Source organism: Haliotis rufescens, unplaced genomic scaffold (assembly GCF_023055435.1).
Source record: "Haliotis rufescens isolate VD_foot unplaced genomic scaffold, xgHalRufe1.0.p SCAF_8, whole genome shotgun sequence".
In the NCBI taxonomy this organism is placed as follows: domain Eukaryota; kingdom Metazoa; phylum Mollusca; class Gastropoda; order Lepetellida; family Haliotidae; genus Haliotis; species Haliotis rufescens.
Genome location: NW_025964372.1, coordinates 4,386,510 through 4,530,688, shown reverse-complemented (window position 1 = coordinate 4,530,688; position 144,179 = coordinate 4,386,510). Strand labels below are relative to the sequence as shown.

Here is a 144,179-nt window from a genome sequence, read left to right as displayed (position 1 = left end):
CCAAGTCAGCGAGTCTGACCACCCGATCCCGTTAGTCGCCTTTTACGACAAGCATAGTCGCCTTTTACGGCAAGTATGGGTTGCTATATATCTTTCATTCTCTCTTCCCTTTCTTTCATTCATTTAAATTTAGACTAAATATTTCGTGTACTGGTAAGCAAAACTTCACACTTAACAATAACAATACACTGGTACACGTATACAGCGTTATTGACAGGTGGGATTAGTGAATACCTATTGTAGATATTTCAAAAGCACAAAGTCCAAAGATAACCATTGTCTATCAACAAACCAGCGTCTCGTGCTGATGTTTACCGAGAGTAACTTGAAGCCAACGAGATGTTGTTGCCGCTGAGTCATCTGCCAAATGCAATAATAAACGCCATGATAGCGGGTCGTCACGAAGCATACATTACTGTGGCTATTAAGGAACATATAGATGGTTAGAATACGTGGATGTATTGTTTTGGTGATGGTATATCACTGCGTGCTTTCATGTTAGACTTGGGGGCACGGGTGGCCCAGTCATCTAAGGCGCCGCGATTCGCTGTCCAGAGTTGCGTCCCTTCGGCACGCCAGAAACCTATGATTGTGGGTTCGAATCCCGGTTCGCCCCGATTATGTTTCTAGGTTTGTCAGCACCATACCCGTGCTCGTGGGTTTCACCGAAGTGGTAAACGTCTGAGACCTGCATCACTTCGGGTTTTCCTCCCACATTAAGCTGACACGCCGTGATATAACTGGAATACTGTTGAAAGCGGCGTTAAACCCAACTCACTCACTCACTCACTCATGTTAAACTGAGATGTGAAAAACAATTGAGTATTGGGGTTAATGACGAGGACAAGAGTTTGTATGTACAGTTGCGTTTCATGAACTCGATATTTCGTTTATTCTAAAGTGAGTGAGTGAGTGAGTAGGGTTTAACGCCGCTCTGAACAGTATTCCAGTTACATCACGGCGTGTGAAATTACTGTGAGAGGAAAGCCAGAAGTGATGCAGGTCTCAGACGTTTACCACGTTGGCGATACCTATGAGCATGGGGATGCTGACAACCCTAGAAACATATTTGGAGCGAACCGGGAATCGAACCCCCAAGCCTAGGTTTCTGGCGTGACTAAGGGACGCAACTCTGCACAGCGACCTGCGGCGACTCAGGTGAGTGGGCCGCCCGTGCCTCCTCGTCGCACATATAACATGTACATACTTTATCAGAAATTGTTTTTAAGATCGGTCACAAAAAAAAAAAAAAATTATTCTCATTTTGCGTTTAAAAATATGTCGGTCGAGATTAAATGTATTGCTATTGAAATTCGATTGAACAGTATTGATTGTCGGGTAGAAGTGTCACAGTTGGTTTTCATGACGTATGTAATTCAGTTCATCAACATAACAACGGTTGTTTTACATTTTCTACATAACGCAGCTGAATATTTTTCAATGTTTTAGGAAACACAAGGATTGTTGGGTTATTAAAAAGATGGAGCATTGTTTGGTGGGATTCGGTATGGTATCATCTTCCCGAGAGTTAACTGACTATAAAAGTCCAGTTTCCACCTTTGCCGAACTAGGCTGGTATTATGGAGTTACATTTTGGCTGGACTAACGAATCTATGCATAGTCCAATCAAAATCGCGCACCGAAATCGAAATCCAGTTCGTAAACTGACGTGCAGATTTCGGTCGATTGCAGGATTTGCAAATCATGTGCACCACCAACTCGTTGTCAGCAGATATTTTCCAAATCTTCTCATGTTTTTAATCAAGGTGCTCACGTGATTTGATGCAGTTCGCGTTGTAAGACCCGTTTTATCACAATATATATCTTGATTATCGATCAGATCGTCCTGACCGGGCGCAACCATTTTGTGTGAAGCAAACGCAAGTGATACGAAAGGTGGAATCTGATTGGTCCTTAGGGGAGGCTTAGAAGGGACATAATTGGTAATAGCCACTGGTGGCGCTACGATCGAGCCCAGTAATTCCAGCCTAGTTCGGCAAGGGTGGAAACTGGACTTTTAAAGTCAGTTAACTCTCTTGCCTCGGAAAGAATTTTTAAAGCATACTGTTAATCCTGAAATTAACGCAAGCGTGAATTAAATGCCAAAAATGCGAGCGGTCTTTGCTCGCATTAATTAACTTCGCATTTATGTCTCCAAAATGACTACCAACAATAAGACGGCCTCTATGCACACGTTGGATAGCGGAAAAACCAACTTGAAAATAAACATAAACATGGTTTATTGAGCAGCAGTTGTAACAAGTACATAACCGTGTCATTCAATTAAAACACATCTGTGACGTCATTATATTGTTTGAACGCTCCATTATTTTTCAGGAATGGAGAGTTGCTTGTCAACTGTACCTTATCTTGAAGCAGCATTTGAATTTTTCAAATATTTTCAACTACATAATATTTTGTCAAAGTGTAAAAGTAGGGATGAGTTTTAAGTAGGGGAATATCCTCGTAACTCTCCATTCCTTAAAAATAATAGGCCTCGGCCCCTGCGGGCCTCTTCTCCATTATTTTTAAGGAATGGAGAGTTACTCGGACATTCCCCTCTACATAATAGGAAATACACAATAGGCATCCGATGAGTTATCACAGCTGAGGTCAAGAGTTCAACCCACTCGTGTCAAACTTGTTGACACCTTCTCCGCATACCAATCAGTGAACTGTTGTTGGTTTAATTGTTTTATTGCCTTTGAATTCCCTTAATGCCAGCCAACAGCTTCTTGTTGTTGTTTTTTTATTGGATATGTATCATTCCACTGGGGAAGGGAAGAGTCGCATTTTTGGCTACGGGTCAGCAGTCGTATTTATTTTGAGACGCATTAATTTCCAGATTTACAAATGTACGTTTATAATTTGATTTAAAAACGCATAGTGCACAACAGCTCATGGAAATCTTTGAATTTTATCTTTGATAATCAATAAAAAAAATTCGGGACGAAATTAAAACATTTAAAACTTGAAGGGGCATCTGTTGAAAATTCAAATTTAGTTTTACACAAAATTACCCAGTCACAGTATACTTTTTAGAAACTGTTACAGGAATGAGTGAGTGTGATCGTGTCTTGACTTTAACGCCGCTTTGAACAGTATTCCAGTTATATCACAGCGAGATGAAGGAATGAAGAACCAAATCTTAAGGAGGTCTTTCCATTTTCAATTACATAAAAAGCAAACTCGGTATTCTTTTGCCCCTTTGTTTTTACAGTCATACCAAGCCATAGTGAGTGAGTGAGTTGGGTTTCAAGAGTATTCCAGTTATATCACGGCGTGTCAGCTTAATGTGGGAGGAAATCCCCAGGGATGCAGGTCTCAGATGTTTACCACTTCGGTGAAACCCACGAGAACGGGTATGGTGCTGACAAACCTAGAAACATAATCGGGGCGAATCAGGATTCGAGCCCACAATCATAGGTTTCTGGCGTGCTCAAGGGACGCAACTCTCCCTGCAAATCGCTGCGTCTTAGACGACTGGGTCACTCGTGTCCTCTCTGTACCCAACCATATCCTACCGATTAATAATGATTGAATATCGATATTACATCCCAAGTGTCAACTGAACGTTATTATCCTGGATACCTGCAGAGAATGTTGTTCCTCCGTCACGATTCTACCTTCCCCATTTCCATGTACAGTATGCACGGGGGTATCTTCCTCGGGGAGCTGAGATAGTTTCAGTGTAAAGGTCTGTTCTAACTCTCCTGTTGAAATCGTCACGGAGAGTTCATTCGGAAGGAGGCACGTGTTTGGACTCAAGGTGGACCATTTTACAAAGGCGGGTTCCACTGAAATATATTTTATTTCACCAAATAACACAATGTTGAGAACGTTTGTATTTGAAATCTACAGCTTTGGTAAGTGTTGGTAAGAAGATCCATGCAGCAAATCGGTTTTTGGAATAAAATAATTATTTTTCTGTACTTTTCCTAGGTAAGTTAGCAAGTGAAGTGGGCTTTAGCACCGCGATTAACAATTTTCCAGTTAGGAAAGCCCGAAGAGATGCAGGTCTCAGACGTTTATCACTTTGTTGAAACCCAAGAACATAGGTTTTGTGCTGACTAACCCAGAAACATAATTCGGTCGAACCGGGACTCGAACCAACGATCATAGGTTTCTGGCGTGTCCAAGGGACGCAACTCGCACCTCTTCACAATAAATTGTGGTACCTTAGGCGTAATATTGTACAATATTGTATATTGTATAATATTGTATTTGTATATTTTAAACGTTCCTAATGTACCGAAAAACAATCAACAAAAAGCATTTTACAAATTATTACCTCAAGTACTCAATTTCAAAACCGTTGTATGTGAATCCAAAAAATGCGAGAGATGAAATATTCTTATAAATAAACTTTACTTACCTTTTTCACTTAAAACTTCAGTATCGCAAACTAAAAAACAGATGAGGCAAACAGGTAACCTTGTCGAAAGCATCTTGCACAGTTTAGCTACAGTATTGCTCTGATCGTTGTACATGGGCACAAACGCGTTAGAGATTGTGAATAACGCATTAATTATGAAGAGACGCGAACACGAAGAGGGAGGATCATACAGGTATAATTAGCAAATATTATTGTTTTAATCAGTTCAACCAAAGGACTGCTGACACAATCTGCTGATTATAATCATCACGTGTGGGGGATGGTTTTGTAAGTGGAGCCGTTGGTCGTGTTTATTGCCTCGTTTAGTGCATATTTTGAATCTGTTAGACATGATTATCGTAAACGGTTTGTCCAAATTGCTTTTGTTTATTGTCGCAACATGCGTGCGATGGTTATTTAGCTCTTGACCAAGGTTATCGTGTGTCAGTGTATGTAAGGGTATATCGCTTGTTCAAAGTTCGATCGTCGCTATATGGCTGAAATAGTGCCGATGCAACGTTAAATTGAAACTCACTCACTCACTCACTCACCCAAACTCACCCAAACTCACTAACTCACCAGCACCATACCCGTGCTCGAGGGTTTCACCAATACAATATATAATTCAAATATAGTTTGCAGGGCCCCCTGGTGGTAGAAAATCCAAGATGGCCGCCAGCGACCAATTCAGTCACTTCACCTCACCTCACCGCACCTCACCTCACCTCACCTTACCTCACCTCACCTCACCTCACCTTAACCCAATCGCGTTTTACATCTTGATCAATTACATTTGATCACAGGGGAAAACATTATATTGTCATACAGCCACTTTTACGTGAATACGTTTACAAAATGTACACACAGATTTACGTAATTTATAAGCATAAGGAAATCTAAATTTAGAAGTTAAATCATTAAAGTAAAACATTATCGTCTAGCACAGCTGGCGCACTGACGTCACACTATAAAGGCATGATTAGATAATACAGAGAGACAGCTTGGCCTGTCCTTTGTGACGGTGCCCGTCATTTATTAAGGATTGATGACTGACGCAAAAAGCATCTTCCCGAGGCAAGGAGTTAACTGACTTTAAAAGCCAAGTTTCCACCCTTGCCGAACTAGGCTGGAATTCCTGGTCTCGAACGTAGCGCCACCAGTGGCGAGTTATGTCCTTTCTGTGCCTCTCCTACTGACCAATCAGATTCAACCTCTCGTATCACTTGCATTTGCTTCAAACAAAACGGTGGCGCCAAGTCAAGACGATCTGATCGATAATCAAGATCTATATTGTGATAAAACGAGTCTTACATCGCGAAGTGCATCAAATCACGTGAGCACCTTGATTAAAAACATGAAAAGATTTAGAAAATATTCGTTGACAACGAGTTAGCGGTGCACATGTTTTGCAAATGCTGCAGTCGACCGAAATCTGCATGCCACTTTACGAACCGGATATCGATTTCGTTGCGCGATTTTGATTGGACTATGCATAGACTCGTTAGCCCAGCCAAAATGTAACTCCATAATACCAGCCTAGTTCGGCATGGGTGGAAACTGGACTTTTATAGTCAGTTAACTCACTTGCCTCGGGAAGATGCGCAAAAAGCGACATGCGACCTGTCTTGCATGTGTCTCAGCTTCATAATAGATAGCGACATGGTGGAGTGGCTCGATCCTATTCGCCATGCTTGTGGTTTTGACACAGAGCTCCATCCATGGTACGACCCAACATATGTAGAGGGCGTCATGAAAAATTATATATACAATTTTTTTTTGAATAGATCTCAATACAGCCTCAGATCCAGACCAAACAGAGCTTATCTTGTCCTTTTTGATAATCCAATGAATTTATATATGATTGAATTCTCTGTCCCTTTTGACACTAATGTGATTGACAAGATTCAGGAAAAACATAACAAATATGCGGACCTCGCTTACGAAATGTCACGCTTGCATCCCAAGTACCAAGTTGTCCGACTCCCCGTTGTTCTCGGTGCCTTAGGTTTGGTACTTCCCAATCTGTTGACTGAAATTGGGCGAGTACCCGGGTTTGCTACCAGGAATACAGCCCTTCTGACAATCGGCATAATGCAGAAGGCTGCAGTGTTGGGGAGTTCTCGGAAAAGTTCTGGGTAGGTTTGACTAGGCAGCGCTTCCTGGGAGAAGTCCCATTCGCTGTCTGGGCTGCGTGTAGAGGGGGCAAGGGCCCTGAGCTGATGATGAGCCTAACCAGCCTGACTGTGCCAGGATCACCAAAACCCTCTCTGCTGCGACGACGACGATGATGATGATGATGGTGATGATGATGATGATTAAACATTAAAAAAAAAACTTCTGGTGACAAGATATATATGCGTCTTCTGTTTATTTATGCGGTAGTCACTGTTCGCTATCACATAGCTACGAAACAGAACTCAGATGCTAAGTTTTGAACCAACATTCACAATAGATTACAACAACATAGTTTGAACGTCACTGTGACTTGAACTCTTTGCGTCCTGTGCCTTGACCTTGACCTTGACCTAGACCTAGACCTTGACCTAGACCTTCTACTGTTCTGCAACTTTGACGGTTTTGTCCTTCCGAAGGTCAACAAAATTTTTGCCCGTAACGTCGGTGAAGTTGCTGTTGCAGTCTCGGATGGCGCTGTTTGGAACCTGAAACACACCCATCACGACATGAATTCTCCACCTACGATATAGAGATTGTTGTTTGTTGTAACGCTATTTGAACACTATTCCAGTTATATGACGGCGTGTCAGCTTTATGTGGGAGGAAAGCCCGAAGTGATGCAGATCTAAGACGTTTAGCACTTTGGTGAAACCCACGAGCACGGACATAGCGGTGACAAGAAGAAAAAAGACAAAAATGATCATCGCCAGAGAATAACCAGTCTTGATTATCTGCCGAAACAGATTCCATAGACGCAAAAAGTGATTAAAGTATGTGTAAAATTCAGTGATGACACGAGGTGTTCGCAAAAAGAGTTAGCCTGTCCTACTCTACCTGTAGCACCCGCCACACAATTTGCTTGGAAAGGTAAGTGTCTGTTTCCTAACTAAGTAATCCCTGCTAATAGCAAAGCCCATTGTAAGATGTCGACTTCATGTATATCCCAAGCATATGTTTATAAACTACAATCAAATAGTGACAGGACGAGGTGTTCGCTCAAATATGAGTGTATCCCGCCTCATCGGTGGCACCCGTCACATACACATGCAAAGGCAAGTCAAGTGTTCATCTGAAAAAACACGTGACCATTTTACAAACCAACTGCTGCGCCTCTTAGTGAGTGAGTGAGCGAGTGAGTATGGTTTTGCGCCGCTTTTAGCAGTATTCCAACAATATCACGGCGGGGGACACCGGAAAATGGGCTTCACAAATTTAACCCATGTCGGAAATCGGACCGGGCCTTCGACGTGATGCGCCTCTTAGAGATGGGGTAGGGTGCAGGCAGCGTTGATGCGACAGCGCCAGGCGATCAGCAACTGTCAAGTACTTCCTTGCGCAGCTTAGAATACCTTGGGTACTCGTGTTCATACTTTGTTCAACTTAGTGTACTGTGGGTACTCGTGTTCATACCTTGTTCAGTTTAGTGTACTGTGGGTACTCGTGTTCATACCTTGTTCAGCTTAGTGTACTGTGGGTACTCGTGTTCATACCTTGTTCAGCTTAGTGTACTGTGGGTACCCGTGTTCATACCTTGTTCAGCTTAGTGTACTGTGGGTACTCGTGTTCATACCTTGTTCAGCTTAGTGTACTGTGGGTACTCGTGTTCATACCTTGTTCAGCTTAGTGTACTGTGGGTACCCGTGTTCATACCTTGTTCAGCTTAGTGTACTGTGGGTACTCGTGTTCATACCTTGTTCAGTTTAGTGTACTGCGGGTACTCGTGTTCATACCTTGTTCAGCTTAGTGTACTGTGGGTACTCGTGTTCATACCTTGTTCAGCTTAGTGTACTGTGGGTACTCGTGTTCATACCTTGTTCAATTTAATATACGGCGGGTACTTGTGTCATACCTTGTTCAGTTGTGTAAACTGTGGGTACTCGTTTTCATACCTTATTTAGTTTGGTGTACTGCGGGTACCCGTGTTCATACCTTGTTCAGTTTAGTGTACTGCGGGTACCCGTGTTCATACCTTGTTCAGCTTAGTGTACTGCGGGTACTCGCGTTCATACCTTAATCAGTTTGGTGTACTGCGGGTACTCGCGTTCATACCTTGTTCAGTTTGGTGTACTGCGGGTACTCGTGTTCATACCTTGTTCAGTTTAGTGTACTGCGGGTACCCGTGTTCATACCTTGTTAAGCTTAGTGTACTGCGGGTATTGGTGTCATACCTTGTTTAGTTTAGTGTACTGTGGGTACTCGTGTTCATACTTTGTTCAGCTTAGTATACTGCGGGTACTCGTGTTCATACTTTGTTAAGCTTAGTATACTGTAGGTACTCGTGTTCATACCTTGTTCAGTTAGTGTACTGTGGGTACTCGTGTTCATACTTTGTTCAGCTTAGTATGCTGCGGGTACTCGTGTTCATACCTTGTTCAGCTTAGTGTGCTGTGGGTACTCGTGTTCATACTTTGTTCAGCTTAGTACACTGCGGGTACTCGTGTTCATACCTTGTTCAGATAGTGTACTGTGGGTACTCGTGTTCATACCTTGTTCAGATAGTGTACTGTGGGTACTTGTGTTCATACCTTGTTCAGCTTAGTGTACTGTGGGTACTCGTGTTCATACCTTGTTCAGCTTAGTGTACTGTGGGTACTCGTGTTCATACCTTGTTCAGTTTAGTGTACTGCGAGCACTCGTGTTCATACCTTGTTCAGTTTAGTGTACTGCGGGCACTCGTGTTCATACCTTGTTCAGTTTAGTATACTGCGGGTACTCGTGTTCAAACCCTTGTTCAGCTTAGTGTACTGCGGGTACCCGTGTTCATACCTTGTTCAGCTTAGTGTACTGCGGGTACCCGTGTTCATACCTTGTTCAGTTTAGTGTACTGCAGGTACCCGTGTTCATACCTTGTTCAGCTTAGAGTACTGCGGGTACTTGTGTCATACCTTGTTCAGCTTAGTGTACTGCGGGTACTCGTGTTCATACCTTGTTCAGCTTAGTGTGTTCTGCGGGTACCCGTGTTCATACCTTGTTCAGATAGTGTACTGTGGGTACTCGTGTTCATACCTTGTTCAGATAGTGTACTGTCGGTACTTGTGTTCATACCTTGTTCAGCTTAGTGTACTGTGGGTACTCGTGTTCATACCTTGTTCAGCTTAGTGTACTGCGGGTACCCCTGTTCATACCTTGTTCAGTTTAGTGTACTGCGGGTACCCGTGTTCATACCTTGTTCAGCTTAGAGTACTGCGGGTACTTGTGTCATACCTTGTTCAGCTTAGTGTACTGTGGGTACTCGTGTTCATACCTTGTTCAGCTTAGTGTACTGCGGGTACTCGTGTTCATACCTTGTTCAGCTTAGTGTACTGTGGGTACTCGTGTTCATACCTTGTTCAGTTTAGTGTACTGTGGGTACTCGTGTTCATACCTTGTTCAGCTTAGTGTACTGCGAGTACTCGTGTTCATACCTTGTTCAGCTTAGTGTACTGTGGGTACTTGTGTCATACCTTGTTCAGCTTAGTGTACTGCGGGTACTCGTGTTCATACCTTGTTCAGCTTAGAGTACTGCGGGTACTTGTGTCATACCTTGTTCAGCTTAGTGTACTGTGGGTACTCGTGTTCATACCTTGTTCAGCTTAGTGTACTGCGGGTACTCGTGTTCATACCTTGTTCAGCTTAGTGTACTGCGGGTACTCGTGTTCATACCTTGTTCAGTTTAGTGTACTGCGGGTACTCGTGTTCATACCTTGTTCAGCTTAGTGTACTGCGGGTACTCGTGTTCATACCTTGTTCAGCTTAATGTACTGTGGGTACTTTTGTCATACCTTGTTCAGCTTAGTGTACTGCGGGTACTCGTGTTCATACACCGGGTTGTTGGTGGCCTTGTTGAAGGCACAGATGAGCACCCAGCGTCTCATGTTGCTGTTGTTGATGCCGCTGCTGTGTAGAAGGTTGCAGTGGAAGAAGAGGGCGTCACCTAGAAATAACGCACACATGTAAAACACCCCGTTGCTAAGGCCGGTATAACAAGTTGCCGAACCAAGAAGTCATGTGTGTTGAGATTTGCCCCCAGCAACCGTCGGAATGAGGAGTGTCCGTACTAACGAGATTTTACTTTATATGTCGTGTTTAAGAAATCACTTCATATTTACAGAATGAGATTAATCGGTAGTTGTCCAGATAAGACTGTTATCTTATAAATTAATCTGGAAATTAACATGTTCATCGCCGTTTTGAGTGAGTGAATATTAAATAGTCAGTATTATCACATCAAACAAACAACGTTGATCTTGTGAATCCGGCGAAGAGCAGGGTTAGAATTGGTCTTCGGCAGCCCATGCCTGTCGTACGAGGCAACTAACGGGATCGGGTGGTCAGGCTCGCTGACTTGGTTGATGCATGTCATCGCATCCCAATTGAGTAGATCGATGCTCATGATGTCAATCACTAGATATCCTGGTTCAGACTCGATAATTTATAGACCGCCGTCATACAGCTGGAATATTGCTGAGTGCGGCGTTAAACAACACACACAGTGAAGTTAATGTGATAAAGCGAATTTAGGCCAGAAAAAAACCCCAATTGTTTATGTCATGAAACAGATCCACTCTGACTGGCACGATAACACACAATCTGGCAGGCCACATAATAATGTTACGCAGCAGTCAGAAATATTCCATCTATATCACTGTGGCCTCTAGATATATTAAGCTGGGACGTGACCAATCTCATTAAAATCAGATCTTAGTTCTCGCTACCGCTAAACAAAGATCTGAGGTCATGCCATTACGGGTCACGTCAGAACGACCTTTCGCAAACTTTGACCGACCAATGAAATGACTGACAAGAAATCGACATTAGCCAATCAGAAGGCAGCTTTCTCGAGCGTTAACCCGCAACTGTCGTTCGGATTACCCTCTGTTAAATATTTCGAGGTTGCATGATTAGAAAAGTTAACACATTCTGACTGTCACTTTAATGATCTGTAAGCGACGCTCTGATTGGTTGGATGAAAGTTCGTTCTGACGTGACCCGTAATGGGGTGTCCTCAGATCTATGTTTAGCGATAGCGAGAACTGAGATCTGATTTTAATGAGATTGGGACGAGAAACGTGTGATTGATATTACGACCATCATTCGACGCCGTCGGGGTCATCTTCCCGAGGCAAGCCGTTTAGTTCGGCAAGGGTGGAAACTCACTTGCCTCGGGAAGATGTCATTAATTATATGTATGTTACTTGCAATTGTTATCTATTTACCTGTTGTTGTCATTGTTAATCGTCCCTTGGGTACGTCAGAAACCTATGACTGTGGGTTCGAATCCCGGTTCGCCCCGATTATTTTTCTAGGTTTGTCAGCACCATACCCGTGCTCGTGGGTTTCGCCAAAGTGGTAAACGTCTGAGACCTGCATCACTTCGGGCTTTCCTCCCACATTAAGCTGACACGCCGCGATATAACTGTAATACTGTTAAAACCGCCGTTAAACCCAACTCACTCACTCACTCAATGTTAATCTGCTACTTATCACATGTCTTTATTGTTGTTAGTACAGCTTGATAACGGTGTAAGAATCTACACGGAAACGTCGTTATGAAATAAACCAGAAGATGTTATCCAGAAAGTTGTACGTTTTCGTGCCATCAATTTGCTCTCACAACTTAAAGTATGGCTCCTGGGGTCCCGGCGGGCGGCCAAATATTTACCCATCCAATCCCCATAAATGATTCGGCTCTTACAGCTTGAAGCGCGGGATACAAGGACCTACTCTGCCCCGGAATCCAAACAGTTTCTTCACATGAGGGTCGGTCGGGTAGCCGAGTGGTTAAAGCGTTCGCTCGTCACGCCGAAGACCCGGGTTCGATTCCCGACATGGGTACAATGTGTGAAGCCCATTTCTGGTGTCCCCCGCCGTGATATTGCTGGAATATTGCTAAAAGCGGCGTAAACTTATACTCACTCACTCACTCTTCACATGCTCATCACCTGGTTCCATCTCCACATATCTGTGCGTGCACTTCTTCCTGATTTCCGCAACCCTCTCAACATCAGCACCCGTCTGGCCCCCCACCATCAGATGCTCGACACGCCCACATCGATGAGACCCCTCCAGGATCTGACGTTGACAGAAACAAAAACAACGATAAAGAAATATCACCTGCTCTATAACCTTTACCACACCAAATCAGAATCAGTCGTTCAACAAGCAGTTTTTGTATGCAGCCTTCAGTGCAAATTGAATCATCTGTGATTGGATAATTTTGTAGAAGATTTTTATGTTTTTGAAATGCACGTCCATCAAGTAATTAAAATTAACCATGTTTTTTTCTATATTTAGTGCTGTCTTTTTCAACATGATGACTTATGCTTAATTTGACCACAGGTATTTTCAAACAAGAGACATTTGGTGCGGAACTGGGGGTAGTGTGTTTCGCTCCCTGTACTAGGAAAAGGAGCTGGCTTAGCTGGTCAGTTTTTCGGTCGGTTGGTTTGTCTGTTGTTTAACGCCGCACTCAGCAATATTCCAGCTATATGACGGCGGTCTGTAAATAATCGAGTTTGGACCAGACAATCCAGTGATTGATATCATGAACATCGATCCACGCACTTGCGATCGATGACATGTATCAACCAAGTCAGCGAGCCTGACCACCCGATCCCTTTAGTCGCATTTAACGACAAGCTTTGTCACCTTTTACGGCAAGTATGGGTTGCTGAAGACCTATTCTACCCCGGAATCATCACGGGTCTCATTTTTATTCCTGCTTTAAGGTCGAACTGTGCACTAACGTACATGCAATAGCTTTTGAATGTTCAAAAACATAAAAACGTTACTATAGAAGTCAATTAGTAAACATTTGCTTGTAGTGAGTGAGTATGGTTTTACGACGCTTTTAGCAATATTCCAGCAATATCACGGCGGGGGACACCAGAAATGAGCTTCACACATTGTACCCATGTCGGGAATCGAACCTGGGTCTTCGGCGTGACGAGCGAACGCTTTAACCACGAGGCAACCCGACCGCCCCCATTTGCTTGTATGTAACCTGTACAATTAAGTGCTATACAGAAGACGCTCTATTAATATTTGTTCGGACATTATTACACCAGGACAGGAGGTCGAAATAAATATAATAAAACCATGGTAAAGAAAAAACAACAACATTTTTTTTAACATGTGGAAGGAATACTTACCTGTCCGCATTGGAAATGAGATAAAAAAAATAATTGTAAGTTGTCCAATGTGTAAAACTGATACATTTTATGTGTGTAATGACAAATTATTAACATATAGATGGATATACGTTATAAACATCAAATTATCAGTCGGTGTGTATTATTTAAAACAAGACAAAAAGTGAGCAGGGCTCACTTAAACCCCGACTTCGACTCCATATTTCTAAGTTCAAAACAGGAAAAACGTAATATCTCTCCGAAATTCCGCTTTTCGAAATCAAACCTTGCACTGCACGTCTCCTTTTTGTATAGAAACTGTAAACCCAATTGGAAAAGAATCCATGAAATAGTTTTAAAGTTATAGGTCTAACAAATGATGAAGTAAAAAAAATATTCAAAAGTTCAAAAAGTTCCAAACAAGAAAAAAATCCTATTTTACTCACAAAATACACATATTAAAATCAAACTTTGCACAGTACCTCTTCTATTAGTAATGAAACGGTTCCCTAAATTTGAAAAGAATCCATAAAGCAGTTTTCAAGTTCAAGGTCGCAAATATTTCGGTAAAAGAATTCCGAGTAAAAAAAATGAATAAAAGCTGTATTTTTCGGAAAATCCAAATATAGAAATCAAACTTCGGACTGCACCTCTCCTATGGGTATAAAAATTGTTCACCAAGTTTGATAAGAATCTATGCAGCAGTTTTCAAGTTATAGGTCACACACAAAAAATGACGGACAGACGGACGGATGGACGGAATTCCTTGGTGAAACTAAGGTCGGAGGTATATAAATCGATCAAAAGCCTGAAGCAGAGGAGAAGTGACAAAATATTATATTATATTCTGTTCTGTATTTTAATTCAACAAACAAATTAACAGCATAAATACGGCATTACATTGTCATGTGTGCTCCCTTTTAAAGATTCACTATAGATGACTGCAATGATACGAAACTAACATTTCGTGTCGGAAAATGCATTATTCTTAAGTTTCGTTTAACGAGTGGCTAATATTTCATATCCAGCCAAGAGTAATATCTTCACGGAAGCATATATATCTTACTTCTAGGCAGCCATTTTCTTTCACAGAACGGTCAACCGGAAGGAAGACACTGAGCATGTCAGGAAATAGGCAGCAGTTTTTGTACCAGTAGCTGAAAATATGAAACAGGAAGACTTGTTAAAACGCCCCATCATCAATATTACAGCTAGAGCACGATGGCCTGTGAAAACGGGAGTTAGGGGGTATGATTTCACGCCGCTTTTGATAACATTCCACAATATCACGGTAGGTTAAACCACAATCTCATTAAAATCAGATCCTAGTTCTCGCTACCGCTTAACAAAGATCTGAGGACATCCCATTACGGGTCATGTCAGACCGACCTTGCGCGAACTTTGATCGACCAATGGACTGACTGACGAGAAGTCGATATTAACCAATCAGAAGGCAGCTTTCTCGTGCTTTACGTCACTAATTTCAAATTGGCGACTACGCTTCGAAACATAATTTGACAAATTCTCGATTAAAAATTTGAAACCTAAACAAAAGAACATTCTGGAGTGGCTAATAGATTTCGGAATACCCCGTGTAAAAAGTTTTCGGGGTTGCATGATAAGAAATCACATTCCGACTGTCACTTTCATGATCTGGTAAGCGCCGCTCTGATTGGTCGGGTGTAAGGTCGTTCTGACGTTACCCATAAATGGTTGTCCTCAGATCTTTGTTTAGCGGTAGCGAGGACTAACATCTGATTTTAATGAGATTGGGAAAACCAACAATTTGGCGTCACTCATTGCATTCATTTGGGGAATCGAACCCTGGTCTTTGGCGTGAGGAGCGAACAGTTAAATCCCAAGGCTCCCCATCGTCCTTGTTTAAACACCAACAGGGCCAGTGGTTAATAGCATGAGCGAAATATGATGAATACATGAGTGAGTGAGTTGGTTACGACGCTTTTACCGTATTATATCACAAAATGTATCTTAATGTTAAAGAACGAAAAAGAGATGCGTGTCGTTGGCGTTTACCATTTTCGTGACACTCACGAGTAGCGTTCAGTGCTGAAAGACCAAAAATAAAAATCGGGGCGAAAATTGGATTCGAACCCACAATTAGAGGATCCGGGAAACCAAGGCATGCAACTCTCAACAACAAGATTCGGCGCTTTTGGCACCTCGATCGACAATAAAAGTAAACGTAAGTTGATATCCTGATCGGAACGAATTTTTGTAATTCCAACTCACGAAAAATGGAAAATATCTCGATATCATAAATAATCACCCATAGTCTTGATGCCACAGGAACTTGCCTCCAGTCAGGGGCTCCTTCATCATCAGCTTGCAGTGATAGATGTAGCTTTCCCCTCCCAGCAGCTGGATGGAGAAGACAATAACAGTGACACATAACCATCGCGTCTGTTCTTGGCTACAACCGCTTCCGTGGTCTGGTGGATACAACGTCTAACCAGAGAGCGGAATATCAGGGTTTCGATCCCGGTCGCGTCATACCAAAGACGTTAAATGATGGTTCTAAAAGCCCATCAGATGCTCAGTCTTTTATTGTATGGAACATGAAGACAAATATTTTTCTGAAACCAGAGGAATGACCGATATAACGAACTTATTTTTTAGTCCCGACCATTTGTTGTATATATGCTGTGTATATGCTTATAACGAACTACGGTTATTACGAACTAAAATTAGTGGTCCCTTTGTGTTCGTTGTTCGCTGTACATAATCTCCTCGCGGGCATGACTTCATTGAAACATTCATCGAATTGTTGCGTATGGGTTCAGTGTGTTTGTTTGTTTGTTGTTTAACGTCGCACTCAGCAATATATTCAACCGAAATGACGGCGGTCTGTCAATAATCGAGTCTGGACCAGACAATCCAGTGATTGATATCATGAGCACCGATCCACACAAATGGAATACGATGACATGCATCAACCAAGACAACGCGCCTGACCAACCCATCCCGTTAGTCGCCTCTTACGACAAGAATGGTCGTCTTTTACAGCAAGCATGGGTTGCTGAAGACCTATTATATCTCGGAGCTTCACGGGTCCGTAAGGGTTCGACGCGGGTGCGCACACATACACGCACCGATGCCTGTCATAAGACGAATGAAATTACCTTGTCACTGAACCCGGCAACTTTATCACACCGCGTGACCATTCCTGTGACGTCATTTCCGGGATGACGCCATATGGCCAGTTTGCTTGACCTGTCGTCACCGTCTGAAACCTTGAAATATACAGGGTCATCAGATGGTTAACAATGGTTAATCAGTTAACATATAGGATGTCAGAGGCTAAACGTGGGTGAAACATAATGATTAACGAGGATTGTTTGTTTGTTGTTCAACGCCGCACTCAACAATATTCCAGCTATATGACGGCGGTCTGTAAAATAATCGAGCCTGGATCAGACAATCCAGTGATTGACATCATGTGCATCGATCCACGCAATCAACCAAGTCTGACCACCCGATCCCGTTATTCGCCTTTTACGACAAGCATAGTGGCCTTTTACAGCAAGTATGGGTTGCTGAAGACCTATTCTGCTTTAGAGTTAATATAGGATGAAAATAAGTAACATAGGGTTGCTAGAGGTAAAGTAGGGTTCATAAGGCGAAATAGGGTTAACCGTCGTTAATATTTGGCTAAGGGAGGAAAACATAGGGTTAAAAAAGGTAAACATATAGAGCTAACGGAGGTAAACAAAACAAATAAACAAACCTCGCTCCCACCCACCGACTCACTCACTCACTCACCAACTGACACACCCACTCATCCACCCAACCACCCACTTACTCAAATACCCACCCACTCACATAACCACCCACTCACTCACTTAACAAACCACCTACTTACTCACTTAACCACCCACCCACTCACCCACTCACTCAACCACCCAAACATTACTCACTTAATCACCCACCCACTCACTTAACCATCCACCCACCCACTCATATAAAGGCGCCGCAATTCGCTGTGCAGAGTTGCGTCCCTTTGGCACACCAGAAACCTATGGTCGTGGGTTCGAATCCCGGTTCGCCCCGATTATGTTTCTAGGTTTGTCAGCACCATACCCGTGATCGTGGGTTTCAACGAAATGGTAAACCTCTGAGACCTGCATCATTTCGGGTTTTCTTCCACTTTAAGCTGACACGCCGTGATATAACTGGAATACTGTTAAAAGCGGCGTTAAACCCAACTCACTCACTCACTCACTCTTACCCCTTGTGAATGCGTGGTAAATGCATCCGATTCTTCCACGGACTTCTTCAGATGTGCCGTTTCCTCAGAGTCCAAAAGCCCTCTGAAATGAGGGTATAGTGTTTCAACAGATAAAACTTGAAACATAGCTATAATAGTACCATATGCCGCATGTAGACCTGATTGACTCTCACAGTTGGTCAATATTGAAATTTCTCTTTTCACATACAAAGTTCTGTGACATAAAAGAGTACCTCGTCTGTGGTCTAGCTAACTGACTTTAAAAGTCCAGTTTCCACCCTTGCCGAACAAGGCTGGTATTATGGAGTTACATTTTGGCTGGACTAACGAGTCTCTGCCTAGTCCAATCAAAATCGCGCAACGAAATCGAAATCTGGTCAGTAAACTGTCGTGTAGATTTCGGTCGATTGCAGGATTTGCAAAGCACGTACACCGCCAACTCGTTGTCAACAAATATTTTCCAAATCCTTTTATGTTTTTAATTAAGGTGCTCACGCATTTTGATGCACTTCGTTATGTAAGACCCGTTTTATAACACTATAGAACTTGATTGTCGATCAGATCGTCTTGACTGGGCGCCGCCATTTTGTCTGATACAAATGCAAGGGAAACAAGAGGTGGAATCTGATTGGTCCATAGGAAAGGCTCAGAAGGGACATGACTCGTAATAGCCACTGGTGGCGCTACGATCGAAGCCAGGAATTACAGCCTAGTTCGACAAGGGTGGAAACTCGACTTTTAAAGTCAGTTAAATGTCAGTTGATAGAGCGTCTGCCCGGAAAGCGGAAGTTCGGTTTGTGGTGACTGGCTCGGTGTCAGTATGGTGTATCTGAGTGGGGTATTCATGTTAAACTGCGGCATGGTGTCTCAGTCGGCTCGCGCTACAAAACCGGCATTGGTCCGAACAAGTACAAGCAGCCACACATTCACACCAGTTGCTTTATACGAGCAATAATCTTGAGCGCTACGCGACAGTCAACCCATTTCACGCCAGCCATAAAACAGTAGTCTATATCACTATGGTTCTGGAGCATTTTAAAAGTATTATATCATTTCCATATTTTTTAACACTATCAAATACATTCTTCAAAAAAGAAACGCACAGGTAGTATGTAGTTCATTGAACCTGACTACATAAAAAATCCGGTGTATAAATTGGATATATGTTATTGAAAAATGTTGGTGGCCTGATATTCGACAAACGGTGAGTCAAAACGCAGTCATTGTCGATTTGCAATGTCTTAAACGGCATTGTTTTCACACTTGTTCAAAAATGTCATGGAGGAAATCAGTAAAACAAAATGCACGTGCAAGTTATGGCGTTTGTATCTCGTGGTAGTGGCTATAAAAAGGCAAACATAAGCCAATAATTTGTCATTCAATTGTCAACATTTTTCAAGTTCGAAAATGCCGAGACTTAGCGCTGCCGATCGGAACATCGCCATTGGACGTATCCAAAGAGGGGAATCGCAGGCTTCTGTTGCACGCCACTTCAACGTCCACCACAGCACCATTTGCCGCCTTTGGGACCGATACACACAGTTCAATTCCACTGCAGCCTGTCCGAGAACCTGCCGACCAAGAGTTACCACCCCTGCACAGGATCGCTACATTCGACTGTTCCACCTACGTCCTCGCAATGCCACAGCTACGGAGACTGCAGGACGCATCCCTGGTTTGAGGAGGATATCGGACCAAACCGTCAGGAACCATCTTCGCGAGGCTGGAATCCGACCCAGAAGACCAGTTATCGTCCCTGCTTTGCAACAGATCCATCGACAGCGACGCTTGCGTTGGTGCCATACCTTACAGCCTTGGAATTTGAGAAACTGGAGACGAGTGTGGTTTAGCGATGAATCACGATTTCTTCTGCACCGGCGAGATGGAAGACAAGGTGTTTGGTGTGTGTGTGTGTTGGGGGGGGGGGGGGGGGGGGGGGGGGCATTTCCTACGCCACGAGATCAGACTTGGTTGTGCTTCAGAGAAATTTGACAGCAAATCGCTACATAAATCAATTTCTTCAACCTCACCTTCTACCAATCATTGACCGCCAGAGGGAGCTGTTTCAACAGGACAATGCACACGGCTCGTGTCACGGTAGACTACCTTCATAATGCCAACATCAACCCCTTGCCCTGGCCGTCGAGATCTCCAGATCTCAACCCAATCGAACACCTCTGGAATAAACTCGATCGACGTGTACGTCAACGTCAGAACACCCGCAGACACCCCCACAACTGGCCAACGCGTTACAAGCACAATTGCGCAAAATTCTGCAGGACAGAATTCGTACACTTATCCAGTCAGTGCCGAGTAGATGCAGAGCCGTGATTGCTGCCCGGGGCGGAGTTCAGTGCCACCTTGTGGCCTTATATGACATGACATGAAACAGTTTTCAATGCCTCTGTACAACGACAACATGTGACAACATTTCATATTTGTATCTATGATATTAAATTCAATATATAAATTTACTAAAAATCTACCTGTGCGTTTCTTTTTTTGAAGAGTATATATCGTTATACCAACGAAGCTTTGAGAAGAACAGTTAAACCCGGTGCCGCCTTGACAAATTTCCTTTTATTTGCCTTATGTACAGGTGAGTTAATTCCCTTGGAACACAATCGATTAGAAAATAACAACCAAAGATATATATGACATAGATATATGTATTTGTTCAATACCAGTGAAGATCCCGGTCTTCATCAACCCATGCTTGTCGTATGTTTTAAGAGGTGGTCAGGCTCGCTGACTTGGTTGATGCAAGTCATCGTATGCCAATTGCGTGAAAAGATGCTCATGATGTCAACCATTGGATTGTCTGGTCCAGACTCGATCATTTACAGATCGCCGTCACACAGCTGAAATATTGCTGAGTGGCGCGTTAAACAACAAACAAAACAAAAACACTACCTGATAAGAATATAGCCATGTTCATCATAGACCCTTTTCACGTCGTCAGTGACATCAAACGCCTCATCGTACTGGAATTCTAAGAAAAACGTTAATGTGTCAAATACAATTGTCACGTCTGCCCATTTCTCACTAGAGGTGTATATGGAGCCGCAATGCGCTGTGCAGAGTTCCGTCCCTTATGCGTACTAGGATCCGAGGTTCATTATATAATAATAATAATAATGATAATGATGATGATGATGATCATGATCATGATCATGATCATGATGACACTGTCAACCAGGTCACATAAATGTAATAGGCTCTAGGGGTAGAGGGGTAGCCTAGTGGTTAAAGCGTTCGCTCGTCACGCAGGTTCGATTCCTCACACGGGTACAATGGGGGAAGCCCATTTCTGGTGTCCCCCGCCGTGATACTGCTCGAATACTGCTACTATATATGTAGTCCTAGGTGCTGGCGTGTATATCAAAGGTATTCGACATAAACACAACAACGGATACCATGTAGGAAATAGACTCGTGCATTCGGCATGACAAGACAACGCATAAAACAAGGCTAACACGCTATCTTTTTATATCTAGAGTGTCAAGGGTTTCGGTATTTCCACACACTGAAGCACATGTAGCTCTTGAGGCAAGTGCATAGTTCCTAACATGACTCTGACCACCCACAGTGAATTGGCGTCAGGGAGGATGAGATGGAGATTGTGAACCTTCTAGCGCAGATTTGGTTATATACTCCCCAGGGAGCTGAGAATGGAAAACGAGTGCGCATTGATCGAAAGACAGGGGTAATAATGCAAAACTTTGAACATGCATTGAGTGTATGGAGGCTAACGCAACAGAAGTACACACATTATTTTTTTGTAGTAGTAGTGAGTGTGAGTGAGTGAGTGTGGTTTTACGCCGCTTTTAGCAATATTCCAGCAATATCACGGCGGGGGACACCAGAAATGGGCTTCACACATTGTACCCATGTCGGGAATCGAACCCGGGTCTTCGGCGTGACGAGCGAACGCTTTAACCACGAGGCAACCCGACCGCCCCCATTTGCTTGTATGTAACCTGTACAATTAAGTGCTATACAGAAGACGCTCTATTAATATTTGTTCGGACATTATAACCACTAGGCTACCCGACCGCCCCCTATTGTAGTAGTAGTGGTAGTGGTAACAACTGTAGTAGTAGCATCAGCAGTAGTTGTAGTGGTAGTAGTTGTTGTAGTAGTAGTAGTAGCAGCAGTAGCATAAGTAGCAGCGATAGTGGTAGAAGTAGCTGTCGTAGTAGTGGTGGTGGTGGTGGTGGTAGTAGCAGAAAAAGTAGCAGTGGTAGTAGTAGCAACAGGAGGAGTAGTGGTAGTAGTAGCAGCAGTAGAAGTTGTAGTCGTAGTTGTAGTAGTAGCAGAAGTAGTTGTAGTAGTAGTTTTGGTAGTGGTAGTAGTAGTTTGTTTGTTTGTTGTTTAACGCCGCACACAGCAATATTCCAGCTTTGACGGCGGTCTGTAAATAATCGAGTCTGGACCAGACAATCCAGTGATAGATAGCATGAGCATCGATCCACGACGTAGTACTAGTAGTAGTAGTAGTAGCGGTAGTAGTAGTAGTAGTAGTAGTAGTAGTAGTGAGTGAGTATGGTTTTACGCCGCTTTTAGCAATATTCCAGCAATATCACGGCGGGGGACACCACAAATGGGCTTCACACATTGTACCCATGTCGGGAATCGAACCCGGGTCTTCGGCGTGACGAGCGATCGCTTTAACCACTAGGCTACCCGACCGCCCCTAGTAGTAGTAGTAGTAGTAGTAGTAGTAGTAGTAGTAGTAGTAGTAGTCTATCTTACATCAGCATCCACGTTTGACAGAGTTTCTGCACAGTCATAAACGTTAATGCTCCGCTTCGCCTTCCTCTAACAAAGCTGTCATGAAATATTTGAAATAGTGTTTGTTCATCGAGTCACTTATCAACTACACTAACGACTCGCTATGGGGCTCACCGCAAATTCATATTGCAGTTCATCCAACATACGCAATTCACTGAATCTCAGGAACTTAATGAGCGTTTCACGTACCTGCCGACATGGTCAATGAAGGTAAAAACTCACACAACAGCAAAATGATCCACCTGATTTGGGGGTCAAGGACAAGTTTAGGCCACATAAAATAATATGTGACAACCATAAGATAAGGGACCTTATGGGCGAAAAATCAACTTTCGACTTATATTTTAAAACTAAAGTATCTTAAGGCCAAAAAAGTACAATTGATAAGTTTAAATTCATACTTATTACAGAGACATATGGCATCAAACATTTGGACTCATTTTCTACAAAGTCCCAGACTTACGACTGTATATGTAATAATTGCAGTTTTAAGATACGCTGTCTGATTAATTGAAAGTAGACATGTATGTTGAAATGCTTTGAAATTATGTTTCTATTACATTACGATCTAACGAGAGAAAAAAACGATATTTTTGTACAGTTACCGCACATGGCGATTTCGACGGAAGGCATCTAAGACGCCGCGATTCGCTGTGCAGAGTTGCCTCCCGTGGGACGGCAGAAACCTATGATTGTGGGTTCGAATCCCGGTTCGACCCGATTATGTTTCTAGGTTTGTCGGCACCATACCCGTGCTCGTGGGTTTCACCGAAGTGGTAAACGTCTGAGACCTGCATCACTTCGGGCTTTCCTCCCACATTAAGCTGACACGCCGTGATATAACTGGAATACTGTTGAAAGCGGCGTTAAACCCAACTCACCCACCCATCCCACCCTCTTTAAGGATGTTGATAAAATGCACAAGCTTTAAAATACTAACCCCTATTTAAATAATGATGACTGTCTCAATAGAATCCATTTTATGCACAGGTGGGTTTCCACGTATATTCTCACAATCCTAACGTCGATTGCCTGTACCTATTTTCCCAATACCGATTGTCATATCTCTCCAAGTTTTGGACGCGATCGTTCGGCCCTCGCGTTTATCTGCGTTGCCCAGGTACATCTATGGGGAATGAATCACTTGACACCCCCCTCTCAAAAACAACGTCGTCAAACATACGACGTCATCAAGTTGCGAGCCCATGTTCGAATCTCCAGAAATGACGTCATAAAAGAATTTTTTTGTTTCGTGAAATAAACCACGCTTCGTTCTTCGTTGTTCTTTGCGATTTATCGAGTAGCTATCCTGTATATTCTACTAAAGGTTATCCTCTACCAGTACTCCTTAATAACCTCGCTCTCAGTTGGTATAGCGGCGGTCCGGTAGCCTAGGGGTTAAAGCGTTGGCTCGTCACGCCGAAGACCCGGGTTCGATTCCCGACATGCGTACAATATGTGAAGCCCATTTCTGGTGTCCCCCGCCATGATATTGCTGGAATATTGGCGGCGTAAAACCATACTCACTCACTCACTCAGTTGGTATTTGTATTCTGAAAACGACATAAATATGAATATAATTTGACCTACTTTGACATTTACTTTCAAGAAATGATGAGAAACAGGAATTTGTTACTGTGGCCTAACGAGAGACAATGGGACAATAGACACGTGTTACGTTATCTTTTTACAGTAAGACCACCGCATGATGAAACCTTGTCCTCATGACAACATCCATATTATGTGCTCTTGCACGTTTGGTTCAACTGTATATGAATTTGTAACGCTGGACCTTGACAGCCATATTTGGTAATAGATAGGCGACGAGTTACAGTTTCTAACAACCGTATTGTTTTCGCGACTGTTCCTGACCATCTAGGTCAAACAACATATTATTTGTTCAGTCAGTTTCATGACAATCATCCCGTGAAGATTCGAGTTAGTGAGTAAGTGAGTGAGTGAGGTTTTACGTCGCTTTTAGCAATATTCCAGCAATTTCACGGCGTGGGACACCAGAAATATACTTCACACATTGTAACCATGTCGGGAATCGAACCCGGGTCTTCGGCGTGACGAGCGAACGCTTTAACCACGAGGCTACCCGACCGCCCCAGATTCGAGTGAGAATTTGGTTTTCAGCAGCCCGTGCTTGTCGTAGTTTACGTACAGTCGAACATTATACATGCACTCGTTGTATCCAATTTGGATGTGTCGTATTCCCGAATGTCTCGAACTCATTTGGGAGTCTCAAGTATCGAAATATATATGTGAAAAAAGTGAAGCGGTTTCACGTTGATAATATATTTCTAATTCAGTTGGCTTTTTCACAATTATTGAACGATGTTCTGACTTTGACAATCCAAGCAGTATGTCCGATTCATGTTTCATGTGTGTTTTCTCTCAATACACATTAGAGGATATCATGTTTAAATCATTCTTCTCAAACTTTGAGGATGGAGAAGTAAGAGTAGTTACAATCAACGCTCGCACAGTTTGAAAAAAGAAGCAGGCTTTGGATCGATGTCACAATCAATACAGATTTAGTTCAAATTGACTACGTGGGCATTACAGATCCGAACTAATTACAGATTCATTTATAAGTCATTTCAAACTCTCTCTCTCTCTCTCTCTCTCTCTCTCTCTCTCTCTCTCTCTCTCTCTCTCTCTCTCTCTCTCTCTCTCTCCGTTTGACGCCGTATGTATATTAGTGACAGCCAGTTTAACGTGATGACCCAGAAATGGAAAAGAACGAGTACCGAGCAGTCATCAAGTCTTTTACTTTACAAATTCATGACCGCATGTCACAAGCGTATGGGGATAAATGTCCTAGCTATTCCACTGTTAAACGTTGGGCAGCTATGTTTAAGGCTTGGAGGATGGGCCTTGATGATAACCCTCAACTTCCATCAATGAAGACTCAATCAAGGAAACAGAAAAACTTACACGTCATATAGACTATTACCATTGCTGAACTTGAGGAAGACACAGGTCTAAGGCATGTATCCATTGAAACTATTATTCATGGACACTTATAGATTATCAAGATATCTGCTCGTTGGATGCCAAAGTATCTAAATTCGGATCATCAGGAAAAAAGAACATTGCCAGAGAAAATTTAGAGCTAATTGAGGAGGATATCCATAATAAAAAAGGAATAAGTAACGGGTGATGAAACATGGGTCTACACTATGATCCCGAGTCAAAACGTCAATACATTGAATGGCACAATTCCACTTCTCAGGCACCAAAGAAATTCAAGTCTTCAAGGTCAGTGACGAAAGTTATGGCCACTGTATCCTGGGGTGCAAAGGTTGTGATCTTTGTTGATTACTGCCCGATTTTCCGACCCAGACCACGACCGCAAAAGGAACTAGATCGATTGCTCAGAATTGTGCTCGCAGGGAATAGAGATCACTAGGATTCCACGTAGTCAGAATAACCTGAAGGGTAACCTGAGATGTCATCGGAACCTCTGATGCAGTCACAGATGGCGTCGAATAGGAGGTGGAGAGGGTGAATGCCAACAAAGTATATCCTTCGGTGGAGGACACGAAGTAACAGTAGCCGAGTGCCGTGGGTTGTCCCTCCGTGGATGAGGTGGAAAGCATCATGGCGAGAGGAAGAAATATAACTCGACCGACGTCCAGAAACACGGTCGGAAGAGAAATCATATGATGTGGGTAGCGTTCCCAATCATTTACAGAGGCGTTATGCGAAGCCGGGTTCAAGGGATAGTCCTGATAAGCAGAGGAGCGGTAGTGGGGACGTGGGCGTGGTCCAGATGACCCATGGAAGAGGAACGAGTCAAGTAAGACGGATGTCCAAGAGCCTCGGTATAACATTCATCCTCAGAACCCAAACGTGAAGAGTCCGAACTTGGAGAGTGGATGACCAAGTCCTCGATCGTCTACCTTTGGATGAGTAGTGTACCATAGGCAAACGTCGATCTGTAGAGGTTTGTTGAACCTTGGGAGAGTATCTGTCTTCAAATTATCACTGATCCTTAGCGGTTCGTCGAACCTTGGATTCTCATCGAACCTCTTCCAAAGTGTGTCAATCCTTGGGGAACAGGTCCCGATGCTGTGAATTGTGGTGAGATTGGGAACTTTGGGGAATTTGCAACTGACGATCCCCATCACGAGAGTGCCCAAACTTCGATGAGCACGGTTTCGGTTAGAGTGAAGTGACTGTTGACGATAGATCAATCAAACATCATGATGTGGATCGGTGGATAGACGATCCTTATGTGAAAATTTCCAAGAATTGAAAAACCATGACCCTCAGTCAAGAGAGGAACGTCGGATTGGAGATCTGGTGGTCGAGGGGTAGAGGAGAGCGCCGAGGCGTGACCGTAGGTTCAAGTGAGGTTACCATCGTCTGAATACCCTCAGGAAGTACGAATTGAAAGCATGTGAGGGCGACGAAACAATGAACAGATCCCTGACAGGCTTCTAAATGGTACGAGGGGTCTCATTAGCCTGAGACCTAATAGGTTCGTCCGAACTGACATCCGACGTGAGTACTCGCCGAACGTCCGCACCCGTTGAAGCTGCTGAGGGTAGTGACTTCAAACCTAGGTTCGTTGGTGCGGCAGAAACGTACTCTGTCAGGAAGGAGTCTGATGTTCCATATGAAAATGGGAGGCGTAGGGTTCCTCGCATCTTGGACCTCCGCAGGGGTAGATCAGTCTGTTGTATTTGTAGACTTCTTAACGGGTGTCTTCTCTGTCGTGATAGATGAGATGTTTCGCGCCGCCAAGATATTAAACGATTCTTGTGGCAAGTCAGCGCATAGAGCACAACTTTCCGAAGTGCTACATCAGCCGTGACAACCAAAACACTCGTGGTGAGGGTCCGGGGGATAGATCACACTCCTACACTTTGTACAAACGGGTCGACGTAGGGGCTGCTCGTCCATGATGAAAAAAGCGTGCTCAAGCAAAACAATAGACAAAGTCTGGCTAATCGAAGCTTGGCAAAACATTGAAGATAGAACAAAGAACAATCAAAGCAGATGGCAGGGAATGAAGCATAGAATTTTTCAAAACATGTCACCACTGAGTGGCGATTTGAAAGAAAATGAGTTGGCTGGAGAAACAACATGATCGGTGCATGAAGGTCAACCAGCATGCATGCGTGCGAACCAAGATGTTGGGCAGTAACCATGGTGATGCGATATATGTCCAGGTGAAGTTTAGAAGCTGGAAACCCTTGTCCAGACACGTTTCCACTTAGGATCGAAACAAGAAAGAGATATGCATAGTGTGAGAGAGGATAAGTTTAACACTTAGTTTTAATCGAGACTGATTGTTCTCTGGCGTTGAAGCTTTATTCTAACTCTTTGAAGATGTAAATTTATGTCATGAAGATGTTATTAACAAATGGGTCAAATTGGGAGGATAAATCTTGAAATGATATGCAGTTGGAGGTACTCGCTCTCATAATTAGTTTAGCAAATGAAATGTAAATACTATAACACAATATTAAAACTTACTTTTATCAATCTTTTTGTAGAACACATTGGAATTCCAAAGGGCAGAGTCTGTTTAAGAAATTAAATCATCCTTATATCATGAAGTAAGTGTAATAGGTTCATGTCAGAGATTAAAGTAAAACAAAGAAAGACAAACAAAGTTGCCATCCAAGTCTAGAGTCTGTTTCCTGTTCCTGCAATGATTTACACTCGTGGGCGAGCATTTGTATGTGTCACGTGACGAGTGCGGGTATGCATTAAGTAAAAGAAGGTTTAACCACACAGAAACATTACCTTCACACTTGGCAGGTTAAATTGTTCTTCAGCCTGCATAATGCTTCGCACATATTAGGACCAAATGGATGTTTGTAGTATGTGGTGTTGTCACCCAAGCATATGACAATACGCAGAGTGATAAAAAATTCTTGGATAAGATACATCGTGCTCTGAAAGACAATAAGGATTGACACAAACTGTACGTGAGTGACAAACAACTCTCCACAAGACTGTATGACAAGAGGGGTGACTTCAACTTTTCAATAGTCAATTTTTGTCGCTTTTATTTATCTATTTCTATCCGAAATTTCACATTTTGTAGTATCAATAAACATCAGTAGACATGACATATAAACACAGCTATGATCACCATGTGACCAATACCCGATGAATCAAAGAATGATTTTTTTCCTTAAAAAATGTTTAATTGGTTGTGCAGTGATTACAACAGAAGGAAACATAATTATATTTGTGTCATGTAGGGTTCCGTCTGCAAAACCTGAACCTCAAGCATCTTTATTATCCCCCTCCACGATGAGGAAAGGGGGATATAGGAACGGAGTTTGTCCGCACGTTGTCCTTCTGATATTACTGGTCGTCTTAAATGGGTTCGAAAATTGGTGTCTTAAATTCGTTTTTACAGAGTTATGGCCCTTGCTTCTTTCTTTTCAACTTGGAAAGTTCTCTCAGAAGCTATTGAAGTGACGTGTACGACAGTTTGCATGCTTACCTAGGTGATACATGTCAAGACAGTTAAAACAATTGGTGCCATAAATTATTTTTTAAAGAGAGTTATGGCCCTTGCTCCATGCTTTTCAGCTACGTGCATACTGTCTGCCCCGGGGACAAGTTTTCTCAACAACTAGTGACGTTGACGTGAATCAAAGTTTGCATGCTTATCTAAGTGATACTTGTCAAGACTGAGTTTGAAAATTGGTGCAGTAATCTTTGTTATTTTTTTATAGTTATTACCCTTGCTCCGTATATGTTTTTAGTTACAGAGTTATTGCCACTGCTCTATGCTTTGTAACTTAGTGCATAGTGTCTTCACAGGGGATAACCTTTCTCAGAAAGTGCTGACTTTAAAAGTGCTCCCTTCTTGCTGAACTGTTTCGTTGTACATATGTATCGAGATTTCTGCTCGGATTGGCAAAAACTAAGCAAAGGCAATTCGGCCAAGAAGTTTAACTTGAGTTTCAGATGTATTGGTGATATCGTTCAATAATGCTCAAATAGCCAGTTCCTTTCCACTGCTTTACCCACCTGAACTCGAAATAAGGAGACCAGTGAAACAGCCTCATCTGTTTCATGTTTAGATCTATGCATAAGGATTCAGAGTGACAAAACACTCTCCACAAGACTGTGTGACAAGAGGGATGACTTCGAATAAGTCGTCTAAGGCGCCACGATTCGCTGTGCAGAGTTGCGTCCCTTGGGCACGCCAGAAACCTATGATCGTGAGTTCGAATCCCGGTTCGACCCGATTATGTTTCTAGGTTTGTCAGCACCATACCCGTGCTCGTGGGTTTCACCGAAGTGGTAAACGTCTGAGACCTGCATCACTTCGGGCTTTCCTCCCACATTAAGCTGACACGCCGTGATATAACTGGAACACTGTTAAAAGCGGCGTTAAACCTAACACACTATCTCGAATTCAACTTTCCAATAGTCAACTTTTGATTTATGTTAAGCAATATTCATGGAGCTCCGGTCTTCGGTGTCCACATTTCCCAACTTTTGAGGTACAATCGAGCATGCTCTTTCTTTCAATATTACAAGGAGCGTCATACGATTCTAGCTCAAAATGTCGCTAGATCAACAAAAATTATGGTGAACAAGTGGACATTTCTACATTTGACGCATCAATAACAAAATTTACTTTGACTTGTACCATATGATTCTTGCCTTTGCATGTGTTTTTGACGGGTGCCAAAGTGGGGCAGAACACCATTTCGCTACACCTGGTGTCATCACTATTTCATAATGATCTATAAATATATGCTCATAATATAGACTCTGCTTTAAGCAGATATTTGATTATACACTCTTCAAAAAAAGAAACGCACAGGTAGATTTTTAGTAAATTTATTGTACCTAATAAAGTCTATATATTTGATTTAATATCATAGATACAAATATGAAATTTTGGAGCTCGATAGTCACATGTTGTCGTTGTACAAAGGCATTGAAAACTGTTCATTGTCAGGCCACATAAGGCCACAAGGTTGCGCCGAACTCGTGTGACCGCCCCGGGCAGCAATCACGGCTCTGCACCTTCTCGGCACTGACTGGATAAGTGTACGAATTCTGTCCTGCGGAATTCTGCGCCATTCTGCCTGTAACGCGTTGGTCAGTTGTGGGGGTGTCTGCGGAGTGTTCTGACGTTCATGTACACGTCGATCGAGTTCATCCCAGAGGTGTTCGATTTGGTTGAGATCTGGAGATCTCGACGGCCGGGACAAGTATGTGATGTTGGCATTATGAAGGTATGAATACGCAATGCCATTTAGAAAGTGATCAAATGTCACAAATGTTATATTTGGGATACCACTTTCTGAGTAAAGTATTGATTCTCGTCCTTTTCCCGTCCGGGATTCGAACCCACACTGCCAGAGTGAGGCACCTAACTGCCAGCACACAAAGAGAGAGCGAAAGGTCCGAGGTTCGATCCCCGGTCGCGTCATACCAAAAGACGTTAAAAGATGGTGCTTGTTGTTAACCTGTCTGGTGCTTGGCATTAAGGGGCTAAAACAAGGACTGGTCAGCTCGGAGTCAGTAAACTGTGTCTGAGTGGGGGTATTCATGTTAAACTGCGGCATGGTATCTCATTGAGCTAGCACTATAAATCGGCATCAGTCCAAACACACACGTACGTCGTTATAAAAGTACAATATTCTTGGACGCGACGTTAAACCCCATTTCACGTCAACTCACCTATAAACTTTAAATGGGCTTTACGTTGAAGCTCTCACCTTGAAACTGGCTTACAGTTGATTCAACCCTGATTAGGCCTTAAAATTCGAAAAATGCCTTGAGTTTGGAAACCATTGTTTACTCTGCTGTTAAATAATTAATATTTTTAATGTGTGATAACGTGTGTATCTTGCTCCATTAATAATAATAAAAACAACTGATGTGTAAAAGTGTATTTCAATGTAATTATGAGATTTTAAAAAAGTAAGATAAATCTGTTTGAAAGCACACTGAGGCGTTACTTTTTCTTCAGAATTTTGATCATTGCCTTAAAAAAGGTTTTGAAAGGTCTCAAATTTGATCAAGTTCGATATTAGTATCCACCAGGAGTATGAAAATTCCTTTAAAGGAAGCCATCCATCGCCACACTAATATTGAATTCCCTTTCTACATAATACAAATTGTTATAACTCTCACAAAGGATTAATGCATAGAGACTAGATGTGCTAGAGTGCTAGATAGTTGCCTTTTCTTCCACTAAATGCGGGGGCACGGGTGGCCCAGTCGTCTAAGGCGCCGGGATTCAGAGTGCAGAGTTGCGTCCCTTGGGCACGCCAGAAACCTATGATTATGGGTTCGAATCCCGGTTCGCCCCGATTATGTTTCTAGGTTTGTCAGCACCATACCCGTGCTGGGTACTCACCGAAGTAGTAAAAGTCTGAGACCTGCATCCTTTCTTGCTTTCCTCCCACATTAAGCTGACACGCCGCGATATAACTGGAATACTGTTAAAATACTCATTGAAGCATTGAACCCAACTCACTCACTCACTACACCAATTTCCGGCTTTATTCGACATGATGTCAAGGGTAAATACATCCACCATGCACATATCACAAGGGGTGTTATGGCGAGGAAATGTTTGAAAATGAACGATTTACCGGACACCCGGATAATTGCATTTCATTAAAACTTTGATTATTTGATCCTCATGAAGATTAAGCGGCAGAAGGATTCATAAAGCGGCATTGAATCAGCATTGAAGCAGTCATGGAGCAGCATTGAAGAATTCATGAAGCAACAATGTAGCAGTCATGAAGAAACAATGTAGCAGTCATGAAGCAACAATGTAGCAGTCATGAAGCAACAATGTAGCAGTCATGAAGCATCATGGAAGCATTCATGAAGCAATAATGTAGCAGTCATAAAGCAACAATGTAGCAGTCATAAAGCAACAATGTATCAGTCATGAAGCAACAATGTAGCAGCCATGAAGCAGTAATGTAGCAGTCATGAAGCGGTATTGAAGCAACATTAAAGCAGTCATGAAGCAACAATGTAGCAGTCATGAAGCAACAATGAAGCAGTCATGAAGCAACAATGTAGCAGTCATGAAGCAATTATGTAGCAGTCATGAAGCAACAATGTAGCAGCCATGAAGCAACAATGTAGCAGCCATGAAGCAACAATGTAGCAGTCATGAAGCAACAATGTAGCAACCATGAAGCAATAATGTAGCAGTCATGAAGCAACAATGTAGCAGTCATGAAGCAACAATGTAGCAGTCATGAAGCAACAATGTAGCAGCCATGAAGCAACAATGTAGTAGTCATGAAGCAACAATGTAGTAGTCATGAAGCAACGTAGAAGCATCTCTAGGGAAGCCCTATCCTCTGGAAGCTTTGATTGTCTTGTTGTCAGCAGGGTTCATGAACGCTTTGCCATCCATGTTCGTGAAGTTGGTGCACTCACGGATTGCAGTATCGCTCACCTGAAAGAAAAGGCGTGATGTCATGGTAGCTGTCTCTGCCAGCGGGCATTTTCTTAAATCTTATGGTTACCCTATTTACTTAAATACACTTTCTTAGAAAAAAGCCACTTATAAAATACAACGTTTATGCATAAAGTGAGTGAGTGAGTTTGGTTTTACGCCGCTTTTAGCAATTTTCCAGCAATATCACGGCGGGGGACACCAGAAATGGGCTTCACACATTGTACCCATGTCGGGAATCGAACCCGGGTCTTCGGCGTGACGAGCGAACGCTTTAACCACTGGGCTACCCGACCGCCCCGTTTATGCATATAGCGAAGACGCGCAACAATATATGTAACTAAGTTTCTGTTGAAAATATTTCTTACGATATCCAGCTTGTTATAACGAGGGAAGTGATGCTCGACAACGGGGTCGTTGCTGGCTTTGTTGTAGCAGGCGATGAACACCCAGCGTCTGTTGTCGCTCAGATTGGCGTTGCTGGTGTGGAGAACGTTGCAGTGAAAGAAGATAGCGTCACCTGTAAAGGTGAAATGGGGTTTATACTACTAACGTCGCGTCCAAGATTATTGCACTTATATAGCGACGTGCATGTACGTGTGTGTGTGTGGCTGCTTGTACTAGTCCGGACTGATGCCGATTTATAGTGCTAGCCCACTGAGATACCATGCCGCAGTTTAACATGAATACCCCACTCAGACACAGTATACTGACTCCGAGCCGACCAGTCCTTGTTTTAGCCCCTTAATGCCTAGCGCCAGACAGGGTAACAACAAGTACCATCTTTTAACGTTTTTTGGTATGACGCGGCTAGGGAATTGAACCCCGGACCTTCCGCTCTCCGGGCGGACGCTCTACCACTAGACCACGGAGGCGGTTACCTGTAAAGGAGTTGTATTAGTAAAAGATGGTGACGTCACCTGTAAAGGAGTTGTATTAGTAAAAGATGGTGACGTCACCTGTAAAGGAGTTGTATTAGTAAAAGATGGTGACGTCACCTGTAAAGGAGTTGTATTATGTAAAAGATGGTGACGTCACCTGTAAAGGAGTTGTAGACTGTGAACAAAGGTGACGTCACCTGTAAAGGAGTTGTATTATGTAAAAGATGGTGACGTCACCTGTAAAGGAGTTGTAGACTGTGAACGAAGGTGACGTCACCTGTAAAGGAGTTGTATTATGTAAAAGATGGTAACGTCACCTGTAAAGGAGTTGTATTATGTAAAAGATGGTAACGTCACCTGTAAAGGAGTTGTATTATGTAAAAGATGGTGACGTCACCTGTAAAGGAGTTGTATTATGTAAAAGATGGTGACGTCACCTGTAAAGGAGTTGTAGACTGTGAACGAAGGTGACGTCACCTGTAAAGGAGTTGTATTATGTAAAAGATGGTGACGTCACCTGTAAAGGAGTTGTATTATGTAAAAGATGGTGACGTCACCTGTAAAGGAGTTGTATTATGTAAAAGATGGTGACGTCACCTGTAAAGGAGTTGTATTATGTAAAAGATGGTGACGTCACCTGTAAAGGAGTTGTATTATGTAAAAGATGGTGACGTCACCTGTAAAGGAGTTGTATTATGTAAGAGATGGTGACGTCACCTGTAAAGGAGTTGTATTAGTAAAAGATGGTGACGTCACCTGTAAAGGAGTTGTAGACTGTGAACGAAGGTAACGTCACCTGTAAAGGAGTTGTATTATGTAAAAGATGGTGACGTCACCTGTAAAGGAGTTGTATTATGTACAAGATGGTGACGTCACCTGTAAAGGAGTTGTAGACTGTGAACAAAGGTGACGTCACCTGTAAAGGAGTTGTATTATGTAAAAGATGGTGACGTCACCTGTAATGGAGTTGTATTATGTAAAAGATGGTGACGTCACCTGTAAAGGAGTTGTATTATGTAAAAGATGGTGACGTCACCTGTAATGGAGTTGTATTATGTAAAAGATGGTGACGTCACCTGTAAAGGAGTTGTATTAGTAAAAGATGGTGACGTCACCTGTAAAGGAGTTGTAGACTTTGAACGAAGGTAACGTCACCTGTAAAGGAGTTTTATACTGTGAAAGAAGGTAACATCACCTTAAACTTGTTGCCGTCAGGGAAAGGAGGTGGCGGCATCAGTTGAGGAGTTCTACTTCCGGAATCTACCGATCCGAGTCATTTCTCCGACTTAAGTGAGTGAGTGAGTGAGTGAGTGAGTTGTGTTTAACGCCGCTTTTAACAGTATTCCAGTTATATCACGGCGTTTCAGCTTAATGTGGGAGGAAAGCCCAAAGTGATGCAAGTCTCAGACGTTTACCACTTCGGTGAAACCCACGAGCACGGGTATGGTGCTGACAAACCTAGATCGGGGCGAACCGGGATTCGAACCCACAATCATAGGTTTCTGGTGTGCCCAAGGGACGCAACTCTTCACAGCGAATCTCGGCGCCTTAGACGACTGGGCCACCAGTGCCCCCTTCTCCTACTTAAACCATGTTATGGTTGATATATATGATTTCTCCATACTTTTGCAGAATGACCTTTGGTCGCGTCAGTTTTACTCGGCCATAGGTTTGAGTGCTGCGTATATCTTGTTGTAGATCTAGTATAACTTGTCAGATGTAATTTAATCTATCTTTTGAAGAAGCTGTCGCGTGACAATACCTGCATTCAACTCCACATATTTTAGAGGCAGTCTTGACTTGAGCTGTTCCACCCTGTCTACATCCGCCCCTGTCTGACCTCCGACCATGCCGTGTTCGATACGGCCGCACTTGTGAGAACCCTCCAGAATCTTAAAGATGAAACCGTACATTTGTTAATGTACTGACGCTGTTAACGGTCATGAAATTACTTACAAATGGATGTTTTTGTTTAAATCGCGTTATGGATCCATTATTTTGACTGTTCATCCTGTTTGAACCCGGTTTGGAATAGCTTCCGGTTTCGGGAAGAGACATCTAAATTAGATCTGATGAAACGTCACCCAAGACTTCGTGGTCTGAGTGTCTCGGGTCGTTGCTCAAGATATCAAACAATGGTTTGTGTGGACCTGACTCGATTATTTACCGGCAATATTGCTGACGGTGGAGTAAACAAAACAAAAACTAATTTTGTTTTTTACCTGTAAACATCCATTAGCTTTCTCACACTTGTCGATGGCGACAAACACACTCATCATGTCAGGGAAAAGGATCCCGTTTTTGTACCAGTACCTGTAAGATACATACATGTACCTCATGTGTACCATCAACTTGCACGTGCACAATCAATGTACGACGTTCATATAGCAGTTTATGATAATTGTCTTACCAAACACAATACAATTTTATTGTATCCCACGCTGCCACTATTTTTTTAACAAAATCCAAAGCATAACTTAAAAAACATTTGTAAACTATTTTTAAGGCTTCAGTGGCCAAAATGGTAGCGAGCTGAGAATCATTTGAGAAATGTCATGCGATGTGTAAGGGTTCGAATCCAAGCACCGTTGCAAAATATTGATCGCATTTCTTGGACAATTACCCTCTTGAAGATCCTGGTTAGAACGGCTCTTCGCAACCCATGCTTGTCGTAAGAGGCGACTAACGTGATCGGGTGGTCAGGCTCACTGACTTGGTTGATGCTGCATGTCATCGTATCCCTCGATGCTCATGGTGTCAAGCCCGGGATTATCTGGTCCAGACTCGATTATTTATTTATTTATTTATTTATTTATTTATTTATTTATTTATTTATTTATTTATTTATTTATTTATTTTATTTATTTATCTATTTATTAATTTATTTAAAATATTGGTGAGTGCAGCGTTAAAAGAACAAACAAACAAACAAACCCGTAATCCTGATGCCAGACAAATCGGCCACCAGTCCTTGCCTCCTTCATCATCAGTTTAGAGTGGTAGTGATACACCTCACCTCCCAGCAGCTGAAACCCAAAATAGAGTACATGTGGGCCCAATCTATATCACAGTGACCCGTGAAGATCTGGGCTAGAATAGGTCTTCAGCAAACCATGCTTGCTGTAAAAGACGACTATGCTTGTGGTTCGATCCCCTGGCCGCTTCTTTTAATAAGACGTTAACCTTGTTGTTACCCTGACTCCTTGGTCTAGTGGATAGAACGTCTGACTGGAGACCGGAAGGCAGTTGGTTCGATCCCCTGGCCGTTTCTTTTAGTAAGACGTTAAAACATGGTGCTTGTTGTTGCCCTGCCTCCTTGGTCTAGTGGATAAAGCGTCTGCCCGGAGAGGAAGGTAGGTGGTTCGATCCCTGGCCGCTTTTGGTTTTGGTAAAACGTTTAAAGATGATACTTGTTGTTATCCTGGCGCTCGGCATTTAGGGCTAAAGCAAGGAGAGGCCAGCTCGGAGTCAGTATACTGTGTCGGAGCATTTTTCAGACAGTAGCGAGGCGGTGGGGTAGCCTAGAGGTTAAAGCGTTCGGGCGTCAAGCAGAAGCCCCGGGTTCGATTCCCCACATGGGTACAATGTGGGAGGCCAATTTCTGGTGTCTCCCGCCGCTAAAACTCTATTATAACAAATGAAGCACTTTTTCCAGCTCAGGGATCCTGTCAGCTGAACACACACCCTGCACATTAAGTTTGTGGTGCAGACAGACCATCATCAATCGGGATTCGAACCCACGAACAGGTAAGGGACGTAACTCTGCACATTAAGCATGACGACGAATACCCACCTGTTGCCCCTTTGCAATGTTTTCCGCACATACTGATTAACATGGATTTTCAAGGTCCGTATAATCCATCCTCGGTGGTCCAGGCTATTATATCTCCATGCTTTTACGATAAATACCCTGGACACAGTCGCAACCAAAGCTTCGTTGAAACGTGACGTCACCATCTACATCACAAACACACCGCTGGCGTTTCCCTCGCACTATTTCTAGCGCCATGTCATTAAAATAGGGCTCGCGAAGTTGTAGCGGGTATTTATCACTTGATAGGCGATATAATACACTGCATAAGCGAGGATGCTGTAGCCACAAAAGGAGTTCGTAAAGAACGATCGTGGGAAATAAGAGTACGTCATGAAAACAGGCTTTGTAGGGCAATTATCTTGAAAATCTTTGAATTTTTATCATGCTAATATTTCAAATTTTGATAGTGCCAATAACAAATTATATTCCGTTTAAAGTTGCTCCCATCCTGTACATCCTTACATAATGTAAAATCTTCGATTTGCTTTAATTTCTCGTTTATGTAATATCATACGTAATATCATAATTATTTTTTTTTTATATTAAGATTATTTACATTCAATAAAATTATTTCGCATTTTCTTACTTCGGCGCAGGTTCCGGCAACTCTTTGACTTCGGGACAGCATTCCTGTGACGTCATTTCCTGGTTGACTCCAAATTGTTACGCGGCTTTTCCTCCCCTCATTGTCATCAGTCTGTGGGTTAGACGTCACACATCGCTGGTTACACTTGCAAGTGATATTAATCCTGAAACCTTCCTTAATAATGATAATAGAATCATGTCAGACAATAGATCCCACCACCCTCGCTCTTCCCTCAATCGCTTATATGTACCAATCATTATGGGAGGACGTGGTTTGATTAACGTTGGGGCTCTTCATGATAGAATTGCATTGTGGACTTTTGTACACATTTATTTGTCTGATGATCCTCTTGTGAAGCATGTCAAGACTCATAATGAAAACAAGGCATTCCATAGTTTTTGTAAATGAGCCAAAGACATAATATCAATGTCAGTGTTGATTTTGTTGATGGTTCTGTACTGCTGGGCGGTACAGAAATGAGTGTCAACCAAGCGAAGTGCCATATCAAATCTGGCTAGACTCAGTTTTTCAAGGCGAGGCTATCTGAACGACCACTGCATCGAGTTTATGTGCAGTGTGTTGAGATGATCAGCAACCCTGTAGAGTCCTCGGTTGGATGAAGTCGGCTGGCCTGAAAAGTGAAACAGAAGGCTTTCTGTTTGCTGCTCAGGACCAGTCACTTCCCACTCGAAACGGCCAATGTGCGATTTTTGCATCAAAACGTAAATATGGAATGTAGATTATGCAATAAATTTAATGAGACTGTCCAACACATTGTAAGTGGATGCCAAGCTTTGGCACAAACACGGTATTTTATGCGACATGATGGTGTAGCTCGATCATTTTATTACCGTCTTCGCCATGCTTGTGGTTTTGACACAGAGGTCCATCCATGGTACGACCCGGAATATGAAGAGGGCGTCTTGGAAAATGATAAATACCAAATTCATTGGAATAGGCCCGTATACAGCCTCAAACGTATCCAGGCCAAAACACCTTATCTTGTTCTTTTGTCCCGTTCATGAACTAAAATTGAACGACTTTATTAACTCACAACAAAGGAGTTTCTTTTTATTTCTTCGTTATCTTCAAACACTGATTGGATTTTCTGTAGTTCGTCCTTCTCCAGAAGGCCCCTGTAAAACAATGCTCAAAAACATCACGCGCAAGCATACATGAGTAAAACCGTAAGGAAGAGACTCACATGTGTAAAACCATAAACAATTACACCAAGCACTCGCTTACATGAGTAAGGCGTGACCAAAAACATCATGGACAGACTTACTTTAGTAAAACCATAAACAAAAACATCATGGACAGACTTACATTAGTAAAACCATAAACAAAAACATCATGGACAGACTTACATAAGTAAAACCATAAACAAAAACATCATGGACAGACTTACATAAGTAAAACCATAAACAAAAACATCATGGACAGACATACATTAGTAAAACCATGAATAAGTTTGTAGCTTTTGTAATGCTGTCAGTGAGGACATCAGCCATGTTTTGGGGAATGTAATGAAACTAGACAATTTTGTAATGATCTCGAACTTTGGCTTAACAATTATCTTTCGCAAAAAAATAAATTGACAAAATATCTTATTTGGTTTGGTTCTAACTACTCTAATACTTTAATCTATCATATACCTTTATTGGAAAAAACAAAAACATGTCCATGTATGTGGAATCAAAGGAATCAAACCCAATAAAGATATGCTTTAAAACTACTTAAAACATATATTCAATCGAGACATTTATTGTTATAAAAAAGGATGAAAAAAAACTTTAACAAAAAATGGTCACTTTTATTCTCAGCATTTGATTCTTAGCTCTCCGTTTATACATGGTATGTTTGAGTCTGATTGTGTGTTGCAACCTTTTTGGTTTGAAATGTGACAATGTTTGTTTCTAAACCTTTAAATTTTAAAGAATGTATTGTGTCTTTCGATGCAATCCGCAATATGTTTTTTGACGGAATACTGTATAACTCTGGGAACAATATATTTTTTTAAAGAATCATAATGGACAGACTTACATGAGTCAAACCGTGAACAAGAGCTTCACGGACAGGCTTACATGTGTAAAATCTTCTTAACGTAATGATTGACTTTAATTCGCCAACAGGGGCGGTCGGGTAGCCTAGTGGTTAAAGCGTTCGCTCGTCACGCCGATGACCCGGGTTCGATTCCCGACATGGGTACAATGTGTGAAGCCCATTTCTGGTGTCCCCCGCCGTGATATTGCGGGAATGTTGCTAAAAGCGGCGTAAAACCATACTCACTCACTCAATTCGCCGACACTGTCTTCGCCTCCAAATGGAGTCTTGGACACAACATTAGATAAGCGACATACCGCTTATAAAAAGACTGTCACCTCATATAAATGAGTTCACTAATGATACAATTGTAATTGACCCATGTGTTATATGATATATGTCATCTCCCTTGCAACTAGTCAACTAAGCAAAGCAGTCTTACATCTTGGTATTCCTTACTTACTAATTTGTTGATCCCAGTCAGTCAAAGAGAGTCCCCAAATGTCGTTATGCATCTCTGTGCCTCTTTCTAACGTACAACCTACCTTATAAGAACATAGCCTTTTTCGTCAAACGATTCTTTCATTTCTTCAGTAACTTTAAATGGGGCTTTGTAGTTGAACTCTAAAAAACGTAATTGTGTTTATTAAACAATTAGCTCAAGAAAACGTCTTCTTTTTCATGTATATGATATACATTTGCATAAACAAGGACGAAATGTCACCATGTAAACACTCTAATATATTGATATACTTCTTTGAAACATTAAGAGTGCTTTTGAAGTAAAACTTTGATGTTTACGTTTGCTAGAAAATGATTATTGTTAATTTTCAAAAGAAAAAAAATCATCTTTTTTTGAAGATGACAACGTGTATTGTTTTATAAGACTGAAAAGAATCCACACTTTCTCCTTGCACATAATGTTGTACAAACTGTCGGAATACAAAGATATTTGTATGTCATTGTTTATCGTTTGTTGAAGGCTTTTCCCCTACTGATCCGTAGCTGTGAGGCGAAACTGGTTGTCCATTCGTCTAAGGCGCCTAAATCGCTGTACACAGTTGAATTCCTTGCCACGTCAGACACCTACGGTCGTGGGTTCGAATCCCCGTTAGCCCAGATTATGGTTCTAGATACATCAGCGCCATACCGTGCACGTGGGTTTACCCAAAGTGGTATACGTCAAGGCCCTGCATTACGTCTGGTTTTCTTTCCATATTCAGCTGACACACTGTGATATAACTGGAATACTGATCAAAACAGCGTTAAACCCAACTCACTCATCAATCCTTGAGCTACACATAATGGATTTGTATATTTGGTATCCCAGATTCACAAGGTGGGAATTCGAAGGTGACATACAAATGATTTTTTAAAGCAGCGTTTAGCCAAATCACTCACTCATTCTTTTCGCAGGGACGGTCGGGTAGCCCAGTGGTTAAAGCGTTCGCTCGTCACGCCGAAGACCCGGGTTCGATTCCCGACATGTGTACAATGTGTGAAGCCCATTTCTGGTGTCCCCCGCCGTGATATTGCTGGAATATTGCTAAGAGCGGCGTAAAACCATTCTTCCTCACTCACTCATTCTTGGGCAAGTTCTGTTCACGTGTCAATCAATATTATGACTTGTTCGTGATCAACATTAGCATTGATAATAATAGCGAGAAGATCAATAACAACCATTATGAAAACAAAAAATCGATAATCACCTGATCTTGCCATTGCGGTTGCAAAATTCTCTGCAACGAAAAGTATCATCATAATAAAACATAACGATAAGCCACCGTGGGAGGTCTAAGATTGGACGTTATGTGCTTTACTAACGTAGTAGAGTAAACAGTAACTGAGTACAGTGTGGTTGACATCACTTTGTCCACCTGTACGCAACATCTAATGTTATTAAATAGGTGAGGTGAGGTGAAATTGAGTTTAACGTCGCGTCCAAGATTGTTGCACTTATATAGCGACGTGCATGCACGTGGGTGTGTGTGTGGCTGCTTGTACTAGTCCGGACTGATGCCGATTTATAGTGCTAGCTCACTGAGATACCATGCCGCGGTTTAACATGAATACCCCACTCAGACACAGTATACTGACTCCGAGCCGACCAGTCCTTGTTTTAGCTCCTTAATGCCGAGCGCCAGACAGGGTAACAACAAGTACCATCTTTTAACGTATTTTGGTATGACGTGGTCGGGGATCGAACCCCGGACCTTCCGCTCTCCGGGCGGACGCTCTACCACTAGACCACGGAGGCGGTCTGTTATTAAATAGATGTTTACAGAGCTCCAGATAACTTTTTGAGCAATTGAATTTTTACTCTAGCTTTTCTATTTTGATTGGGTTATCGAAGTTTTCATTTGGTAACCAATATTTTTTCACTCATCTCAATCTCATAAAAATCAGATCTTAGTTCTCGCTACAGCTAAACAAAGATCTGAGGACATCCCATTACGGGTCTCGTCAGTACAACCTTTCATTGGACCAATCAGAGCGTCGCTTAGCAGATCATGAAAGTGACAGTCGGAATGTGTTTTCCAATCATGCAACCTCGAAAACGTTAACACGGGGAATTCCGAACGACAGTTACGACTGATTCCGACAAAATTATCGTCTGTCTCTCGCTTGCGTAAGATAAACATTTGAACGGAGGAGGCGTTGCGCAGTACGTGGGAAGCACTGCCATACAATCTCAACCACATATTCATTCCGGAATGTTCGTTTGTTCAGTTTTAAAATTTTTAATCGAGAACTGTGTCAACATATTTTTCAAGCGTAGTCTGAAATGGAGGTTGAAACGATTGCCGTAAAGCTCGAGAAAGCTGCTTTCTAATTGGCTGATGTCGACTTCTTGTTAGTCATTTCAGGGGTCGGTCAAAGTTCGCGAAAGGTCGTTCTGACGTGACCCGTAATGGGATGTCCTCAGATCCTTGTTTGGGGGCAGGAACTTAGATCTGATTTTAATGAGATTGTCACTCATTTATTCATCACCCTATTGGGTTTTTTCCCAAAAATTAGTGAACATTTTAAGATTTTAAAAAAAATGTTTTAGATGTATATAACTGTTTTAAATATATAATCGGAAAGTAAATTAGCTCGTAATTGTGTTTAGGAAATAAGTTCCTTTGTACACATGCTGAAAAAGCTTCATTTGGTATTTACGCGTGCTGTTTTAATACATTTTAGTTTTTCATTTAATGCATGCGTTTCTGTACGCAAGTTAATTAAAAGTTTATCATTTATTGGTTACACGTTCTCCAAAGGGTGGCACAGTAGCCTAGGAAAGGGGTTCGCTGATCATGCAAAAACTTCTGGTTCGATTCCCAGGTGAGTTTACTGTGAAAGATAATTATTGGAGCCCCCTGCCCTGGTGTAGCTGAAATAGTACTAAGCCCGCCCACTCCCTCACTCACTCACTCACTCGTAATGTATAAGTTACATTCGGGTTATTTCTGGAATTCTCTGTCTCCATATGCTTTCTATTCCAATCGGGGCCTAGTGGTTAAAGCGTTCGCTCGTCACGCCGAAGACCCGGGTTCGATTTCCAACAATGTGTGAAGCCCATTTCTGGCGTCCCTCGCCGTGATATTGCTTGAATATTGCTAAAAGCGGCGTAAAAAACATACTCACTCGCTGTATTCCAATTATTTGCCAAATCTGTCAAAACAGTCGATAAAAGTATCAGAATTTGTTATACTAATCTTGTAAGTTTTTGTAACTTCCTGGAAAGCATATATTTTTTTTTACTTTAACACCCTCCCCACCGCGTGTTAAAATGAAGTTTACATTTATAGTTTGCATAAGTATGTTAACGTACTCAAGAAATCAGATACGTTTGAAAAGAGTCACTAGAATTATGAATCACTATTTTAGTGCTTAAGCAACCCATGCTTGTCGTAAAAGGCGACGGCTATGCTTTGTCGAAAGAGGCGACTTACGGGATCGGGGGGTGGTCAGGGTCGATGACTTGGTTGATGCATGTCATCGGATCTAAATAGCGTGGGTCGATGCTCATGATATCAATCACTGTATTGTCTGGTCTAGACTCGAATATTTACAGATCGCCGACAAACAGATGGAATACTGCTGATCGGCTTGAAACAACAAACAAACAAACAAACAAAGCAACAAGTACACAAACAACTTTGTAACTGAGCTTATCACATCCACTGCATCACGGAGTATTGTTGAACATCGATAAAAGACAGAATTGGTCTTAATCCTCAGCAGCGGTTGTAGGTTTTAATTTATGACTTCTGTGTATGAAAACATACATGTTGCTATTTTGAAAACCCAGGAGACATACTTACATGAACAATGCCGAAGTACTACGTGTGACGTGGCGGTCCGCTCTGTCGCCTTATCTATCTGGGGCGAGCCGTGACTGTGCAAGCCTTGACCCACACCTTCCTGTACAGTCATCACGTAAGCAATTTGACCCAGGGGGTAATAATGATAATAATAATAATAATAATAATAATAATAATAATAATAATAATAATAATAACAACAACAACAATAATAACAACAACAATAATAATAATAATAATAATAATACCATCATCATCATCATCATCATCATAATAATAATCACATTAATACAACCAAAGCTGCATGTGAGGCGCTAGAAGGTTAACGTGCACTTCACCATCTCGTCCTACCTGGTACCCATTCACTGCTGGGTGAACAGAGCATAATAAATAGGGTCAAGGTCACAGTGACCATGCACAGGCTTGTTGACGTTTACTGTAGAATAAGAATTTAGAAAGATTAACAATAAATTTTCTATTTGTAGAAGATAGGAGAGCATTAAATTGATGGATGTTCGGATGCATGTGGTATAAATGTTATAGTGCAAACCATTTCAAAACTTCTCTTTAAAATTCCATCTATCCAAAATACCTAATTGTTTCAATATGCTTCCAAAGTGCAGCGAAATTCTTACCTCTTAGTATTCAGCAAACATTCAGCGTTTCCCCTCGAATCATAACCCCCCTCGGGGCAGGACCCTTCATCTCCAGCGCTATCTATAAATGTCAATTAAAGGCTTGCCCCCATCTGGCCTACACCCAACCACTCCACTTTGTCAAAGAACTCAAGAAGATCGAGGTGAGGTGAGGTGAAATTGGGTTTAACGTCGCGTCCAAGATTATTGCACTTATATAGCGACGTGCATGTACGTGTGTGTGTGTGTGTGTGTGGCTGCTTGTACTAGTCCGGACTGATGCCGATTTATAGTGCTAGCACACTGAGATACCATGCCGCAGTTTAACATGAATACCCCACTCAGACATAGTATACTGACTCCGAGCCGACCAGTCCTTGTGTTAGCCCCTTAATGTCGAGCGCCAGACAGGGTAACAACAAGTACCATCTTTTAACGTCTTTTGGTATGACGCGGCCGGGGATCGTACCCCGGACCTTCCGCTCTCCGGGCGGACGCTCAAGAAGATCGAGACAGCAGATAGACGGTCAAGATTGGACTTGGTGGTGCCATGAGACCTCGTGCTCGTGTTGACAGAGACCGAGATGCAAGGCTCGAGAGACTGAAGCAGCAGCTTGCTACTGGCAGAAGATCAGTGATCCAGTTTCTGGATGCAGTTGGACATTTCATCAAATTACAGTAATTTTGCTAGTAATGATGTAGTGCTAATGTTATAAAACATGAAGATGATGGATATACATGTACATTGCAATGATAATACATGTGTATTTATGATATTTGATGTTGTGAAAACATTTGAGTTGTGAAGATGATCTCATATACAAAATGAAATTACAGAATCAAAAGTCATTTACATTCTTTGTTATCTTGTTGGAAGAGTTCATTTTACTTAAGGGATAAGGGTACAAGTGATGTGCACTCATCCATAAATTTGTTTTGATAGTAGTGTAGGCGATATGAGGTGTAGGCCAGATGAGCACAGGCCCAATTAAAAACTCCTTACGTCGCCGGATGTGACGTATGTACATGCACGTGGTTCACTGACCTTGAACCATGTTACGTAATTCCTCTATCTACAAACCTGACTGACGTTCAGGAATCGAGCCCAGATCAACGACAGAAGCGGACGGAATGTACGTTTAGTCTTGGCGTCGGCAAAGACCGTCGCCACACAAACGACAATGTCATGAAGATTCGCAGTCCGACTTCCTTCCTTTGCGCAAGTGACAGAGTAGGTCTCAGCCCCGGGAACATTGGCCACTCGGTCCCGGTGTGCGTTCTGTCACGTGATTACCATTACCTGAACCATTTTCGACCCATTCCAACCCATCCTCCCGAAGCAAGAGAGTTAACTGACTTTAAAAGTCAGTTAACTCTCTTGCCTCGGGAAGATGATTCCAACCCATCATCAATAAACATGGCTGCTGTCGTCTAAAAAAGCACCCCTGAATTTTGTCTTCCGTCGTCCACCCCGAACAACATCCGAGGACAAAAACGTACGAGCTTTGACATAAAGAAGGAATCTGTCGTAAATGATCATATGCGGGACACACAAGCAGAAAATGAAACTCGTGATCCACAATTTTTAAAGAGCATATTTTTCAGTCTCTCTTATTACACCGTTGATACAGCTATCGTTATGTCACCTTTCTGACAAAAACATATCCTATAAATAGCTGCAATATCCTATTTATCATAGGAAGGGGCATGCTTATGGGGAAAAAAAAGGAATCGCATTTATTTGATAGAATTGCAATTAAGTCTCGTTTATACGACACTCGTTAATCCGACAATCGGCTTTGTCCGGCACGGGTAGCCCAGTCGCCTAAGGCGCCGCCATTCACTGTACAGAGTTGCGTCCCTTGGGACAGCAGAAACCTATGATTGTGGGTTCGAATCCCGGTTCGCCCAAATTATGTTTCTAGGTTTGTCAGCACCATACCCATGCCCATGGGTTTCACCGAAGTGGTAAACGTCTGAGACCTGCATCACTTTGGGTTCTCCTCTGGCATTAAGTTGACACGCCGTGATGTAACTGGAATACTGTTAAAAGCGGCGTTAAACCCAACTGACTCACTCACTTTCTCCGACACAAATGATGGAAACCGACTCCGACACACCCAACTTGCAATCACTCATTAATCACTCAGTGTAATTAGAAATCAATGGTGACAGCCATGAAATATCCACGATGGACCTGTGAATGCAGATGCTCTGGATGAGGATTCTGGTGGTAGATCTTGATCTCTGGAGCCACACCTCTGAGAGACGACGGTGATGCACAACGTTGGCACACATGACGTCCACGTTTTTTCCCACAGATGAAACGGGTCAAGTCAGTATCTGGGTTTAACCATTCATTAAAAACAAATCCACTGACGTCTCCAAACACGACTCCCACCATCAGTCGACAAGGAACCTTGATTCGTCACAGGACACCTAATGCTTCGAATCTGTGTCCGTTTTTTTTCTGTTTTGACCTTTATACAATCATTGGGTGACTACTTTGCTGTTGGGACCCGTGAAGATTCCAGGGAAGAATAGGTCTTCAGCATCACATGCTTGCCGTAAAAGGTGACTATGCTTGTCGTTAAAGGCGACTAACGGGATCGGGTGGTTAGGCTCGCTGACTTGGTTGATGCATGTCATCGATCCCAATTGCGTGGATCGATGCTGTTGATATCAATCACTGGATTGTCTGGTCCAGACTCGATTATTTACAGACCGCCGTCATATAGCTGGAATATTGCTGAGTGGGGCGTTAAACAATAAACCAACCAACCAACCAACCAACCAACTTTGCCGTTGGACGAGAGGCCGGACGCCACAAATGTGAAGAGTTGCGTCCCTTGGATGTGACGTGATCCTATGATCGTAGTTTCGAAGACTAGATTCAGTCTGGTTGTGATGACTGGGCTGTCATCGGTGGCGGTAAACTTAACTCACTCAACAACAATTATCTTTTTTTTACATTGCATGGTTTACATAACCACCGACATAAAAATATCCCAAATGTAACTCAAATTTGAGAACATTTCATTTTTCTTCCCGCCAAAGACGTTAATTAAGTTTAACAATGTGAAAACATTAAAGTAAATCAATATATGAAAAGAAATAACAGTGTTTAACTCTTTGACAGCTATTCACAACTTGGCTCTTTCGTATGTATTATTTATTTTATCCAACCAACACTTTTACATTTTTCATGAGAATACTTTAAAAAAAAATTCATTTGATTTTTAAAAATATTGACATCCATCCTTCGCTCTTGAAATCAATCTAATAATGACGTCTCATTAAAACGTGAAAGAGTATGCGTTTTCAGGTTGTACTGACACACTTAGACTTAGGTGTTTTGTATAATATTGACATTCAGTTTTACCGCACTGACTGAAGATCGTATTCTCTCGTACTTGTTTTTTGGTTTTTTTTCAAATTAATTTTAAAAGCGTTCATCGTATGTCCCCGCTGTGGGCTGTTTGTAATAGTTTTCCTGAAAATGACTTATTAGTGACCGAAAGGACTTATGGGTAATTGAATACAAAATGCATGCATGTTCTTGAAACAATAATTATTTTTTTAATAACATGTTATATTTCGTCTACTTCATCTTAAAATTCCCGATGTGTTGTTAGTTATTTCTATTTGAACTCAGAAATGCATGACATTTGATAGAAAATTTAATGGGAGGAGGCAACAATGGGAGAGAGACGGTGCCCACGTGGTACTTGATCACGACATGCGTGACCTGAATAGGCTACTCGTTTACTGTTGAAAGACGATGTTTTTCAAATTCAGTTTGTAAGGGAGGTAATCGGATAGTAGTCAAAAGTGTCAGCTGTAAAACAAGGGAATGAATTGAAGCCATTATTGTTCATATTGCCTATGCGGATTAAACATTTTTGGGGAATTGTTTCATTGGAAATCTAATTTGTTTGCCATTTTGATTTAGCCATGATTATTTGTTACCGCCGTGTTGATACCTTGCATCAAAGTTTTCTTGTTTTGCATTACTCTAAAAAAAATGCGAAGTGTAATTTCTAAAGTGTTGGTGATACCATCCCCATCAATGCCGGGAGACATTGACAATAAACGCATCTCAAGTCGACGACCAGTAGGATCAATTTTGACGAATAAGGTGTACGTTGTTGTGTGTAGTTGCAACGTTTTTCACAGAAACTGATTCAAGAAACACGTTTATTGATTTTATTTTGTTGTAAGCGAGGCAAAACTTTGATGACGTCAGACCCGGAAGCGCATGGCCAGGTGCCGGTCGGTGTGAACTGTCAAATACGAAATAAATATTTCTGCTTCATTACAAATGAGCAAATACGAAGACTTAGTATTCCCCTATTGCGAAGATGAAACAAAATATGAAAAACTTGCGAAAATTGGACAGGGTACATTCGGGTAAAATATATTATTTAGTGATAAGCTGTATTTTTTTTTTATTTCTGTAGGCTTTTGTTTGCATGCCATGAATGAACACCGAACAGATGTTGAAAGGAACACTTAAATTTTATCCCATTTTATTATCCTACATTATATTTCAGACCAACATCGCTAAATATTTAATAGCAATTTGTTCCCGAGTATAAATAATTGGTGATATAGCTTTAGATAATTTTAAGGACTTTTGGATAATTTTATCAACTTTTGATACATGTCCTCTGTCATTACGAAATTTAAAAATAATATTAAGAACTTTTTTGGTGAAAATCAGTCAATGTCCTTGAAAATTTGTCAATGTAACCCAGTGTTTTATTGAACTGTATAATTTTTTCAGTGGTCCATAGGGGGTGGTGGGGTAGCCTAGTGGTTAAAAGGGTGGCTTCTCAAGCCGAAGGTCCAGGATCGATTCCCTACATGGTTACAATGTGTAAAGCCCATTTCTGGTTACCCCGCATGACATTGTAATTTGTTGGAATGTTGCTAAAAGAAGCGTAAAACGATACTCACTCAGTTGTCGGTATAACTGGTTGACAGTGGAGTCACTTGAACTTCAAGTGTTCACTCATCAAATTGAAGACAAGGTTGAGATGCTTAACATGTGGAGTCCATTCTTGTGGAATTGTTGGAATATGGCTCAAAGCCACTACAAATGGAACTAAATCAATCACACAGTTCCATGCCAAGATCCGGGTTAAAATAGGTCTTCAGCAACCCATGCTTGTCGTAATAGGCGACTATGCTTGTCGTAAGAGACGACTAACGGGATCGGAGGGTCAGGCTCTCTGACTTCGTTGATGCATGTCATCATATCCCAATTGCATGGATCAATATTCATGATGTCAATCACTGGATTGTCTGGTCCAGACTCGATTTTTTACAGGCTGCCGTCATACAGCTGGAATATTATTGAGTGCTGCATTAAACAACAAACCTACAAAAAAAACAAAGCTTGTGAGCGAGACCACGGTGGTAAACTTATAAGACCTGCTTCACTTCAGGCTTTCCTTCAACACCAAGCCTATATGCCATGATATAACTGAAATATATTTCAATGCAGTTATTTACTCACTGATTCATTCTGGGGCCTGTTTCAATTGTGAAGCTCTCTTCCTAGTCCTACATTGAGCATAAATAAAGAGAATCTGACCTGAGTGGCCTCCAAGGAGGGCTGGGACTAGTCCAAATTTAATGCCCCGGTACCCGACCCCCTATTACACGACCCTACCCGGATACCTACTGTAGGTCTCAAGAGTTGGGTACAAAATGTCTGATTGGTAATTTTGTTCTCGAGCCCAGGCAAAAAGTATTTAGATACACCCTAAACTGATCTGGTTAATCATACACTGATGTTGACAGGAGCTTTAGTCAGAAAGAAATGCGAACATTAGTGACTGGTAGTGCATCTTCCCGAGGCAAGGGAGTTAACTGACTATAAAAGTCCAGTTTAAAACCCTTGCCGAACTAGGCTGGTATTATGGAGTTACGTTTTGTCTGGAATAACGAGTCTATGCATAGTCCAATCAAAATCGCGCCCTGAAATCAAAATCTGGTTCGTAAACTGTCGTGCAGATTTCGATCAATTGCAGGGTTTGCAAAACATGTGCATCGCCAATTCGTTGTCAGCAGATATTTTCCAAATCCTTTCATGTTTTTAATCAACGTGCTCACGCAATGTAAGACCCGTTTTATCACAATATAGATCTTGATTATCGATCAGATCGTCCTGACTGGGCGCTACCATTTTGTGTGAAGCAAACGCAAGTGATACGAGAGGTGGAATCTGATTGGTCCACAGGAGAGGCTTAGAAGGGACATAATTGGTAATAGCCACTGGTGGCGCTACGATCGAGCCCAGTAATTCCAGCCTAGTTCAGCAAGGGTGGAAACTGGACTTTTATAGTCAGTTAACTCCCTTGCCCCGGGAAGATGATGGTAGTGTAACCATGAAGTTATAGCGAATTTCGTCATTAAACAATATAACCATGGGGGACTAACCCCCGGGTCTGTGAAGGCTGTGGGTATTTCGGTCCTACTCCGTACCCACCCAACCTGAGTACCTAAGGTACCCGTCCCTGCCTTAACTATAAGACATCAAGACTCGTTTATACAGGTTACAAATTTAAGCTTGAAAGACTAGTCCGGTTTTTACATTGACTTACAAAAGTTGGAAAAAAACCCAACCTGACTAGTCTTCCAAGCTTAAATTTGTAACCTGTATAAAGGAGTCTTGCTGTCTTATAGTTAAGGCTAGGCTTCTAGTCAGGTTTTTACATTGACTTACAAAAGTGGGGACCTGTGAAGATTCCAGGGTAGAATACGTCTTCAGCAACCCTTACTTGCCGTAAAAGGCGACTGTGCTTGTAGTAAAAGGCGACTAACGGGATCAGGTGGTCAGGCTCGCACGATGCTCATGATGTCAATCACTGGATTGTGTGGTCCAGACTCGATTATTTTACAGACCACCGTCATATAGCTGGAATATTGCTGAGTGCGGCGTTAAACAACAAACAAACAAACAAAACAAAAGTGGGAATCCAGGGGACGCCTTATAACTAACTTGAGGGTCCTTGCAGGCAATATGAGGGTCCTGTAAAGTAATGAGATCCCACCCGATCCCGTTAGTCGCCTTTTACGACAAGCATGGTTGCCTTTTATGGCAAGCATGGGTTGCTGAAGACCTGGATTTTCACGGGTGTTGATTGTTGCTGGAAGTAATAACACAAGGAGAATTCTCAGAGAAGGTAATTAATGGTAATAACTGGTAATGAGGTCATCTGACTGCATGATTTACCTGGACCTGCTCAGAGGCCGATGTTCAGCCCCAAGTCTGCAGCAAATGTCAGTAAAAATTCCCAAAATCGAATTTAAATTTTCCCAATTCATGTTATTAAATTATTAACTGATGTTATGTTTGGTTTTTTTTCTTGTTTAACACCCCACTCAGCAATATTCCAGCTTTATGTCAGCGGTCTGTAAATAATCAAAATTTAAACAAACAAAACATTCTTCCATGTGCTCATACCATGCAATGCTTTACCATAAAACTTTTTACTTCTGGTTTTCTTCCCACATTTAACTGGCACACTGTGATATGACAGAAGTACTGTTCAACCCCAATAAAAGATTTAATACCTGTGTTCACTCATGATAATCTGGTTGTTCCCGATGTGCATCCCTAGGGCACGTCAGAAACCTATAATTGTGGGTTTGAATCCCAGTTCACCTTGATTATGTTTCTAGGTTTGTCAGCACCATACCCATCTTCGTGGGTTTCACCGAATGGATAAAGTCGGAGACCTGCATCACTTCGGGCTTTCCTCCCACATTAAGCTGACACGCCGTGATATAACTGGAATACTGTTGAAAGCAGCGTTAAACGCATCTCACGCACCGACCCATGATATTTCTCAACATTCATTGGTTTTTCTTTTCAGTGAGGTTTTTAAGGCCAAAGACAAAAAGACGAAACGACTTGTGGCCATGAAGAAAGTGCTGATGGAAAATGAAAAAGAGGGAGTACGTTATTATCATTTGAAACCCTTGGCATGTCAGCATTTCATTCAGAAAGTGACCGCCTCCGTGGTCTAGTGGATAGAGCGTCAGCCCGGAGAGCAGGTCAGTGGTTTGATTCCCTACCTCGTCATACCAAAATGTTAGGAGGTGGTACTTGTTGTTACCCTGCCTGGTCCTCGGCATTGAGGAACTAAAACAAGGACTGGTTTGCTCGGAGTCAGTATTCTGTGTCTGAGTGAGGTATCCATGTTAATCTGCGGCATGGTATCTCAGTGTGCTAGCACTATAAAACCAACAGTCCGGACTAGTACAAGCAGCCACACACAAACGTGTATGTATGTCACTATATAAGTGCAATAGTCAGGGGGGCGACATTAAACTCCATTTCACCTCGGGGCGGTCGGGTAGCCTAGTGGTTAAAGCGTTCACTCCTCACGGTGAAGACCCGGGTTCGATTCCCGTTATGGGTACAATGTGTGAAGCCCATTTCTGGTGTCCCCCGCCGTGATATTAGTGGAATATTGCTAAAAGCGGCATAAAACCATACTTATTCATTCATTCCATTTCACCTCACTGTGAAATGAGTGAGATACTGTTCAAAGCATTGCAAAACCCCATCCATCCACCTCGCTCACTCACTCACTCACTCACTCACTCACTCACTCACTCACTCACTCACTCACTCACTCACTCACTCACTCACTCACTCACTCACTCACTCACTCACTCACTCACTCACTCACTCACTCACTCACTCACTCACTCACTCACTCACTCACTCACTCACTCACTCACTCACTCACTCACTCACTCACTCACTCACTCACTCACTCACTCACTCACTCACTCACTCACTCACTCACTCACTCACTCACTCACTCACTCACTCACTCACTCACTCACTCACTCACTCACTCACTCACTCACTCACTCACTCACTCACTCACTCACTCACTCACTCACTCACTCACTCACTCACTCACTCACTCACTCACTCACTCACTCACTCACTCACTCACTCACTCACTCACTCACTCACTCACTCACTCACTCACTCACTCACTCACTCACTCACTCACTCACTCACTCACTCACTCACTCACTCACTCACTCACTCACTCACTCACTCACTCACTCACTCACTCACTCACTCACTCACTCACTCACTCACTCACTCACTCACTCACTCACTCATGTTCTTGGTTTCAGTTCCCAATCACAGCCATCAGAGAAATCAAAATCCTTCAACTTCTGAAGAATGAGAATGTGGTCAGTCTCATTGAGATCTGCCGGACAAAAGGTAGTCATTTATTACGCCTATGCCATAAATGCACATCCCCGTGAAGATCCGGTGGAGAATAGGTCTTCAGCAACCCATGCTTGTTGTAAGAGGCGACTAACGGGATCGGGTGGTAAGGCTTGCTGACTTGGTTGATGCATGTCATCATATCCCAATCGCATAGATCGATGCTCATGATTTTCTATTACCCGTCATGCCTACAATACAAATGATGGCATGTTCGATTTCCAAGAAATGACCTCTCTCGCAAAAGGAGTGTTATTTGTTAACTTCTTTTGAAAAACTATGTGTTTTGTACACTTATTATGAACTACTCACGACTATGGTGTTTTTAATCTTGAACTTTAGTAATAATTGTTACATATATAACTACCTGTGACCACTTTTCGGAAAGTTCTAAGATTGCAGACCTGTGCACCTGTGTCATTACGCATTGCAAGAGAGCGCCGTTTTCAAAGCGTTGTTGCCGTCATGGTAGAATGGAGATAAACCTACTGTGTTATAAAATTTGATGTAGTCCCTCTGTAGAATAGATACCTCTTTATTATAATTTGGAACCTCGCGCTAAAGCGCTTTGGCGCGAGGTTTATCTCCAAATTCGATCATGTCAGAAGTGCAAAACAAGTATTCGATCATGTCAGGAGTGCAGAACAAGTATTCGATCATGTCAGAATAGATCTAAAACTTTCACTAAATTTCAATGTTTTCCATTAATTCAAACTCTCTAAATGGCACTTCTCCTGCCTCGTTTTTTAAAGATTTCCCATTTCTTGAGTTTCGTAGGTTGCTAGAGATGTGGTAAGTTAGTGTGTGAGTTGGGTTTAACGCCGCTTTTAACATTATTCCAGGTATATAACGCGGCGTGTCAGCTTAATGTGGGAGGAAAGCCTGAAGTGATGCAGGTCTCAGACATTTACCGTGAAACCCATGAGCATGGATATGGTGTTGACAAACCTAGAAACCAGGCGGACCACGATTTGAACCTACAATCATAGGTTTCTGGCGTGCCCAAGGGACACAACTCTGCACAGCAAATCTCAGTGCCTTAGATGACTTGGCCACCCGTGCCCCCCCGTAGCAAGGAAGCTGTGCATGGCTCCAGGTGTCCCATCTTTGTTAAAGAGGCAAACCTTTCAGTTTAACTGTGGTACATGGCTGATTGTGTCAGCATGTCGAATGGTTTGGACCAACCATTGGTTGGTCTGGCAGGTAATTTGAGATTGGAGAACCAAAGTAATGGATCCAGTCACGTCCTGTTCATGTTTCTAGGCAACTAACAGGGTCGAGTGGTCAGCTTGCTGACTTGGTTGTTGCATGTCATCATATCCCAGTTGCGTGGATGTTTTCAATCACTGGATTGTCTGGTCCAGATTTGATTATTTACAGACCGCCGTCATATAGCTGGAATATTGCTGAGTGTGGCGTTAAACAACAAACAAAGCAAACCATGTTTCTAGGTTTGTCAGCGCCATACTCATGCTCCCTGGTTTCACCAAAGTGATAAACGTCTTAGACCTGCAAAACTTCGGTTCATCCTCCAACACCAAGCTGACATGATATTATAGAACTGAAATTTACGAAGCCACCAATGAACAATCTCCAGCTATTTGTGCAAACATTTTAAATGTATGTGTAGCAGGGCGTGGAGTCATCCCACAAATGACATCCTTACCTTGTCAGCTTGCTGACGTGGTTAACCTCTTTGGTCATGTGGACAAGGCGTCCGACCTCTGATCAGAAGGTCCGTGGTTCGAATCCCATACGAAATTTTATATATTCACTGTAAGTTGTTTGACCAGCTTATGGTCAAAGGGAGATAACTCTAGATAACTCTTGTAACTGGAAGTGATAATGGATGTAAACAACTGCATAGCAGAATCCTTGAAATAAACCTGGGGATGTTAATCTCAATGAAAAGGAAGGTGCTAAATATGATGAGAAAATGACCTTCACTGGGTTGGAATATGGATCAAAAGTATTCCTCTTGTTGGCACTCTTAAGTTCCAGTGGGCACACACTTATATATTTTTATCTCTAGTGGTATCTCCTCAGGCAAGTGACTTTCTTCGAAATGTGCCTCTCTTTATGAATGGGTACCTGGTAGGATGAGAATTAATGTGACTGTAAACCTCCTAGCACCTCACAGATACAGTCCGTTTGACTCCAAATGAGAACGATGAATTGCAAAATAACTCAAAATCCAGAAAAGTGTATGAAACATCAATACGGTACTTGACCATGAATACCCTGTACCCAACAAAATCTGAATTTTGTTTATTTTAAGACCCATGACGGATGAAGTTCTTTAAGAAACTATCATGTAATTTTGTATAGAAATGTGTACATGACACGTAGGGGGACAAACCGTGGAAGGCACAGCGCAAGCACGGTCTGCACGTGCTACACAGTGACCGTGTTCATTCAATGACAAGATGCGCGACTCAGCAGATGTTAAACAGTTGATGTTGAATGTGTATGATTTCTTTAGAAGTGAAGCAGAAAGAGCAAAGCCTTTATATGCAATTAATAAATTCTTGAAACGAGCTTCAAAAGCTCTTGGTATGTCCCCTCAGAAACTTAAAAATGTTGTTAGTCGGGTACTCTATTTGCCAGTCTACAGGGACTGGCATTCACCTGAATTACCGGTCCTAGCCTAATTTTACTAGTAAAAACTGGTAATTACCGGTGAACGGGAACACTGGAACTTATACAGACCAATCTCCCTCAAGATATGTGAATATGTTTCAGCATGTTCAGAAGTCGCTGGGTCAGTGGGGTAGCATAGTGGTTAAAGTATTCACTGGTCTTGCTGAGGGGGTTGGGTTTGATTCCCCACATGAGTACAATGTCTAAAGCTCATTTCTGGTGTCCCCCACTGTGATATTGTTGGAATATTGCTAAAAGCAGCGTAAAATCCAAATCTCTCACTCACTCACTCACTCACTCAGAAGTCGCTTATAGGCATTTGCCTCTATGTGTACATTTGGTGCTGATCCGTGAAGATTCCGGGGTAGAATAGGTCTTCAGCAACCCCTGCTTGCCGTAAAAGGCAACTATGCTTGTCGTAAAAGGCGACTAACGGGATTGGGTGGTCAGGCTCGCTGACTTAGTTGATGCATGTCATCGATCCCAATTGCGTGGATCGATGCTCATGATATTAATCACTGGATTGTCTGGTCCAGACTCAATTATTTACAGACCGCCGTCATATAGCTGGAATATTGCTGAGTGCAGCGTTAAACCACAAACAAACAAATTATAGGCATTTGCCTCTGTGTGTACATTTGGTACGACCCGTGAAGATTCCGGGGTAGTATAGGTCTTCAGCAATCCATGCTTGCCGTAAAAGGCAACTATGCTTGTCATAAAAGGCGACTAACGGGATTGGGTGGTCAGGTTCGCTGACTTGGTTGATGCATGTCATCGTATCCCAATTGCGTGGATCGATGCTCATGATATTAATCACTGGATTGTCTGGTCCAGACTTAATTATTTACAGACCACCGTCATATAGCTGGAATATTGCTGAGTGCAGCGTTAAACCACAAACAAACAAACAAATTATAGGCATTTGCCTCTGTGTGTACATTTGGTACAGACACTGAAATAAGAACAAGACAATAACTCAATGTATTTCTTTCCAGTATCCCCCTACAACAGATTCAAGAGTACATTCTACCTTGTGTTTGAGTTCTGTGAACACGACCTTGCAGGCTTGTTGAGCAATGCCAACGTCAAGTTCACCCTCGGTGAGGTCAAGAAGGTCATGCAGCAGCTCCTCAACGGCCTCTACTTCATCCACAGCAATAAGATCCTCCACCGCGACATGAAGGCAGCCAACATCCTCATCACCAAAACTGGCATCTTGAAGCTGACCGACTTCGGCCTCGCCAGAGCCTTCAGTGCCACTAAACCTGGCCAGCCCAACCGGTACACCAACAGGGTGGTCACGCTGTGGTACCGACCCCCGGAGCTGTTGCTCGGGGAGAGGAACTACGGTCCGGCCATCGACATGTGGGGAGCTGGTTGTATCATGGCGGAAATGTGGACCCGGAGTCCGATCATGCAGGGGAACACAGAGCAACACCAGCTGTTGTTAATTACCCAGCTATGTGGGTCCATCTCGCCCGAAGTCTGGCCAGGCGTGGAGAAGCTCGAGCTGTATGATAAGCTCGAGCTGCCAAAGACTCAGAAACGCAAGGTGAAGGAGAGGTTGAAGTCGTATGTAAAGGATCAATATGCCCTTGACCTTTTGGATAAACTTATGAACCTTGACCCCTCGAAGAGGATTGATAGCGATACGTCTCTGAATCACGACTTCTTTTGGATGGACCCGATGCCTGCGGACTTGATGCCCATGTTGTCGAGGCATACAACATCAATGTTTGAGTATCTGGCGCCGCCGAGACGCAGGGGGCCAATTCCACAGCCACTGCCAAATAAGCCTGTGGCTCAGACACAACACTTTGAGAGGATATTCTGAGAAAGGTGGACCAAGTGTTATCTGGTGATAGTTGGACCAAGTGTTATCTGGTGATAGGTGAACCAAGTGTTATGTGGTGACAGGTGGACCAAGTGTTATCTGGTGATAGTTGGACCAAGTGTTATCTGGTGATAGGTGGACCAAGTGTTATCTGGTGATAGTTGGACCAAGTGTTATCTGGTGATATTTGGACCAAGTGTTATCTGATGTTAGGTGGATCAAGTGTTTTCTGATGTTAGGTGGACCAAGTGTTATCTGGTGATAGTTGGACCAAGTGTTATCTGGTGATAGTTGGACCAAGTGTTATGTGGTGATAGTTGGACCAAGTGTTGTGTGGTGATAGTTGGACCAAGTGTTATGTGGTGATAGTTGGACCAAGTGTTATCTGGTGATAGTTGGACCAAGTGTTATGTGGTGATAGTTGGACCAAGTGTTGTGTGGTGATAGTTGGACCAAGTGTTATCTGGTGATAGTTGGACCAAGTGTTATCTGGTGATATTTGGACCAAGTGTTATCTGATGTTAGGTGGATCAAGTGTTTTCTGATGTTAGGTGGACCGAGTGTTATCTGGTGATAGTTGGACCAAGTGTTATCTGGTGATATTTGGACCAAGTGTTATCTGATGATAGGTGGACCAAGTGTTATCTGATGATAGGTGGACCAAGTGTTATCCGATGATAGGTGGACCAAGTGTTATCTGATGATAGATGGACCAAGTGTTATCTGGTGATAGGTGGAACAAGTGTTATGTGTGATAGGTGGACCAAGTGTTATCTGGTGATAGGTGGACCAAGTGTTATCTGATGATAAGTGGAGCAAGTGTTATCTGATGAAAGTGGAGCAAGTGTTATCTGGTGATATTTGGACCAAGTGTTATCTGGTGATAGGTGGACTAAGTGTTATGTGGTGATAGGTGGACCAAGTGTTACCTGATGAAAGTGGACCAAGTGTTATCTGGTGATAGGTGGATCAAGTGTTATCTGGTGATAGGTGGACCAAGTGTTATCTGATGAAAGTGGACCAAGTGTTATCTGGTGATAGGTGGACCAAGTGTTATCTGATGATAGGTGGACCAAGTGTTATCTGATGAAAGTGGATCAAGTGTTATCTGGTGATAGGTGGACCAAGTGTTATCTGATGAAAGTGGACCAAGTGTTATCTGATGATAGGTGGACCAAGTGTTATCTGATGATAGGTGGAACAAGTGTTATGTGGTGATAGGTGGACCAAGTGTCATCCGATGATAGGTGGACCAATTGTTATCTGATGATAAGTGGACCAAGTGTTATCTGATGAAAGTGGACCAAGTGTTATCCGATGATAGGTGGACCAAAGGTTTTTCGCTTATATGCGGACCAAGTGTTATCTGGTGATAGGTGGACCAAGTGTTATCTGATGTTAGGTGGACCAAGTGTTATCTGATGACAAGTGGACCGAGTGTTATCTGGTGATAGGTGGACCAAGTGTTATCTGATGTTAGGTGGACCAAGTGTTATCTGGTGATAGGTGGACAAAGTGTTATCCAATGATAGGTGGACAAAGTGTTATCCAATGATAGGTGGACCAAGTGTTATCTGGTGATAGGTGGACAAAGTGTTATTCGCTGATAGGTGGACCAAGTGTTATTCGCTGATAGGTGGACCAAGTGTTATCTGATGTTAGGTGGACCAAGTGTTATTCGCTGATAGGTGGACCAAGTGTTATTCGCTGGTAGGTGGACCAAGTGTTATCTGGTGATAGGTTGACAAGTGTTATCTGGTGATAGGTGGACCAAGTGTTATCTGATGTTAGGTGGACAAAGTGTTATTCGCTGATAGGTGGACCAAGTGTTATCTGGTGATAGGTGGACCAAGTGTTATCTGATGAAAGTGGACCAAGTGTTATCTGATGATAGGTGGACCAAGTGTTATCTGATGATAAGTGGACCAAGTGTTATCTGGTGATAGGTGGACCAAGTGTTATCTGATGTTAGGTGGACCAAGTGTTATTCGCTGATAGGTGGACCAAGTGTTATCTGGTGATATTTGGACCAAGTGTTATCTGGTGATATTTGGACCAAGTGTTATATGGTGATAGGTGGACCAAGTGTTATCTGGTGATATTTGGACCAAGTGTTATCCAATGATAGGTGGACCAAGTGTTATCTGGTGACAGGTGGACCAAGTGTTATCTTGTGATAGGTGGACCAAGTGTTATATGGTGATAGGTGGACCAAGTCTTATCCGATGATAGGTGGAACAAGTGTTATCTGGTGATATTTGGACCAAGTGTCATGTAATGATAGTTGGAGATCAAATACATAGCTACCAGTAGCTTCTCACTCTCATTCTATCATCTGGAAACTTACAACAAAGTTGTTGTTTTTCTCCAGGAAGGGTTACACTAATCTCTGCAGAATTTTGTCTTGGATGAGTGGTTATGGAGTATGGTTACTGGAGTATGGATTGTCACTAGTCTCGGAGTAACGGACAAGTTGCCATGTGCGAAGTCCTGGCTTGTACTTATAACATGTGTGTCGCGTGCTGAAAGACATTGAAGTCACATTTTTTTAGGTCTTCCAAATATGAATTTGAACATTGTTTATGGACTGGTGATTTGTGGGATGGGGTGTCGTGATAAAATGTTAAATGTCGCAGGGTGGGGGAGAGGGGGGAAGGTGGGGTTTAACAAATATATGTTAGACGTCTTTACACTAACTCAACCGCCCCCCCCCGGCCCCAAGAGTCTTCTTGCATGTTACAGAAGGGGGCGAGTGGTGACGAATGACTCAGATTATTCCACTGGATGGTTTCAATTATCTGTATAGAAATTTACATAAATCAGAGCTCAAGATAAGCTTTTGGTGTTGTGGGTATTTTACCCATGCATTTTAAAATCATTGGGTATCAGTAATTCTATCTGGGTATTCAAATTTCTGTTACCCACTAGTTTTTACACATGTGGGTATTTAAGTTAAATATTTAAAAACACTATTCATCTAGTCCCTGCAAACTGGTGTCTTGTGGGTTCGAGAGCTTTATAGGACTAAAAAATACCACGATACTTCCACAAGAAAGTGTGATGGCAAATGATCATGATGTAACTGTCATCGTGGAGTTTGGCAAGGTTGACGGAATGCCCGTTTATAATTTCAAAATAAGTTACTGATTTGCTAATCGAATACGCAGGGTTACTTCACAATATTTTGATGATACGCACAAGTTTTATTTTTGTAGCGTATCTGTAATGTTCGTTGCGTATTTGATACGCTTGGATTTTATTTTACTGCATATTTCTGCATTTCTGATGCGTATTTCACGCAGATACGCAGCTTATCTGGAGCTCTGTAAAATAAATGAGGAATCGAGGCAGAGATGGAGTTACCTCCCTTTAGTCACGGCTACATACCATTTTCTGAGAGATTTGCAAAGTGTGAGTTAACTTACTTAGAAATAATGTTACCATGGTTACAATACCATTTTGGCACAGTGGGGGCCTGGATTGTTTATGTTAAACTAAAATAGGATACATTTTTTGTTAATAACTCTTCTTCTCTGTGTTTGTTTTTCAGTCATCCTGATTAGCCAGGTTGGCATATTTTGTTCTTTTTCACCTTGTTTAGTGTTGGTAATGCCAAACATATTGCAATCAAGTGAAATAAATGGTTATTTAGACTTTAAAAAGATAAGGCCGTAACAGTTCAAATACTTGTTTACAGATTTTTGTCTCTGTAAAACAAGTACCGTATTCAATGTAATAAGTGCCCATGGCACTCTCAAAATTAGAAATAGGGGGCTCTTATTAAAATATAATTTTGGTGGAAAAAAAACAGAGTTGAAAGATCGTAAATTTCATGGTTTATGCTAACAGCCTGAAATGAAACAAAAGAAAAGTCTGTGCGTATTATACACGACAGATACATTTTCCAAACATTAATTGCCCATAATTAAGGGTGCATATAACTCACGAGTGCGTATTATACACGAATATATAGGTCTTGTGTACATTGATCAATTGGAAGGGGTGCTAATTGGGATTGTTCACTTCTAATATATCAGCAAATATCGCTGTGGGCGCTTATTAGAGCGGGGGCGCTTATTACGTCGAATACGGTAATTAAGTTGGTCTTGTCTCATGAACAAAACTTATCCTGGCTTCTGTGACACTTCTTACAGCTGGTTTTCCTGAGCTCTCCCCATGTCCACAGCTGTGTTGTCTGGAACTGGAGGAGGAATAACCCTGATGGGTGGCAGCATGCTAGGAAAGATTGGTCATCAGGAACCCATGCATGTCGTAAGAGGCGTGGGGGCACTGGTGGCCCAGTCGTCTAAGGCGCTGCGATTCGCTGTGCAGAGTTGCGTCCCTTGGGCACACGAGAAACCTATGATTGTGGGTTCGAATCCCGGTTCGCCCCATTTGTTGCTAGGTTTGTCAGAACCATACCCGTGCTCGTGGGCTTCACCGAAGTGGTAAACGTCTGAGACCTGCATTACTTTGGGCTTTCCTCTCACATTAAGCTGACACGCCATGATATAACTGGAATACTGTTAAAAACGGTGTTGAACCCAACTCACTCACTCACTCAAGTAAGAGGCGACTCATGGGATCGGGTGGTCAGGCTCACTGACTTGGTCGATGCTTGTTATTGTATCCCAGTTGCACAGATCGATGCTCATGATGTCAAGCACTGGATTGTTTGGTCCATGAGCATCGATCCATGCAAGTGGGATACGATGACATGCATCAACCAAGTCAGCGAGCCTGACCACCCGATCCCGTTAGCCGCCAATAATGACAAGTATGGGTTGCTGAAGACCAATTCTACCCCGAATTTCTTGTAGTGATGGGTGGCCCGGTCGTCTAAGGCGCCGCGATTCGCTGTGCAGAGTTGCGTCCCTTGGGCACGCCAGAAACCTATGATTGTTGGTTCGAATCCCGGTTAACCCCGGTTATGTTTCTAGGTTTGTCAGCACCATACCCGTGCTCGTGGGTTTCACCCAAGTGGTAAACGTCTGAGACCTACATCACTTCGGACTTTCCTCCCACATTAAGCTGACACGCCGCGATATGACTGCAATGCTGTTAAAAGCGGCGTTAAAGCCAACTCACTCACTCACTCTTGTAGTGATGATATAGTTCAGTCTGAACGTGGTATTGTTCTGTAAAGGTCACAAATTTTTAGTTTGACAGAGTTACCTCCCCTCTCATGGGCTGTACGAAGTGAGTTTGAATGATTCAGCATTATTAAATAATAATTGTGATACCAAGGATCTAGCTTGCCATTTCAGTGAAACTGCAATTGTGTTTGCAAGTTTATCTGTTCTAAGTGTTGTTTTGCAACAGTTCTAGTCGAAGGGGGGGCATGGGTGGCCAAGTCATTTAAGGCGCCGCGATTCGCTGTGCAGTGCTGCGTCCCTTGGGCACGCCAGATACCTATGATTGTGGGTTCAAATCCCGGTTCGCCCTGATTATGTTTCTAGGTTTGTCAGCACCATACCTGTGCTCATGGGTTTCACCGAAGTTGTAAACATCTCAGACCTGCATCACTTTGGGCTTTCCTCCCACATTAAGCTGACACGCCCTGATGTAACTGGAATAATGTTAAAAGCAGCGTTATACACAACTCACTCACTCACTCACTCACTCACTCACAATACCAGCATGAGCACTCAGATATCTGTGAACACCTTGAGAAAAAGTAAGTGCCAACTGTTCTTTTCTTTATGCATTCAGAACTTCCCTCTATCTTTTGAGAACACAGGGCATGGGTGGCCTACAAAGGCCCCACAATTTGCTGTGCAGAGTTGCTTACTTAGGCATGGCAGAAACCTATGATTATGGGTTCAAATCCCGGTTTGCCACGATTATGTTCTTAGGTTTTTCAGCACCATACCCGTGCCTGTGGGTTTCACTAGTGTGGTGAACGTCTCAGACCTGCATCACTTTTTTGTTTCAGCAATTCAGGATGAGAATGACATTTTGTAAACAGAAACAGATGAAGTTTGTCTGAACATTAATACAGGATAGACTTGTTTTAGAGTACCTATTCTATTCTTTGTGTTTTCCAGGGCTATTTTTTATAATATAATCAAAAATATGTGATTTTCAACATTCCAAGGGTTTATACCATTGTGTATTATGGTTGTAAAGCAATATTAACTGTTTTATGCTTGTGTGTATGTGACCAATTGTTTATTTTGTCATGATATAATTTCAGTCTGATTTTGTCTGGAAGATCTGGGCATTGCTAGGAGAAAGAGGTTCTGTGGGAAATATGTGCAGATTACAGGAATGACAATATTTTCACTTTGTCAATGAGCTCATTGATGTAACTGTACATGTATATTAAAATGTTAATGTTTTCCTACAACTAGTTGCTTATTTATAGCTCATGTGACAATATTTGCTGAACAACATTTGCGACACAGATGGCCCAGTCTGACACACTACTATTGACCGTGCAAGATGGAGTGGCCCTGTCTAGCACACCACTATTAACTGTGCAGGATGGAGTGGCCCTGTCTGAGGCACTACTATTGACTGTGCAGGATGGAGTGGCCCTGTCTAACACACTACTATTGACTGTGCAGGATGGAGTGGCCCTGTCTAAGGCACCACTATTGACTGTGCAGGATGGAGTGGCCCTGTCTAACACACTACTATTGACTGTGCAGGATGGAGTGGCCCTGTCTAACACACTACTATTGACTGCAGGATGGAGTGGCCCTGTCTAAGGCACCACTATTGACTGTGCAGGATGCAGTGGCCCTGTCTAACATACTACTATTGACTGTGCAGCATGGAGTGGCCCTGTCTAACACACCACTATTGACTGTGCAGGATGGAGTGGCCCTGTCTAAGGCACCACTATTGACTGTGCAGGATGGTGTGGCCCTGTCTAACATACCACCATTGACTGTGCAGGATGGAGTGGCCCTGTCTAAGGACCATGCTATTGACTGTGCAGGATGGTGTGGCCCTGTCTAACATACTACTATTGACTGTGCAGGATGGTGTGGCCCTGTCTGAGGCACTACTATTGACTGTGAAGGATGGAGTGACCCTGTCTAACATACTACTATTGACTGCAGGATGGAGAGGCCCTGTCTAACACACTACTATTGACTGCAGGATGGAGAGGCCCTGTCTAACACTACTATTGACTGTGTAGGATGGAGAGGCCCTGTCTAACACTACTATTGACTGTGAAGGATGGAGTGGCCCTGTCTAAGGCACCACTATTGACTGTGCAGGATGGAGTGGCCCTGTCTAACACACTACTATTGACTGTGCAGGATGGAGTGGCCCTGTCTAACACACTACTATTGACTGCAGGATGGAGTGGCCCTGTCTAAGGCACCACTATTGACTGTGCAGGATGCAGTGGCCCTGTCTAACATACTACTATTGACTGTGCAGCATGGAGTGGCCCTGTCTAACACACCACTATTGACTGTGCAGGATGGAGTGGCCCTATCTAAGGCACCACTATTGACTGTGCAGGATGGTGTGGCCCTGTCTAACATACCACCATTGACTGTGCAGGATGGAGTGGCCCTGTCTAAGGACCATGCTATTGACTGTGCAGGATGGTGTGGCCCTGTCTAACATACTACTATTGACTGTGCAGGATGGTGTGGCCCTGTCTGAGGCACTACTATTGACTGTGAAGGATGGAGTGACCCTGTCTAACACACCACTATTGACTGTGCAGGATGGAGTGGCACTGTCTAAGGCACCACTATTGACTGTGCAGGATGGAGTGGCCCTGTCTAGCAAACCACTATTGACCGTGCAGGATGGAGTGGCCCTGTCTAAGGCACTAATATTGACCTTGCAGGATGGAGTGGCCCTGTCTAACACACTACTATTGACTGTGCAGGTTGGAGGGGCCCTTTCTAACACACTACTATTGACTGTGCAGGATGGAGTGGCCCTGTCTAAGGACCACACTATTGACTGTGCAGGATGGAGTGGCCCTGTCTAACATACTACTATTGACTGTGCAGGATGGATTGGCCCTGTCTAACACACTACTATTGACTGTGCAGGATGGAGTGGCCCTGTCTAAGGACCACACTATTGACTGTGCAGGATCGAGAGGCCATGTCTAACACTACTATTGACTGTGTAGGATGGAGAGGCCCTGTCTAACACTACTATTGACTGTGAAGGATGGAGTGGCCCTGTCTAAGGCACCACTATTGACTGTGCAGGATGGAGTGGCCCTGTCTAACACACTACTATTGACTGTGCAGGATGGAGTGGCCCTGTCTAAGGCACCACTATTGACTGTGCAGGATGGAGTGGCCCTGTCTAACACACTACTATTGACTGTGCAGGATGGAGTGGCCCTGTCTAACACACTACTATTGACTGCAGGATGGAGTGGCCCTGTCTAAGGCACCACTATTGACTGTGCAGGATGCAGTGGCCCTGTCTAACATACTACTATTGACTGTGCAGCATGGAGTGGCCCTGTCTAACACACCACTATTGACTGTGCAGGATGGAGTGGCCCTGTCTAAGGCACCACTATTGACTGTGCAGGATGGTGTGGCCCTGTCTAACATACCACCATTGACTGTGCAGGATGGAGTGGCCCTGTCTAAGGACCATGCTATTGACTGTGCAGGATGGTGTGGCCCTGTCTAACATACTACTATTGACTGTGCAGGATGGTGTGGCCCTGTCTGAGGCACTACTATTGACTGTGAAGGATGGAGTGACCCTGTCTAACACACCACTATTGACTGTGCAGGATGGTGTGGCCCTGTCTAACACACTACCACTGGATGTGCAGGATGGAGTGGCCCTGTCTAACACACTACTATTGACTGCAGGATGGTGTGGCCCTGTCTAACACACTTCCATTGGATGTGCAGGATGGAGTGGCCCTGTCTAACACACTACCATTGGATGTGCAGGATGGAGTGGCCCTGTCTAACATACTACTATTGACTGTGCAGGATGGAGTGGCCCTGTCTAACATACTACTATTGACTGTGCAGGATGGGGTGCCCTGTCTAAGGCACTACTATTGACCTTGCAGGATAGAGTGGCCCTGTCTAACACACTTCTGTTGACTGTGCAGGATGGAGTTGCCCTGTCTAACACACTATGATTCTCTGTGCAGGCACGGGTGGTCCAGTCGAAGGCACAACTTTTGACTCACTCACTCACGCACTCAACCAGACACTCACTCATTCAATCAACCAGACACTCACTCATTCAATCAACCAGACACTTTCTCATTCAATCAACCAGACACCCACTCATTCAATCAACCAGATGCACACTTACTCATTCAATCTACCACATACTCACTCATTCAACCAACGAGATGTTCACTCATTCAGTCAACACACGAAGCTCAGTCACCCATTCAATCAACCAACCAGATGGTCACACATTCATTTAACTCTCATTTAATCCCAAAAATAATGTGCCATGTTCTTGCAGAATATATTAAAGTGTTCAAAGAATGCAGTCATTATATAACGATATTATTTATTTAACAAATTTACTGTTTAACTGGGGGCACGGGTGGCCCATTCGTCTAAGGCGCCGCGATTCGCTGTGCAGAGTTGTGTCCCTTGGGTACGCCAGAAACCTATGATTATGGGTTCGAATCCCGGTTCGCCCCGATTATGTTTCTATGTTTGTCAGCACCATACCCGTGCCCGTGGGTTTCACCGAAGTGGTAAACATCTGAGACCTGCATCACTTCGGGCTTTCAACTCATATTAAGCTGACACGCCGTGATATAACTGGAATACTGTTAAAAGCGGCGTTAAACCAAACTCACTCACTACTGTTAACACATGTTACTGTTGGAACAGATAACTGAACTCCTACACAAGACAATAATGCTGACCTCAAACGAACCCTCTCACCCAGTGATAGCAACATCCACCCATCCCTTTATTACACGCTGCATCCGGGTTTCAAGAACTTTCCTATGAACACAACCACGCATTCCGACTGTTCCGAGTTGCCCAGGACGCACGACGGCAGACAGTCTGGAGCCTACCGCCTTATCGTGACCTAACAACCGTCGTCGCGCATCTGTCTGTTCTCTCGCACAGTTTGGTCCTGATCATAAGGTAAGAACTGTGTGCTTATATGTTATTTACCAGTCACACATTTGAAAACAAAGAATATTTATTGAGCGAAGGCATCAGATCCATGAGTATATGAGTGTTGTTACGCTTAACTCCGGCGTTTTCTTTGAGTTGTATTTTCTTTCTAGGATGGTTACCAATCATAACTGAGAAGTGTGTTTTAATTAGCTTAGAACGATCCAATATGTCAAATCAAGCAGAAAAATATTTTAAATATCGAGCAATGGTAATACGTCGGTTACTTTTCCTCTCTATAAAAGTAGACTCTTCTCGACTCAATTTCGCACGTGCAGCACGAGTTTCTAGTTACATTTAAGGGCTTGCAGCTTTGAACAATTTAGAAGACAGTCGTCAAGTTCAAATTCTTTCAGATGAAACCTCACGAAAACAATACAGAAAAGGGTTGGTGGGTAGCCTAGGGGTTCAAGCGTTCGCTCGTCACGTCGAATGGCCGGGTTGGATACCCCAAATGGGTACACTGTTTGAAGCCCATTCTGTCCCCCGCTGTCACATGTCTGAGATTTGTAAAAGTGGCCTGCAAATCTTGCTCACTCTCTCATAATGCCAGAATAAATTATAACATCTACAAAGAACGACTTCAAAAACATTTCCTCTCCAATCCCTGTTGTCGTGAATTTACATTAATTAAGTGAAAATGTCCTGCGGGTTCGAACGGAAACACTTTTTAACAAGTTAATGCAAGTATGACCGATTAGTATGTTAGAGGTAGAGGTATATTTTAACTTGGCAGAGAAGAAACATCAGTAAAGACCTACATGTACATCGGCGGAGGTACGGGTTATCATAACTTTATATATAACCTACTTGAAGACAGGCACACACTGAAGCAACCAAGCAACAACGCAACGCAGGCCTGAGCGTTTTGTTTTGTTGTTTTGTTGTTTTTTTCTCTCAAAAACACATTCAGGCAGCGTTTCGAAGCAGCGATATAGAAAGACATCACCAAATATTTTTGAAGGTATAGCAATTCAGAACAAAAAATCATCAAAATATACTGTTAAGAAATAGTGGGGGGTCGTGAAATATAAATGTTACTGCCAAGTATGAGAACAAAGCTAAGTGTTGACAAACATCATAATGTGTACAAGAACAATGATGTCTGTAAAAGGTAACACGCGTAAACACATCGTTTAGTTTACACGTGCCCAAGCACTAGTGCCACACAAGTGCGCTGGGGATTATTCCTGATTTTAACACTTTTCAAGAAGGTCGATTAATCTCTGTTCGTTGTTTAACGCCGCACTCAGCAATATTCCAGCTACATGACTGTGATCTGTAAATAATCGAGTCCGGACCAGACAGTCAAGTGATTGACATTATGAGCATCGATCCACGCAATTGGGATACGACATGCATCAACCAAGTCAGCGAACCTAACCATCTGATCCCATTAGTCGCCTCTTACGACAAGCATAGTTTCCTGAAGACCTGTTCTAACCCGGATCTTCACGGGAAACTCGATCATGCATGTGTTGCAGGGTCGCACATGACACCACATACATAAAATACCACAGGTGTTCGGTACCACAGGAATTTTGCCCCTTTGTATATTCGGGGTAGGCAGCAACCCATACTTGCCTTAGAAGGCGACTATGCTTTTCGTAAGAGGCGACAAACGGGATCGGGCGGTCAGGCTCGCTGGCTCAAGCATGTCATCGTATCCCAACTGCGTGGATCGATGCTCATGATGTCAATCACTAGATTGTCTGGTCCAGACTCGATTATTTACAGACCGACGTCATTTAGCTTGAGTATTGCTGAGTGCGGCGTTAAACAACAAACAAACAAACAAACAAACAAACATGGGGTAGGCTGTTTTGGAACATTCTTGTTTTAAATGAGTTTTCTCAAAACTGACAGGGAAGGGAGGCTCTTTCTTCGTTTTTTCCTACATCAAGACACGTCTATACCATATGACTCCAAATACCAAAATTCAAGATAAGATAAGAAAATTCTAGTAATTTCATAATTGTGTGTTTGACCCGGATCTGCCGGTGTACGCTCGGTGGATAAGTCGTCTACGGCGCACAATTCGTTGTGTAGAGTTACGTCCCTTAGTTAGGCCCGTATCCTCTGATCGTGAGTTCGAATCCCATATTCGCCCTTGTAATGTTTCTTAGTTTTCTTAGTGTAAGGCCTACATCACGACGACCTGCCACGCTCATATAAAAAAAATGTGATTAATGGCGCCGATATTAAGACCTAACTCACTCACTCATAACATCGTAACCCGTACCGCCTCCGTTGTCCAGTGGTAGAGCGTCCGCCCTGAGAGCGGAAGGTCCGGGGTTCGATCCCCGGCCGCGTCATACAAAAAGACTTAACGTTAAAAGATGGTACTTGTTGTTTCCCTGTCTGGCGCACGGCATTAAGAGGCTAAAACAAGTATACTGTGTCTGAGTGGGGTATTCATGTTAAACGGCGGCATGGTATCTCAGTGGGCTAGCACTATAAATCGGCATCAGTCCGGACTTGTACAAGCAGACCGGACTTGTACAAGCAGACACACACACACACACACACACACACACACGTGTCGCTATATAAGTGCAATAATCTTGGACGCGACGTTAAACCCAATTTCACCTCACCTCTCCTAACATCCTAACCCCGTTAGAACTAGAACTGGTTCTCAGAAATCTATGCCTCGTTGGGGGTAACTTAACTGGTGATCTTGGATGGATGACGTGTGATCGTACCCTGGCTGCGTGCATCGTTGCTCGCACTATCAATCACTGGTTTATTAGGTCAAACTCAGTTATTTACATACTGCCGTTATATAGCTGGTATATTGCTGGGTTTGGCGTAAAAAACAACAACAAATAAACAAGCTCTACATTCTAATGTGTACAGTAAGTTCGTAAAGATTTTTTCCCAAAATTCCAAATTATATTTTCCGTGTGCAGTTATGTAAATTGCGAGATTAAAACACACCTCACGTTTTAAATGCCGCATTTAACTTCTGTTATCTTGACATTTTTAAAACCTTCAACTGGATCTGGATAAGATAATAAACGACCAAAACGACACGACGTTCCTTGATTATGAAGAAGCAATGCGCCTTTCTTCCCTTGACTAGAGGACCGATTATTTAAATTATTGAAATATAATTTGACCTCAGCCCGCCCCAGTTTGAAAATTATAATTATAAAATTACTAATTTCAAAATGTTTCTAATTTTTAAACTATGGTAGTTTTGATTTGGGAAACTCTTGGAAGTTAACAGGTAAATCGTGAAAAGCTGTAATATGTTTGCGGAAATATCCTTAAATGAAAAATCTAACATCCGAGGGATATCAATGCTTGTTTGTATCTGCTAGAGAAGAAACAAATAAATGACACTCACTCAATGTGAAATAAAGACACCAGGTGTTTCAGTTTTGGGGGGCAGTTCAAAAGTATTGTGAGTGAGTGAGTGAGTGAGTGATTTGGGTTTAACGCCGCTTTTAACAGTATTCAAGTTATATCACGGCGTGTCAGCTTAATGTGCGAGGAAAGTCCGAAGTGATGCAGTACTCAGACGTTTACCACTTCGGTGAAACCCATGAGCATGGGTATGGTGCTGACAAACCTAGAAACATAATTTGGGCGAACCAGAATTCGAACGAACCCACAATCATAGGTTTCTGGCGTGCCCAAGGGACACAACTCTACACAGCGTATCGCGGCGTCTTAGACGACTGGGCCACCCATGCCCCCTCAAAAGTATGGTAGACACAGATCTGAATTCATTACGTTTTGAGGACAGGGCTGCATTCCATCCTCAAAATCAGCTAATTTACTGTTCAAGAAACGGCTCCAATCCCGTTAAAGACTACTACCTATAGCGACGTGCATGTAAGTGTGTGTGTTTGTGTGGCTGCTTGTACTAGTCCGGACTGATGCCGATTTATAGTGCTAGCTCACTGAGATACCATGCCGCAGTGTAACATGAATACCCCACTCAGACACAGTATACTGACTCCCAGCCGACCAGTCCTTGTTTTAGCCCCTTAATGCCGAGCGCCAGACAGGGTAACAACAAGTACCATCTTTTAACGTCTTTTGGTATGACGCGGCCGGGGATCCAACCCCGGACCTTCCGCTCTCTGGGCGGACGCTCTACCACTAGACCACGGAGGCGGTCTCATAAGAGGGTAAAAATACAAGACAGAAAGAACGTGCCAAAAGATTGTGAGGACACCTTGATGTATACATATATTTACTTTCTGAACGAATCTCACAAGCATGTGGGGCGCGGGGTAGCCTAGTGGTGAAAGCGTTCGCCCGTCACGCCGAACACCCGGGTTCGATTCCCTACATGGGTACAATGTGTGAAGCTCATTTCTGGTGTCCCCTGTCGTGATATTGCTGGCGTAAAACCATACTCACTCACTCACAATCATGTTTGTAGTTGGGTAGGGTGTGTATGTCTCAAAACGTAAGGAATAATTTTATTGACATCGGACTTTTGAAATGGTCCCTCAAGTAAAAGGTATTGTTTGTGCCTTAACACATGATTCTTGAATTATGGCAGGTGGTGTATGTCGGCATGAAAAATTACAAATGACTGTAACCTTCCTGATCATGAATAGACAACATGCGTGCCGAATCGGGGTCAGAGAGCGGAACGACATTGTCGCGATTCGAGAGTGTATGGCATTCTTGTCACGTACGATATGCACTTAAGTGACGCCGGAAATAAAAGGACAATATATTTACAATCAATTTAAGTCGATATATCGTAAATGAGACGTTGTCTATGCTTAAGACATGCTAATTATGTCCATACCGTAGTTTCAGGAAACAATTAGTATATGTTGTTGTTGTTGTTGTTGTTGTTGTTGTTGTTGGCACCGAGCAATACCACAGCGGCCCGGGGTCAGATATTCCAGTGGTTAATGCTACGAGCAAGAGCCAAGCTTAGGTAGTTATTTCAGGGATAATTAATTTGCCATTTGTCAAACACGGATCACAAGTCCCCAAACTGAATTATTAAATGTTATCAAACATACGCTGACAAACACTGAGCCGGACTGCTGAAGGCGTCTCTGGTCGCCTTATGCCGGAGACCCGCTCTACAGACACTTAACAGCTGTTGTGCAACAAATTCCTTTATTATGTCAAGGATTGTTTTTTTTAGAAAAAGAGTAACGTTTTGAATTGAGTGGCTTCTGCAACTTCGTCGTATCATCCGCGTGTGAAATTACTTTTAAAGCGATGAACTGACGCGGTTCAAAAGTGTTTCCCGACATTTAGCTATCTCTTGTATATTTCAGCGGCCATGTTGACTCTAGCCATTTTTGCGTCCTTTCTGGCAGTGGGGTGAGTTATCTACCTTTCATTTTGAGTTGTACATGTATATCTCATATTCTCATACGTGTGTTTTGCTGTGTTTCACGTTCTAGTAAGAGTGTATTAATTGTATATTTCATTCACAAATACGGGTGTATTCCATTGTTTCGATATAATACCCGTGCCTGTTATCTTTCAGGTTCTTCTGCCTCAAATTTGATTATTTACAATGTACAAAATGTGCGAACACAGACAGGACATGTTTAGATCTAAACATAATGAGGAATGTGTTTAAATACTAAACGGAACACTATTTGGTGTGTTCTATCTAAGTGCATTTAGGTCTAAACACATGAACTTAGCTATCATCTCACGGCCTAAACACCACCTAGCACAACATCCCGTAATTTAATCATGTTAAGAATTCAAATACGTTAAAACATGTTTAGATTTTAAATACATTTGAACATGTTTAGAATTTGACATGTTTCGATTTTAAAATTTAAACATGTTTCGAAATTAAATATTTTTAAACCTGTATCAATAAAGTACATATCATTAATAAACAAGTTAAATATGGATAAGATGTACCATATATATTGAAACTAGATGTGCAAATCAGATTCACAGGCACATTCATAACACATACATGTATACCAACAAGACTTACAACGAACATGGTACAATATTAACATGAAAATGTACAACTTAACGGTGACTAAGAAAACTGACACAGTCTCGGGTAGCACAGGTGGCAGCGTAAACGGCTACAAATCAAGAGGTTGCAGGTTTTCCGCCGAGGTTTAAAAGTATTATGTGTTATGCGTTGTTGCTGTAAGACTAAAAGCATTTCTCTCATACCATCTACCCGAGGCAAGAGTTAACTGACTATGAAAGTCCAGTTTCCATCCTTGCCGAACTAGGCTGGTATTATGGAGTTACAGCGAGAGAAGAGAGAGAGAATAATGTTTATTATAGTGTCACATGTTATATACACTTCATACTAAAACACGTACACGAACAGTAAAATATAACATCCGACCAGGTATGGTCTACGAGACACTTAGACATAAAAGCAAATTATAACGCCATGATCTGGGTAAGGTAACATAAGACATATACTAACACAATGTTTAAAATTAAGGTTAGGTTAAGAACACGCACGCTCGCACGCACACGCACAAACACACGCCAAATTACTTATAAAGTCACGCACACAATCATACACAAACACGTAGGTACCCACACACCCACCCCACACCATACCACGCACACACGCACACACACACGCACAAGTACACGCACGCACAAACACAAACACACGCACGCACACACATACCATACGTACATTATACCATACACACGCACACACACACCATACGTACATTATACCCCACACACACATACACACATACACACGCACGCACTCACGTACACATACACCATACGTAGATTATACGCCCCATCACACACACACACACACACACACACACACACACACACACACACACACACACACACACACATATATCCTCACCGACACTCAACATAAGCATTACAAGTATAACATTGATCAGAGGAAGAAATACTACAATTCGCAAGCATAATGACATACGTGCAGAAAAGCACACACAGAATCAAATGAGTGACAAGCGTCTTTGGAACATTTGATCAATCAGCTTACAAAGAGTATAACACCCGTGTTCACATCTGAGTAATGTTATAAATTTCTCGGTTGAAGATAAGTTTTTAAAATCTGGCATGCATTCACACATAGCGTTCATTACATCATAACGTAAATCATCATACATGTAACAATCAATTCAGAAGTGGACCTCAGTCTCTACTGAGTTAAAACAAAAAGGGTAAGTTCTACCCTGAAGGGGGACAGGGGGACGACTGTACCTCATTTTTTCAATGTTAATGGGGAGGCTGCCCCTGCGTAAAAGTGGCAAATATTTTCTGGTGTTTCTATGGATATAATTTGATAAGACATAGGGCTCAGGCGCTAGATCCTTCCTAAGCAAAGTTACATTTTGGCTGGACTAACGAGTCTATGCATAGTCTAATAAAATCGCGCAACGAAATCGAAATCCAGTTCGTAAACTGTCATTCAGATTTCGGTCGATTGAAGGATTTGCAAAACATGTGCACCGCCACCTCGTTGTCAACAGATATTTTCTAAAACTGTTCATGTTTTTAATCAAGGTGCTCACGTGATTTGATGCACTTTGTGATGTAAGACTCGTTTTATCACAATATAGATCTTGATTATCGATCAGATCGTCTTGACTGGACGCCGCCATTTTGTTTGAAGCAAATGCAAGTGATACTAGAGGCGAATCTGATTGGTCCATAGGAGAGACATGGAAGGGACATAGCTCGTAATAGCCACTGGTGGCGTTATGATCGAGCCCAGGAATTCCAGCCTTGTTCGGCAAGGGTGGAAACTGGACTTTTAAAGTCAGTTAACACTCCTGCCTCGGTAAGATGCTCTCATACAGGAAGCTGACAATGAACGTATATCTGATGTTACTACGATAGAGGGGCGGTCGGGTAGCCTAGTGGTTAAAGCGTTCGCTCGTCACGCCGAAGACCCGGGTTCGATTCCCGACATGGGTACAATGTGTGAAGCCCATTTCTGGTGTCCCCCGCCGTGATTATTGCTGGAATATTGCAAAAAGCGGCGTAAAATCAACCTCACTCACTCACTCACTCACTACGATAGACCCTTACAGTTTTAGTTACCACCACCCACCTATCTCCAATTTAATCCATTTTTACTGCTACCACCCCCCACCCCACCCCAGCAACCCCTCACCTCATTAAACGCTAATAAAACCCCAGAAAGCACCCTTTTTTAAATGACCTCCAATTGATGAAATTCAAGGGGTACACACCCTAAACACGTTTAGCTAATAAACACAATCCTAAACACGCTGAGACCTGAATAATGTCCGCGTTCAAGTCTGTGTTTAGGATCTTAACGCATTTTTACAGCGTAAAGACTGACGTCATGTAGCTGGAATATTGCCAGGTCCGGCATAAAACAACAAACAAACAAATAACAGCGGTGGTTTGTGTTTCAGACTGTGCTATCCATCAGGTCACGTGGGTGATAGCAAGGAAGCGAGAAGGTTGTTCGGAATATCAGATAAAGATGGCGACAATATTCTGACACAACCCGAATTTCATGCCATTTTTCTGGAGTTCGACTTAGATTGTAAGTTGATGTTTGTACAACGCTTACCTGATACTGCAGTAATCTAGAATTGCCAAACATTATAGACTTGCATGGGCTATATTGGATTTATTTGTATCAGGGTCTGTATGACAGACTAACACCCCATCTACTCTTACTAAAATGTATTTCTCGCCCTCAGTCTCATTAAAATCAGATCTTAGTTCTCGCTGCCGCTAAACAAAGATCTGAGGACATCCCATTACGGGTCACGTCAGACCGACCTTTCGCGAACTCTGACCGACCAATGGAATTACTGACAAGAAGTCGACATAGCCAATCAGAAGGCAGCTTTCTCCTGCTTTACGGCACTAATTTCAAATTGGCGACTACGCTTCGACACATATTTTGACAAATTCTCGTTTAAAAATTTGAAACCTGAACAAAAGAACATTCTCGAATGGCTAATATATGGTCTAGAATGTATGGATTCAGTCGTTAAGCCCTAACTATCGTTCGGAATACCCCGTTTTAAAGTTTTCGAGGCTGCATGATGAGAAATCGCATTCCGACTGTCACTTTCATGATCTGGTAAGCGACGCCCTGATTGGCCGGATGAAAGGTCGTTCTGTCGTGACCCCTAATTGGATTTCCTCAGATCTTTGTTTAGCGGTAGCGAGAACTAATATCTGATTTTAATGAGATTGTTCTCGCCCTTTGTTAACGTCATTCATTTCCCACTTCCGTACCCAGAGTTACCCAGCTACAGGCCAACGAGATATGACGATTTCTCACGCCCTTCACAGTCCGTTCAAGAATATTGCATATGTTTTCCATCTGTTTACCTACCATCAAGATAAACATATGTCAACTTTAATTGAGAAAATAGCCTAAAACGCGAAAAACTATAATTTTCCATTTTCGTTAATATCCGTTGTCTTCATTGCTTGTACGGCTCACTGTCATCGACGCCCGATGGAGAGCTAGCGATAGCGATCTACACTTTGATTTGATGCATGTCATCGTATCCAAATTGCGTAGATCGATGCTTATGATGCCAATCACTGGATTGTCTGGTGCAGGCTCGATTATTTACAGACGCTGTCATGGGGCTGGACTATTGCTGACAAACAAACAGATATGACATATTATTGTCAAACGTCGGAATGTGGCAGTTGTAGTAGCATATCAATACAATCATTCAATATAATATGTAAAGCGCCCTGAAAGCCTTGCATTAGGTCAGTCACGTGATATGCAAATTAATGTTTGCTTCTGTTTTGTCTTTTGTTGTTGTTGTTATGATGATGATGATGATGATGATGATGATGATGATGATGATGATTATTATTATTATTATTATTATTATTATTATTATTTGTCTTGATCTTCTCCGGTCAGCGGACCATCAGATAACCAGCAATGAGTTTGTGACAGACTGGGCTATCAAGGACCTCGGGCCCCCAAGCGAAGCCATCGTCCTTTTCCACAACATCGACGTCAACAAGGACGGCGTCATCACCGAGGACGTGGATCTGCCCTACATCTTCCACTACTTCGACCAAGACGGTAAGCGACATCTTCCACTACTTCGACCAAGACGGTAAGCAGCCGGCCGTTCTATGAGTCAAGGGTTTGTCAGTGGACGTTTTTAAATGTTTGCCATTAGCCACTGGTGTGCCTAGCACAGTCCCGATCATGAACAGACAGCTGTGACATAACCGACTGAGGCAATAAACAATGTTCACGCACTCACGTTCCTATCTGCTGTCAATATCTTGAGTGGACAGATGTGAAAATGCAGGAATAACTCTCCTCACGTTCGATAAGGAAACCCCGGACGGCCCATGTGAACCTCTGTTAACTTTGGTTAACTCATGCATGGGTATTATTTACAAAAGCCTAATGGTGCCACTTTGGTATCATAATTTTATTTTTGTTAAATCGAAATTTCTCGTTATTTCAATTATTTTCTCGGAAATGTTTTGAAATAAACTTCTAATAACGAGAGAATAATCGAAGAAAGGAGAGACAAAAATCGAAATTTCTAGTTTTGAAATAAACTTGAAATAACGAGAAAATAATCCATATTTCGAGTTATTGAAGCCAACTGGATATAACGAAAAAAAACTCGAAATTTCGAGTAAAAAATTGAAATAACGAGAAATAATCGAAGTAACGAGAAACTTATCGAAATTTCGAGTTTTTGATATAAACTTGAAATAGCGAGAAATGAATCGAAGGAACGAGAAAAAACACAAATTTCGAGAAAATAATTGAAATAACTCGATTTATATTTCGAAATTTCAAGTTTTTTAAATAAACTCGAAGTAACGAGAAAATAATTGACATGACGAGAATTTTCGATTTGAAAAAAATGAAATTATGCTTCCAAAGTGGCATCGTTAGGCTTTCGTAATTATGAAGCAATGTTTTTTTTAAAAATAATTCTTGAAATGTTTCAGCTGACTTCAAAGTTTCATCTTTTATATGCTTCCACAAGTGTGTCACATGTCGCATAATCTAACAGCCGTGTACATTGCTAAGTTACAATAGAGACTTGAATTCATTTCTGCTGAACAGGGTGTATTCGATCAGTAAATATAAGTGCTAGTCAGTAAGGAACTGCAGTAAACACGTTGCTAGGCTACACTGAGTTATTACGCATATATAATTGAAGTGTTATTACGCATATATAATTGAAGTGTTGCAATATAATTATTTGTTGGCGTATTTCTACACCAGCAACTCATAATGACTTGGGTATACGTAAGTGTGAATTCTTTTACGCATTTTACGCAAATACGCAACTTATTCGGAACTCTGTGTTTGTTTATTTTGTTTGTTTGTTTTTTAATGTTTGTTTGACGCGGCACTCAGCAATATTCCAGCTATATGACGGCGGTCTGCCAATAATCGAGTCTGGACAAGGCAACACATGAAGAGCATCGACCTTCGCACCTGGGATACGAAGACCATGTCAGCCAGAACACCGGATCCCGTTAGGTGCCTCTTACGGCAAGCAAGGGTTGCTGAAGACCTGTTCTAACCCGGATCTTCACGGGCCCAATGATTGGTATACATTGGTATTAACTCGTGGTACATTTTCTTTCAGAAAACAAGTCTGTCTCAGAAGCCGAGTTCGTCGTGCAGTGGGTGAAGATGTCTGTGTCATAGACCCAAGCAAGACAAGATCCGAGTATGTCCGATCTAAGCTAATAAAAAATAACCTCGGTTAAAAAGAACTCCTTGCTTTTTTCTTTCCACCACAATTCGTTTTCAGAGAACATGTATAGTATTTTCTCAGTTACAATGACACAGCGAAGGATGAGAGGGGGAGAGGTTGGGGGGGGAGGGGTGTTTAACGCCGAACTCAGCAATATTCCAGCTATATGACGGCGGTCTGTAAATAATCGTGTCTGGAACAGACAATCCATTGATTGACATCATGAGCATCGATCCACACAATTGGGATACGATGACATGCATCAGCCAAGTCAGCGAGCCTGACCACACCATCCCGCCAGTCGCCTCTTACGACAAGCATAGTCGCCTTTTACGACAAGCAAAGTCGCCTTTTACGACAAGCATAGTCGCCTTTTACGACAAGCATAGTCACCTATTACGACAAGCATAGTCGCCTCTTACGACAAGCATAGTCGCCTTTTACGACAAACATGGGTTGCTGAAGACCTATTCTACCCCGGATCTTCAGGGGTCCTGTGGCAGAGGTACTGGGTCTAGGTTGACCGCAAGGAACTCTGGGTAGGAGAGTGTACAAACCTGGACGTACTGACAATCACGTGACTCATGCGATAATGAAAAATATTCATTGTGGAATAGTATTGTAAGCTCAAACGTAGCCTTAATAAAAATGGGGGGCACGGGTGGCCCAGTCGTCTTAGGCGCAGCTTTTCGCTGTGCAGAGTTGCGTCCCTTGGGCACGCCAGAAACCTATGATTGTGGGTTCGAATCCCGGTTTGCCCAAATTATGTTTCTAGGTTTGTCAGCACCATACCCGTGCTTGTGGGTTTCACCGAAGCGGTAAACGGAAAGACCTGCATCACTTCGGGCTTTCCTCCCACATTAAGCTGACACCCCGTGATATAACTGGAATACTGTTAAAAGCGGCGTTAAACCAAACTCACTCAATTATCTGCACGGATGCCCAGCCGTCCGAGGCGCTGCAAATTGCTGCGCTGAGTTGTGTCCCTTGGCCCCGCCAGACACCTATGACTGTGGTTTCGAATCCCGGTCCGCCCCGATTATATTTTGAGGTTAGTCACCACCATACTCATGCTCGTGGGTTTCAGCAAAGTTGTTAACGTCTGAGACCTGCATCACTTTAGGCTTTCCTCCCTCATAAAGCTGGAATAGTGTTAAAAGCGGCGTCAAACCAAACTCACTTACTTTCTCCAGGAATGAGAGTCCGTCCTGGTATATTCCGGGGCCTCGCTATTTCATAATTGGTATTTTCAAATACACCCATGTGACAGTCACCATACCGAACAACCAGTGGCTGCTAATGGCAACCGTATTTTGTTAACACCAATCCATGGCAACATACCAAGAAAAGGCGGGTTGGGTCGAGTTGACTTTTTAGCTCACATGACTGCACGTCAAGAGAACTTATATTATGACCTGCCTGTCCTGAAATTTCACAAGCGTGTTCCCACCAAAGGTGACGCTCCAATTTGTTCAAGTGGTTGGAATCCGATTTTCAATATGGCCACCATAGCAGCCATAGCAGCAACATTTAATGGAAGTTGGTAAATGTGTAGTCAGTTGTGGGACTCACTGTGACATGCTAGAAATTAATTTTGGGCATGCAAGAAATATTATATCGACATAGGTTTGTTTCCTCTGTTTCCTCTGTAATTGACAGACGGAGGACCTTGTTTCTCCCTATGAGAGTCATATTTTGTTCAAATCATGGAAATTTTGTGTTGGGGTGTGCTTTTAGGTCCTCTGTAACTGTGCCGAATTCTTCTTCTTTTTTTAATAGATCCGTGAAGATTCCGGGGTAGAATAGGTCTTCAGCTCTCCATACTTGCCGTAATAGGTGACTATGCTTGTCGTAAAAGGCGACTATGCTTGTCGTAAAAGGCGACTATGCTTGTCGTAAGAGGCGACTGGCGGGATCGTGTGGTCAGGCTCGCTGACTTGGCTGATGCATGTCATCGTATCCCAATTGCGTGGATCGATGCTCATGATATTAATCACTGGATTGTCTGGTCCAGACTCGATTATTTACAGACCGCCGTCATATAGCTGGAATATTGCTGAGTGCGGCGTTAAACAACAAACAAACCAACCAACTTTTTTTAATATTAACGCCGCCATCAACCACTGTTAAATGGCTGTCTCTGTTGACAGTTTACACTGTTGACTATTTGTCCAGGAGAGCTACAGTAACGGAACGGAGTTGACAATAAGGCCAAGGAAAGCGTAGGAATCGCGATTCGGCTTGTCCCGGCAAGACACGAGTGGTCACAATTGTCTCGTACGTTTCGCAGATTCTAGTCCTATAATATGCATCAAGTCGAGATATGCATCCTGTCGAGATATGCATCCTGTCGAGATATGCATCATGTCGAGATATGCATCATGCCGTGAAATGCATCATGTCAGGATATGCATCAAGTCGTGATATGCAACATGTCGCGATATGCATCATGTTGAGATATCCATTATGTCGAGATATGCATCATGCAAGATATGCATCATGTCGAGATATGCATCATGTCGAGATATGCATCATGTTGAGATATGCATCCTGTCGAGATATGCATCATGTCGAGATATGCATCATGTCGAGATATGCATCATGTCGAGATAAACCATGTTTGAGTCAAGTGTACCACCAACAGTTTAATTGCAATCAGGATCTTTCTACAACTAGCTATTCAATACAGACATGTCAAGGCAAGAACATAGCCTGCTTAACCCCACCGACTGTTGACAAGTGTCCCAATGGCCAGTATAACGGTACGTCACCACCCACCGACTGTTGACACGTGTCCTCATTGCCAGTATAACGGTACATGTCACCACCCACAGACTGTTGACACGTGTCCCCATGGCCAGTATAACGGTACATGTCACCACCCACCGACTGTTGACACGTGTCCCCATGGCCAGTATAACGGTACATGATTCTACCCACCGAGTGTTGACACGTGACCCCATGGCCAGTATAACGGTACATGATTCTACCCACCGAATGTTGACACGTGTCCCCATGGCCAGTATAACGGTACATGATTCTACCCACCGAGTGTTGACACGTGACCCCATGGCCAGTATAACGGTACATGATTCTACCCACCGAGTGTTGACCCGTGTCCCCATGGCCAGTATAACGGTACATGTCACCACCCACAGACTATTGACACGTGACCCCATGGCCAGTATAACGGTACATGATTCTACCCACCGAGTGTTGACCCGTGTCCCCATGGCCAGTATAACGGTACATGTCACCACCCACAGACTGTTGACACGTGATCCCATGGCCAGTATAACGGTACATGTCACCACCCACAGACTGTTGACACGTGTCCCCATGGCCAGTATAACGGTACATTTCACCACCCACAGACTGTTGACACGTGATCCCATGGCCAGTATAACGGTACATGTCACCACCCACAGACTGTTGACACGTGATCCCATGGCCAGTATAACGGTACATGTCACAACCCACCGACTGTTGACACGTGTCCCCATGGCCAGTATAACGGTACATGTCACCACCCACAGACTGTTGACACGTGATCCCATGGCCAGTATAACGGTACATGTCACAACCCACCGACTGTTGACACGTGTCCCCATGGCCAGTATAACGGTACATGTCACCACCCACCGACTGTTGACCCGTGTCCCCCATAGCCAACACAACGGTACATGTCACCACCCACAGACTGTTGACCCGGGTCCCCCATAGCCAACACAGCGGTACATGTCATCACCCACAGACTGTTGACCCGTGTCCCCCATAGCCAACACAACGGTACATGTCACCACCCACCGACTGTTGACCCGTGTCCCCCATAGCCAACACAACGGTACATGTCACCACCCACAGACTGTTGACACGTGTCCCCCATACCCAACACAACGGTACATATCACCACCCACAGACTGTTGACCCGTGTCCCCATGGCCAACACAACGGTACATGTCACCACCCACAGACTGTTGACACGTGTCCCCCATAGCCAACACAACGGTACATGTCACCACCCACAGACTGTTGACCCGTGTCCCCATGGCCAGTATAACGGTACGTCACCACCCACAGACTGTTTCCACAACTATTCAGATTCCCTCCTGTATATGATTTTACAAACGTCTTTATCAGAGTAACAATACTTTCATCAATCCCCATGCACAAACAACTTATAATACACACATCACAATCTCGTCATTGTTTCAACGTATCTATGGGACGGTTGTCTCTTTAGCCTAGGTAGACCATCACTGATTCCAGCACGTAATGTCTCTTTTTCAGCAGGCCGAGTGTTCATTTCAGAAGCTAGGTTGTTCATTTCAATAATTTCTGACGTATTTTCTCCTTTTTGTTTGACGTTTCCATTTTGATCAGGTGAGCTATGTTTCTTTGGGGTGGTAAATGCATCATCGATGACGTCATTAACCATCTCTGTGACGTCGTAGCTATGGACACTCAGTTGACTTGCTACATCGTCGTCGTCGTCTTCGTCGTTGACCCTCCAAGGCGGCACGTGTCCCGTGTCTTTGAAAATCCAGTCTGTGTTAGACATGTCAACTTCGTCCTGAAATTAAAAAAATGATACACTTGCGAATACAATGACACACGGGTCATTCATTCATTCATTCGGCCGATTACACATGTAAGATGCTGACAGACCGAGGATCATAATCAGAGCGAATCCTGGATTTAAACCCACTAACAGCGGATCCTTGCACAGCAAAGGAACGCAACTCTGTTTAACAAATCGCGACACCCTTGAGCGCTCCGCTCACCTCAACCCCATAGTTAACCTTTATCAGCATGCAGTAGAATCTTCAATGAAAGTGGCTAGTTTCACTATTCCACGTGACAATCACATTACACAACACAATCTGGCTGCAGTTATGACCCTAATGTAAATTGAATCGCTAATTTCTATTAACCTTCAAAAAGAAATTTTGCTAAAGAGATCACCATTTTGACGTCATTTTGCACGGACTTATTGCGATGGGATCTGGCGTCAAAAGGGTTACTGTTAAATCACGCCACATCACTACTCCATTGCTGACCCAGGGGGCATGGGTGGCCCACGGGTATCGCCGCAATTTGCAGTGCAGAGTTCCTTCCCTTTGACACACCTGATTTCAACTGCAATATCCCAACCGACATAAAAATGAAATAAAAAACTTATTTTTTGCGACCGATCTTAAAAACAATTTCTGATAAAGTCTGTAAAGTTCAATGCACGACGCGGGGCCAGTCGTCTAAGCTGCCGCAATTCGCTGTGCAGAGTTGCGTCCCTTGGACGCGCCAGAAACTTATAATCGTGAGTTCGAATCCTGGTTCGCCCCGATTATATCAACATCATACCCGTGCTCGTGGGTTCCACCGGGTTAAATTTCTGGTGTCCCCCGCCGTGATATTGCTGGAATATTGCTAAAAGCGGCGTAAAACCTCACTCACTCACTCACTCCACCGAGGTTGTAGACCTCACTGCATTACTTCGGGCTCTCCTCCCACATTAAGCTGACCCGCTGTGGCATGACTGCGTTAGAACCAATTCCCTCACTCACTCACTCACTCACTCACTCACTGCAGCCCGAGGTATCATTCGTGAGCGAAACGGGTATGGCCAGCCCCCAATATATAAGTATTCGTCTAACCCTGTTTATGCGGATAGTGCTGCGTACAAAACAGAAAGCATGTGTGTAGGGGGATGGAGGAGGGGGATGGGGGGTTGTTGGAGGGGGATTATCCCGCTGCTTGATTATCTGAGGCAACCACCCTTTAAGAACACGTTAGGTGAACTTTCTAATCAGCCAATCAGCGTCGATGTCTCTAATTTTTCGGTCCGGGTAAGCGAAAAATGATTTCTGTACCTCGAAAACAAATATAACCAGGGAGTTCCGAATGCCAATAAATACAGACGCTCTATTATATTGTGAATAGTTTATATACACTGTCGTTTCTAAGACATGGCATCATGGCCCACTTGCACAAAGCGATCTTTGCGCTACAACTATTGCAAGCCTATGTTAAAGCATGGGAGTTACGATCACCTTAGCGCTAAGATCGTTTTGTGCAAGTGGGCCCTGGACCCAAAACGGTGTACAGTCGATGGCGTCTTTTTTTCTGGGACCAAAGTTTCGGAATTAGGTGGTAATTAAAGAAATGAGGTCGAATCATTTTACAAAGCTGAGCGGTAGTTGGCTCATTAAACCACGGATCCTTAAATTTGAATTGGGGGCTCAAAACCTAGAAGGGTTCACTAAACGGTCCTCAGATCTACACGTAGGGGGTACGGTATCGGAGTAAAATACATGATTTAATAACTCACACTCAGACTTAACTCGCAGCAAACAAACGTTACATCAACACTTAAACACTGTAAGATGCATCTTCCCGAGGCAAGGGAGTTAACTGACTTTAAAAGTCCAGTTTCCACCCTTGCCGAACTAGACTGGAACTCCTGGGCTCGATCGTAGCGCCACCCGTGGCTGTTACGAGATATGTCCCTTCTAAGCCTCTGCTATGAACCAATCGGATTCCACCTCTCGTATCACTTGCATTTGCTTCAAACAAAACAGTTGCTCCCAGCCAAGATCTGATTGATAATCAAGGTCTATTTTGTGATAAAACGGGTCTTTCATCGCGAAATGCATCAAATCACGTGAGCACCTTGATTAAAAACATCAAAAAGATATGAAAAATATCTGTTGACAACGAGTTTGCGGTGCACATGCTTTGCAAATCCTGCAATCGACCGAAATCTGAACGACAGTTAACGAACCGGATTTCGAGTTCGGTGAGCGATTTTTATTGGACTATGCATAGACTCGTTAGTCCAGCCAAAATGTAATGCAATAATACCAGGCTAGCTCGTCAAGGGTGGAAACTGGACTTTTAAAGTCAGTTAACTCTCTTGCCTCGGGAAGATGTGTTAGTTGTGAGTGAGTGAATGTTGTTTTATGACATTCAGCAACATTCCAGCTTAACCAAGGCGTCATGTGAAAACAATCAAATCTGAGCGTGGCAAACGTTTCAGTTATGAAAAGACTCAAGACTCAAGATCCGGGGTAGAATAGGTCTTCAGCAACCCATGCTTGCCTTAAAAGGTGCCTATGCTTGTCGTAAAAGGCGACTAACGGGATCGGGTGGTCAGGCTCACTGACTTGTTTGATGCATGTCATCGGTCCCAATTGCGTGGATCGATGCGCATGATGTCAGTCACTGGATTGTCTGGTCCAGACTCGATTATTTACAGACCGCCGTCATATAGCTGGAATATTGCTGAGTGCGGCGTAAAACAACAAACCAACCAACCATAACTGGGCCGATTGATAAGGATTGGGCGGTTACAGTGTGTGGCCTGTATGATTGTGTGTCATCGTGCACCATGTAGCGAATGTCGTCAGCCACCGGTTTGCATGAACCGGATTCGGCATGGCTTGAATATCGGTGGATGTGGCGTAAAACAGCATTCACTCACATGTTTCAGGGCGGTCGGGTAGCCTAGTGGTTAAAGCGGTCGCTCGTCACGCCGAAGATCCGGGTTCGATTCCCGACATGGGTACAATGTGTGAAGCCTATTTCTGGTGTTCCCGACGTGATATTGCTGGAATATTGCTAAAAGCGGCGTAAAACCATACTCACTCACTCACTCGTTTCGGTTGAAATCGGAGCACCATATTTCACAGGACAAACAATCATACACACATTAAGCATAAGCAAAGCGTTTACCTGGGAGTAAGTTTGAGGGATTCGGGGTAATTTCGGTTTCGAGTGATTCTACCTCTTTCTCCTCCCTGTTGACCTTGACACATGCCAAGGGGAGATAACAGCATATCCGGTCACATGCTTGATGAATAAAACTTGACGTCACCTTGCTGGGGGTGTTGAAACCTTTCAAGAGAAACACATGTATGTATAAACAACGTATTAATATATTTATCCCGGCTCATTTCTTCCTTCTTCTTTCGATCCCATGTCGTAACGTGCACGAACAAAGTTTCCAGCTTTCTAAAAAACAACTCACCAAAACACATCCCAGCATCACCATGGTCACCAACCAAATAAATATGTCACGCACTGTAACCCCGTGCATACATTCGTGACCAACTCGTGATTCCGGGACAAACCGAATAGCGACTCGTGCCCCTCTCGTAGCCATTTTTTGCAACTGGGTTCCGTCTAAGCGCAAACGGAACTCGTTGCGTAATGATTCACGTATATTTCCCCCATATATAAATATTTTCCAGATGCTTTTTAAAACACATCGCGACACATTGCGGTATTATACAGCATGTTTGAACACATTTAACTGTATGTTGGGTATATTTCTAGATGCAAGAGATATGTAAAGTCCAAAAATATTTCTGAGGGATTTTTTGACGAAGAACTTGAAATCATTCGCGCATTCTGATTGGTTTGTCGTATTTTCGCATATAACATTCATCGATAGGGGTACGAGTCTTCTTTCAGGTTACGGAAAGGGGCGAGTGGTGCAAATGCCCGTGCATAGCGACTACACGACCTGATCACGTGAATACCCATCAGTCTCTTTCGCAGAGCTGACAGACAAGATGTGCTGTGATGCGGGGATAACAAGAGTTGGTCACGAATGGGGCATATAGTGTGTTGATTTTACACCGCTTTGATATCCGCTTTAATATTCCAGCATTCCAGCGGGGGACACCAGAAATGGGCTTCACACATTGTGCCCATCTCGGGAATCGAACCCGGGTCCTCGACGTGACGAGCGAACGCTTTAACCACTAGGCTACCCGACCGCCCCGGAGGGCGTATAGCGTGTGCGATAGGATAAGTATATAAATATACAATTTATTATACAATTTTATCATTTTAAAACTTCCACACTTATTGCATTTATCTCACAGTTGGAAATCGCCAGGACGACTGAAGCGCAAGAGACGTCATACGGAAATGTGGCGGTTCGTCTCGTTAAACAACTACTCGTTATAACACGTTCAACAACTCCATGTTGAAAATGAGGTGAAGCTTCTGTCTATCTTTTTTTCGGGACTAGAAACCCCGGTTTGTAATTATTGTAACCATGGTAACATTGCCCGAATCACGTGATCTGTACATGAAGGTCGCTATGCACGGGGTTAATGTTTGTTTGGGTGGTGACTATGGTGATGCTGAGTTGTGTTCGGGTGAACTGTTTTTTAGAAGCTGGAAACATTGGTCGAGCACTTTTCGACATAGGATCGAAAGAAGAAGGAAGAAATGCACAGTGTGAGATAGGAAAAGTTTAGAAATACATTTATATGATTGAAAGAGATTGTGATTTTATTCTATTTTCGAAAGCAGTGGAGCCACACTCATTCGTAGTGATGACACCCGCAGGTTAAAAGTCATGAAGATATGCCTATTGTTTTTCGGTTTGTTTTGGTTTTCCCTTAAGTTGTAAACCTCTAAGACTTGCATCACTTCGGGCTTTCCTCCCACATCAAGCTGACACGCCGGGATTTAACTGGAATACTGTTCAAAGCGGCGTTAGGCAAAACATTCTCTCACTCTCTCACCGCCTCCGTGGTCTAGTGGTAGAGCGTCCACCCGGAGAGCGGAAGGTCCGGGGTTCGATCCCCGGCCGCGTCATACCAAAAGTCGTTTAAAGTTAGTACTTGTTGTTACCCTGTCTGGCGCTCGGCATTAAAGGGCTAAAACAAGGACTGGTCGGCTCGGAGTCAGTATACTGTGTCTGAGTGGGGTATTCATGTTAAACTGTGGCATGGTATCTCAGTGAGCTAGCACTATGAATCGGCATCAGTCCGGACTACTACAAGCAGCCACACGAACACACACACGTACATGCACGTCGCTATATAAGTGCAATAATCTTGGACGCAACGTTAAACATCCATTTCACCTCACCTCACCTCTCACTCTCTCACTCAACATGAACGTCACCTGTACACGTGGACGTGATGAATGTCACGAGGACCCCGGTGAGGACTGATATGAGGACAGCGTACAGCGCGTACCACAGATAGGACAGGTGATAGATCCAGCTGAAATATACACCAAGGGTGTAAAGCATTCACCGAAGTATCGATGCATCGCGGTGAGGTGAAATTGGGTTTAACGTCGCGTCCAAGATTATTGCACTTATATAGCGACGTGCATGTACGTGTGTGTGTGTGTGGCTGCTTGTACTAGTCCGGACTGACGCCGATTTATAGTGCTAGCTCACTGAGATACCATGCCGTAGTTTAACATGAATACCCCACTCAGACACAGTATACTGACTCAGAGCCGACCAGTCCTTGTTTTAGCCCCTTAATGCCGAGCGCCAGACAGGGTAACAACAAGTACCATCTATTAACGTCTTTTGGTATGACGCGGCCGGGGATCGAACCCCGGACCTACCGCTCTCCGGGCGGACGCTCTACCACTTGACCACGGAGTACAATAACCTTGAACGCGACGTTAACCTCACCTCACCTCACCCCACTTCACCCCACCTCACCTATATAAGTGCAATAAGCTGAACGCGACCTTTTAACTCATTTCCCTTCACCGCATCGTCTCGAAGGTTTGACATGATACACACGTGTCTCGAAGTACGGAAAACTCGACTTGTCAACATGGCCCCTACTTCAAAGTAACACTGCAAGAAAACTTCAGTCTTACAAATCCTCTCCCTTCGGTTCCGTAGAGGGAGCAGCCATTGTAGAATTGAGCATAGACGCTATCTGGTCCTCGCTGATGCTGCAGTTGCGGAGGACGCCAACCCAGTCGTCACAGGCGCTGATGCTGACGTTGCTGACTGAAGGAAAGGGGAGGATGAGCGTGCCCCCCACGCCGGCCCAGAACGCCAGCACCGTGGACAGTATCAACCCACAGAGTGCACCCTGCATAAACAAACAGACTCAATAAAACGGACATCTTTGTCTGTCGATATTCGGAGACTCTCAATGATACACTTCGAGCGTCAGAACAATCTAATTAAAATCAAATCTTTGTTTTTGCTACGCTAAACAAGGACATTCTATTACAGGTCACGTCAGAGTGAGTGAGTGAGTATGGTTTTACGCCGCTTTTAGCAATATTCCAGCAATATCACGACGGGGACACCAGAAATGGGCTTCACACATTGTACCCATGTCGGGAATCGAACCGGGTCTTCGGCGTGACGGGCGAACGCTTTAACCACAAGGCTACCCCACCGCCCCCAAACCGGTATAAGTTTACACTAGTACAAACAGCTATTTTTACTTCGATGAGATTCACGTCTGGTTCAGCTATTTTCAGTTTGACTTACTACTGTAATTTTGTACTTAAGTTGGTTATTTGAGACATTCGATACAACCGGTTCGTTTTAACAGAGGTCATATACTGTGAAAAGTTGAACGAATGGGACCCAACCGGTTCCACACAACCAAGAAATCGATTTATTAGATTTCGACACAATGTGAGTGAGTTGGGTTTAACGCCGCTTTTAACATTATCCCAGTTATATCACGGAGTGTCAGCTTAATGTGGGAGGAAAGCCCGAAGTGATGCAGGTCTCAGACGTTTGCCACTTCGGTGAAACCAATGAGCAAGGGTATGGTGCTGACAAACCTAGAAACATAATTGGGGTGAACCGGGATTCGAACCCACAATCATAGGTTTCTGGCGTGCCCAAGGGACGCAACTCTGCACAGCGAATCGCGGCGCCTTAGACCACTGGGCCACCCGTGACCCCAGATTACGACACAAATGTGTTCAACTGTATGTATACAGTAAACTACTTTTATAACGGTTATGACGAACTTAAATTAGCAGTCCCTTTGAGTTCGTTATAACCGTAGTATACTGTATATCCCAGTAAGCAGAACCCGCCTTACCCATGCGTTGATGAAGGGTATGAAGATTCCAGAAACGAACAATCCGAGCAGGGGTCCCCCACTTACTCCGAAGATGCTCAGCACGATCTATGAAGAAAAACCCGACGGAATTCTGAAAGGACAGAACTATCCAAACAATTACACATACTGATAAATATACTTGAAGCTGCGAATCTGCATAATTATCTATGTACTATGTCGGATCCAGAGCGCAACCACTCTTGAGGCTGTGCTGTCGTTTAGCGTGAATTCATACATTCAACTCAATGTTTATTTGACCCGTGAAGATCCGGGATAGAAAAGGTCTTCAGCAACCCATGCTTGCCGTAAGAGGCGACTAACGGATCGGGTGGTCAGGCTCGCTGACTTGGTTGATGCATGTCATCGATCTCAATTGCGTGGATTGATGCCCATGATGTCAATCACTGGATTGTCTGGTCCAGACTCGATTATTTACAGACCGTCGTCATATAGCTGGAATATTGCTGAGTGCGGCGTTAATCAAGAAACAAACAATGTTTAGTTCAGCAGGCCAGCTGCCCTACATAACACATAACTAAACAGCCGGGAAGAAGAAAGTATACACCAATGTTTGATGGTGGCTAAAATTGAAACAAACAATAAATGGTTGTCCGATGATGATGCACTAATACGGGTATGAAAGTTGTGTTTTGGACCTTAAGTTTTCAGTGTCACGGCGACCTTTTTGAGCCAGATAACGTTTGCATTTTGGGGTCAAATGCAATTTGCAACTGTATACTTTCCTTCGCTCGGCAGTTCAGTATCTCAAATATCGATGAGCCCCTACTACCTGCAATACGGTTTGTCCAATAAGACGTGCCAGAAACGCAACGCCAATGACGGCACCGCCAAACACCAACCCTAAAAACAAACATGGAAACAGATCAGGGATAAACGCTACCGTCACAGTGTGACAATCGGGGCATTAGTCAGTTGAACCTTGGTATATACATGTAACATAGAGCTGTTTTCATAGGAAATCACCAATGACACCTTCATAATGCATGTACAGTAAACTACGGTTATAAAGAATACGCTTATAACGAACTGACGGATATAACGAACTTACTTTTTGGTCCGGACTACTTCTTGTAGTCATGCAGTATATGAACTTATAACGAACTACGGTTTTAACGAACTAAAATTGGTAGTCCCTTTGAGTTCGTTATAACCGTAGTTTACTGTATATCAATATAAACTTGGCGGCAAAAGAAAGTTTAGGTCGAGTTCCATGATCGATGAAAAAATAACAAGAAGAGGTTTTGTTGTGAATTATAATTCCCATCTAGCGAGGGGTAACACAGGTAATGTAAGCTCATGGTAAACAACGGTTGGGTAAGAAATTTCATTTTCAAAAGTTGTCTGAAATGTCACAAAAAAATGGTTAGACACCACTACAAGTTCATTGTCGACACAGTTGCCTTCAATAGCGTGTATGACCTCCAGCTACCTCAATGCATGCTGTATTACGCCGCCTCATCGATGACGTGAGTCTTCTGATGACGTGGACTTGAATCCGTTGCCACTCGTCTATCAGGGCCTGCTGCAATTCTTGTCTGTTGACGGGAGGCTGATGGCGTGCTCTAATCTGTCTGTCAAGATGGTCCCACAGATGTTCAATAGGATTCATATCGGATGAGTGGGCAGGCCAGGGCAAAACGTCAACGTTCTGCTGGTTTAGAAAGTTCCGAGTCAATCTTGCAGTATGGGGCCTGGCATTGTCGTGTTGAAACAATGTCCCCTGCTGTTGGTTTTGTAAGAACGGAAGCACAACTGGCTGCAACACTTGGTCTCTCTACTGCACAGCGTTCAGGTTTCCCTGTATAATCACCAAATCAGTCTTCTGATCTCCACAAATACAGCCCCACACCATGACACCTCCCCCGCCGAATGGATGGACCCCTCGAATACACGCCGGAGCCAAACGTTCCCCTCTGCGTCGATACACTCGTTCTCTGCCGTCATTTCGAAACAACTTAAACCGACTTTCATCAGCAAACAGCACTCGACGCCAATTTCTCACTTGCCAGCGTCGAACCTGCCTCGCCCATCGCAGTCTCAGGCGTCGATGTTGAGCAGTCACTACCATTCCTCGGGAAGGACGATACGCTCGGATTCCAGCAGCACGAAGTCGTCGTAGTACTGTACGTTGGCTAATGGGATGTCCCAATGCTGCTGTTGCTGCCGTCGCCGTCGCCGTTACGAATCTGTTTCGCAGGTGAATGAGCCGTATCTGACCGTCTTCCAGTGGCGTTGTCACTCGGGGTCGTCCGGTTCTAGGCCTGTCCTGTCCTGTGTCCTCCTTGTCTGCCTGTACCGTTAAATCAGCCGGCTACTGTCAATGGTGTACAACCAAACCTTCTGGCAATTTGGACCTGTGTTGCCCCCATTTCGGCCATACCGATGGCTCTCTCTCTCTGCTCCTGTGACAGTCGTGGCATTTCTTTTGTGTGCTTTAATCACGTGTGCTTATACCCTGCAGACGAACGCATTTATACAGCTAACATGCACGTGCAGTTTATGCCATAGGCGGGAAACCTGTTTCACCATTTTTTTTGTCACCGCACGAGCGCCGTCAAAGGTGGCGCGTTCGGGTGAGGTGTTTTTTGGTACCTGTTCCTGGGCAGTCATATTCCCAATACCCACTTTCCACTAGTTATCGCTGTTTTTAGGAAAATTACAAATTGCCAACCTCTACTTTCTTTTGCCGCTCAGTTTATATCAAAACCTGGAATTGTGTCAGTTATACCACTCAGCGGACACTGTCATATCAATTATGCATCAATAAAAATATAAAAATAACAATAATATGAACTTTTTCATTTTACAAGATTTAACAATAAAGAAGCTTAGGATATTTTCTCTTGGCAGTCTTTAATAGCTGATGGAACAGAAATTGTTACTGGCTATATATTTTTTATCCCCCTTTTTCTAACAGAGGATTCTAATAAGCCTTGTTGGTCGTTGGGGTAGATCAGTGGTTAAAGTGTTCGCTCGTTATGGAAGGCCAGGGTTCGATTCCGACATGGGTACAATGTGTGAAGCCCATTTCTTGTGTCCCCTGCCGTGATGTTGCTGGAATATTGCTATACACACTCAATCTAATGGGTAATTTGTTATGATGAAATTATTTTTTGAAAATGTATATGAAAAAACATCAGAAAAGCACACCAAACAAAATACAGTGTACATCCGACTAATATCCAAACAAAATCATTTAGGGTGTCGCTAAACTGTCTGAGACCTCAACTTAGGACTTTCCTCCAACAAAAATCTGACACGCTGTGAAATAACTGAAACATTGTTTAAAACAGCATTATAGCCAACCCACTCTCACATATGCCGATACTAAACGAGCGCTTCCAGTAGCGATGATTTAGCACTTTGGAAATCAAAATCAGAAAAAGTTCCGTTTTAAGGCAAATGATTACTACGCTGACCTAGTCGCTAGCCTGTAACACTTGGTATCCCTTCGTATAAATACATGCAGTGACACCGTCAAACAACTAACCTATGACCTTGGCTGTCCTATTGAGGAAGACGGGAGACGGCACCCAATTCCTGGACTCCCACACTAGCTTGAGAATATCCTCCAGGAACACAATGGAAAGAGCATTGAGGCCTGACGAGATCGAGCTGTGAACAAGGGAGTCAGACTTTGGTTATATCCATGAAATGAATATGGGGAGTTAACATTTCTAAAGGATAAAGTATTTACAATAGTTTTAATTTGGAGTTTACTCCATATTAAACATTTGTTGTTATTTTTTTTGTTATTTTATTTATTTATTTTTATTAATTTTTTTTAATTTTTTTTGGGGGGGTGGGGGTTCTTTTGTGTTTTTTTTACTCAATCTTTACTTGTTTTGTTGTTGCTTTTGGGTTGTTTGTGTTTTGTTTTGTTTTTTTTGGGTTTTTTGCGGGGTGTGAGTGATTTTATCTTATCCCACGGGCAAGTAGCCATATGTTGCTGAAGCACTCGTAAAATCTCTTGGTTAACTGGTCAATTTCTATTCGAATCATTGAATGAATGTTGTTGTTGCCGCACTGGGCAGTATTTTGGCTATCATGGCGGTCTGTAGGAACTGGTCTGATGAGCAGTTCATTGGATCAGCATCAGTACCCGAGCAACATCTGACGGAAGCAGTTGTAAAATGTACAATTCTGTTCATTCCCATGCCACGCGGCAAGGTGAATGTCATTCTCCTCCATCGACGGTATCCCAGCTACGTCAATGCAGCATGTACATAATCGAGTCTCGGTCAAATAAACTAGTGGTTGATAACGTGAGCAACGACCCCGTCGCCCGGGTACACATAACAACCACCCGTCTACATACTGCAACTTGTATGTGTACCCGTTTATATTCTATAATAATAAGTCTTCAGCAACCTATGCTTGTCATATAACGGGATCGAGTGATGAGGCTCGCTGACTTGGTTGATGCATGTCATCGTTTCCAATTTGCGTAGATCGATGCTCATGAAATCAATCACTGGATTGTCTGGTCCAGATTCGATTAATTACAGACCGCCGTCAAATAGCTGGAATATTGCCGAGAGCGGCGTTTAACAACAAACAAACAAATAATTTAGTGCGGCATTAGAAAACATGTGGTAGAGATTCGTAATTCCCCGGAATAGCCAGGGGGGGTTTCGTCCTACCTGAGAGACGCGCTAAACAGGCTGGCAACAAACAGTCCGGCCAGGCCAGGTAGTATGGTCAGCTTGTCCATGACCAGGAAAGGCAAGAGCTGAGTGAGGGAGAGTATAGATGAACGGATGAAGGAGTGAATGAATAGATAAACGAATGAATGGCTGCATCCTCGGCAACCAGGGGTATATTATCCACGTAGTTCCGACTGTGGATCGTGGAGGAGATAGTAAACTTCTCACAAAAATCCCAAATTTTTACACACATACCGGTCAGGTCACGAGGGTTTTAGCGACACCTTAGACGACTGGGCCACCAAAGCCCTCGAATGCGTAAACAGACAGTTGTCTACTGTCATATCAACTCAATTACACGACCATGCATAAGCGTAGACATTACTATAAATAAAGACAGACTATATCGAATATATCGAAACTGAATATGTAACATAGACTTAAGATCAGGATAATAACAAGGGCAAAGCATTTTGAACCCATCTCAAACTAAATAGTGAGTGAGTGTGGTTTTACGCCGTTTTTAGCACTATTCCAGCAATATCACGGCGGGGACATCAGAAATGGGCTTCACGCATTGTACCCATGTGCGGAATCGAACCCGGGTCTTCGGCGTGACGAACGAACGCTTTAACCACTAGGCTACCCCACCGCCCCCCTAATGTCTCTAGAAGAGTGTGCGTAGCATCATTGACCTCCTTTGACCTCCTTTGACCTCCTTTGACCTCCCTTGACCTACTGACCTGATCCCTGGCCCTGACATGACCTAGGATGTAGGGGTCACAGTCGTGGTAGACGGCGAAGATGACGAGGCCCACGAAGCAGACGAGACAGGATAAGATGAGCGTGGGCGGGATGCTCATGTAGAGGGCCCTGGAACATATCAGAGAGTGAGTGAGTGAGTTTGGTTTGACGCTGCTTTGATCATAAATCAGCTTAATGTCCGGGTTGTCCCTAAATAATGCATTTTGGGGGATATTCAACCCTTCGGTGAAACCAACTAGCACAGGCATGGTGCTGACAAACCACGGATCATCATCAGGTCGAATCAGGAATTGGAACCCACGAGTATAGGAACCTGGTAATCCAAAGGGACACAACTCTGCACATCACATTGCGGTGCTGTAGACAACTGGGCTTCACGTTCCCTTGGCACACACACCAAGAAACGATAACATGTGTGATGAGCATGTGTTTTGCATGTGCATTTCAATGAAAAAAAGGATTCTAAACCGTTTTACACCAATCCGATTTCACTCAAATCTGAAAGGCTAGCCATTTTATTCCGAGGAACGAACTAGGAGAGTGGCCTGTTGGAGAATGCCCAAATTAAATCGTCAAAAAGAAACGTATCCTCTTAAAAATTGTTTTTTTATTTACCTCGGGGAGATAATGATTCTGAAACAAACTGCTGCTGCTACTGTTGCTGCTGTTGCTACGACAGATCTACGCGACAACTCAGACTTACTTTTGCGAATTGCGTATCTTCTTGATGGCCAGGTATCTCTGGATCGTCGTCTGATTGGCTGCATATATTGTGAGCTGACCTACCCAGGAGCCAATGAGGAGCGACCAGACAGAATGTCGCACAGCGGGATCTGGATCCCAACTATCGAATGAAAAAAAGAGATGCGCGCATTTTAAACCTTTTATATTCATTTACATTTAGATTGTTTAAATGTACACACACATATTATATAGTGCGCCTAAGATAAGATGCGGTTAATCTATCGGATGGTAAGACATCCCATTTGCGTAGATAGATGCTCATGAAGTCAATCACTGGATTGTCTGGTCCAGACTCGATTATTTGCAGGCCGCCGTGAAATGGCTGAAGTGCGGCATTTGAACAGAATCTAACTCACCTATTTTAACCCAGGTCCCAAAGGGGCGACCACAATTGGTCTCGTAAGACCAGCTACTCACTCAAAGAAGAAGATCCGTCCCTTCTCGTTTGCAATCTGCCACACCCGCTCGACCCCGCCCACCTCCATGGACCCCCGCACAGCCACTGCAACCAGGCCCGCCATCACCACAAGTGTCTGGAAGGTGTCTGTCCACACCACGGCTCGCAGACCACCCTGTCAGACACAGACACAGATGCAGACAACATTATTTACTTCAGTCTGAAGTTGAGAAAAGTGATATTTTCACTGCAGTGAACATAACACGGGATATTTCACTGCAGTGAACATAACACTTGATTTTTCACTGCAGTGAACATAACACTTGATTTCTCACTGCAGTGAACATAACACTTGATTTCTCACTGCAGTGAACATAACACTTGATTTTTCACTGCAGTGAACATAACACTTTAATTTTCACTACAGTGAACATAACACTTTGTCGGATCTTTTGACATACAAGAGCCAACTCACCGCAAATTGTCTCCCTTTTTCGGAAGTGTCTGACCCGTACACAAACTGTTGACTTCCTTATTACGTTAGTTCCACATTGACAAGGACAAATAACGACAGATGGTCATTTGTGGAGTAAATATCGCTTCTTGTCGTTTGTTATTCTCTTGAAAATGTTTCTTTATAAATTTCTCATTTAACTTTTCAATCGAGATCGATCGTTTCGCAAAGCGCCATTTTTATCACTTGACCAGAGTGTATTCCTTCGCTTCAAACTACGATGTCGTAGATTTTGAGAATATCTATAAGCTGAATTTGTATAGAATGGTATCCAAATGTATAATAAATATTTTGAGTGACCTCACACACACACACACACACACACACACACACACACACACACACACACACACACACACACACACACACACACACACACACACACACACACACACACACACAACACACACACACACACACACACATAAACACACACACACACACATAAAAGGCGACTAACGGGATCGGCTGACTTGATTGATGCATCTCATCAATTACGTGGATCGATGCTCATGATGTCAATCACTTGATTATCTGGACCAGACTCGATTATTTAAAAACTGCCGTCTTACGGCTGGAATATCGCGGCGTTAAACAACAAACAAACAGAAGAATCATGATTGAGTGGGTTTGGTTGAACGCCGCTTTGAACAGTTTTCCAGGTATATCACGGCGTGTCGGCTTGATGTGGGAGGAAATCCCAAAGTGACGCAGCCCTCTACACACGTGTATGGTGCTGACAAACCTAGAAACATAATCAGGGCGAACCGGGATTCGAATCAACGACCATAGGATTCTGGAGTGCCAAAGGGAGGCAACTCTGAACAGCAAATTGCATGACCTTAGACGACTGGGCCTCCTCATAAAAGGTGAGGTGGAATGGGATTTAACGTCGCGTCCAAGATTATTACACTTATATAGCGATGTGCATGTACGTGTGTGTGTTTGTGTGGCTGCTTGTACTAGTCCTGACTCCTGCCGACTTATAGTGCTAGCTCACTGAGATACTATGCGGCAGTTTAACATGAATACCCCACTCAGACACAGTATACTGACTCCGAGCCGACCAGTCCTTGTTTTAGCCCCTTAATGCCGAACACCAGGCAGGGTAACAACAAGTACCATCTTTTAACGTCTCTTCGTATGACGCGGCCGGGGATCGAACCCCGGACCTTCCGCTCTCCGGGCGGACGCTCTACCACAAGACCACGGAGGCGGCCTGGCCATATGCCTCGCGAACCGGTACATATACTCACCAGCGCTGTATAGAACGTGCACACCATACCAATGATTGCTATACACAGCTCCAGACTCAACCCGGTCACTGGAAGTAAAAAGCAGACACATACAGTGACACCCGTTAATCCGGACGAGTCCTGACTCGGTGCAATCGTTTCTAATAATATAAGTCCGGATTAAAGAGTACAAGTCACTAAGTAAGGAACTATATGCATGATACACCCCAAACAGTGGTTGTCCGGAAAACCAGGTTTCCGGATAAACGAGGTCCTGAATAATGAGGGTTTCACTTAATCTAACACATTACAAGAGAGCTTTGAATAACATATTTAATTGATTTGGTGTTTGAATTTTCCACAGGGGAGAATGTTATCAGTGGAATTATTTTGAGTAATTTCCATTTATAATTTGTATTTCTTGCTGATTGACTAGCTCGTTCCAATATTGGTTTGGTGTAGTCGTTATAGGACATTCACTCGTTAAAGTGAGTAAGTGAGTATGGTTTTACGCCGCTTTTAACAATATTCCAGCAATATCACGGCGGGGGACACCAGAAATGGGCTTCACACATTGTACCCATGTCAGGAATCGAACCCGGTTCCTCGACGAGACGAGCGAACGCTTTAACCACTAGGCTACCCGACCGCCCCTTCACTCGTTAAAAGATAGAGGGTTTCTCAAATCTTTACGCAAGGTTGGTTTGTTGGTTGGTTTGTTGTTTAACGCCGCACTCAGCAATATTCCAGCTATATGACGGCGGTCTGTAAATAATCGAGTCTGGATCAGACAATCCAGTGATTGATATCATGAGCATCGATCCACGCAATTGGGATCGATGACATGTATCAACCAAGTCAGCGAGCCTGAACACCCGATCCCGTTAGTCGCCTCTTACGACCAGCATAGTCGCCTTTTACGGCAAGCATGGATTGCTGAAGACCCATTCTAACCCGGATCTTCACGGGTCGCTTAACGCAAGGAGGTATCGTATCGGAGTAGAAAATGTTGATGAGACTGGTAAGAAAGCCTACCTGAATTAAGCGCCAGAGATGGAGCATAGAGCACGACCCCCATAAACAGAAGCTGCAACAGACATTTTGTGGACATAAATTATAATAAGAACGCAGTTCTAGTTATAAATATTGATTTTCTATTAAAATAAATATACTTAAAAATTTAAAAACATGTTTTTTCACAATATATATAATTTATATATTTTATATAGATGGATTTCAAAGGCTATATTTTGACTTTTTTCTTAATATTTGCCATTCTTTCAAATAATCGTGTGTGTGATTTTCGTCAAGTCCGCCAAGAGAGAGAGAGAGAGAGAGAGAAGGGGAGAGAAAGAGAGTCGTCTCCATTTTCATATCTTTGTGAAAAAAATCACAGAGAGAGAGAGAGAGAGAGGGAGAGAGAGAGAGAGAGAGAGGTCTCCATTGTCATATATCTTTGTGAAATTAAATGTTTAAGTCACAGAGAGAATGAAAGAGAGTCGTCTCCATTTTCATATCTTTGTGTGTGTGTGTGTGTGTGTGTGTGTGTGTGTGTGTGTGTGTGTGTGTGAGAGAGAGAGAGAGAGAGAGAGAGAGAGAGAGAGAGAGAGTCGTCTCCATTTTCATATAATTTTGTGAAATTAAATGTTTAAGTCACAGAGAAAATGACGGAGAGTCGTCTCCATTTTCATATCTTTGTGTGTGTGTGTGTGTGTGTGTGTTTATGTGTGTGTGTGTGTGTGAGAGAGAGAGAGAGAGAGTCGTCTCCATTTTCATATTTTTGTGAAAATATATATGTTTAAATCACAAAGAGTGAGAGAGCGAGAGGGACACGGAGAGATTCGTCTCCATTTTCATATTTTTGTGAAAATAAATATGTTTAAATCACTGAGAGAGAGAGTCGTCCCCATTGTCATATATCTTTGTGAAAATAAATGTTTAAGTCACAGAGAGAATGAAGGAGAGTCGTCTCCATTTTCATATCTATGTGTGTGCGTGTGTGTGTGTGAGAGAGAGAGATAGGGTGAGAGAGAGGGTGAGAGAGAGAGGGTGAGAGAGAGAGAGAGAGAGAGAGAGAGAGAGAGAGAGAGAGAGAGAGAGAGAGAGAGAGAGAGAGAGAGAGACACGTCCGTGACTGTGTTTACAGGGTCTGTATGACAGACTAGGTATACATTACCATGTTGAGCAAGAACAGAAGGGAGGCACACACTCGCACGGCCCGGTTGAAGCGATTTTCTAAATACTGAAATAGACATGGCGGAACGAGTATGAGCTAAAAGAGTGTGTCAACAGCAACGCTTAATGCCCAAGGGTCATCTCAAAACAAATAGTAGCAAGATAAAAAATATAACGGTAGCCCTTGTGATCGATAGAACAAGATTTCCGTAAAACATGAATTAAATATCTATCACTCACAGAAACAATAGTCGGGTCTTGGCCAGACAATCCAATGACAATCAAGTCAGCGAGCCTGACCACCCGATCCCGTTAGTCGCCTCTTACGGCAAGCATGGGTTGCTAAAGACCTATTTTTACCCGGATCTTAACGGGGATGTGTTTAAGTGGGGGAGTTGCGATTGTCTCAGGGGATGCGGTGGGGTAACCTAGCGGTCAAAGCGTTCGCTCGTCCCGCCGAAGACCCGGGTTCGATTCCCCACATGGGTACAATATGTGTTGCCAATTTCAGGTGTCCCCCGCCGTGATACTGCAGGGATATTGCTAAACGCGGCGTAAAACCATACTCACTCACTCATTCGTCCCAGTGCTGTACGATCACTTAGTGGAACTGGTCCCAGGGATTATAACGAATTATTGTTTAACCTCGGTTATTAAAACCGCTCTAAATCCCATCTGAGAACGTCTTTCAATTTCGATCATAAATGCCATTCCCCTCAAGGGCCGGTCGGATAGGTGAGGTAAGGTGAAATGGGGTTTAACGACGCGACAAAGATTGTTACACTTATATAGCGACGTGCATGTACGTGTGTGTGTGGTTGCTTGTACTAGTCCGCACTGATGCCGATTTATAGTGCTAGCTCACTGAGATACCATGCCGCAGTTTAACATGAATACCCCACTCAGACACAGTATACTGACTCCGAGCCTACCAGTCCTTGTTTTAGCCCCTTAATGCCGAGCGCCAGACAGGGTAACAACGAGTACCATCTTTTAACGTCTTTTGGTATGACGCGGCCGGGGATCGAACCCCGGACCTTCCGCTCTCCGGTTGGACGCTCTACCACTAGACCACGGAGGCGGTCTGCTTCAGTCGAATGTTCACCTACGTCTGTATTGAACCACAGGACCGTGCTTTCGCTCGTAGATACGTTTTGAAACAACTTGTCGTAAGATCAATGATATCTGACAGACACTCGTGTAGTATCTCTGTATCAGACCACTGTGGCCGACCTGGTGATCTTTTGATGTTAGGCAGTATGTAAGTGTGTCGGGATGTCAGGATATGAGTATGTCAGGATGTGCGTTTGTGAGATGGCATTGTTGTTAAAGCATTTGTCTGGACGCGCGGAAGACCAGAGTTCAATATTCCACATGGATACATTTTGTTGAACCTATTCGCGGTGACTCGAGCTTTTTATTAACTCTAACGTTGCCAACAGGGACAGGATATTCAACTCATCCAATCACTATCCCAATTCAGCTTGCCGAGAGATTTAGTCCTACCGGCATATATAATGATTAGTATATACAATATACTACGTTTATAACGAACACGCTTATAACGAACTGGCGGTTTAACGAACTGTTTTTTTGGTCCCGGACATTTGCTGTATATATGCTTATAACGAATCACGGTTATAACGAACTAAAATTTGTGGTCCCTTTGAGTTCGTTATAACCGTAGTTTACTGTATTTTGTATGAATACTGTTATGAAGCATGGCCCGAAGTAACCGTGCACTAGATTATGTTTGAAATAGACACGTGTTATCGACATGATAAAGCTACCGACAGGCGAGACTTGTTATCAGAGACACTGGCGAGTGATTGTACACTACTGTTTATGTTTTCACAATACCTCATTTGTGAGGCTTCTTTTGAACTAACATGCATTACGGATTTTCGGCCGAAATAGAAGAATTTAAAACTGTCGGTCAGCTTAAATACTAGGGAATGGAGAACGTTTTTATTTTTAAAGGAAAATCCAAAGGGTTACTTCCTTTCTTGTAATGACCTATTTTCAGGGGTGAGATACTTGTAAATTATTCTATGACAGACACAAAGTTGCTTCCCTTTTACGCGTCAGGATCAAGTCAACGTGACTTCGAATCCCAAATATAGACATCGGTCTGTCAGATTCATTTTATCGTCAGTGGGTCGTACATTGAATTACTTAACGTCTTCGAAATTAATCACATTGGGATCTGATTCATTATCAAGTTGAAATAACGTTCACACCTTACTCACTCACTCAGTACCGGATAAATACAACCGTATATTGACAGCCGCACAAAATGTCTCCCTCCTTATATTCCGCGTACGGGAGACCAAGTCGGTCCCTAATCGTGCCAGGATCCTATGAACGTGGGTTCGAATCCCGGTTCGCCCCAATTATGTTTCTAGGTTTGTCAGCACCATACCCGTACTCGTGGGTTTTATCAAAGCGGTAAACGTCTGAGACCTGCATCATTTCGGGGTTTCCTACCAGCTGACGCGATGTAACTGAAGCATTGGTCAAAACGCGTCACAGCAAACTTAAATGTGGTCAACTGAAACATAATTGTTTAGAAAAGCCCGGACCCTTCTATGGAGTTCTGGTCTATACATGCTGACCAGTGACTGAAAGAGGTTCTTGATGTTTTCCCCATAGGACAAACATTCGCTGTGCAGAGTTGCATCCCTTAAGCGTGCCAGGATTCTATGATGGTTGGTTCGAAGCCCAGACTCGCATTTGTAATGATTCATGGCTTGATTGGGAATATATCCGTGTCCTTGGACCCTATCAGTGATAAACAGCAAAGGCTTCCTATTACATTAAAGGTGCAGTTTGGTAGCCTATTAGTTAAGCGTTCGCTTGTAACGCCGAAAACCCGGGTTTGATTCCCCACTTGGGTACCATGTGTGAAGCCCATTTTTGGTGGCCCCGACATGATATTGCTGGAATATTACTAAAAGCGGCGTAAAACCAAACTCACTTACTGACTCCCATAACGAGATCGGGTGGTCAGGCTCGCTGACTTGGTTGATACATGTTATCGATCCCAATTGCGTGGATCGATGCTCATGATATCAATCACTGGATTGTCTGGTCCAGACTCGATTATTTACAGACCGCCGTCATATAGCTGGAATATTGCTGAGTGCCGCGTGAAACAACAACAAACAAAACATTAAACTGACAAGTTGTAAGATACTGAAATACTGTTCAAAGCGGCGTTAATCACACTCACTAACTCACTCTCACCTCATAGGCACTTGTAAGGTTGAGCTTGTGGAAAAATGGCAGGAATACGTGGTTTGTCATGACAGCGGTTGGTATCATTGCCCAAGAAGCGATCCAGAAACTCGTATTGTTGTTATACATCTCCGTGGGAGTCCCAAGTACCGTAATGGCGGACATAAAACTAGCCATCAAGGACATCGCGATTGGAAACACGCCTATGTCCCTACCACCCATCAAAATATCGTCTGGTGTGGCCTTCTCAGCAGCCCTTGCTTCGCGAATCATATAAAAGACTCCGATTCCAGCCGAAATCACCAACATACTCACAAACAACACAATGTCCGGCCACCCAAAACTTCCTACGAGCTCGCCTGGACACAACTCGCAGACGTTTTTGCAGACGTCGTTTTCGGCCATCTTGAATTTTTCACGTCTTGTCTCACCAATTTTTTTTCATGTAGAAAATATATCAGTCGATAATCTCAACAGATTATAGACCGATGCTATTGAAATTAATATGTCGCAACATCGATGTCTTGTCAGAAAGTCTCCTATTTGCGTGACAGGGGGTGGACAATCTGTGGACGCTTCTATTTCATACCGTGTGTGTCATTTCTAAGTCATGTCCAACCCACCTTTGGTCATGTAGTAGATCCTGCCAGCGGTGGACAAGTGATAGCAGTGCCCTGTCAATCACAGACGCAATATAGGTTAAATCTCCAGAATGTTGTTAGTGAAATGTACATAATCTTGTCAATTTCACTCACGGGTGTTTCAAACACTGTCGTTAGCATGTTCACCTATACAGCCATATCCTAGCCGGTAAAGCAGCTTGAAATGCACGATGAGACTTGGTTGTCGATTTCAAAATCGAAGCCTTAATACGGAGTTGTGAGTAAAAGCTTGCTTGGGTCACCCGGCCGAGTCATATCTGAAGTATGTTATCTCGCATACGTGCGTCTCCAGATACAATGTCACAGATACACACAGATTATGAAGGTAAAGCTAACAGACAACCACTGTCGGATGGGGGTTTGTTCGACCTGCTGAAAAAGATAACACGGAAATTCAAGGAGAGGCGCAATGGTGTAATAGTTATTTATAAACAGAATTACAGGGGTGTTAAGCTGTGTTCAAATTACACTCCTGGTATATTTTATTCAAGTTGTACAAAACCAATTCGTTTATCTTGAAATCCGAGTATTATTATGTGTTTTGAATTAGAAGTTAATGATTCTCTAAATGCTTTGAGACAGCGTCTCAGTGTCAAACAGCGCTCTTGCAAAGACCTGAGTGAGTGAGTGAGTGAGTGAGTGAGTGAGTGGAAAATGCATTCAACCTATAACGTTTACACGTGCCCTAGTTACCGTCACACAAATCCAACAAACATTTTCAATAACATTCCAAGATAATTTATTAGAATTATTTTTGACTTACTTACACAGACAAAATTTATGCTGACTTTTAAACGGCAATATGACCTTCAATCCTACATGAAATCCATGAAATGTTGTCTGAAGTGAAATAAGTTATTAAGGAATTGAGTCATGAAATATAACTGAAATATTGTTAAAACCCAACTCACTCACACATCCAAGCTGAATACAGATTGACCGGCTTAGGTTTAATACAGCTTTATGCCATTGTAAAATACACTCAAGATTGTTCCAATGTGTTTTGTAGTTTTTTGCGTTTTTCTGATATAATTATTAACTAAATATAATGGAATTATCATAATGTTTTCATGTCCTAAAGTACATCTACAAACAATCAAACCCTGTAGACGTTTACGTGTCTGACTGAACACTGACAACTACAGAGCAGGCTGACCCGTGAAGATCCGGGTTAGAATAGGTCTTCAGCAACCCATGCTTGCCGTAAGGGGCGACTATGCTTGTCGTAAGAGGCGACTAACGGGATCGGGTGGTCAGGCTCGCTGACTTGATTGATGCATGTCATCGTATCCCAATTGCGTAGATCGATGTTCATGATGTCAGTTACAGGATTGTCTTGTCCAGATTTGATTATTTACAGACCGCCATCATATAGCTGAATATTGCTGAGTGCGGCGTAAAGCAACAAACAAACAAACAAACGAAAGAACCAATACAACTTCAGAAAAACTACAACTACTTTTGTCGGAATTGTATACTTTGAGGTGAATGGTAGCATTGTTTATCATCCAATTCTGACCGATTTGATATGGCACGCTTGGTTGACACTCATTTCTGTGCCGTCCAGCAGAACGGAACCATCAACAAAATCAACACCGACATTGAGATTATGTCCCACACCCTTGGCTCGTTTAAGTAAACTGTGGAATGCCTTGTTTTTATCATGAGTCTTGACATGCCTCACAAGAGGATCATCAGACAAATAAATGTGTGCATAAGTGCACAAAACAATTCTATCACGAAGAGCCCCGACGTTAATCAAACCACGCCCTCCCATCATGATTGGTAAATATAAGCGATTGAGGGAAGAGCGGGGTTGGTGGGATCTATTGTCTGACATGATTCTTCGTGTGAGGGTGTCAATACCCTGAATTTCTTGTTTCGTCCAATCAACAACACCAAAACAATATGAAAGGATGGCTACAGCTTTTTTGTGGCTTTCACTTTATTGCGAGCGTTCAGCTCTGAACTCAAGATTTTCTTAAGTCTACATTTGTACTCTGCCCGAAGTTTTTCCTTGATATGGGCATTCTGGTTTTTGTCCCTAATCTGCATCCCTAAGTACGTATAGGCCTGACATTCCACGAGATGGTCAATACCTCCCCCAAGTAAGCTGACTGACCCTCCCTCTTCTACCTTGCTACGTTTTAGATGACGAATGTTGCACTTTTCGAGTACAAAGGACATGCCGATATCATTGGAAATGGACTCGACAAGCAGAATCTGTTTAAAAAAAATAATTTTTTATCATTATTATTATTGTTGTTGTTGTTGTTGTTGGTAGTAGTAGTAGTGGTACACACTTCACTGTCTGTCGTGTGTGAATTAAGTATAAGGAAGTGACAAAAAACAATGTTCCATCATTAACAGCGCCCTAATTTGTTTTAAAGGCTACTAGCGATGTTTTCTTCATTGTGATCGTAACCCCACTCAAAACATGGCAGCCTATGCCGCTTCACTCAGTATATTCCCAATAGAGTTCGCGTTTAATTTTGTCATGGTGATATGGTGGGCGTAATTCTAAAGCGCCCGTTTCCAAATTAAAATTAGAGGTATCTAATCTATAATGGAATTACCTCCAATTTCTAAGGGCGATTGGGTAGCCTAGTGGTTAAATCGTTCACTCGTCAAGTGAAAAGTGCCGGGTTCGATTTCCTGATTGGGTACAATGTGTGAAGCCCATATGGGTGTCCCCACCGTGATATTGACGGAACAACGCTAATGGCGGCGTAAAACCACACTCACTCAATCACTCAGTCATTCCAATTTCAAAATACAATATCTTAATCTTGTTATTGATATATACTATACTAGTTAGCCATTTCATAATTGTCATTTAATATCTGGGTACTTTTTGTCAAAGTTTCTAAAATTTAACATTACCGGAAAAATGAAATTTTATGATAAAGAAACAAAGCAGATGACAATAAAACCGATCGCACAAACGCATCACGGCAACGGCCATGGTAACCTGATGCATGTGAGTTCCGTGCAAATTAAAATGCACATGCGTTCCCCCATTTCTTGCCCTATAAAAATCCACCCAGATCGGATAACATTCATTCGTTATTGAATTGCTACCACATACATGCATCAAGATTGACAAGAAATCAGCGACATCAAGCCCATGGACGATTGCAAGCTGGACAAACCGCCTGGCAAGTAGCCAATGCATTTCAAGTCCACGTAAGGACCATATACAGGCTCCAGCAACGGTACCAGACCACCAACACTACAGATGACCGACCACGTAGTGGAAGATCAAGGGTCACCACCCGACGTCAGGATCGTCAGATTGTGCGACAGCGTCTTCAAGATCGCTTTGTTACTGCTGCGGATACTGCTCGACAGACCATGGAGACACACCAGCGACACAGTGCGGACACCGTGCGTCGACGATAGACGAGCAGACACCTCCACTGTCACAGGCCACACCGAGGACCCATTCTGACACCACGTCATCGCCGGAACCGTCTTCAGTGGGCAACACAGCACCAGCATTGGCGCCACCAGCAGCGGAGAAGAATCCTCTTCTCGCCAACACTGCGAGAGCAACAAGAGACCTCCTCCAGCAGAATGGCATCAGAACCATGCTGTGGCCTGCACTCAGTCCCGATTATAATCCCATCGAGCACCTGTGGGACGAGATTCAAAGACGGCTGAATGACGTCCGACCAAGGCCGACAACTGCAGCTGAACTGCGTCAGGCGTTCCTCAGAGTATGGGCTCAAGTGCCTATGGCCTTCATCAACCGCCTCATCCATTCCATGTATCGACGTTGCACGGCAGTCATCAATGCACATGGCGGACACACGAGATACTGACTTGTGATGCCATTTTCTCAGAGGCTGGTGTTGTGTTTCACTTTAAGAACATTTGACACTTTAATTTCAACCTTGATGATCAGTTTTGCCAAGTTTCATCTTTTTAATATGTCTCAAAGTACGTTTACAGTGTTTGAACAAATAAGGTTTCTCATATATCTATCCACGGTGACGTCTCTTTGGCGGTTCAGTATATAATAACACACACAGAGAACATCACATGGCCGGTGTATTAACCTTACCTCTACTATATTTGCTATGCTATTTCACTGATTAAGATTAACGCGAGTGTTTCAGGTGAGAATTATCCTCAGCATCCACTATTGTCATCAATTGTCTTCATTAATCAACACATCAGTTGAGAGAAACGTGATAATTTTTTCTACGCGTCACTCGTACAATGCGTCGTGAGGTATCTAATTATCATATTTAGGTGTGTTTTCATCATACTTCGCAGGAGCTCCACGGTTTGTTATGTGGGCACTGCCCGTGACGGGGGCGTCAGTTGTTGTTTGCAACATCACGGGGACGGAAGAAGTGAAATACTGTGATCACATATCCTACGTTTGGACTAAGCCAATTATACCCAATTCGTCGTCCGTGGAAAACGGGAAAATGAAAAGTGAGTATATATTTTCCTGGAATACATTCTATAATTATATCATATATATTTTTATTTGTTGGTTTGTTTCTTTGTTTAATGCCACATTCAGCATATTCCAGTTATATGACGGCGGTCTGTAAATAGTCGAGTCTAGACCAGACAATCCAGTAAATGACAGCACTACGATGTTATGTACCTAGCAAACTATCCTTGTCCTAAAAGGCGATTTAATGGGTTGGGTGGCCAGGCTCGGTGACTTGGGTAATGGAATGTCTTCGTATCCCAATTCCGTAGATCGATGCTCATGATGTCAATCACTGGATTGTCTGGTCCAGACTCGACTATTTACAGACCGCCGTCATATAGCTGGACTATTGTTTGAGTTCGGCGTTAAGTGCGGCGACAAACGAAAGACTTAACATCTTTATACAAAAGTCATGTCACAAATATATAAAAATCTTGATTTTCTATTTAAACAAATTTTACCTTTCTTTCAAGGGGAAAATCAATCTAACGTTCATCAGAAGAAATGGAACAATTTCTAGAGATTTGAGAACATGGAACTTGACGACATTGCATTGAATTTGTTTCCAAACTCAAGCCATACACGGTTCACTTGAGAAGAACTGGAAGTCAAGGGTAAAATGTTCTTGTGAAGACGTGTCTGATGTGATTCCAACGCACCTCTAATCACTGGTCACTGACTTAAACATGAAGTCTATTACTGACGGACATAAAGGAGTCCTTCTAGATGGCATATGTTTATTTATACACACATCCCTCTTATAGCTTCTGTACAATCCCTCTTAACACTGTTTTTCAATGAGCGTTGGAAAGATTTCTCGTGGAAATGAAGATAGCAAGGCATCCAAACGTTTACCCAATAAAAGAGTGTGATATTTTGCACCAGAGATGTTATTTGCATCAAATAATGACATGTTTTATATGCACGAGAGATAGACGTGTTTTGTTTGCAACAGATATTTGTTACAATACTTTTTTTGATTGAAGTTTTACTTGAAATATTTGTTTCTTCAGTGATTTATTGCAATAATCACAAACTTCAACCATGAACAACACAACGCTAGGTTGTGTCATACCTGATCGTATATCCGGGTTCTGGCTTGTAGTCGTTGTCTGTGTTGGAAGCGTTGTGAGTTTCGTCAGCGTTGTCGGTAACGGCATCATTCTGTACGTCTTTTTGAAAACGAAGTCTCTGCGTAAACCCTGCAACGTCTTTCTAACAAACCTTGCAGTGGGTGATTGTCTGTACGCCATGATTGGTTTCCCCATGTACTTCATCACGGACTTTGTACACGACTGGTGGTGCAATTTGGTATTTTCTTACCTGAGAATATTTATCCTTGCCATTTTGATCATGGTGTCGATAAACAATATAGCACTGATTGCACTGGAGAGATTTCTTGGTATTCGGTTTCCGTTTTTCTACGCAGCAAATATAACCGTTAGCAAATGTTTCCTCGTGGTGATAGGTAGTTGGGTGTTTGCGGCCGCCAGGGCGATGTTCTTTGCCGGGACTTATTTCGCGAACCTTACGCCGGCGGTGTCAACAGAGGTTTTCATCATATCTGTGTTGCTTACATTTACTGTCGTCATATACTCATATGTATATGTCGTCAGTAGACGCCACTTACGGAGAGATAAAACGTACGGGATAAAACAGGAAAGTAAATCGCAGACTGTTGTCTACATTGCTATAGTGAATGCTCTGTCTTGGGTGCCAGTCATAGGGATTCGATTTATTGATACGGTTATTATTGACACTCGTTACTGGCGACAGGCAACATTTTTGTCCCCCTTTGCAGGCACTTGTTTTAATTTGCTGATCTATACTTACAGAATGAGTGACTATAGACGAGCAGTCATGAAATTGTTAAGGTGTGTATCCCGGGTTCAACCACAACATGAATATTTACAAAGTACAACCCACTAATCAGATGAACAGTGGAAGGTCGTTTACCTGTACTGAGAACCGTCGAGATTATATCGGTTTATCCGTAGTTAGAGACAGGAGGAGGTTAGCTGAAATAAGGTGTGTCTGTTTTATCGCCAGGCAGGGAAACAACAAGTTCGATTGTTTAACGGCTTTTGGTGTGACACGGCCACGGATCGAACCACCGAGCTTTCGCTCTCCCGCGGCCGGGAATCGAACCAATCTCCGGGAATCTCCGGACAAACTCCCCGTCCACTAGACCACGGACCACTAGACCACGGAGACAGTCTGGGGCAGAAGGAAACGTGATAGACCGCAGTTCAGAAAATTATTCAACCAGGCTCGAAAATAATGCATTATCTAAAACGTTTCTTTAAAGGAGTTATTGATTTATTGAGGTTTCAGTCTATTAGTCTTTTATTAAAAACTGAGTAGAACGATATATACAAAACGGATTAACAGGATTAGTAAAAATATTTTATATTTTATTTGCATATAACCGCAGTGCTGTTTGTGGAATCGACAGTAGACCCCGTTAATCCAGACGCTATTATTCCCTGTATAGTATCCTTGTTAACGAATGTCCGGATTAACGAATCATGGGTACGAAGTTACAGCCCCTTGTTCATGTGTTTTCGTTCCTTGTATAGATATACCGTATTCGACGTAATAAGCGCCCAGGGCGCTCTCAAAATTAGAAATAGTGGGCTCTTATTTGAAAATTATTTTGGTGAAAAAAACAGAGTTGAAAGATAAATTTCGTGGTTTATGCTGACAGCCTGAAATGTTTATGTACGACAGATATATTTTTCAAAAATTAAATGCCCATATTTAAGGGTGCATATAACATACGAGTGCGTATTATACGCGAATAAATAAGTCTTGTGGTCATTGATCAATCGGAAGGGGCGCTAACTGGGAATGTTCACTAGCAAATATCTCAGAAAATGTCGCCGTGGGCGCGTATTAGAGCGGGGCGCTTATTTCGTCGAATACAGTAACCCTGCTATGGGATACATTGAGTAATATTGGTGTGAATGGAAATATTCTTATGAATTTTATCTTGTATGCAGTTTTTGTATCCTATGTTGAGGTTGATTTTAATGAACCATCTTTCGGTCTATCCGTCCATGTTTAAAGCTGGTATGTCACTGTATACAAAATGTCAAATGCTCTGTACGCATTAAAGTCGTTATTTACACCCTGGTTGTTGTATAATGTGATTTCAAAAAGGGCTGTTTGTTATCACCCTTACTTTTTGTATTTGTATATTAATTATTTTATTCTAACCGATAGCATTTATTATTGGGTGTATATAATAGTCATTTCAAGGTTCCCGCCTGTACAGGCGCTATTGTTTCAATCGCTGAAAGTGAAAACGAGCTAAATGTCATGCGCGATTGTATACATAATTGGTATGTCTCCAACAAAATGGCGAAAATAGTTCTAAATCCAAAGTACTGCATTATACGGTCTTCGGTGGTGAGAAGGGCGGTCAGGTAGCGTAGCGGTTAAAGCGTTCGCTCGTCACGCCGAAGACCCGGGTTCGATTCCTGACATGGGTACAATGTGTGAAGCCCATTTCTGGTGTCCCCCGCCGTGATATTGCTGGAATATTGCTAAAAGCGGCGTAAAACCATACTCACTCACTCTTCGGTGGTGAGAACTAATGTTTTGTTTTCATGTGGAAATATTTAGTTAGAAATTTTTATTATTATAACTATTTAGTTTAACTTTTAACTGAGCATTTAGATTATGCCTGTATGGCTAAATGTGTATCAATATCACCGAGCAGAGCATTTGGTTTGTTTCTCACAAAATGTGTCTCCTCGGTGGCATATCCTCTGGTATGGTCTTCTAGAATATGATACAGTAAACTACGGTTATAACGAACACGCTTATAACGAACTAACGGATATAACGAACTTACTTTTTAGTCCCGACTGTATGCTGTAGTTATGCTGTATATATGCTTATAACGAATTACGGTTATAACGAACTAAAATTAGTAGTCCCTTTGAGTTCGTTATAACCGTAGTTTGCTGTAGCTCATTTCATGTGTTTTGACCTAAATGCATTCAGCACACACTAGATGTGTATTCCGTTAAGTATTTAAACACATTCCTAATCATGTTTAGATCTAAACATGTCTTTTCTGTGTTTACATTCTAACACATTGTTCCATCATGACGTCATTTCCGGAGATTCGAACAAGCGCTCGCAACTTGATGGCGTCGTAGTTTGGACCATGTTATTTTTGAGAGGGGTGTCTTCTAGTAAGCTGTTCCCCATAGATGTAGATGGGCAACAAAGATAAACGCATCCAAAACTGGGACTGATATGACAATCGGTATCGGGTGAACAGGGAACGGCAATCGACGTGTGGATTGTGAGAATATGCGGGAAATAGCCACCTATGCATAAAATGGTTTAACTTTCCGGATGCCATTTGGACATATATGTCCCTACAAAAAATGTAGCTGCTGTGCCAGAGGGACATATATGTCCTTCTGAAACATCATGTTCAAAGAATTGAAATAATTATTTTGGGATCACCCCAAGCCCCTATCAATTACAAGATCGTAAAAGGTGATAAATTTCCAAAACATTTGTGTCATTTTTACAAATCTACTGTCAATACATAATGCATATGAATCAAGTTAGTCAAATTCCCATTGTTTACACTTCGCTCAAATGTGCCGCCATTGAAATATGAAAAAATCAGTTTGAACAAATTGCACCGACTGATTGAAAATACACATGAGAAGGAAAGTTTAAAACCTTCAAATATATATTGGTTAAAAGTTTGAAAGGGATCAAATCTCTACAAATCTATGTATTAATAAGATTATGAAACCCACTAAAAGCCTAGTTTATCGATGGTGGATGGAACGTATTTTTTTCTTCACTGTGTTTGTGCAAGGCTTCGTTTTTCTTATCCAGTCCCAAAGCGTATTAAAAAAACATTCAGACTGTATTACATACCTACTCACGTGTATAAAAAACAGTCAGTGTGAAGTATTGCCACTTCTCATATTGACACGTATACTAAGAAGTTCCATTAATGCTTCCTAAACTTCAAAGTCTTTGCAAAAACACAAAAACGGCACAGCAACTACTTCGCCAAAACTTCACACAAAATGGCGACCGAAGGTGAAGGTCGCTTCGCGGTACCTTTTCATGAGAAAAAAAACCCGAACGCATTGTTCTCAGAAGAAACAAAAACGCTCATGATTAACTTTGACACCACTTTTTGGATCTTTGCTGTTCATGTTTTGTGACTGATAATATTTTAGTCACCTTTCCGTATGTTTAATGAGATGTGTCAATGTGTGAAAAGACGTTAAAAAGTAATATGTTAACGACGGCATATCCACAATGCAAAACGTATTGTTTATGTCAATGCAACAACAAACTAAATGTGAATTATGAACGTGAAATGAGAGTTAAACTTCTTGTTTCCTATTATTACTTATAAACATAATATTATATATAATATTGATGAACGTGCCCGGATGTGCAAGATAGCTCTATGGCAGAAAAATTGATACTTTTGTCGCCGGCAGCCTTATTTCTACTTTTATTCATCTTAAGACTGCGCCTCCACTGTCTACATATAAGGAGTTGTACGTGCTATCCGTACCTGGCTTAAAGGGACGCTGATCTAAGGCAATTAACCAAAAGCAATTATTGGTTGTTGCCTTTGTTATTGTTTTTTCCCCGTGAGTACCCGGATGATATAGCAGAAACCTAGACTAGTTCGCAACCTGTGCTGCGCAATTCGTAAACGCATTTGTCACTTTTATTGATAGTATCAGGGCGTATGGTCACATTGATCAACAAAATGAAATACAGTTTTTGGAAATAATAAGGAAATGTAGGTATCTTTGTGGGTAGCATCGGTAATGGTGACGAAGTTTTGATAAGTCACTTGCTTGGTAATTGTGCGATTTTCGTTTACACTATTTTGACTTGCAACACAAAGTAAATATTTCTCCTGAGCATTGCTTATTTTATCGTGTTTATATTTTTACAGTCAAAATGTGCAAAATTTTCACTTAGGAAATTTATTAAACGCCTGAATATTCAGTTATTTTACAAATTGACTGAAAAATATGTCCATCTGTATTATTATGACAACGAATTCCAAACATTTTTATGTTTAATATCATCACCAAGAGACTGAAAATGTTACGATGATAAGTACATTTCTATATTGTTTGGCTTCTAATCCCACATAATAATCTATTGTGATGTTTTAGGCCCTATTGGTCGTCTTAATCAATTTTGGTCAATCTGTTAAAGAAATGGACAGATTTTTCAGTCAAAATGAGAGAATCTCATTTTACAAATTAACTGTAATATACAAAGAAAAAGACTTGTGAAAACAACGTCTATCGCGCATCGAAGAATTTCCCAACCAAGACGTAGAGGAACAAGGATGAATTTTTCCAATGCTCCTGCAAATGAAGGAAAACAAAATGCGAATATCATAATTACAACCTACCAAATTTATGTGTATAATTTTAGGCAGCTTCCTTGTTCGAGGAATGTATCCGTGAATATCCACACAACGGAACAATATCCCAAACGTCTGCAGCTGTACAAAGAAACGATTCGATGTCACGTGTCTCTGTAACAATCAAATATTTTAAAATATATAAATCGTTTCGGGATATTATAACCCATGTTCGTTTCTCAACTGATCACTTGTATTGTTTCAGGTGTTTCACATAGGTATCAAGTCTCAAGGGTCGGCTGAGAAAGCCCATGTGACAACTATTTTCATAACGTCCACGGTTCCTAAAAAAGTCCATTGAGTAAGATAACAATGAGCAATTAATCAACGTATTATCGGTTAACCCTTTGAACAAAGTATGTTGTTTTTACATCGGCACTTCACGCAAGGATATGAGTGTATTCCCTTTGTTTTAGTAAACCTAGACATGTAAACACTCACTTTTGACATATCCACCGTGCAAGATAACAGTGATTAATCAATCTATGTATTTTCTGTTAATCCTTTGATGACTACTAACGATCCGCTGATTTACAAAAAAAAGTAAATCAACTGATCATTCATCTCTTGCTGGGCTGCCACGTGCATATTACATAATACACATTTCACCTCATTTCAAACCTGGATCTAGATTGAATAATTACCCCAGACACAATAAATGCCAAATGGGAACCTTCGTCGGGTATTCGGAGTGGTGCTACCACTAATTATACCTGTAATAAATTCATTAACTGAGCATCAAGTGAATGACGACAAATACCAGAAACGTTGATGAAAACAAGGGAGTAGTAATCGTATTATCGACGCAATTCGAAATCCGAAAAATGCTTTCACTGCATTGATACTTATTTTTAAACTATAACAATTTCCAAATATTTCCAAATGACGACAACCGATGAGCTCCTCCGTTCTTTTTGTCTGTTTGTTTAGGCTGAAGAAATTAATTAACATGCGCCCTTTGTCGAAATCTTTATAGATCACGGTTAACCAATCAGTGTTCAAAAATTGGTAAAACAAATATTGCCTCCAAGTTTATTTTGCTGTCCTTGCAGACGGTAGCCCAGTCTCTTGTCACGCTCAGTTGCGTTGCGTATCATCCGGGTACTCACGGGGGAAAAACAATAACAAAGGCAACAACCAGTCCCGGGGAATTGCTTTAGATCAGTGCTCCTTTAATTAACGCCAAATTCACGGGCTTCTACCTGTGACGTCACGGCAATTTGAACGCACAGTCAATTGTCACGTGTCAGCCTGGTAGGATGGCCGACGGCAATCAACACTTTTCTCATGCTGACGTTTCATGTTACACGCAATTGGGATCGATGACATGCATCAACCAAGTCAGCGAGCCTGACCACCCGATCCCGCTAGTCGCCTTTTACGACAAACATAGTTGCCTTTTACGGCAAGAATGGGTTGCCGAAGACCTATTCTACCCCGGATCTTCACGGTTCGCTTCACGCAAGGAGGTATCGTATCGGAGTAGAAAATGTTGATGAGACTGGCAAGAATGAACCTCAGTTCACCTTTATACTGGAAATACTGCTCACTCTTACCTTTCAATCCGTGAACATGAATACCCCACTCAGACACAGTATACTGACTCCGAGCCGACCAGTCCTTGTTTTAGCCCCTTAATGCCGAGCACCAGACAGGGTACCATCGTTTAACCATCGTCTCTATACTTAAACAACGACCAATAATCAATATATTGTACAGCCTCTTTTACGATGATGATAAAAAGTACAAGCTTTAAAAATAATTACCCGCTCATCGTTTTATAAATACGGGTAATTATTTTTAAAGCTTGTACTTTTTATCATCATCGTAAAAGAGGCTGTACAATATATTGATTTCTCATATATGAAATTTACGAATCGTGGTCGTTGTTTAAGTATAGGATAAAACACGTCCGAGGGTTGTTATGATATTTAAAACCCGCATCCCGAGGGATTAATTTTATTTATTATATAAAATCCCATGGAAATTACAACGTCCCTGTTTATGAGATTTAACCCGACTGGAGAACAATAGGATGACGTCACCGGAGGTTTATACACAATTATACATCTAGTATTGTATTTCTTCACTGTAACATATGTTTGTAGCGAGTAAAACAACAGTAAAAATGATGAGTTGTATCCAGTATAGTATTTCTTCACTGTAACATGTTTGTAGCGAGTAAAATAACGGTAAAAATAACGGACTTGCATCTGCCGTAGTATTTCTTCACTGTAATATATTATGTATGTAGTGAATAAAATAACGGTAAAAATTATGACATGCATCTGGTGTAGTATTTCTTCACTGTAACATCATGTATGTAGTGAATAAAATAACAGTAAAAATTCTGACATGCATCTGGTGTAGTTTTTCTTCACCGAAGTATATGTATGTAGTGAATAAAATAACGGTAAAAATTCTGACTTGCACCTGGTGTAGTTTTTTTCTTCACTGTAACATATTATGTATGTAGTGACTAAATAACGGTCAAAATTCTGACATGCATCTGGTGTAGTATTTCTTCACTGTAACATCATGTATGTAGTGAATAAAACGACGGGGGTGAAATATAATCTGAATGAAAATATATTTTCTGCTGATGTCTATTTCTATACGACCCTATATAGCTGCCCAAGGGTAAGGCTTAACGTGTGAAAACACCCGGGCCTCTCGTTGATTTAGTGAATTGGACAGGGAGAAATTCGCTGACAGACATTAATTTACACCCGATGAAATGTGGCTTTCGTGCGATTGAACCCGTGTATTAATTACAGATGGTGTAATATGTTGGCACGATAATTAGGTGGTAACTAAACCACGAAGCCAGTTTGCTAAATACTGATTCCATCGGCAATTATCGCGAAAAAATTCGAGGTGATGTTTGTCAACATGCACAATAGTTCCTCTACCTACTTACATAATGGGGTATTACAATTATGACAGGGACGTGTATCGATAGGGAATGTATTAGAGAGTGTAGCGATATCAACTTTTCAGTTACAAACCCACGGGAAATATGTCTTTTAAATCTCAAGAAATTACGAGGAGCAATAAGCCATAGTCTGCATCGGATTTATGAAGGCGTTGTCCCTCGGCCTTGATGTAGACCATGTCATGTCGGACCTCATCGCTAGCACTGACTACAAACGGTCTTGTTTCGTCTGACATAGACTAACATTTAGTCTCTGAAATCTTATATTACACAATATCCTTCTTGACTAAAGGGGCGGTCGGGTAGCCTAGTGGTTAAAGCGTTCGCTCGTCACGCCGAAGACCCGGGTTCGATTCCCGACATGGGTTCAATGTGTGAAGCCCATTTCTGGTGTCCCCCGCCGTGATATTGCTGGAATATTGCTAAAAGCGGCGTAAAACCATACTCACTCACTCACTCACTCTTGACTTAATATTTTTAAAAAATCCCTATGCTGATTTCATAGAGCTAGCTAGAGCTGGCTAGACTTGCTTTGGTATGCGTTTCTAGATTATTTTTTTTCATAAAATAAATATATTCCACAGTCATCGTGCGGGACTACGTCTGACAAGGCGTTCATGGCTATCGGGGCGCACTGATGGCCCAGGCGTCAAAGGCGCCGCAATTGGCTGTGCAGAGTTGCGTCCCTTGGGCACGCCCTAAACCTGATTGTGGGTTCGAATCCCGGTTCGACCCGATTAGGTTTGTCCGCACAATACACGTGCTCGTCGGTTTCGGCAAAGGGGTAAAGGTCCTACATCACTTCGGGCTTTCCTCCCACATTAAGCTGACACGCGGTGATATACCTGGAATTCTGTTCAAAGTGGCGTGAAAGTGAAATCTCGACTGCAAACTAGAGACGTGACGGTCGTCAAATTTATACCCTGCTTACAATGGCCACATGTCACCTCAGATGCCTATTTTCTGCAGGGCCCGTGAAGATTCGGTGAAATCTCGACTGCAGACTAGGGACGTGACGGTCGTCAAATGTATACCCTGCTTACAATGGCCACATGCCACCTCAGATGCCTATTTTCTGCAGGGCCCGTGAAGATTCGGGTTGAAACAAGCCTTCTTAAACCCATGCTTGTCGTAAGAGGCGATTGGGTGGTCAGGCTCGCTGACTTGGTTCATGCATGTCACCGTATCCCAATAGCGTGGATCGATGCGCTTGATACCAATCACTGAATTGTCTGGTCCAGACTAGATTATTTTCAGACTGCCGTCATATAGCTAGAATATTGCTGAGTGCGGCGTTAAACAACAACAACAACAACCAATAGAAATGTCCGCCATCGAACGGTAGGAGTATTCTGGTTGGGTGGTTAGTTGTTTAACCATTAGGCTACCCTAGTGACATAGGGCGTCTCAGGTCACAAACACCTGGAATAGATCCGCTGGCATTTGGTTTCCCCCAAACCTAAGGGAATAGGTTCGAATACCGGTTCGCCCAGGCTCGGAGACTGTTGATTGTGTGGATCGGGTGGTCAGGCTCTGGGACTTGATTGCGAGGATCGGGTGGCCAGACTCGGTGATTTTGGATTGTGTGGATCGGGTGGTCAGACTCGGTAATTGTGTATTGTGTGAATCGGGTGGTCAGACTCGGTGATTATGGGTTGTGTGGATCGGGTGGTCAGACTCGGTGATTGTGGATCGGGTGGTCGGACTAGGTGATTGTGTATTGTGTGGATCAGGTGGTCAAACTCGGTGATTGTGGATCGGGTGGCCAGACTCGGTGATTTTGGATTGTGTAGATCGGGTGGTCAGACTCGGTGATTGTGTATTGTGTGAATCGGGTGGTCAGGCTCGGTGATTGTGGGTTGTGTGGATCGGCTGGTCAGACTCGGTGATTGTGGATCGGGTGGTCGGACTAGGTGATTGTGTATTATGTGGATCGGGTGGTCAGACTAGGTGATTGTGGATTGTGTGGATCGGATGGCCAGACTCGGTGATTGTGGATCGGGTGGTCAGACTCGGTGATTGTGGATCAGGTGGTCGGACTAGGTGATTGTGTATTGTATGGTTCGGGTGGTCAGACTAGGTGATTGTGGATCGCGTTGTCGGACTAGGTGATTGTGCATTGTGTGGATCGGGTGGTCAGACTAGGTGATTGTGGATTGTGTGGATCGGGTGGTCAGACTCGGTGATTGTGGATCGGGTGGTCGGACTAGGTGATTGTGGATTGTGTGGATCGGGTGGCCAGACTCGGTGACTTGATTGTGTGGATCGGGTGGTCAGACTCGGTGAGTGTGGATCGGGTGGTCAGACTCGGTGATGTGGATTGTGTGGATCGGGTGGCCAGAATCGGTGATTGTGTGGATCGGGTGGCCAGACTCGATGATTGTTGATTGTGTGGATCGGGTGGTCAGACTCGGTGATTGTGGATTGCGTGGATCGGGTGGCCAGATTCGGTGACTTGATTGGTTGGATCGGGTGGTCAGACTGGGTGATTGTGGATCGGGTGGTCAGGTTCGGTGGTTGATTGTGTGGATCGATTGGTCAGACACGGTGATTGTGGATCGGGTGGTCAGACTCGGTGATTGTTGATTGTGTGGATCGGGTGATCAGACTCGGTGAGTGTGGATCGGGTGGTCACACTCGGTGATTGTTGATTGTGTGGATCGGGTGGTCAGACTCGGTGAGTGTGGATCGGGTGGTCAGACTCGGTGATTGTTGATTGTGTGGATCGGGTGGTCAGACTGGGTGATTGTGGATTGCGTGGATCGGGTGGCCAGATTCGGTGACTAGATTGGTTGGATCGGGTGGTCAGACTGGGTGATTGTTGATTGTGTGGATCGGATGGTCAGGTTCGGTGGTTGATTGTGTGGATCGGGTGGTCAGACTGGGTGATTGTGGATCGGGTGGTCAGACTCGGTGATGTGGATTGTGTGGATCGGGTGGTCAGAATCGGTGATTGTGGATTGCGTGGATCGGGTGGCCAGACTCGGTGACTTGATTGTGTGGATCGGGTGGTCAGACTCGGTGATTGTGTGGTCGGGTGGCCAGAATCGGTGATTGTGTGGTCGGGTGGTCAGGTTCGGTGGCTGTTGATTGTGTGGATTGGGTGGTCATGTTCGGTGGTTGATTGTGTGGATCGGGTGGTCAGGTTCGGTGACTTGATTGTGTGGATTGGGTGGTCAGGCTCGCTGACAGTGTGTCACCGTAACCCGTCGGCATGGATCGTTGCTCACAATATCAATCCCTGGATTATCTTGTCCAGACTCGATTATTAACAGACCACCGTCATTTAGATGGAAGACTGCGACGAGTGCGACTTTAAACAACAAACAAACATTAACGGCACTGTCGCAGGCTTTATCGAAAAATAACACACAGAGCAAGCACTATACAAAGCTGTTCGGAGATACAATCAAGATGTACGCTGATATCCGAAGAAGGAAATTTCATGTATTGATGACTATCTCTATCACCGATGTTGTCACTTTTCTGACATTCGACACTTCGCGTCAACTTTTGATACGTTAATTCGAACATTCGAGTATTAGGATGATTTCACAAGGAACGGTAGCGCCAGGGTTAACGGTGAGGTGAGGTGAGGTGAAATGGGGTTTAACGTCGCGTCCAAGATTATTGCACTTATATAGCGACGTGCATGCACGTGCATGTGTATGTGTGTGGCTTCTTGTGCTAGTCCGGACTGATGCCGATATATAGTGCTAATTCACTGAGATACCATGCCACAGTTTAACATGAATACCCCACTCAGACACAGAATACTGACTCCGAGCCGACCAGTCCTTGTTTTAGCCTCTTAATGCCGAGCGCCAGACAGGGTAACAACAAGTACCATCTTTTAACGTATTTTTGGTATGACGCGACTGGGGATCGAACCCCGGACCTTCCGCTCTCACGGAGGCGGTCCCAGGGTTAACGGGGAATCAATAACAACCATCTGAGAGAAATATTTATGCAAAGTCTGAGTTGTCCTGAATGTCCTACGATGAAATGTGGGAAGAGTGCTTCTCTCTCTCGAGTTACTACTCGATAAAGATACGAAACAAGTGTCTTCACATAGAGAGTTCAAATTCTTCATCGATAGTACCACTTCTCAGTGTCATGATCTTACACAAAACGATGAACAAATAAATGCCATATCTTAACTGAATTTGGACGAAAACGGCAGTAGATTTTTCTCCGACTAAAATGGGCTTTCCTCGCCGGATTCCGTATTTCCCATGCTTCGGATGTCGGACGGAATAAGTCTCGCCGTTTCTCGTGACGTGGTTATGTTCCGGTTTGACGTCACTTCCTCTTCTTCATCAAAAGGACCAATGTCGTTGTCACCCAAGCTAAATGGCTAAAAACATAGCTTACCATTAATTTTATTTTATCAATAAAGTGTTAAATAATAATAATAAATTTATATTGCGCATATTTCCACACCACTCAGGGGCATGCTCAAAGCGCCAATTCTACCCGGTCACTCGATCAGCGTGCACTCAACAATCATTCTCAGCTCCCTGGGGAGTATAAAACCCAAGCCGCTAGAAGCTTAACAACCACATTGCAATCTCATCCTACCGGGTACCCATTCACTGATGGGTGAACCTAGGCCAAGGTGACACCACACGTGTTACATGTGCTTCAGTGTGGGGCAGGACCGAAGCCCTAGAAACTCTCAGGAGCCAGGCAGCGACACGTGGTCACCCATCCAAAGACTCTCCGCGACCGACGTTGTTTAACTTAACTTAACTAAACTTAGATTGGTGATCTATGCGATACGTGTCACCACGTTCCACCACGTTTACAAAGACGTGAAGTCCACAGTTATATGACATGGTATAAACAATCGTCTTAAACAATAGAAATGCATATACCTTCCATGTAAATACCCACAAACTTTCAGACAAGTATAACAGATAGATAGGATGATTCTGATATTCAATACTAGTATTATGGCTAACTTACAAGTACTCGCTGATAGGAGCCGTAACATCTGTTGAGCACACACTTTGGTAGGCAGCAGCAAAGAGTCCCACAGATGGGGTAGATGTAGCGGGCGTCCACGTGGTGACCATTCCAACCTTAGAGATAAACGTGAGTGAGTACATGTAAACGCCACGTCGCGAGCTTGTTAAAGGAAGCCATCGATCGCTACCCAAAGACTGGAGGACCTAAAGTAACACGTGACCGACATACGGCAAATGGATTTTCCGTTTTACCCAGGGAACCCGGGGTGGATAAATACTTACAGGTAAACCAACTGACGATGACACCGGTGACAATCGACACCCCAACAGACACCGTCGGATACCAGAGGAAGGATAGACGGTAGATGAGTTTTATTCCCGTCCTGCAGGCACATGTTGTTATTTGTAAGTAAATAGCGCTCCAATCTCATTAAAATCAGATCTCAGTTATCGCTGCCGCTAAACAAAGATCTGAGGACATCCCATTACGTGTCACGTCAGAGCGACCTTTCGCGAACTTTGACCGACCACTGAAACGACTAACAAGAAGTCGACATCAGCCAATTAGAAAGCAGCTTTCTCGAGCTTTACGGCACTCGTTTCAACCTAGTGACTTCCATTTCAGACTATACTTGAAAAATATGTTGACACAGTTCTCGATTAAAATTTTGAAAACTGAACAAACGAACATTCCGGAATGTCTAATATATGGTTACGATTGTATGGCAGTGCTTCCAACGGACTGTGCAACGCCTCCTCCGTACAAATGTTTATCCCACGGAAGCGAGAAATAGACGATAATTTTAACGGAATCAATCGTTCGGAATACCCCGTTTTCACGTTTACGAGGTTGCAACATTGGAAAAGACATTCCGACTGTCACTTTCATGATCTGGTAAGCGACGCTTTGATCGGATGAAAGGTCGTTCTGACGTGACCCGTAACGGGATGACCTCAGATCTTTGTTTAGCGATAGCGAGAACTAAGATCTGATTTTAATGAGATTGATAGGGCTCTTGCTGAATAGAAAAATCAGAAGTTAAAGGATGGTATCAACTGCAAAACAAAATATATACCCATGTTTCAAAGTGGCTAAAAATGAAACAAACAGGAAATGATGTGATGGTTATGTATTTGATAAAGGTATCATTGCTGTGTTTTGAACCTTAAGTTTACCGTGTTTGGGGCTAATAACGTTTGTAATTTTTTGGTTAAATTCAATTTTCAAGTGAATATTTTCTTTTGCCCAGCAGTTCATGTCATGGTTTAGCAAATTTATATTCCAGACAAATTACAGTAAACTACGGTTATAACGAACACGCTTAAAACGAACTGACCGATATAACGAACTTAGTTTTTAGTCCCGGCCATTTGATGTATATATGCTTATAACGAACTACGGTTATAACGAACTAAAATTAGTGGTCCCTTTGAGTTCGTTATAACCGTAGTTTACTGTAATAACTTTCCAGACAAATTATATGATTGAATCTACAGTGAATCCCCATTAATACAGAAAGAACCATTCCTGTTGATGTCCTGATTACCAATATCCGCAATTGAGAATCGTGGTTGTTCTTTCCATTTCGTTATACAAGAGTCAGAGGATGCCAAATGCACCCCTCCCCACCTGCATTATATGCCGGGGGAATAATAAGGATAAATATTTTGTTGCACCAATACCAGTTTTCTTCAACGCCATGCAATTGAGTATGCGAAATGGCCATCGATGAGTTGAGGTAGCTGTATGTCAAAGTCTCATTGTGGACAACACATCCTGACGTGGATAGCGGTAACTCTGGTTGAGGCGCATGCGTTACAAAAGAGCCAATCGCAATCCAGAACGTCACTGCAGTACTGATTATCGTTGCACTTATTGCTCCCTGAAACAAAATCAAATTCATCCATCAACTTTACAAAAACAATCAGTTCACTGCCTTGAGGCTCATCTTCCTGAGGCAAGGGAGTTGACTAACTATCAAAGTCCAGTTGCCGAACTAGACTGGAATTTCGAGGTTGGATCGTAGTGTCACCAGTGGCTATTACGAGTTATGTCCCCTCATTGTCCATCCTACTGACCAATCAGTTTCCACCTATCATTTCACTTGCATTTGCTTCAAAAATGGCGGCGCCCCTCAAAACAACCTTATCGATAATCAAGATCTATATTGTAATAAAACGGGTCTTACCTCGCGAAGTGCATCAAATCAATTGAGCACCGTGATTAAAAACATGAAAAGACTTGCAAAATGTCTGTTGACCAGTTGATGGTACACATGCTTTGCAAATCCTGCAGTCGACCAAAATCTGCACGGCAGCTAACGAACCGGATGTCGCTTTTGATTGGACAATGTGTTAGTCCAGCTCGTCAGTTCAGCCAAAACACAACTCCGAAATTCAAGCCTAGTTCGGCAAGGGTGGAATCTAGACTTCCATAATCAGTTACCTCCTTGCATTGAGAAAACGTTTAAGGATAATGAGAAATGATGGCTCCAGTATGTCGCGGGTCTAGATAAATCCCTACACATGGTATGTTGTCTGCTCGATTGCAATTAATTGTGAGACTAACATGGTGCCGTTTGTGTGACTAGAAACAACAATAAATATTGCTGGGACTGTCGATTTCCCGAGTCTCGTATCTCTTTAGGACATATATCATTCAACTAACGTGTAGTTTGGTTACCTTAGAGTAAGTGAGTATGGTTTTACGCCGCTTTTAGCAATATTCCAGCAATATCACGGCGGGAATCACCAGAAATGGGCTTCACACATTATACCCATGTCGGGAATCGAACCCGGGTCTTCGGCGTGACGAGCGAACGCTTTAACCACTAGGCTACCCGACCACCCCTGGTTACCTTAGAGTTACATCCGGGGCAAAACATGCCAAGTAGAAACAGCCCCAACAGGGGGCCACCCGCCATCCCTAGCGCCGTGATCATGATCTGAAACAAGTGATATTTTGTCAGCAGTGACGTCATCCTCGATTATCCAGTGTTTTATATCTTCATTCTGGCATTTTCGCCATTCGCCACCACCCACGCAGGCGCCAATGTAGAGGCCATAAAATATCCGAATCGCGTGATGGGATTTGAATCACAAACCTTCTGATCTGAGGTCGGACGCCTTTTCCACATGACCAAAGAGGTGAACCCCGTCAGCAAGCTGACAAGGTAAGGATGTCATCTGTGGGATAACTCCTGCTACATATGGTTCAAACATTGGGGTTTGTAAATAGATATAGGCGTTAATGTACAAGTACTACTTAATTCCTATTCTATCATTTCCTTTTTTAAGACAATACATCAAAGAAAGGCATACATGATCAAGAATCTAGAATCCTGTTTGTTGTTTAACGCCGAACTCAGCAATATTCCGGCTATATTGCAGCGGTCTGTAAATAATCGAGTCTGGGCCAGACAATCCAGTGATTGACATCATGAGCATCGATCTACGCAATTGGGATACAATGACATGCATCAAACAAGTCACCGAGTCTGACCACCCGATCCCGTGAGTCGCCTCTTTCGACAAGCATATTCGCCTCTTACAATAAGCACGGGTTGCTGAAGACCAATTCTCAACCCGGAACTTCACGGGTCTTTTTCCTTTTTGATAAAGATGGTCAAGTGTATTGTTTCAGCAAATAGTCAAATACCTTACGTATAAATAAAACCGATATGGCAATGTACGTGAAGCGATGCGGTGTGGAATAGAAGCTATGCATCTCACCTGTAAAACTGTGTTCCCTAGAATTGATGATAAAAATGCCAATCCGATGACAATCACGCCTCCAAAAACGCCTGTTCCAAAATATATGTATCAGTGAATGAGCGTGTGGGGAATATCGCCGCATTGAACATAACGAACATTTCAACGTGTTTCAGCTTGAGTGAGTGAGTGAGTGAGTTGGGTTTAACGCCGCTTTTAACAGTATTCCAGTTATACCACGGCGTATCAGCTTAATGTGGGAGGAAGGCCCGAAGTGATGCAGGTCTGAGACGTTTACCACTTCGGTCAAACCCACGAGCACGGGAATGGTGCTGACAAACCTAGAAACATAATCGGGGCGAACCAGGATTCGAACCCACAATCATAGGTTTCTGGCGTGCCCAAGGGACGCAACTCTGCACAGCGAATCGCGGCGCCTTAGACGACTGGGCCATCTATTCCCCCGTGTCAGCTTGATGTTGGGAGAATGCCTGAAGTGGTGGTGTTGGACCCATGAAACCCATGATCACGGCTATGGTGCTGACAAACCTAGGAACACATATAATGCGAACCGGATTCGAACAGTCCGGTTTCTGGGACGCATAAGGGACACAATTGGCCCGTATTACTGTCAAATATAAACTGTCGACCAAGAGAAAGCATGCACAAGTGACTAAAATTGAAACCAACAATATGTTATATTCGGTGAGGTGAAGTGAAATGGGTATTAACGTCGCGTACAAGAGTATTGCACTTATATAGCGACTAGCATGCACGTGTGTGTGTGTGTGGCTGCTTGTACTAGTCAGGACTGATGCCGATTTATAGTGCTAGCACACTGAGATACCATGACGAAGTTTAACATGGATACCCCACTCAGACACACTGTACTGACTCCGAGCCGACCAGTCACCGGATCTCGCTCTCCGGGCGGACGCTCTACCACTAGACCACGGAGGCGGTCCAAATTATATTCGATGGTGATGTATTTGCTACGGGTATCATAGTGTGTTTTGGAACTTGTATGTGCCGTGCTTCGGCAAAATACTGATCAACACATCTAGTGCGTTCTAAGCTACTAAGCTATTAAGGCCCGGGGTTCGATCCCCGGCCGCGTCATACCAAAAGACGTTAAAAATTCTGTACTTGTTGTTACCAATTCTGGCGCTCGGCATTAAGGGGCTAAAACAAGGACTGGTCGGCTCGGAGTCAGTATTCTGTGTCTGAGTAGGGTATTCATGTTAAACTGCGGCAGGATATCTCAGTGAGCTAGCACTATAAATCGGCATCAGTTCGTACTACACACACACACGTGCATGCACGTCGCTATAAAAGTGCAATAATCTTGGACGCGACGTTAAACCCCATTTCACCTCGCAAATCCCGTGGAACCTGAGTTGGAATACACCCCACTGCTGGCACCATCCCGAGGCAAGGGCGCTAACTGTCCAGATTCCACCCTTGCCGAATTAGGCTGGAATTCCGGACTGCCTTTTTGGCTTTACTAACGAGTCTATGCATAGTCCAATCAAACTCGCGTGACGAACTAGACAGCCGGTTCGCAAACAACATGGATTTCAACGTGCAGATTTCGGTCGACTGCAGGATTTGCAAAGCATATGTACCGTCAACTGGGCGTCAACAGATATCCTGCAAATCTGTTTATGTTTTTAATCAAGATGCTCAAGTGATTTCACTTCGCGAAGTAAGACGCGTTAGATCTAGAATATAGATTTTGATTATCGATCAGATCGTCTTGACAGGGCGCCGCCATTTTGTTTGATCCAAATGCCAGTGACACGAAAGGTGGAATCTGATTGGTCAGTTGGAGGGACATAGAAGGGACATAACTCGTAATAGCCACTGGTGACGCTACGATCAAGCCTGAAATTTCAGCCTAGTTCGGCAAGAGTGGAAACTGTTTTTTTTATAATCAGTTAACTCCCCTGACAGGGAAAGATGACTTCATTCGTGACAAACTCGTGTTATTCCGGGACAAGCCGAAAAGCGACTCGTGTCCTTAATTCACGTATTTTTCCCCCATATATCATATATATTATAGATGTTATTTAAAACACCTAGGGACTTACGGTATTATACAGTATGATTGAACATATTTAACTATATCTTGGGTATATTCTTAGATGCACGGCATGTCAAATAAAAAAGTATTCCTGAGGGATTCTTTGACGAAGCACTTGAAGTCATACGCGCATTCTGAGTGGTTTGTCGTATTTTCGCACATAACATTCATCGACAGGGGTACGAGTCTTCTCGTGGGTTACGGAAAGAGCCGAGTGGTGACGAGATGCTTGCTGGTCGCAAGGCGCCGACATTTGATTGGGTGATCCTAGCCTCAGCGTCTTCCATGTCATCATATCGGCTACTATGGAGCTTCTCACGCGTTCACTGACTGGTGTGTCTTGTCTAGATTATTGTCAAGCCACCGTGATATATACTGAACCGCAAAAGAAACGTCAACCCAAGTAACATTGCATGAAAAGCTATCATTTAAATATCTGGGTAATTCTTGTCAAAGTTTCTAAAATTTAACATTACCTTGTCCGGAAAAATGAAATTTGATGATAAAAAACAAAGCAGATGACAATAAAACCGATCGCCAAAACACATCACGGTAACGGCCATGGTAACCAGATGCACGTGCAAATTCCGTGAGTTCCGTGCAAATTAAAATGCACATGCGTTCCCCCATTTCTTGCCCTATAAAAATCCACCCAGATCGGATAACATTCATTCGTTATTGAATTGCTACCACATGCCAAGATTGACAAGAAATCAGCGACACCAAGCCCTTGGACGACTGCAAGCTGGACAAACCGCCCGGCAAATAGCTAATGCACTTCAAGTCAACGTAAGGACCATATACAGGCTCCAGCAACGGTACCAGACCACCAAAACTACAGATGACCGACCACGTGGAGAAGAGTCCTCTTCTCAGACGAGAGCCGTTACTGTATCTCAACAGCAGATGGCAGAGAGAGAGAGAGTCTGGTGACGCCGCGGGGAACGTTATTCGGATGCTTGTGTTGTTGAGAGAGACTCGTGGGGTGGTCCGAGCATCATGGTGTGGGGTGGAATTGGTCTTGCACAGAGGGTCGGCCCTGTGGTCTTCCAAAACATCGGTCCAGGGAGAGGCAAAGGTGTCACAGCAGCTCGGTACATTGATCAAGTCTTGAGACCACCCGCCATACCTCATTTGGCACGTCGCCGCAACCACGAGTTTCAGCATGATAACGCCCGTGCCAACACTGCGAGAGCAACAAGAGACTTCCTCCAACAGAATGGCATCAGAACCATGCAGTGGCCTGCCCTCAGTCCCGATTTAAATCCCATTGAGCACATGTGGGACGAGATTCAAAGACGGCTGAATGAAAGGCCTACAACTGCAGCTGAACTACGTCAGGCGTTCCTCAGAGTGTGGGCTCAAGCGCCCATGGCCTTCATCAACCGCCTCGTCCATTCCACGTATCGACGTTGCACGGCAGTCATCAATGCACATGGCGGACACACGAGATAATAACTTGTGATGCCATTTTCTCAGAGACCAGTGTTGTGTTTCACTTTATAAACATTTTTCACTTTAATTTCAACCTTGGTGATCAGTTATGCCAAGTTTCTTGATATGTCTCAAGTATGTTTACAGTGTTTGGACAAATAAGGTTTCTCATATATCTATCCATGGTGACGTTTCTTTTGCAGTTCAGTATAGGTGGTAAAATAGGTGACTGAGGCTTTAAACAACATTCACAACATTCTCGCGCCGCCCCTCCCACTTTACCTAGTAGTTTGGCCAGCCAGGCCTCCGTGTTGGGGGACAGGGATTTCTTGCACCCCTCAAGACACGGCTTAATAATGTCCTCCAATAACGTGATTGACGTCGCGTTCAGACAAGATGATATGGAGCTGTAGAAAGTGAAAGAAAATCTTTATTTAAAAAAAATAATTTTTTCATCATCATTGGGTCACTTGAGTGAAAATGAATTTCATTTGTCGATAGTACTGAATTGAAGTTAAAGATTTTGCGGAAGGTTTTAAAAAAACACTTTTTAAAATTTATTTTCTTCATACCTTCATATATAAAAAAAAGACCCGTGAAGAGCCGGGTTAGAATAGGTTAGAAACCCATTCTTGTCGTAAAAGTTTTAATGCATGTCATCGTATCCCAATTGCGTGGATCCATACTCATTATATCAATCACTGGATTGGCTGGTCCAGATTCGATTATTTACAGACTGCTGTCATATAGCTGGAATAGTGCTGAGTGCGGCGTTAAACAACAAACAAACAAACAAAATCATATATAAAAATACCGCAAAACAAGTAAATTCGTCTGGACCTCGGACTTTCACACACCTGAGAGCTGCCGCGAAAATACAGGCCACAAACAGGCCGGGTACGCCTTTCATCTGACCGAGAGTGTCCATCGCGAGGAAGGGCAGTAACTGAGGAGAGAAAAGAGGAGACGTTAACTGGGACATAGGCATATGAGTTGGTTTGGTTTAACGCCACGGGGGCACATCGCCTAAGGCGCCGCGATTCGTTGTGCAGAGTTGCGTCCCTTGGGCACGCCAGAAACCTATGATTATGGGTTCGAGCCCCTATTATGTTTCTAGGTTTGTCAGCACCATACCCGTGCTCATGGGTTTCACCGAAGTGGTAAACGTCTGAGACCTGCATCACTTCGGGCTTTCCTCCCTCATTAAGCTGACACGCTGTGATATAACTGGAATACTGTTAAAAGCGGCGTTAAACCCAACTCACTGAAAAGTATTTCAGTTATATCATAGTGTTTCAGCTTGATAGAGCAGGAAAGCCCGAAGTGATGCAGGTCTGAGACATTTACTACTGACGTGAAACCCGCGAGTAAGGTGGTCATGTCCAGACCCATCTAGGATTCGAACCACTGAGATGACACAGCTATTTGTGAATTTTACGATGTCCATTCCAACTCCGATGTATTTTTTAGTTAACTATAAACTCGACAAAAGAACTTTATTTTTTAAATTTTAGGTCAAAAATATTGAGGACAATATAAGTTTGGCATTTATTCCAGACAATCCAGTGACCGATATCATGAGCACCGCCCTCCGTCGCCGTTGTACAACCAGGACACCATCCTGACCACGTGATTCATCAAGTCGACTCTCATGCCAAGTATATACAATGTAGGTTACTGCGGACCTATTCGAACCCGTGAAGATCCGGGGTAGAATAAGTCTTCAGTAACCCATGCTTGCCGTAAAAGGCGACTATGCTTGTCGTAAACGGCGACTAACGGGATCGGGTGGTCAGGCTCGCTGACTTGGTTTAAAAATGCGTGGATCGATGCTCATGATATTAATCCCTGGATTGTCTGGTCCAGACGCGATTATTTACAGACCGCCGTCATATAGCTGGAATATTGCTGAGTGCGGCGTTAAAAAACAAACCTAACCTATTCGAAACCGGAATCTCCAAGGGGATATACATGGATGCTGATCATTTTTTTTTTATTGTTGAACGCTGCACTTAGCAATATTCCAGCTGTATGACGGCGGTCTGTAAATTATCGGTCTGAACCAGATTATCCAGTGTTTGACATCATAAGCATCGATCTACGCAAATGGGATACGATGACATGCATCAATCAAGCCAGCTTTAGCCATCCGGAACGTGGAAATTTAGCGTGCATTGCTGGAGTCCTATTTGACGGCGGTCTGTAAATAATCGATTCTAGACCTGACAATCAAGTGATTGACATCATGAGCATCGATCCACGCAATTGGTATACGATGACATGCATCAACCAACTCAGCGAGCCTGACCACCCGATCCCGTTAGTCGCCTCTTTCGACAAGCATAATTGCCTTTTACGGAAAGCATGGGTTGCTGAAGGCCAATTCTAACCTGGATCTTCACGGATTTTATCCCTATCGGTTTATTGCATTGATAACACTATTCATTCCACGACAATAAGTAAGTTTTGTTTCACACAGGCTTCAGCCATGCGGAACGTGGAAATTTAGCGTGGACTGCTGAAGTCCTAATCTGAGCCGGATCTTCGCGGGTTATCTGTGTACCAGGGCACGTTTACAATTTCTGTGAAATCCATGATCACAGAGTACAGGCATACTCAGGAGTCCAGTAAACTGAAAGAAGTACCTGATCATTTGAGATTATCTGCCCATTCAACAAGGGGTCACAGCTCCGGTAGGTGGCGTAAATCACAAGGCCGGTCAAGCATACAAGGGAGATAAGTAGGAAAGTGGCCGGAAGGCTGATGTACAGGGCGCTGACGAAACGAAATTTGTCATTTGAGAATAACGTTGCAATTTACAATCTGGTGACAAAAAGCCAAATAGAAATTGCAAAATCAACATTTAAACAGTTGGCTAGTCTTATCCAAGGAGTGCAATAGAATCTACGTCTCTAGACCATTGCCTTTAACATACCGACTCACTCGCAAAGAAAATTGCGACTATTTTACAGACTTTCGAAAGGCGGAATTTTGTTTTCCACAAAAGAATATTTACATAAAAATAAAATAAATTAGGTCAAAATATTAATTGATTTTAGCTTTAACAACCCCTCAAAACACACAGTTCCACTTCATGAAATTAAATGAGAAGTAGAAAGTATGTTTATAAGCGTATCGTCTTTTTGAGAATAAATGAAATAAACAAAACAATGTCTACTTGAATTATCTTTCAAGCACAAATCTAACTTACATCTGAGAGTTCTTCACATTCTTGATGGCCATGTATCTCTGTAGCATCGTCTGATTGGCTCCATAGATTGTCAGCTGACCAATGAAACTGCCGAACACAGCTCCCCACACCGTCAGTCTCGTAAAGGGGCTCGGGTCAAAACTGATAAAGAGCAATGATAGTTGTCATGATGTGAATCAATAGCTCGGTATGAAGTGAGGTGAGGTGAATAAGGGTTTAACGTCGCGTCCAAGATTATTGCACTTATATAGCGACGTGCATGTACGTGTGTGTGTTTGTGTGGCTGCTTATACTAGTCCGGACTGATGCCGATTTATAGTGCTAGCTCACTGAGATACCATGCCGCAGTTTAACATGAGTACCCTACTCAGACACAGTCTACTGACTCCGAGCCGACCAGCCCTTGTTTTAGCCCCTTAATGCCGAGCGCCAGACAGGGTAACACCACGTACCATCTAACGTCTTTTGGAATAACGCGGCCGGGGCTCGAACCCCGGACCTTCCCCTTTCCGGGCCGATGCTCTACCACTAGACCACGGAGGCGGTAAAATATACTTGGAATGAGGTGGTCTTACATATCCTCAGGGGGACAATAAGTTTACGCTAAGTTTGACAACATGCAATCAATTGCATGTTGATAGAATTGTACAGGGTGTCGCAAATCAGGCGAGACACTGTTTCTACGACGAAGTGTCCGTCTTGTGCTGAAAGTGATTATTGGTTTTGTCTGATAACGTTTCTTCGTGTTTTTAATTCTTCATTAGATAAACCTAACTCACTTATTGCATCGACAAATAACGGCATCCATATCACGTGACTTCATATCCGCGTCATCATTATCTGTGCTGTTGTTGTCGCGACAGGAAGCAGGATTTAGCAAATATGTACCCGGATTTCGGATGTGCGGTCGCGTTGGGAAACGGAATTGAAGACAATAAATCAACAAACCTTCGGATTGGTTCCATGAATTAAGGTACACTAACACGGATATGTGTAGAACTATTTAAGGGATACCCTAGACTAACATTTAGTCTATGAAATCTTATATAGGGCAATACCCCTCTCGACTCTAAAAATAAAAAAATAATTTTCCCTATGATGATTTCATAGAGCTAGCTAGAGCTGGCTAGACTTGCTTTTGTATACGTTTCTTCTTACGATTGTGTATGGTTTTTTTCATAAAATAAACATATTCCAGTCATGGTCTTGGACCATGGATACCCCAACGAAACGCGTTTCATTCTCAACTATATCTAACGTAAAATTTATATTGAACAGCGACCATTGTCCATAATACCTCTAAATGAGGCCACGGGTGGCCCAGTCGTCTAAGGCGCCGCGATTCGCTGTGCAGAGTTGCGACCCTTGGGCACGCCAGAAACCTATGATTGTGGGTTCGAATCCCGGTTCACCCCAATTATGTTTCTAGGTTTGTCAGCACCATACCCGTGCTCGTGGGTTTGACCGAAGTGGTAAACGTCTGAGACCTGCATCACTTCGGGCTTTCCTCCCACATTAAGCTGACACGCCGTGATATAACTGGAATACTGTTAAAAGCGGCGTTTAAACCCAACTCACTCACTCACTCACTCACTCTAAATGTTATTCCTTCATCGCGACGATTCGGTACAGATGCCAGAACATTTATCAAGCATTTATGCGTCTCATTTTACGAAGTGAGGGAGTGAGTTGAGTTTTAACGCCGCTTTAAACAGTATTCCAGTTATATCACGGCGTGTCGGCTTAATGTGGAAGGAAAGCCCGAAGTGATCCATGTCTCAAATGTTTACCGTTTTGGCACCCACATAGAAACATAACAAGGATCCTAACCCGTAATAATAGGTTTCTGGTGTGACAAAGAGACGCAACTCCTTGCAGCGAATTGCGGCGCCTTTTTGAGTGAGTGAGTGAGTTGTGTTTAACGCCGCTTTTAACACTATTCCAGTCATATCACGGCGTGTCAGCTTAATGTGGTAAGAAAGCACGAAGTGATGCAGGTCTCAGACGTTTACCACTTCGGTGAAACCCACAAGAACGGGTATGGTGCTGACAAACCTAGAAACATAATCGGGGCGAACCGGGATTCGAACCTACAATCATAGGTTTCTGGCGTGCCGAAGGGACGCAACTCTGCACAGCGAATCGCGGCGCCTTGGACGACTGGGTCTCACGTACCACGCTCTTAGAGAAACTTAAATCCATTCGCCAATACTATCTTCATCCCAGTGGCTGACAAACGTTCCAGCATCTCTCTACCGTGTCATCTTTAAATACTTTGCTTACAGAATCAAATTATTACAAAACATTGTCACCGATTAAGTGTAGGGTATTTGAGGAATGTTGTCCAGTGTTACGATCGCTTTGTCAATCGTCGCCTAGAAAAGGTAATCATCGAGTCATTCTAAATGTTCTTGAAGACCTAAGGTAACACATGACCAAAATCCTCAACGTGGGAAATCCCTTTTGGCTCACATCAGCAGTATATTTGATTAAACGTATCTCGCAGAAGACAAATTATTCGAAAAAAACATTGTGTCGTTTTTGTAACACAAAATGTTATGCTACACCCGCGCCGATTATGAAATAGTCACCCTTTAGCGAAACGTTTCATAAAAACGTAAAACTTTAATGCCAGAGAATACAAATCTCGATTACCGGCCGATATAAAATGGCAAAATAGCGCTGGAAATTACATGAAAAACTAAAAATCAGTGATGACACCATGTGTATCACAGTTTTTGAGAACATATAAACTTACTTTAAGAAGTTGATCCTCTCTCCAAGCTCAGCAACGCTCCATACGTGAGCGAGTCCTCCCAGACGCTGGCACCCAATGACAATGAGAGCGATAAGTCCGCCAATGACAATAAATGTCTGGAAGGTGTCTGTCCACAACACTGCGCGGAGACCTCCCTGGAAAGGTGAGTTAATATTGGTTAATACTGGTTGTAGTCCTATTAAAAAATAGTGTGTGTGTTTTTTTTGTTTTTTTTTTGTTGTTGTTTAACGCCCCACTCACCAATATTCCAGGTATTTGACGGCGGTCTGTAAATAATCGATTCTAGACCTGACAATCCAGTGATTGACATCATGAGTATCGATCTACGCAATTGGTATACGATGACATGCATCAACCAACTCAGCGAGCCTGACCACCCGATCCCGTTTGTCGCCTCTTTCGACAAGCATAATTGCCTTTTACGGAAAGCATGGGTTGCTGAAGACCAATTCTAACCCGGATCTTCACGGATTTTATCCCTATTGGTTTATTGCATTGATAACACTATTAATTCCACGACAATAAGTAAGTTTTGTTTCACGCAGGCTTTAGCCATCCGGAACGTGGAAATTTAGAAGCGGTCACAGTCATCACAGTTGAATATTGATACTGAATAGTGAGTGAGTAAGTATGGTTTTACGCATTGTACCCATGTCGGGAATCGAACCCGGGTCTTCGGCGTGACGAGCGAACGCTTTAACCACGGCTGGTAAATCAATCTATATTTAACTACTGACAAAATGCAAATCGAGGATACGTTACCATTGACGTGTAAAAGGTGACGACACTGCCGACGGTGACAATTGACACCCACAAGGGCAGTCCCGTCACTGAAATCAAAATGGAGGATTGTGAACTTTCCTATGACACGGTATTTAGGCATGTACGTGCACTGAAACGTTGATAATTCGATCTAACTTTACACATTGATTAACTATCGCTATCATGTGATTATTGTAAGGCTGCCTTGGAAAATATAGAAATGAAATCGATCTAATAAACATAACAACAAACATGAAAGGATTATCATATATATATCATATAGTATTTCCTCTATTAAGGACCTCATCTGGGATAAGGATTTAAGGTAGGAGACGGGTCTCTATAAACATCTTCCCGAGGAAAGAATGTTTACAAGCAGAAAATGAAGACGTTACCTTGATATAGGCTACTGGACAATTCATTCCTCTAGGAGATGCCATTAAGGGCCGTTTCAGATATGAAGCGGTTTATTTCTCGAAATTTCATCTGAATACCACAAAGTTTACTGATCTGGTCCCATCAGCAGGACATGATAATAAGAGTCAGAAGTATGCGAAGTTTGTAAGAGCCCGGGCTCTAGCGATTTGAGAATAGCTGCAAAATTGCCGATGTGGCTTTAAACAAAGCTGATACAACAAGGGGACATACTTGTTCCTATTCCTTTTTCCAAAATGGGGCAAATAACCCTATTCCCGCAATGAGATGGTAGCTTACCTTGATTCAGAGCAAGGGAGGGTGCATACAAAACCACAGCCATATAAAGTAGCTGAAAATGATCAAAATCTTGACAAGATATAATACATTGAGATCTCTCGCAATCAACATTTAAATCAGCTAGATTTGCATATTGTCGAATACAAACATGGAAACTGTGACTACAGTTTGAAGGTAATGATGAGTGAATGTAGCTGTTAGCATTAAGATTCTTTCTTTGTTATCCATTAAAAGTGTGAGTGAGTATGGTTTTATGCCGCTTTTAGCAATATTCCAGCAATATCACGGCGGGGGACACCAGAAATGGGCTTCACACATTGTACCCATGTCGGGAATCGAACCCGGGTCTTTGACCTTCCCACACCTTTTCACATAGATGCAATATTACATACACCAAAAATTATATCAACTTTTAATTTAAAAAAATCCTCCGCTCTGTGTAAATCAAATGTAAAAGACAACCAAAATCGTCGTTTTCAAGGTGCAAGAATAATTTCCAAAGTTTTTCGTGTTTGAATATTGAGTCTTATTTGCAAAATTTGAAACAAATTATGACATTTGTGGGCCAAGCATTGATCGGAATGGAACAGGAAAATCATTAAGTTCCAGTAACCAGACGTTTAGGAAAGATGTCGTGGGAAAGCTATGCACTAACTACAGGGCTGCGTAAAAAAATAAACATTTCTCGCACGTGAGGCATAAAATTTAAGAAATATTTCTGAAATTGGTAATGAAAAAGTGAACAGGTAAACAAAATTGCCACAAGCACTTGTCTTAAAACAGGACACCCATGATCTAAAGTGACGCCCCTTTTTTAGCCTTCTAACGCATAGTGACATAAGATATCATAATGTACTTACCATCTCTATCGTAAATATAACGGAGGCGATATATCTCGCCGTTCGGCAGAATCTCAATTCTAAATACTGAAACAAAATAATAATGATCTCATTCAAGTGTCGGTGAGGGGTGAGTGAATTCGGTTATATTACCACGTGGGTGGGTGAGTATAGCATAAAGCCGGTAATATTACGACTTCAAGTGAGTGAGTTAACTTCAAAGCCGCTTGTTCGGTTATACACATATCAAGACGTCTATGCTTCATTTAATGGGTTCAAAAGAAAGCGCAGGTTATGAAAGGTTCCATTTTGGTAAAAGAAGCGATCACGGGTTAAGTGCTAACATCATAATCGGTCGAATCTTGGATTCGAACACAGAACTAGTGGATCCAGGTGGGACTAAGAGACACAATTGTGCAAAGTGTGTAAAAAATGCACCGCTAAATAGCTCAGGCAAAAAACAAAATAGCGATCGAATATTAATATTGGCCAAGTCAAAACAGAATATATTCATCAAGAAATATTGTTAGCGTTAAGATAGGAATAACGCCGGCCAGTGTGTGGGAGCCAAACAGACGGGGCCGTTTCAAGGGCGACAGAATGGTATCATCTCAATGGACTGTTCACTCGCACAGGTCATCCAATATTCGGGAGATGACCTCTTTTGTGTATTTGACATATACTTCAGTTTGTTGTTGGTTCATTTAAGAGTTGCGAATTTATGAAATTACGTAATCCAAAAAATGATGTGTGTTGTTTATCTTATTGAGGAGTAGGGTTTCAGATCGTTTCATTTTCTAGGACAGTTTCTAATTGTCATCCAAATTGCCCTTAAGATGCTATAAGAATGTTCAATAAAAAGTTAATAAAATCATGAGAACGTCCTATTGCCATTTGTCTGTAGCAAAATCAATGGAGCTATACACTTGAAAATTGCATTACAAACGTTACTTGGCTGAAAACAATCGCCTGTTGTGAGATACGCATTGATAAGATGCATGTTATATCGTATAGGAGAGTGCAGGCTAAAACGTCACCGATTTCTCGGACTAAAACGGCACCTCATTTGGCAAAAACGGCTGCCATTTGTCGGGGAAAACGTCACCTCTATGTTTAATAACGGTAAGAACGATTTATGTTGTAGTTTCTATGCTATATTTGCATGCTATATTGAAGAAAATAGTATTTATATGATACCCGTTTTAAATACATGAAGATAGAAAAACATTTCTTTCCTTTTCAGCCACCATTAAACATGGATGTATACTTTCAGGTATTGATATTTCAGATACCCATACGTAATACGTTTTCTATAATATATTTATAGTATAACCTGCAATTGTGTATTCAAATAAATGCGTAATGGAACGTTACCTGGTAAGCACTTGACAACCCCATGTCGTGAAAAAATGGAAGGAAAATATGACAGGTGACCGGGTAGGTTAGAATACCGGCCAGCGCCACCATCCAATACCCGGTCCCGAACAGGTATATCTCTGTGGGTATCCCCAATACAGTGATGGCGGACATGTAGCTAGCGATGAGGGACATAGCAACGGGGAATATTCCCATTTCCCGCCCTCCCATCAAAATGTCGTCTGCTGTTGCCTTTTTCGTCTGCCATTTTTCTTTGATCACATAATAAACTCCAATGAGCGCCGATGCTGCTAAGAGTCCGATGAAGATGCAGTAATCAAGGATGCCGAAGGTAGTCGCCATAGCTGTGATAATTTGATAATTCTTTCCAAAAAGAATTTCCCGGATTGCGTGTTCCTGAATATATTTCTAATTGTTCACAACGAAAGCATTATTCTAGTTTACACCGCCTGTTGTCTTTAAAACTCAGTGTTCCTGGATCCAGATCACATGTTACGATATCTCGATCCCAATTCATCACAAACATACACTAATATCCGTCCACGGAATTTCCTATAGGCCTCTCTATACGCCGCTTGCTCCTCGATATAACGCAAATGGAGCTTGAGACGTCACGTGTTTCGGGTATACCGCTGGTGTCAAGGAATTTACATGCAAGTACTTGCCAAGTTGTGTCGAGTGCTTATGTCTATAAATGCAAATCACAACATCGTCTGTAAACAATAGTATCGACAATAGTTGCAGAAAACTGTCCTATTGTCTTTGTAATCTGGGACAACCTTCACCTCGAGTCCTGAGCCCTATTAAAAGGCGTGTCGTAATTGCTATGAAAGAGCCCATGTTGTTCACAGGTCTAATGGATTAATGCGAAAACAAATATAAGACCATTCAGAGGCTCCATGTGGAGATATTTATGATTCAACTCTATCTATGACAGGAGATTTTACTATCGCGGATGCTATTGTGTAACGTTTTACAATGGACATACTTGGAGATTATATAAAAGAAAAGGTTAATCCACTATACGTCGAAACTTAGAGGACTAAAAGAGATTAGTGTCACCAAATCAGTTGAGTCTGTGTCATTAATCCTTCCAAACATATTTTTTGAAAATTATTACTAAGTATTGCTGGGATTTGCAAAAAGCGGCGTAAAACAATACTCATCAAACCAACCGGGTTATTACTTACATTGACATGTTTTGTATCAATACAACACATTTACTATCTTCGATAGCGTTGTGGTTA

The 144,179-nt window shown here is 42.9% G+C and overlaps 6 protein-coding genes across 8 annotated transcripts; 2 read left to right on the top strand and 4 right to left on the bottom strand.

The window, feature by feature from the left end:
- Positions 1-6,899: 6,899 nt before the first annotated feature.
- On the bottom strand, positions 6,900-23,020 carry LOC124112333 (L-proline trans-4-hydroxylase-like). 2 transcript variants are annotated; one of them, XM_046472399.2, is made up of 9 exons: positions 22,889-23,020; positions 20,819-20,897; positions 17,906-17,987; positions 16,800-16,910; positions 15,947-16,038; positions 14,726-14,816; positions 12,472-12,601; positions 10,312-10,463; positions 6,900-7,035 (listed from the first exon to the last, which is right to left on the bottom strand). In XM_046472399.2, exons 1-9 carry the CDS (start codon positions 22,995-22,997, stop codon positions 6,928-6,930), a joined length of 954 nt encoding a protein of 317 aa, XP_046328355.2. In that variant the 5' UTR covers positions 22,998-23,020; the 3' UTR covers positions 6,900-6,927. The 2 variants fall into 2 exon arrangements, with proteins under 2 accessions (XP_046328355.2, XP_046328356.2); XM_046472400.2 differs by lacking the exon at positions 6,900-7,035 and adding an exon at positions 9,593-10,232 and having other exon boundaries at positions 10,352-10,463.
- Positions 23,021-32,186: 9,166 nt separating this feature from the next.
- Positions 32,187-44,856, bottom strand: LOC124112334 (L-proline trans-4-hydroxylase-like). Its single transcript, XM_046472401.2, has 10 exons — positions 44,766-44,856; positions 42,165-42,194; positions 41,001-41,079; positions 39,467-39,548; positions 38,413-38,523; positions 36,947-37,038; positions 36,235-36,325; positions 35,775-35,904; positions 33,500-33,651; positions 32,187-33,131 (listed from the first exon to the last, which is right to left on the bottom strand). The coding sequence occupies exons 2-10, from the start codon at positions 42,175-42,177 to the stop codon at positions 33,027-33,029; spliced, it is 855 nt and encodes a 284-aa protein (XP_046328357.1). The 5' UTR covers positions 42,178-42,194; positions 44,766-44,856; the 3' UTR covers positions 32,187-33,026.
- A 4,791-nt stretch (positions 44,857-49,647) lies between these two features.
- LOC124112335 (cyclin-dependent kinase 9-like) lies at positions 49,648-62,062 on the top strand. The gene is made up of 4 exons (XM_046472402.2): positions 49,648-49,810; positions 53,287-53,368; positions 54,575-54,665; positions 58,310-62,062. Exons 1-4 carry the CDS (start codon positions 49,722-49,724, stop codon positions 59,146-59,148), a joined length of 1,101 nt encoding a protein of 366 aa, XP_046328358.1. The 5' UTR covers positions 49,648-49,721; the 3' UTR covers positions 59,149-62,062.
- A 7,015-nt stretch (positions 62,063-69,077) lies between these two features.
- Positions 69,078-80,972, top strand: LOC124112336 (insoluble matrix shell protein 5-like). Its single transcript, XM_046472403.2, has 5 exons — positions 69,078-69,233; positions 74,531-74,576; positions 77,636-77,769; positions 79,129-79,296; positions 80,843-80,972. Exons 2-5 carry the CDS (start codon positions 74,536-74,538, stop codon positions 80,902-80,904), a joined length of 405 nt encoding a protein of 134 aa, XP_046328359.1. The 5' UTR covers positions 69,078-69,233; positions 74,531-74,535; the 3' UTR covers positions 80,905-80,972.
- A 2,606-nt stretch (positions 80,973-83,578) lies between these two features.
- On the bottom strand, positions 83,579-107,473 carry LOC124112337 (sodium-coupled monocarboxylate transporter 1-like). 2 transcript variants are annotated; one of them, XM_046472404.2, is made up of 15 exons: positions 106,564-107,473; positions 103,319-103,384; positions 102,178-102,229; positions 101,164-101,231; positions 99,414-99,568; positions 98,956-99,096; positions 98,231-98,360; positions 97,485-97,573; positions 96,332-96,456; positions 93,611-93,681; positions 92,800-92,886; positions 91,601-91,821; positions 90,878-90,978; positions 88,737-88,846; positions 83,579-85,526 (listed from the first exon to the last, which is right to left on the bottom strand). In XM_046472404.2, exons 1-15 carry the CDS (start codon positions 106,957-106,959, stop codon positions 85,146-85,148), a joined length of 2,193 nt encoding a protein of 730 aa, XP_046328360.2. In that variant the 5' UTR covers positions 106,960-107,473; the 3' UTR covers positions 83,579-85,145. The 2 variants fall into 2 exon arrangements, with proteins under 2 accessions (XP_046328360.2, XP_046328361.2); XM_046472405.2 differs by having other exon boundaries at positions 85,321-85,526; positions 88,685-88,846.
- A 17,530-nt stretch (positions 107,474-125,003) lies between these two features.
- LOC124112338 (sodium-coupled monocarboxylate transporter 1-like) lies at positions 125,004-143,699 on the bottom strand. Its single transcript, XM_046472406.2, has 15 exons — positions 142,930-143,699; positions 141,577-141,642; positions 140,717-140,768; positions 140,003-140,070; positions 139,220-139,374; positions 136,462-136,602; positions 135,896-136,025; positions 134,108-134,196; positions 133,533-133,657; positions 129,755-129,825; positions 128,881-128,967; positions 127,706-127,905; positions 126,305-126,405; positions 126,021-126,136; positions 125,004-125,409 (listed from the first exon to the last, which is right to left on the bottom strand). Exons 1-15 carry the CDS (start codon positions 143,272-143,274, stop codon positions 125,251-125,253), a joined length of 1,905 nt encoding a protein of 634 aa, XP_046328362.2. The 5' UTR covers positions 143,275-143,699; the 3' UTR covers positions 125,004-125,250.
- Between the last annotated feature and the right edge of the window lie 480 nt (positions 143,700-144,179).

What these genes read in the sequence shown, in the direction of transcription:
- LOC124112333 (XM_046472399.2), bottom strand. Translation starts at nt 22,997, where the DNA reads ATGGTTGTCACATATTATTTTATGTGGCCTAAACTTGTCCTTGACCCC. An exon ending in ATATGTGGAGATGGAACCAG is followed by an intron (nt 10,464 to 12,471) that starts GTGATGAGCATG and finishes CGTTATTTCTAG; the next exon opens with GTGACGCCCTCTTCTTCCAC. An exon ending in AGTACACTAAGCTGAACAAG is followed by an intron (nt 7,036 to 10,311) that starts GTATGACAAAAG and finishes GGTGTGTTTCAG; the next exon opens with GTTCCAAACAGCGCCATCCG.
- LOC124112334 (XM_046472401.2), bottom strand. An exon ending in TTGCCGGAACCTGCGCCGAA is followed by an intron (nt 37,039 to 38,412) that starts GTAAGAAAATGC and finishes TTTGGGTTTCAG; the next exon opens with CTGCTGGGAGGTGAGGTGTA. An exon ending in ATATGTGGAGTTGAATGCAG is followed by an intron (nt 33,652 to 35,774) that starts GTATTGTCACGC and finishes TCACCTTTACAG; the next exon opens with GTGACGCTATCTTCTTTCAC.
- LOC124112335 (XM_046472402.2), top strand. Translation starts at nt 49,722, where the DNA reads ATGAGCAAATACGAAGACTTAGTATTCCCCTATTGCGAAGATGAAACA. An exon ending in TGGAAAATGAAAAAGAGGGA is followed by an intron (nt 53,369 to 54,574) that starts GTACGTTATTAT and finishes TCTTGGTTTCAG; the next exon opens with TTCCCAATCACAGCCATCAG. An exon ending in TGAGATCTGCCGGACAAAAG is followed by an intron (nt 54,666 to 58,309) that starts GTAGTCATTTAT and finishes ATTTCTTTCCAG; the next exon opens with TATCCCCCTACAACAGATTC.
- LOC124112336 (XM_046472403.2), top strand. Translation starts at nt 74,536, where the DNA reads ATGTTGACTCTAGCCATTTTTGCGTCCTTTCTGGCAGTGGG. An exon ending in GCGTCCTTTCTGGCAGTGGG is followed by an intron (nt 74,577 to 77,635) that starts GTGAGTTATCTA and finishes TTTGTGTTTCAG; the next exon opens with ACTGTGCTATCCATCAGGTC. An exon ending in CCACTACTTCGACCAAGACG is followed by an intron (nt 79,297 to 80,842) that starts GTAAGCGACATC and finishes ATTTTCTTTCAG; the next exon opens with AAAACAAGTCTGTCTCAGAA.
- LOC124112337 (XM_046472404.2), bottom strand. Translation starts at nt 106,959, where the DNA reads ATGGCCGAAAACGACGTCTGCAAAAACGTCTGCGAGTTGTGTCCAGGC. An exon ending in ACCTTACAAGTGCCTATGAG is followed by an intron (nt 103,385 to 106,563) that starts GTGAGAGTGAGT and finishes TGTCTATTTCAG; the next exon opens with TATTTAGAAAATCGCTTCAA. An exon ending in ATGTCAGGGCCAGGGATCAG is followed by an intron (nt 97,574 to 98,230) that starts GTCAGTAGGTCA and finishes TCCCTCACTCAG; the next exon opens with CTCTTGCCTTTCCTGGTCAT.
- LOC124112338 (XM_046472406.2), bottom strand. Translation starts at nt 143,274, where the DNA reads ATGGCGACTACCTTCGGCATCCTTGATTACTGCATCTTCATCGGACTC. An exon ending in AATGTGAAGAACTCTCAGAT is followed by an intron (nt 136,026 to 136,461) that starts GTAAGTTAGATT and finishes TCGTTTCGTCAG; the next exon opens with CGCCCTGTACATCAGCCTTC. An exon ending in GCTCCTATCAGCGAGTACTT is followed by an intron (nt 125,410 to 126,020) that starts GTAAGTTAGCCA and finishes CTATGTTTTTAG; the next exon opens with CCATTTAGCTTGGGTGACAA.